General features: G+C 40.8%; 5 protein-coding genes, 1 long non-coding RNA gene and 2 pseudogenes across 6 annotated transcripts; 4 read left to right on the top strand and 4 right to left on the bottom strand.

The window, feature by feature from the left end:
* The first annotated feature begins 23,298 nt into the window (after nt 1-23,298).
* On the top strand, nt 23,299-131,367 carry LOC121992481 (alpha-humulene synthase-like). The gene is made up of 8 exons (XM_042546898.1): nt 23,299-23,488; nt 128,111-128,322; nt 128,511-128,754; nt 128,966-129,338; nt 129,512-129,730; nt 130,287-130,422; nt 130,513-130,761; nt 130,847-131,367. The coding sequence occupies exons 2-8, from the start codon at nt 128,194-128,196 to the stop codon at nt 131,138-131,140; spliced, it is 1,644 nt and encodes a 547-aa protein (XP_042402832.1). The 5' UTR covers nt 23,299-23,488; nt 128,111-128,193; the 3' UTR covers nt 131,141-131,367.
* Nucleotides 24,485-27,766, top strand: LOC121992479 (alpha-humulene synthase-like). The gene is made up of 7 exons (XM_042546897.1): nt 24,485-24,680; nt 24,860-25,103; nt 25,324-25,696; nt 25,903-26,121; nt 26,696-26,831; nt 26,922-27,170; nt 27,256-27,766. The coding sequence occupies exons 1-7, from the start codon at nt 24,552-24,554 to the stop codon at nt 27,547-27,549; spliced, it is 1,644 nt and encodes a 547-aa protein (XP_042402831.1). The 5' UTR covers nt 24,485-24,551; the 3' UTR covers nt 27,550-27,766.
* On the top strand, nt 43,536-50,515 carry LOC121991004 (annotated as a pseudogene).
* On the bottom strand, nt 68,059-69,164 carry LOC121991003 (probable magnesium transporter NIPA6). Its single transcript, XM_042545036.1, has 7 exons — nt 69,145-69,164; nt 69,093-69,097; nt 68,952-69,008; nt 68,791-68,881; nt 68,540-68,700; nt 68,282-68,409; nt 68,059-68,208 (listed from the first exon to the last, which is right to left on the bottom strand). The coding sequence occupies exons 1-7, from the start codon at nt 69,162-69,164 to the stop codon at nt 68,059-68,061; spliced, it is 612 nt and encodes a 203-aa protein (XP_042400970.1).
* On the bottom strand, nt 69,266-69,707 carry LOC121992482. The gene is made up of 3 exons (XR_006114921.1): nt 69,582-69,707; nt 69,414-69,504; nt 69,266-69,322 (listed from the first exon to the last, which is right to left on the bottom strand). It is a non-coding gene; the product is annotated as an uncharacterized LOC121992482 (long non-coding RNA).
* LOC121991002 (60S acidic ribosomal protein P2B-like) lies at nt 70,559-71,181 on the bottom strand. The gene is made up of 2 exons (XM_042545035.1): nt 70,913-71,181; nt 70,559-70,845 (listed from the first exon to the last, which is right to left on the bottom strand). Exons 1-2 carry the CDS (start codon nt 70,998-71,000, stop codon nt 70,559-70,561), a joined length of 375 nt encoding a protein of 124 aa, XP_042400969.1. The 5' UTR covers nt 71,001-71,181.
* Nucleotides 71,110-71,418, bottom strand: LOC121991000 (ethylene-responsive transcription factor 3-like). Its single transcript, XM_042545034.1, has one exon. It carries the CDS (start codon nt 71,416-71,418, stop codon nt 71,110-71,112), a length of 309 nt encoding a protein of 102 aa, XP_042400968.1.
* Nucleotides 131,368-135,753: 4,386 nt separating the features above from the next.
* LOC121990999 lies at nt 135,754-139,073 on the top strand (annotated as a pseudogene).
* The last annotated feature ends 5,106 nt before the right edge of the window (nt 139,074-144,179 follow it).

Below are 144,179 nucleotides of genomic sequence, written 5' to 3'. Positions count from 1 at the left end.
TGTTGTTGATTATAGAAGGAAACTGTGTCCTAGAGATACTAGGTTGATAATGTCCTCAAGAGGAGCTCATAAAGATTGTCATGTTAAACCCTGCAGGTGGACTTAGTCCGACATGATAATAAGGTTGAGTGGTACTACTCTTGGACTTAGATATTAATTAAATGAGTTGTCAGTAACTCACTTAATTAGTGGGCATTCGATATCTTAAACACAGGAAGACTAACACACTCATAATAAGAAGGAGCCCAAAAATGTAATTTGGGATTGGTGCGGTAGTTCAATGATAGTTCTCTAGTGGAATGAATTATCATTGATAAAATTAAGTTGTGTGTTCGGGGCGAACACGGGATGCTTAATTTTATCGGGAGACCAAAACCAATTCCTCCTCTCGGTCCCTATCGTAACCTCTTATTTATAGAGTTCTATACCCACCTATACCCACCTTCTATACCCACCCAATAGGGGCCGGCCAAGCTAGCTTGGGAACAAGCTAGGGCCGGCCTAGGTATAAAATTGGGTGGCCGGCCCTAGCTTGAACCCAAGCTAGTAGGGCCGGCCAAATTAAATTAAAAAGAATTTTAATTTTAATTTTTATTATTATGTGGAAGATATAATTTAAAGAGAATTAAAAATAAAATATCTCTCTTGTAAAAGATCTACAAAAGATTAAAGAAAGAGATTAGATCTCTTTCCTTATTTGTAGATTGGAGAGATGTTTTATTTTCTCTTTAAAAATTATTCACATGTTGATAAAATTAAAATTATAGAAATTTCCTTTTATCAACCATGAAGAGATTTTAAAGAGAAATTTTATTTTTTAAAAATTTCCGGAAACAAATTAGGAAGTTTTAATTGTTGATTAAAACTTGTCCAATTTGTTCTCCAATGATGTGGCCGGCCATTGAAGTTTGATTTGGAAAATTTATTTTATTTTTCTAAATTAAATCATGTCAAGGAAATTGAGGAAATTTTATTGTAATTAAATTTCCTAATTTGCCTAGGCCAAGGAATATAAAAGAAGGGGTGAGGGTGCCTTCATGGGATAACCCTTATTATTTCTCTTCCTCTCTTATTCTTTGGTGTGGCCGGCCAACACCCTTCCCTCTCTTCCTCTTGTGGTGGCCGAACCTCTCTCCCTTCCTTGGAGCTCTTGTGGTGGCCCGATACTACTTGGAGAAGAAGAAGAAGAAGGAGAGAAAGCTAGTATCTCTTGGAGCTTGGTTAGTATTTTGGTTTTTCTCCTTGGTGAAGCTTTTCTTTTGTGGCCGAACCTTGCTTGGAGGAGAAGAAGGTGGTTGGTGGTTTCTCATCTCGGTTGATCGTTGCCCACACAACGTCCGAGGTTAGAAGAGGAATACGGTAGAAGATCAAGAGGTTTTTCTACAAGGTATAATTAGTAATTTCTATTTCCGCATCATGCTAGTTATTTATGGAAATAATACCAAATACAAGAGGCTTACGTTCTAGAATTTCGAATATGTTTTTCGAAGTTGAGTTCTTTTGTTTCTTTCTTTTCCTTGTGATTTGATTGTTCTTTTTGGTTAACCTAAAGTTATTTTAGGAAATTAAATATTAGCTTTCTATTAAAGGTTTTGTCTAGTCGGTGGTGGTTGCTCCCATATCCAAGAAGGCCATGTGCCTCGCCACGTCAGTACTGGGAACCTTTTATGGAAATTAATATTTAATGGAATTAATAACTTAAGGAGACTTGGGTCGAACGTGTTAAGTTCCGCAGGAGATCCAAGTCAAAACCTAAAAGAACAAATAGATTAAGTTTTGGATCAAACGTGTTAAGTTCCGCAGGCGATCCAAAATTTAATTTAAAAGAACACATGGTAGCTAGGAAAAGGTTCAGACCTTTGTACAAAATTTTTGTACAGTGGAACCTATAGGTTTTCCGAGTAGCAACCAACACTATTCAATGACCATAGAGGACGTAGCAAATGCCTCGATAGTTGTTACAGGTCAGATTAGTATTTTACAGCAAAGTACAACTGTCTTATTTGATACTGGGGCAACCCATTCATATATATCCAGGGCATTTACTGAGAAGTTAGCAGTACCTCCAGAGGTACTCAGTAGTCAGTTTCTGACAACGTTACCTTCAGGAGAAATTATGTCATCCACGCACTGGCTCAGAGCAGTGCCAGTCATTATAGCAGACAGAGAGCTCTTTTGTGATCTGATAGTGCTAAATATGACTGACTACGATGTCATCCTTGGAATGGACTTCTTGATCAGATACGGTGCCTCCATCGAGTGCCGTAAACAGAAAGTCATATTCCAACCTGAAGCAGAAGCACAGTTCGAATTTGTCGGAGAACCCAGGAGAAAGGCCAAGAAATTTCTCTCAGCTATGAAGGCATAGAGGTTGATGGATTCAGGATGTACGGGGTTCTTAGCACACGTAGTCAGCACCAGTCAGGACAAGGACCAACAGCTAGCAGAGGTCCGAGTCGTATGTGACTACCCAGCAGTCTTCCCTGAAGAGTTACCAGGCCTAGCACCAGACAGGGAGATCGAATTTGAGATAGAGCTCATTCCCGGTACAAATCCTATCTCCGCATGGCTCCAGCAGAACTGAAGGAACTTCATGAGCAACTACAGGAGCTGCTTGACAAGGGCTTCATCCGTCCTAGTCACTCACCATGGGGAGCACCTGTATTGTTCGTGAAGAAGAAAGACGGGAGCATGCGCCTGTGTATAGACTACCGGACACTGAACCAAGTCACGATTAAGAACAGGTATCCTCTTCCCAGAATAGATGACCTGTTTGATCAGCTAAAGGGAGCAGCAGTGTTCTCTAAAATAGACCTCGGATCAGGTTATCATCAGGTGAAGGTTAAAGAAGGGGACATACCCAAGACAGCATTCAGGACTAGATACAGACATTACGAGTTCGTAGTCATGCCCTTTGGCGTGACAAATGCTCCAGCTACTTTCATGGACCTCATGAACAGGGTATTTAGAGAATATTTAGATAGGTTCGTTATCGTGTTCATCGATGACATCCTTATCTATTCCAGAACTCAGGAAGAACACGTAGAGCACCTGAAAATAGTATTGCAGACCCTTCAGCAGAATCAGCTGTATGCCAAGTTCACAAAATGTGAATTTTGGCTAGATCAGGTGTCCTTCCTGGGTCACATCATCTCAAAGGATGGTATCATGGTAGACCCCAGTAAGATAGAAGCTGTGAGCAACTGGAAAAGACCCAAGAACGCCAGTGAAATCAGAAGCTTTCTGGGATTAGCAGGTTACTACAGGAAATTCGTAGAGGACTTCTCTAGGATAGCTCTTACCAGAAAGAACAGAAAATTTCAGTGGACAGAGGACTGTGAGAACAGTTTCAGCGAGCTGAAAAGGAGATTGACCAGTGCACCTATTCTGACTCTACCAGAGAACGCAGATAGCTTTGACATATATAGTGATGCCTCGAAGTTGGGACTAGGAGCAGTGCTGATGCAAGATGGCAAGGTGATCGCCTATGCCTCCAGACAACTTAAGGATTATGAGAAGAACTATCCTACTCATGACCTTGAGCTTGCAGCAGTGGTGTTCGCTCTCAAGATTTGGAGACATTACTTGTATGGAGCTCAGTGCAGAGTGTATACAGATCATCAGAGTCTGAAGTACTTCTTCACTCAGAAGGATCTGAATATGCGACAGCGCAGATGGCTAGAACTGGTCAAAGACTACGACATAGATATCCTCTACCACCCAGGAAAAGCAAATAGGGTAGCAGACGCCCTCAGCAGGAAGTCCAGCGCTACCCTATTATCTCTAGCAGCCATGTCACCGCCCCTACAGAAGGAGATCTCAGATTTCGGTCTCAAGCTCATAGTCGGACAGCTCTCTACTATGACATTAGAGTCTACCTTGCTCGGTGACATCCAGACAACTCAGGAGCAGGATCTTGAAATTCAGAGAATCAAGCAAGGTTTAGCAGAATCAGAAGGTGGAGAGTTCAGAATATCAGATAGCGGGGTGTTGTATTTTAGTGACAGGCTATGTGTTCCGGATTAGGAGGAACTACAGAGGAAAATCCTAAACGAGGCTCACAAGACTCCCTATGCGATGCATCCAGGCTCCACCAAAATGTACCAGGACATGAAGAAACATTTTTGGTGGCCCGGGATGAAGAGAGACATCGCTCGATATGTCAGCACCTGCCTAACCTATCAGAGGGTCAAGGCAGAACATCAGAGACCAGGGGGAGTTTTGCAGCCCATTCAGATCCCAGAATGGAAGTGGGAAGATATTTCTATGGATTTTATAGTGGGATTACCCAGAACAACGCATGGTTTTGATACCATCTGGGTAATAGTCGACAGATTGACTAAATCAGCCCACTTCTTAGCTATCAGGATATCATACTCCATGGAACAGCTAGCTCAGTTGTATCTCAAGGAGATCGTTAGACTGCATGGAGTCCCACGAACCATTATTTCAGACAGGGACAGTAGATTCACATCACACTTCTGGGAGTGTGTACAGTCAGCTTTGGGCACGAAGTTAAAGTTTAGCACAACCTTCCATCCTCAGACAGATGGACAGATGGAGCGAGTAAATCAGGTACTCGAAGATATGCTCTGAGCATATGCCCTGGATTTCAAAGGAAGTTGGTGCAAATATCTGAGTCTAGCAGAATTTGCATACAAAAACAGCTATCAGGCCACTATCGGCATGGCACCTTACGAGGCTCTCTATGGGCGGAGGTGTAGATCTCCAGTCTGCTAGTATGAGAGTGGTGAGCAGAAAGAACTAGAACTTCAGACAGATCTAGTGGCAGATACCACCCCAGCTATACAGCAGATCCGCCAGAGGATAGAGACAGCTCTGAGCCCCAGAAAAGCTATGCTGATACACGGCGCAGACCTTTAGTGTTTTCAGTTGGGGATTCAGTGTTCCTTAGAGTAGCTCCCATGAAGGGAGTAATGCGTTTTGGGAAGAAGGGCAAGCTATGTCCCCGATATGTGGGACCATACCTTATCAGCAAAAGAGTGGGCAAGGTAGCATATGAGCTAGAGCTACCTCAGGAAATGTCAGCTGTCCACAATGTATTTCATGTCTCTATGCTGAAGAAGCATACCCCAGATGCCACCGAGGTGATTGAGCCCCAGTTGGTACAGACCCGCGAAGACCTCAGCTGTGACAGTCGGCCTATTCAGATAATAGACCGAGCAGTTAAGAAATTGCGGAATAAGGAAGTATCATTAGTCAAAGTTATTTGGCACAGTCACACAGCAGAGGAGGCAACATGGGAGACAGAAGCCAGCATGAGACAGAAGTACCCCAGAATTATTCTAAGTTCGAGGACGAACTTTTTATAAGGTATGGGGGATTGTAACGCCCGAAAATTCTCAAAACTATTTTAGAAATATTCTATGATTTTTTCTGGAATTTTTAGAATAGCGGAAGTAGCAAAAATAATTAGAACCACAAAATAGCTTAGGCGGGAATCGAACCCGGGACCTCTCGGATCCGATAACTTTTAGTTAGCCTTAGTAACCAGATGAACCCAGCAGGGCCGTGCTGAAAGGAAAGGGATTCAATTAAATTTATATTGAAGTTGGGCGAACTAATTCCTAAATATAAATAGGAAAATTATTAAGTGAGGAGATTATTTTTTTGATCGTGACTTTTCCTCCTCAAACCCTCACCCGCCGACCCTCTCCCTTCCTCACCTCTCGGCGCCCAAGCCAAGCAAGCCTAGGGTTCCATCCCTAGGGCCATAGGAGCATCTTCCAGCAACATCAAGGATACGAGGATGCTCCTCTCCGTGAGAAGAACGCGTAGACGCGAGAAGATCATCGAAGAGATCTCTTCTTCGGGAAACCTAGCGCTTAGATCTGTAAGAAAATCCAAACAGGAGGTAAGAAACCCCTCACCTGTAGTATAAGTAGCTTTCGTTTGATTACATGCCTTTAGTTTAGCTATATGCAGATTTTTCGGCACCCAAGGTGTGTTTAAACCCTCCTCGCAGATTAGGGATCTCGTTGAGCACCTCTAGATGGGTCAGACACGTTGTTCTCCATCAATTGGAGGCTCTAGACGTTGTCGGGTGCCTAGAGGTGGTCTCCCTATTAGAGGGGAGAGTTGGAGCACACCAAGTGTTCGACAAAATGATTAGTGTAGCTAAATATTACCTCAGATATTTTTAACAGCTCAGTTAAATGCATTAGTAGCATTTAAATCAGTATATTAGTCTAGTTTCAGCTTACATAGGACTACGGTCCAATGGGTAGGCTCCCACAGTCGCCTCTAGGTTTAGATAACCTAGATCTAGGTTCAGATAACCTAGATCTAGGTTCAGATAACCTAGCTCTAGGTTCAGATAACCTAGAAACAGCAAAATAAACAATTAGTAGCTATATTCAGTATTTTATTTTTAGTGGCACTGTACAGGATTAGATATCCATTAGGTTGGGCTCCCACAGTCGTCCCTAGGTTTAGATAACCTAGTAAACCCTACTAAATGCGGGACTTGCAAACCCGGGTCTAGCTAGGGATGCGCGCACAGCAAGTACAGTTGCCAGGCCCAAACAGCAGCATGATTACTATTTTCACTTATTATGATAATAGCTTTCAAATTCGTAATCTAGTTATGTGAATATAGTTTTTGCTCAGTTTTAGTTTCAGTTTTAGTTTAGTTCTCCTAGTTGATACCATGAGATAGCTCCATGCTTAGATTTTATTATGCATGCCATGTTTCAGTGTTTATGCCATGTAACTTCAGTATGCCATGCTTTAACAAATCCAGTGCATGTTTTTAAAAAGCATTCTTTAAAAACATGATTGCATCGTTGCATGTTTTTGTGAGGTAGATGGTTTCTTACTAAGCTTACAGATACTTTTTCCTTATACTGCAGATAAAGGTAAAGGGAAAATGGATTAGCAGAGGAAGCTGAAGGTCAATGCAGTGATGGTGTGTGTGGCAGGAACCTGGAATGAAGATCCTTAGGGAGTTTAGCAAATTAAGAACTTAGTTTCTTTTCTCGAGTACCTTTATGCACTTTTAGACCTTAGAATGTTTAAACCATGGAAGATTTGTTTAAGTTGTTAGTAATTATGTTGGAATGCTAGTTAATAGATGTTAGAACTTATTTCAATTGATTTTAGAACTCTTATATGAGATTTTGACATGAACTAGTGCTGAAATCAGAGTTTCAGTGCGAAATCAGAAACCCAGATCGATCTACAGATCGATCAGAGTTGGGATGTGCCACTGGATCGGTCAGCTGACCGATCCAGTCGCGAACAGAGAGTTGGCGTCTGTTATGGATCGGTCAGCCGACCGATCCAGATGCGAACAGAGAGCACAGAAGCTCACTGATCGGTCTACCGACCGATCAGTGTACTCCTGGATCGGTCGGTAGACCGATCCAGCCACATACAGAAGGATCCGTGTACTCCTGGATCGATCGGTAGACCGATCCAGCCGCATACAGAAGCCATATAGCCACTGGATCGGTCAGCCGACCGATCCAGAGTCTTTCTCCGTGCCGGTATCAAGCTGGATCGATCACTGGATCGATCCGACAGCCCAATCGATTCATGGATCGATTGAAATACCTGATTACAGCTAGCAGGACATCCGAGAGGCATAGATTATCTTCCCTAGCATGTGTACAACTCCTAGGTACACCTAGAATATTAAGTTCAGATTTTACAGTAGTCAGTTTAGTCAAATTTTAATCAATCCAGATTTTCGCAATAGTAATTTAGCACAGCATAATGTAGCGATCGGCCTTACAGCCTAGTCAGTAGAAGGCAAGTCGTTACAGATCCTCTATAGACTGACCAAACCGACAATAGTATACGGCTAATTCAGTCTTTTCCACGTCAGTACAAGCCATGTACTCAAATGTGCTCTAGATACCTAAGCACAAATAACCCAAAGATTCGTACCTCTAACAATAGAGTATGGCAATCCCCTACTGATCAGATCAACAAAACTAAATCAGTCATCCACTAACTATCAAGAATACATTAATCCTCCATAAGCAACTAAGGTATATCGATCCATGACTACCCAAATCAACAAGTGTAAATCAGACTTCTACTGACCGATCTAACAAGAGTAAATCAATTATCTACTGACGAAATTAACTAAGATAACATGGTATGCTACTGAGTAAGTCAACATGAATATGTAGATACTATCCACTTCCCAGCTAATAATAGCAGAGGCTGGTATGTGCCTCCATCTCCTAACCAACTAGTAGTATCAGAAGCTAAAACTACTGGTGGTATGATATGAAAAATCATCAGAGACTATAATCCTTGATCTCTATTAGGGTCGATCATCATTAGTGGCTAACCCATCACATGTAATATGTGCTACAACAGCCAAACAGGTACTAAATACAAAGTGCTAATACATGTCACAACTATCATACTCAACAATGCATACACTAACAAAAGTATATGATAACAATATACCAACATACCTCCTATAGCTTGGAGACGTCCTACTGCTGCCAGGTCCCAAAACCCGAAAAATCACATCGAGCAGAGTAAATCATGAAATTCGAAACACATGAAATAAGACTCGTAAACCGTGCTCTGATACCAATAAATTGGTATCAGATAAATCTTGAAAATCCAGAACACATAGCAAGTATCATATACCTGCTCTGATACCACTAAATTTTCACGCCCCGGAAGAGTCCCTGTCCAAAAAAATTTCGGCAGCATCTCTCCTGTACGGCTGACAATCTGAAACTTTATACATTGCCTCCAGGGCCACATATACATCGGCCAACACGGCCGGAACAATAATAATAATAAAATATAATACATAGGCATCCACGCAGTTTAATAGATAACAAAACTAGAACAATGATAAGAAGACTCAAAAACAACCCTACTCAACTACACCCATAAAGCACAAAACTGATGTCCTACTCCACTACACCCATAAAGCTCAAATCCGACGATAAAATCAACTCACCTCTTCTGTCGTCTAGGCAGGCATGTAGTAAAATAAATCCAAATAAAACTCATCGACAATATCCATAAAGTAATACAAGTCCAGATAGTGCAATAAGAAACATAACAAAAGACCAAATAAATGTATCCTCTCTGGATCTTCAGGGGACTAGCGACTGGAACTCTCCAGACAGCCTCAACCTAAAAATAGTAAATATCCACGGGGTGAGTCAACTCCTCAGCGGGTAACTACTGATATGCATAATAAAGAAAATAACAACCAGTACTAATCATTCGTACAGTCTCTTGATACAAGAAGGATAAATGCAACTGAAATAAGCAGGAGAAAACTATACTAACCAGGACCAAGATATAAGTATAACAGGGTCGTCAGACCGAGAGGTATCAAAATCCTATATGCATGTCAAACATGTACATCCATCCAAATGCAACATATAAGTGCAGCAAATACAATCAGAAAATGCATATGATGCCAATGATGGGTCCTGGTCACCCCTGACGCCAGTCAGCCATCTCACACACGATGGTGAGACCGAGTGGATAGGGTTGTGACAACCGTGCACTCTGATATCACTACTCCTGATGAGTGACTGAGTGGACGGGATGTTGTCGGAGTACACCTATCCTCCTACCCCAAATCATAAGTGGGGGAGTGCAATGCTCTCATCTCCCGGTGCACAATGACGGGGAGGGATCCATGACGTGCTACCACGCTACGTCACGCTACCCATGAGTGGACCAACGGAGCACCGACAGAGCAAATATGACGTGCTACCACGCTGCGTCACGATACCCATGAGTGGACCAACGGAGCACCGACAGAGCAAATCTGACGTGCTACCACGCTGCGTCACACTACCCATGAGCTGACCAGCGGAGCACCGACAGAGATAAAACTGGCGATGTACTCAACAATAATGGAGTAGACTATCGCGCAGCATGCAATCATGCGAATGATGCATGACACTAAGCATGACAGAATCCTGAACAACATAGCAATATCCATATATATATATAAAATATGTACCATAGGACAATGAACCAAATCAAAGGTATACAAATCAGATAAGGTATAAAAATCTAGATTCTAAACATAATAAACACATGGTTGTGTCACTACCCCTATAAGCATGTATAATCAGGTAGGTACTAACATGAAGTTTATAATAAGTAAACAAAACAAGCATGTACCAGGTGTCGGGTAGTGACCAACCGAAGCAAAGACAAACATAATCATTACCAAAGGTTATAACCTACTAAACATATCAATATGACATTATCAAAGATAAGTCAAGGTACCCGCCTCAAATAGCAGGTCCAATCCAGTCAAATCCAACGTCGAGATGCTCGTCTCGAATCACTGTCCTGTAACAACATAATATACAGATTTAGCTAATTACATATAAATTAATTAGCTAAATCATATCCCCGAGAAGCTAACCTACATCTAAATCCAATTATAAACTCTAATTGGATCATCTAACTCCTCAATCATTTCTTAACTAATCCATTCAAATTAGGACTTGAAATAAACATAATCCATCACAACAATTTAATCCAAATCAATTCATAAGAACTCACCCAAATTCAAGATGGTCACTGATGGCTCACGGTCGAAAGGGCTCCCTACCTAAAACAAAAGGACCAGCGCTGTGGATCGCCAGTGAGCAGTGCTGGCCAAGCTACAAAGGCTGGTAGACTAACAATCACAACGGAGCTGCTGGAATACTTCACAGCAGTGCTTGTTGATCTAGAGCATTCAACACTGGATACCCCACAGCGCTGGCCAAGCTACAAAGGTTGGTAGACTAACAATCACAACGGAGCTGCTGGAATACTTCACAGCAGTGCTTGTTGATCTAGAGCATTCAACACTGGATACCCTTGATGAGTAAGAGACAATAATGCTCAGTCACATAACAATCTCAACATCCATTCAGAATATGAAATTAACCTAATACCCACCAAATCTTACCAAAACCAGATTTGTAATCCTCCTCCCCAAAGCTACTATGGTGGTGAACCAGAGCAGCGAGTAGCGGCGAGAGAAGACCGGCTGGTGTCGCGATGAAGAGACACCAAAAGTCGGCGATCTAGGGCACAGAGGGGAAATCGAACGAAGGCGAGGGCTTGGGTGGCATTGTTGGGCAGAGACGAAAGGAAGGAGGACGGCGCTAGAGCAGAGAGAAGGGCTCTACTCGACGATCGAAGGAAGGGGCTTGGCCGGCGGTGCTCGCGCGTCGCCGGCGCTTGGGCAGGGAAGAAGAAGGGAGGCGACATCGGCACGCAAGAGGAGAAGAGAAGACAGTTAGGGCACAAGAGATAGGCTCGGGCTTTCTCTCAACCGATGGCTTAAAATCGCAAGGAGGCAGCAACCGCCGCGTGAGAGGAGAAGAAGGAAGGGCGTCGGCGCGAGGAGGTTAGGGCACGGGTCGCGGCGGGGAAGAAAGCTCAGTGCAAGAGAAAAAAAATAAAAGAAAAAGAGAAAACAAAAAACAAAAGAAAAGAAATATAAATATAAACATTTTCTCGCTTAAATGGATAGCCTAAACAGGCTTTCCCGGGGCCTAGTTTTTATCCCCGTAACCTAGGCCACACGAACTTCGAAAAATTCTCAGAAAATTTCTAAAAATTTCGAAAAATTCCCTTATCGTTATTCGCCATTTTTTGGTATTTTACATTGTTGGATATATGTGAATGATGAAGAGGTAGAAAGGAAAGATGCTCCATTGTGAATGAGACTTTAGTCCTACATTGAGAGTTTCAAGGCATATTGGTTAATTTATATTGGTTTACATGCATATATGATATGAACAAATGCATGGGGAGAGACTCTCTTTCACATGTGGGTCTGCAGGAGGGTATAAATCCAGGGCACATATTACATTGTACCAAGTTGATTCATATGCGAGTACGACCTGCACACATCAGATATTAGATTATTCGAGGTAAAATTTACCTAAGTGAATGAACTTACATTTTACCATCTGAATATCTTTTTTGCTACATACTCAAGAGTATAACAAAAGCATTAATATGACATTAATGATATGACATTAATGATGATTCTGTAATATCTCGACATTAATGACAATATTAACTTCATTAATGGTGATTTCATAATGCCTCAATATTAATGGTAATATTAAACTCATTAATAATGATTTCGTAACGTCTCGATATTCATGATGACATTAAATCTATTAATGGCAATATTAAACCCAGTATTAAATGACCATAATTTCGTCATTCATTATAGGCAAGGTGAGAGCTCCTATATAAAGAGGTTGAATCTTGAGCAAATGGTAGAATAACGGAAGATAAGCGAAAGAGAAAGCAAGATCAATATCAAAAGAATTCCTCCACCTTCATTCCCTGATTCTTTCCTTACAGTCGTGCATCCGCTCGGCTGAACTACTCATAATAGCACTCAGATGCATTCTCAGTTCGCCATGAACAACCAGTGTTTAGTTGTGTGCATGGTTTTATCATTGTATCATGGAAACAGACGACCCAAGAGAACCTTGAAGCACAATCGTAGATGGGGTGAATCTGTTTCAAGAAAACTACGTTGAACGCAGGCCTTGACATCACTCTGCCTCTTCTTTGATGTTTCCTTTTCCATGAAAAATCTCCTCAGGGGCAAGCATAGCCGCATCTGAGACGACCAATGGAGCAACCTGCAAAACCATTGTATTTCAGTGACTCGAAACTGTTTTTACCATAAACTAAAAGACAACTCCAAAAGATATTTTTACCTCTTCCATTACTAGAGCAGGTACATTGACTTGTATAGACATATCCTCAATAACCTACATCATAACTTATGGTCAATCAAGAAATAAATACTAAAAGAATTAAACACTTGATAAGCTTTATTGCTAACCGGCTTTGTAAACGAAAGTCCAAGAATAAAAGGTTGTAAAGATAATTACTTAACACTTCTATTAGATAAAAAAATAGAAATTAATTCCATAAGTTTGCCTAAACATAATGCTAGAGCACCGAGAAATGCACTTCCTAAATGTTGTTAAATTGTAAAATGAGTGATTTTAGCAAATAAACCTACTCCTGACAAACTATATGTATTATCACACATTTTCAGTAAAAATCTTACAACAACTAGCACATTTAATTGCTCTGCTTGCACTATTGTACAGTCACAAAGAATATTCTTCATCGGGCTGAAATCTAACTTTAGAATATCTTAATCATTTTAGTAAGGACTGAAGAGTGAAGAGCATTAGTTGATCATTAGTTGTTTTTGTTGTGTCCAAAAACAATTGGACCAATCACACTGCAAAAATTGTTGTAGAATTTAATATTCATTGGCGTGCTTAGCCATTCAAGGACTTTAATGTTCCATGTTCATACAATAAAAACTTCTGGCATGATGAAATCAAATGTAAAGCAACAGTATCTTTATGCCCTTCACAAGCCTAAAGCAACAAACAAGCAAACATATCATCCTTTGGCGCATACTCCATCTTACATTTTATAAGTATAAAGTTGGCAAATTAAGATATGACATACAACGATTGTACACACCAGAAGCTCTACTGATCTGACTAATCATGTCCACTTTATCAGCATCTCTACATGATGATGCATTTAATTAAATTCCAGATTCCACCCTAGTTCAGTAAATATTCTGAAACTTCCTACGTCTACATTATAAATTTTTCTTTCAACATTATAAGAATACTTTATAAATCTGACAACAGATACTTGGAGTAACTTGCACCAAAATACCACTGATTTTGATCAACAAGAATTCTGACAATAGCAGAAGCTTCAACAAATAAATGTTTATATGAGTTAGAAAATACTAGCGCCCTGCTGGATAAAAGTTTCAACAAGGAAAAGGGACATGGAAACACTAGACAGTGGATGCTATTATAAACACAATGTTCCAGATTGGGCCAATAGAAATTATATTAAGAAGATGGCAGTAACTTACATAATGTCTATCTTCTGAATGTTGAGAATTCAGAGATTCACAAAACTAGTAATTGTATTAGATAGCTCTCCTTGACATGGCAATGAAATAAGGAAACATTGGTGTATCAATTTACAAGGGAATATTAATGAAGATAATCTAAAATTTCCTTCATTCACATCTAAAACTAGTCTGCTATTGTTATGAATTCAAATAGCATTAAATGTCCTCACTCTGAGAGAAATAGCATAACATATCAAACCACGCAAAATTCCTTCTGTCAAACAACCAAACAATATTAAGATGCAATATTAAATGAACCAGGTTTGTACCAAATTCTAACTCAATGTATGAAATTGAACTCACAGTAACTTGCAGCTCACGACTTACCTTCATTTAATACCTGAGCTTGATAATAAATAGATTAATAGCATTCAGCTGAATACATTGCAACATATCAAGTTTCTTTCGTGGAAAATGTTGAGTAAGGATGGAATATGTTGAACTGATGCCAATTTACGAGTTATGTCCTTTTTATAAAATAAAAAAAAAATGGAAAATATTCAACTGAACCTCATTGAGTTATGTCCTTTCATGAAAACATTAATTATCCACCCAAATCAAGATAAAAATCCTGTAGAAACAAGTGCAAAAATGCGAAAAGATGAAAACAATTTGCAAATCCACGATCTGCAACATTGCGATTACAAAGTGGGCAAGTGATGCTTGATTTAAACCAGTGGCTTCCACCAGTAGTCTACGAATCCCTAACACAGAAGAAGTCAAAGAGGGATAGTAGTTCAACTTCAAAGTAAAATGTGTAGAATTCTTCTGCCAATTTAATAGAGCTAGCCATAACCAAAGACTTCGTTGCCATTGTAAATAGTCTCCGACGCTGTGAAATGTATTATGTTGATTTAAATGACACCGACTGCTTGCTCCCCGTCATTCCCCGCTGTTGGAGCGACGACTTCCGCGTAGTATAGGAAGTCCGAAGTGAATCTGAAAAGATGACTGCTTTTAACAACGCTAGAATCATCAATAAGAAACAACTTAGACAAATAATCAAACTCCAGATGGTTCGGAAATGTCAATTCCATCGTAGTGAATGATTCCAAAAACCCTAACAAACGAGATTACAACCCCAAAAACAAAGACATTAGAGAATAGGAAGAAATCAGGATCAAATGAGACATCAATCCACTGCAAGAAAAGCTTCATCCAAACCTTAAAAGTACATAATCGGGAGGAGGAACTTGATATCTCGGGCTTCCCTCTTCCTTGCTTGCTGTAGAGAGAGAAGAAACCTTACTGGTATAGAGAGGAAAGAAAGAAGGTGGTGCTGTGGAGAGGGAAGAACCCTTGCTGCCGTGGATAGGAAAGAAAGAAGGCGGCGTTATAGAGACAGAAGAGGGCGGCGAGGAATGAGGCAGCGAAGAGGGTGGTGAGGAGGGAGGAGGCGAAGAGGGTGGTGAGGAGGGAGGCGGCGAAGAAGGCGATGAAGAGGGTGGTGAGGAGGGAGGCGACGAAGAGGGCAGTGAGGAGGAGTCGGCGAAGAGTAGGGTTTTGGGAAAGAGACAGAAAAAAACAAGGCGTAAAACAGACAAATGACGAAGGAGAAAAAGTGGCGAAAGAAAAAACAATTGCATTTAACAACACTTAATAGACAACGGTTTTTAAAAACCGTTGTCGTAATCCCAAAAAAGCGCACATAGACAACAGTTTTAAAAAACTGTTGTTGTACCCTTTAAAAACCGTTGTTGTATCCCCAAAAAAACATAAATAGACAACAGTTTTTAAAAACTGTTGTCATAAGCCAAAAAAAATTACTAAAAGACAACAGTTTTTGTTAAAACCGTTGTTAAAAGGCAAAAAGACAACGGTTTGGTATAAAACTGTTGTCGTTTGAGTGTTGTTGAATGACATTTTTCTTGTAGTGTACCCATGGTCATGACACCTTGAATCGCTGTTGTTCTTGCCATTTTCATTGCTGTGGTCACTGCCAAAGAGTGAGCCGCCACCTGCCACTTCCCTGCACCAACCAGCATAGTCACAACCACCAGTAGGCACCAGTTCTTGAAGTTGTGGGTTTTGCCAGTGTTAGCATCATAGACCATTTCATCCTTTTAAGCCATCAGCACCCCTCATCTGTTCCAGCCTAAAACTTATTTAAGGGCAAGATCTCTAGTTTAAAAGGTTGTGGATGAATGATTGGGTTTAATTCTCAGTTGAGAATGTAGTGATTGTGAATAGGATATTCGAACCATGCTATATGCTGATTTTGGAGCATCTGATTTGCTGGACAGTAGCTCTACCTAGCTTTAGCCACCTTCTTCTGGTCGTGAATCCCTCCGGTCGTGAGCCACTATTAGCCACCATGGATTTGGTGAGTATGTGATATGATTAGGTTAATCCAATTAGGGTTTCTAAACCTAGTTGGGATTATGTTTGGTTAATTAAATTATGGTAGATTGGTATGATTTGTATTCTATATTAAAGAGTTTTGATTCAATTTGAAGCAGACTCTTGGACATGAGGATGTTTAGCGTGACTTACATTTAATGGCAGATATTTTTTCCTTGACCTCTATAGTTTTTGAACTTAGTGCATAGATTATCTTATGGATTGGTTGCTTTATCTTGACTCTACTTGAATTTTATCTATATTTGATACTTATATACTTGATCTTTGAGATGATCTCTTTATTGTCTATACATTCTCACTATTAGATATTCTTATTATGTAGGTGCACACGTGTATAGTGTGTATGATAGGAATTTACTTTAAGATTGTTTATATGCAGTAGCGTATACACGATTTTGGTGCGTGCTATAGGAGTTATCATGCTTATTATGTATATATTAGTGTGTGCACGTATAGGTGTTGCTATATATTGTGGATGTTATTGGTAGGCACATGTTAGATCTTTTAATGCATATAAGTATATGTGATTGATGGATCATGTTTCTGGATATATGTATGTTCTGTGTGTATACATGTCAGGTGTGTTTTATTGGAAGTATCTTGTTGATTATATTTATTTTGTATGTGCACATGTGTCTATTATGTTTTATTGGAAGTATTATGTTGATTATACTCATGATGTATGTGCATACACGTCGGGTGAGTATTATTAGAGGTATTTTGTTGAATATACCTTTCTTGTTATGTGCATACATGTCGGGTGAGTATTATTAGAGGTATTTTGTCGATTATACCTTTCTTGTTATGTGCACACATGTCCAACATGTTTAGTTATAAGTATCTTGATGATTATACCTATGTTGTGAATATACACGTGTTTGTCATGTGTGTACATGTGGTTGATGTATAGTATTGGAGGTATCTTGTCGATTAAACCTGTGTTGTGGTGTGTCTACGTGTCTGGTATGTACTATTGAAGGTATCTAGTTGATTATACATATGTTGAGTGTTCATACATGTCTCGTGTGTACTGTTGGAGGTATCATTTTGCTTATACCTATGATTGTGTGTGCATATATGTCGGGTGTGTACCATTGGAGATATCATATTGATTATTTACATCATGTTCATCATTGCACTATATGTATGTTGATGACCATTGCTCCCTTGTGGTATGAGCTAGTTTGATGACCAATTCTCCCTTGTGGTATGAGCTAGTTTGACGACCATTGCTCGCTTGTGGTCGGAGCCAGTTGACGGTGATTGTTATACATCTAGACTTGCATGTATCATGTCGACCAGGGCTCCCATCCCATTATAGGCTGAGGTCAGATCCAGTCGACAGTGATTATTATACATCTGGATTTACATGTATCCTATCAACCAGGGCTCCCTTCTATTGTAGGTTAAGGTTAGAGCTAGTCGACGGTGAGTGTTATATCCTAGGCTGCCCACAGTGATCTATGGTAGAGTGATCTCCTATAGCCTATAGCTAGATAGCTACTTCCTATCTGCCTACAGTGATCAGTGGTAGAGTGATTTTGTGTAGACAAGGACTCTGACATTTCGAACTTCCCATAGTGATTTGTGGTACAGTGATTTCATGCAATTCCTATCTAGATAGCTAGATATCTTGGCCTTTTGTATTGCTTATGGTGGAGCAACCACAAAATTATAATTATCATTTTTAATAAAATTAAACAAAAATAATAGCAATAAAAATAAAAAATAGAGAATGTAAATAAACTAATGACAATCTAAATTAAAAAGACATGTAAATAAGATTTAATCTTGTGTAGTGCTTATATTGTAAACCAAAAAAAATAATTAACGTAAACTAAGCGACATTTTATAAGAGAACCACAATTGAATACCTCATAACCATAATAGTCACCTTACTATCTTCATATAACAGAAATAATTATGTGGTTGCTAAAATAAAACTCAATAGAAACCCTTTTGAAGTTAGTGTCCTTTCAGTTTCCATTATCCTTATCACCAAAGATCCTGAACAATTATTCATTCCACCAATTTTTTTCTAGAGTTTCTTTTTTGGGATCCGAAAATGATTGTGTAGCTTGTTGTCTTACTACTGCAGCTTGTTGACAGTTAGTGGTTCCATTCCCTTCAGCAACAGACCCTTTTTCTGATTATGTCTCTAATAATGGGGTCTTAGCACTAGTAGAAAAATCAATTTTTACTTTGGCACAAGCTACTTCAATAATTAGTAGTTTTGTAGTATATAATAAATAACTTCAGTAACAACACTAACAAAGTAAAAAAAGTATGTTTTACTTCATATTTTAAAAAATTTGGGCTTCACTCCTTTTTTTGGTAGCATATTACTTCGATATAATGTATTTGATAAAGTAAAAAAAATATTTTTTTAATAATTTATAGATGCCGAAGTAAAAAAGATGAACAAGATAATTTCATTTTAATGCCCAAACTACCAGTGACCCACCCCATTTTTTTCTCTAACACTAGCGGCGCGCCTTCATTCTTTTTGCCAGTGATTTATCGACGAAAAATACCAGTCCCTTCTCTTTTTCCCTGATTCCCTTGACGCCTCTTTTTCCCTAATTCTTAAAGGAGACGGAGTGGAAGAACATGATGGCGAGGGAGCAGTAGCATCGACGGAGGATGTTGATGAAGGTGCGGAGGAGGTGGATGAAGTGGAAGAGGTAGAAGGCATAGGACCAGAAGAAGATGCGACCGGAGGGGATGGTGCCGAGGGGGAAATAGAGGGGGGTGGTGCGGGAGCGGTCACGTAATTACCAACAAGCGAGGGTTGCAGGATGCATTCTTCTAATGTCGATCTCAATCCCATGGCGGATGGTGGTGTAACGCCCCGACCCGGACGAGCTAGGAATGCCACCAGAATTGTCCATCGAGTTAACGACTAGCTCCACAGACCACCGGAAGTCCTTTTAGTGTGCTTTGTCCTCACTCACACGCACCCTGAAAAACTTCCCAGGAGGTCACCCATCCTCACGCTTAATTTTGGAGTTCTTAAGTTTGAGCTTCCGAAAAGGAAGGTGAACCTTAGTGATATGGATAGTATCATCTAGCCTTCTAAGCCATACTTAACTAGAATCTCAGAACGGGGCATTACAATCACCCCCACTTAAAGACACAACGTCCTCGTTGTGTAACCATGAATCACACCATAGACAAATCCCAAAATCTCCATCGCTAGGTGGTGCCCTGGGTGCTCCTGCCACAGGCGCACTAACGGTCGCAAGGTCGCTCTGATACCATCTGTAACGCCCCGGCCCGGGTGGGCTCCACCCAGATCGAGCAAGGAATGCCACCAGAATTGCCCATCGAGTTGACGACTAGCTTCACAGACCACCGGAGGTCCTTTCAGCGTGCTTTAATTTGTCCTAACTTATGTACCCGGGAAAACATCCCAGGAGGTCACCCATCCTCAGATTTCTCCAAGTCAAGCACGCTTAACTTTGGAGTTCTTAAGTTTGGGCTTCTGAAAAGGAAGGTGCACCTTGGTGATACGGATAATACCATCTAACATTTTAAGTCATACTTAATCAAAATCTCAGAACCGGGATATTACAGGTGGACTCGGAATTGCTTAAAAAAATTCAGTTAGATCCCTTTAAGTGTTCAAAACCATATGATGCTTGTACGGATCAATGTCTTTTCTCCCATATGATTTGACAATGATTGGTTGCTTTGTTAGCATCATGTGGCTGCTTTCCATGCCCCCATATGAAGAGGTGAGTTCTTCTTCGTGACCATCTGTTGCAGAGAAGATAAAGATTCCTTTTTTCCTTTTGTTCATCTATTCTTTCTTGCAACAAAAGAAGAGGTTTGCACTTCTGATTGCATCATTGGTTTTTGAGAGCGCTTCCATTGGCCCTTTGATTGAGCATGTCATTAAGGTCGACAACAGGTATGTGTTTTTTATTTTATTAGTATATGGATTCAACTCATGCTTTTTTTTCTTTCAAGCAATATTTTTCTTTGTATGCAGTAAGTTTACTTATATCTAATAAATTTCTAGACAAGTTCAAGATATCTTCTTTGAAATATGCATATTGATATTTAGTTATGTGAATTATGTGAGTTGTATAGGTTGCTACAAGTTCAATAATGGGTAAAGGCATTCAAATGGATTGTCATTGGTGTTTGTTTGGTCACTCATATAAGTTTCGATGATGACCCACAACGACCTAGCTTTCTCCTATCAGAGAAGAAATAGAAACATTGTTAGCATGATTCTACGCAGTCAGTCACTCATATTACCACCTTCGAAATTTGTGTATTCATGTTTAAGTTCACATAAAACTTCTTGTGAAATAAACATAAGTGAAATAGATATAATCAGTGGAATAACTTGTAAAGACACGTAGATGACATTTTCTTTAAATATGGATTCAACTCATGCAAGTACACTCAACAATGGCTCTTAGAGGTGAAATTAGCTAGTTTCTCCTAGCTTTCTCCTATTATTAGAGATAAAACATTGGTAACCATGTGTTCAAATGAGAACATGAAAGCTCTGATGGCTTTTAGAGATGTAGCAACCTAGCTTTTTCATCTTGTAAGTGAATACCAAATAATTTGTCACCTTAATTCTAGGAGGAAATAGGAATGGTGATATTTAAAGAGAATTTGAAATTTAAAATATTAATAGATAAATCTACATGTTTCATTACCTTTTCATGATGTTTTTAGGAGTAGCTACATGTGTTCATGCGGTATTAGGAGTAGCTACATGTATTGTTCAGCGTAAGCCTCAAACTATGACACTTGTATACTTTGAACTAGTCATGAAAACATGTATATGGTTGGAAAGAGAGGGGATGGTGTGCTCTCTGGAGTTCCTTTTACATTATATTTTTCTTTCTCAATCAAGATGTATTAAATATTTTCCACATCCTTCTCAATCTGTTATGCAAACAATTCTTTATTCAGCTCTATTTATGCTTATAGTCCTAAGTTTGGATGAAATTTGTGTCTTATTTTTGCTAATTAGTGAGGATTGAGTCATGACTATAATATTTTCATTTCATAGGAAGTAAATGACAATTTTGATATGAAAAATTGCCAACTAATATTTGTTTTGTTGGTAGGCATAGTGACATTATATTAAAACATGAAGGGAATTTTAATCAATATCCTTTGTGGATTCTCAATTTTGTTTCAATATTTTTACAGAATTTGAATATGGGTAGTGTTGATGATGGGCTTGAAGATGAGGATGATGACGATATGTTGTTGATATTCTTTGATAAAGATGGAGGTTAGTACTCTTCTTTGGCATACAAAGAGTAACATTTTAGTTTTTATTTTGTTACTTTGTTTATTGTTCTTGTTGAATTCTAACATCCTTTATTACATAATAAGCATTCAACTAGAATTCAACCTATCTTCAATTCTTGGATCTATCATTAGATTTTATTACATTAGTTGTTATTTTTAGATCATTAAGCCTAACTCCCTCATGGAGTATAAATGCAGGTGTAGTATATGGTAATTTTTTATGTCACTTTCTATAAAAGGTTTAAAGGTGATTGATAAGGATGTCAGGTTTTAGTATGTAAAGGTGCAATATGTAATTTAGGTATATGATGTAGGTTCAGTTTTAGATATTTCTTTGTTATTTCTCTCCAATCTAAATGCATTTTGTATTTTTTTTTCCATTTCAATTTGCAGGAACAATGAAAAATTAATATTATAATGAATTTTGATGTGATGAAGTCAAAAGTGAATGAAGCAAATTTGTCTACTCGTACCTATGTGCCTAAATAGGTTGTGCACGTTGGGATAAGTATTTGATTTTTCATTGTAGATTTTTTGATATACTTATGGATACACTTTTGATTTTGTGGATTTTTTTTTGTTATACTTATGGATTGGTGAATGTAAATTGTGAATTCGTTAATATATAATTTTGGCTTTATACTTATAGATTAGCATATATATACTTGTGGATTGGTGGATATAAACTTGTGGACTCATTGATAATTACGAAGTCATTTCTTATCAATTACTTTAGTATAATACAAAACAATGAAGTCTTTTAAATCAATTACTTTGTCAATAAATGTAAACTGCGAAGTTATATAATATCAAATACTTCGACAAATACAAATTATGACAAAGTTATAAAATATATTTACTTCGGTAATTAATGTAAACTGTAAAATTATATATCATCTATTACTTCGACATATTACAAAACCAACGAAGTAAATGATGTTTTTTAACTTCGTCATCAGTCCAACTTTGAACCAGTATTGCCTCCTTGAACCGATCAAAAACTTCACTATTTCATATATACGACTTCAGTGATAAGACGAAGTAAAATAATACTCTTTTACTTCATGTGCGTCTACTTCGGTAATTATATATCTATGACTTCAGTGAATATGCGAAGTAAATCAAGGAAATTCTACCATGTTATTCACTAGTTGACTAATTTTTGTTATATATCGAAATGATTATGAGTATTGAATATGATATATGCTCTTGACAGAATAGTCATTATGAGAGATTAGAGATGTCATATTGATATAAATGAAGATTATTTAATCAATGTAAATACAAGACATGGATATCTCCAAGATAATAGCTACGTGCCACAAGGAGATTAGATATTTCCTGAATAACGAATATATACCATCATGAGAGAGGCTATGTGTCATTATAAGTGTATCTCTGATTAATTTGGAAGAGCAGCTAAGTGTAACAACTTTATTAGCACTGATCTCTTAGAGAGCGGTTATATAAGATGTAACAATCTTCTTAACGACTATCACTCAGTGTGCTTGTTGTTGCATGAATCATTCAATTTTTGAAATTGAATTCAAAATGAAGACATTTAAATGTGGTCCTTAAAGGAGTGTAAATATTCATTAATGCTCATTAATTGAATTAATGCTCATTAAGTATTTTCATTGGATGAAAATACTTAAGCATTTTTTCCTCTCATTTTGGTGTACTTCTTCATTCTCCTTCCTCTTCTCTTCTCCTCTAGTCCGAGACTTCCTATCAAGGTTGCTAGCACAACCTTAGATGGTTGCCTTCTCCACTTTGCGAGTTTGTGAGACAAACGAACACTTGTTCGTGTAGATACCATAGAGGCACGAACGTGTGATCGTGTTGAGATCCAAGCTGTCTGGAGTTCTTGTGCACACATCAAAGGTATACTATCACGATATCAGCTTAGTATAGATTGTAACATGTCTTTCCCTTGGTATAGATCTTCTAGAGGAACTAGAAGTTTTCCGCTGCGCTTAAGCGTGCTTAGCGCCCTAATTCCTTAAAGTCGATTGGTGGGAGATTATAGCCGATTGCTAGGTAGAAATCAGCCGGTGCAACAACTTTTAAAAGAGGGTTTCGAGATGATTTAATGTAGTTGATTCTTGGGGGTTTGAGAATGAAGTATTGTTGCATTTTCAAACCAACAAGAGGCACTTCAAAGAAATAAGAAGCATCCAAATCAAAGTTTACTTGTGTAAACGTGTGTTTGTTTTAATTTTTTTCGATTTCATTTATATCTTTGTATTTGATATATGTTACAGGAATAAGTTCTAAGAGGCTTCTTCGCCACTAAAGATATCCAAAAAGGAAAAGGATAGTGATGGTAGTCATTAGGATTAGGATTTGGGAGACGATGAACCAAGTAAAACCAAATTTATTAGTGTGTGTTCCTGTTTTACTTGTCTTACTTTAAGATTTCTATTATGCAACTTCATCGAAGTGATCGGAGTTATTCTCCCCTCTAGCGCTCTTGGGTGATAACATTAAGTTTGTCGGCTGTGATTCACATCATAAAATCTAAAACCCGATTTAGAAAGGTAGTATTTAGAAGGGTATTTTGGATAGTTTTGTTTTAATAGGGCGTCCATTTGACGTAAATGAAAAAAAGATGCCCATTTGACAATTTGTGTCAAATTTATTAACGATGTTTACCCTTTACCATGTGTCGTACAGACAATCGTTTTCAGTATAAATGTATCATTAATTCAATCCGGCAATTTTATTATGTCATTTTTCTGTGTCCAATCCGTCTATGAAATATAATATTTTTTATATGGGTAAAGTGTCTAAGAATTTAACTTATAAGGTAATTAATTAATTAAATAGGTCTTGCACATGCTTTAAAATATTTTCCACGTGCATTAGATAAGCTTATAAATAGCAAGTGAAAGCTATGCATCAGCCACAAACCTCTTGATCACTACTTCCTAAGTTTCTAATTAAGATGGAGAAGCAATCAACCACCCCGGTTAAGAGCAATGAAGATATAGTAATTCGTAAAACAGCAAAATATCATCCGAGTATTTGGGGCGATTATTTCATCCACCACACTACTTCTCCTGCTCTCACAGAGGTATTTTATTAACTTCTCTCCACATTTATTCATTATTTATCACTCAATTTTTTCATTAATAAACACCTATTCATAAAATATATAATCATCTTAAAGGAAATTGAAAAGCATTGAATTATTTGTTTTAATTATTTAAAGGTAATATATATAGTTGTTGAATTTCATGTTTGATGATGTAGGTGTGGATTAGAGCAGAAGAGCTAAAGGAGCAAATAAAGAACTTCTTTCGAGAAACCAGTGACATATTGCAAATTATGAATTTGATCGATGCAATTCAGTTGCTCGGATTGGATTATCACTTTGAGAAAGAAATAGATGCGGCATTAAGTTTAATTTCTAAGCATGATGCTAAAAACTATGAACTTTATGAAACTTCTCTCCATTTTCGATTACTTAGGCAACATGATTTTTATGTGCCTGCAGGTAGTTAACAATATAAATAAGCAAAAACTATTACACTATATATTCTGTCAAATAAAAATATATATCTAGAAAGGTCATCATTAAAACCTTTTAAATATAAGCTACAATATTTACATGCTATATATCATAAAAAAAAAACTAATCAAATAGTTTGTTCTATATTACTATACTATTTGATTTGTTGTGAGATAATTATTAGTATTTTCCCGTACTATTGTAGATGTTTTTAACAAGTTCAAGGATGAGGAAGGAAACTTCATGTCAACCTTGAATGAAGATGTGAAGGGATTATTAAGCTTATACAATGCAGCTTACCTTAGGATACACGGGGAGTATATACTTGATGAAGCCATATTATTTACAAAGAATAGACTTGCATCATTGTTGGATGAACTTAAACAACCTTTAGTGATATTGGTGTCTCATTTCCTTGAAACACCACTATGCCGGGGAAATAAACGGCTCTTGGCAAGAAAATATATCCCTATTTATCAAGAGGAGGAAAGGCGAAATGAAGCAATATTAGAGTTTGCAAAGTTGGATTTTAATCTGCTACAATCTCTTCACCAAGAGGAACTAAAGAAAATTTCAATGTAAGTATAGTGAAGTTTCTTTTATGAAGAAATATTAGAGTACTTGAATATTTTCACATGAATTAAGTGTGAGTACCAAAGAAGTTGAATAAATGATTTCAAACTCACATATTATAATAATTCACATGATTTATTTGTCTAAATAAATGTTTTATTGTAGTTTAAGCTAATTATATTGTCTCATCTTTTTTTTTACCTATTTGAAGATGGTGGAATGATCTAGCACTTGCTAAATCACTAAACTTTGCTCGCGATCGAATTGTGGAATGTTATTATTGGATACATAATGTGCACTTTGAGCCTCACTATTCTCGTGCAAGATTAATTTGTACCAAGGTTATTGCATTGTTGTCAGTTTTGGATGACATATATGATAATTATAGCACACTGCAAGAGAGCCAATTATTAACTGAGGCAATTCAAAGGTACCTATTGCATCCATTATTTTGCTAATTTTTGTTTTTCTTAATATTGCAATTAGTTGAGTAGTCTACATAGCTGATAAAACATCATAATTAAAATAAATTTAACTCAAATAAACAAAAAAACTGAAAGTTATAAAATGATAAATTACTGATCTAATTATAAAAGAATAATTAAAAACATAAGAAAAGGAAAAGAATTATGAGCTAAATATTGTAAGTTATTATAACAAATAGCAAAATGCATTCTTGATATTCCTTTAAAATAAAAAACAATGAAGACTACTTCTAATTAAAAAAACACATTAGCACCTACTTTATTTCTCAATTGAAGGAGATATGAACACATCTTCTGATCTTGTCAAAACAACTTTAAAATACCTGTAAGTCAACTAATATTTTGATCATTATCTAAAGATTAGATATCAACAACAAACATGTAACAATATGACATCAAATAACTATATAGTTATTATTTCTAATTTATTTCAAACTAATTTTGATATTCTTTATAAATCTTTAAGATATCGTGACAATATAGTTAGTCAATTATGCATGTTAAGTTTGCTCATTTCAGGTGGGAACCTCAAGCCATTGATGAAGTACCAGAATACTTAAAGGATTTCTATCTCAAGTTACTAAGGACTTTCAAGGAATTTGAAAATGAACTAGAAAATGATGAGAAATACCGCATATCATTTCTTCAAGATGAGGTATATTTAAGTACATTGTAAAAATGATTAACGTCTGTTTTTAACTTGTCAAATATAAACTAATTAAGTTTATCGTTTCCTTTTATGTAGATAAAAGCTATATCAAGGTCTTTCTTCATAGAAGCCAAATGGGGCATTGAAAAATATGTACCCACACTAGAGGAACATCTAAGTAACTCACTAGACACCACTGGATATCGTTTGCTTATATGTGCCTCTTATGTAGGCATGGATCAGGTGGCATCAAAGGAGGTATTTGAGTGGGTTGCCAGCTTCCCCAAAATCATCAAAGCCAGCTGTATGATTTGTAGACTCATGGATGATGTAACTTCACATGAGGTGATTATTTTAGACAATTAATTTATTTGGTAGATATTCAAAAATGTATTTTCTATTTCTTGAAATTTCTTTTGGAATTTTGCAGTTGGAGCAACAAAGAGAACATACAGCTTCAACTGTAGAATGTTATATGAAAGAGTTTGCCACAGATGAAAAAGAGGCTTATAAGAATCTTATGGAGATGGTGGAGGACGCATGGAAGGATCACAACAAAGAATGCCTCGATCAAACACAAGTACCTCGACTTTTAATTGAAAACATAGTAAACTTTTCAAGAGTAGTAGAAGAATTTTACAAGTACATTGACGCATACACCGTTTCCAATACTACAATGAAAGATAATGTCAATATGTTGTTGGTTGAATCTGTTCTTATTTAAGAGTGTCACACCCTACAAATCCTAGCTAGTGACGATAATCAGAGGCCAGATCAATCACAATTTAAGGTGGTTTAATCTACATTTGAATAAAGTGAAAATCGAGTTTGGATGATTTATAGTATGTTATTGAAGTACTGGAATGCCTTAAGTATAAGGCGTATATTGTAACACGCATGTAACATTGTAGTAAATAAAATAATTAAGTGCTTGATTATCATAGTCTATAATCATTTTATTTTATTGTCGATCTAAAAATCAAGAATTGTTTAGAGAGACTTAAATTTATGTAGTATTTATATATGGTTGAGAAGATATAATTTATATATTTTGGTTTGGAAATGGAAGAATCTAGTAAAATAAAAAAGAGATAACATATTTGAGACCAAACAATTTTAAAAAATGGAATAAATTAAATCTAATTTTATTGAATGGCAATAAAGAATTTGGTTTCAATATAAAGCTCAATCACCATACTCTAGGTTAATTTTTAAAATTCATACAACTTAAGTATTGGACAATTTACCAGAGATTTTGGTGAAAATTATTGAATTGAAATTATATAAAGTCAATTCTAACTTATCTGTTGCGATAACCTAAGCGGATGATCTCAGACTGTTAGTGGAGATAGTTCTAGTAAGCTTCTAGTGGTTCAAGTCGCAAAGTCAATGCAGTGCGCATGCAACTTAATCGAGAAAGAAATTTGTCGAGGAAGATGCCAAGGCCTGTGCTCAATGCAGTTTTCTTAAAACAGATTCACTCCACCTACGGCTGTGCTTCAAGGTTCTCTTGGGTTATCTGTTTCTCACGATACAATGGCAAAACCATGCACACAACTAAACACTGGTTGTTCATGGTGAACTGAGAATGCATCTGAGTGCTATCACGAGTAGTTCAGCTGAGCGGATGCACAACTGTAAGGAAAGAATCAGGGAATGAAGGTGGAGGAATTCTTTTGATATTGCTCTCGCTTTCTCTTTCGCATATCTTCCGCTACTCTACCATTTGCTCAAGATTCAACCTCTTATATAGGAGCTCTCACCTTGCCTATAATGAATGACCAAATTATGGTCATTTAATACTAGGTTTAATATCACCATTAATAGATTTAATGTCGTCATGAATGTCGAGACATTATGAAATCATTATTAATGAGTTTAATATTGCAATTAATATTAAGACATTACAAAATCACCATTAATGAGGTTAATGTTGTCATTAATGTCGAGACGTTACAAAATCATCATTAATTTCATATTAATGCTTCTATTATACTCTTGAGTAGGTAGCAAAAAAGATATTCAGATGGAAAAATGTTAGTTCATTCACTTAGGTAAATTTTATCTCGACCGATCTAATATCCGATGTGTGTAGGTCATACTCGCATATGAATAAACTTGGTACAGTGTAATCTGTGCCCTGGACTTATACCCCCTTGCACACCCATGTGTAAGAGAGACTCTCTCCCTGTAGCGACCCACCTTCTACACTACTACTACTACTGTCACGCCCCAGAGGAGTCCCCGTCCGAAGAAATTTCGGCAGCATCTTCCCTGTACGGCGGACAATCTGAAACTTTCTACATATCTCTATACCTCAGCCACATGCGGCTGGAATAATAACAATAAATATAACACAACCACACAAACATCCACGCAGTTATATATAATCAAACAAAGCAGTAATACTCTGACTCGAAAACCACCCTACTCAACTACACTCGTAAAACTCAAATCCGACGAAACTCACCTCTTATGCCGACCCGGCAGGCATGTAGTAGAATAAGACCAAATAAAATCCATCGACATCACAAAAATAAATACAACGTCCAAGTATCAAACAAATCAAGTCTAAACATAGACAAACGAGAAGAAAACTCAAAAGTCAATCAATCCTCGAGGTCTGCAGGGGATCTAGCACTACGTGCAGTGGGGACTAGCGACTGGAACTCCCTCCTGACAGCATCAACCTGAAAATAACAACAATGGAGGCGGGGTGAGTCCAACACTCAGCAGGTACAATTGATATGCAAAGTAAAGAAATAACACCTAGCACTAATCATGCGTACAGTCTCCTGATAAAAATAAAGATAAATGCAAACCGAAGTAGACAGGAGAGAATTTGTACTAACCAGGACCCGGTATAAGGATAAACAGTCCGAAAGGTATAGAAAACCTGTATGCATGTCAAACATAGGTATCCAAACAATATGCAGCATATAAGTGCAGCAAACAAAATCACAAACAATAAATGCATCATGCATATGATGCCAATGTCATGGTCACCCCTGACGCCAGTCAGCCAACTCACAACAAAAGTGGGACCAAGTGGGTAGGGCTGTGACAACCGTGCACTCAGCAACACTACTCCTGATGAGTGATCGAGTGGACGGGATGCTGTCGGAGTACATACGTACTCCTACCCCAAATCATAAATGGGGGAGCGCAATGCTCTCATCTCCCGGTACACTATGACGGGGAGGAATCTCTAACGTGCTACACGCTGCGTCACACTACCCATGAGCGGATCAACGGAGCACCGGAAGAGTCAAACTGACGTGCTGCCACGCTGTGTCACGCTACCCATGAGAGTCACAACGGAGCACCGAACAGTGATGAAAACTGGCAAAGTGCTCGACAATAATGGAGCAATCTATCGCACAACATGCGATCATGTAAATGGTGCAAGTCACTAAGCATGGTAATATACTAAACCAACCTCTGGGCATATAACAATGGGCACCATAGTGAATAGATCAAATAAAGACATACTGATCAAAAAGGTATCAAACCTAGGTCATGAACATGTGAAACATGGTTATATCACTACCCACGAGCATGATAGATCGGGTACAAGATCAATACGAGATGCAAACAAACAATCAATCAAACAGGTAACATGTATTAGGCAGTGATTAACCGAAACAAATAGGAAACACAATTAATGCAACATATTATTTTCATTACTAAGCATATCAAAGACAATAAGTCAAAAGTACCCGCCTCCAATAGGAAATGTCAAATCTGATCCGAACACGACGTCGAGATACTCGTCTCGCGTCAAGGTCCTGTGATACCAACAAAGATATATTTTATTTAGCTAAAATTCCAATAAATAGATAAATAAATTCTTTAACCCTAAATTAGGGCAAAAACCCTAATTCCAAAAACACATAAACCTAATCAACCGACACATGAATAATCATCTAACAAAAATCAAGTACACTACGATCTACAACTAAGCAAATGCTTAATCCAGATACCCAATAAACCTTACCTACTCTCACAGCCACTGTTATTAATCCACAATTAGGGATAGTGCCGCCAAAAGAAGTAGCCGCTGTTGGAGACCAGGACCCTACAATCAGCGACCACCCAACATAGTACTACTCACGGTAGAACACAAAACAAAGCACAAAAAAGGAAAAACCAACTCTAAACCCTCACCTTCAATCACTGCTAAGACACGACATAGAAAAATGGAACCACGGTGTCGGCTCGATCAAACTGACAGAGAGATCAGTGAGGGCATCAGCAACTGGGGCGGCAGTGTGCAGCGGTGAAGAGGCTAGGGCAGAGGTGGCCGGCGGTGAATCTAGGGCATGGCTCAGTGGAGGAGGTCGGCACAGAGGAGATCGGCAAAGGCTCAACTAGGGCTTGCCTCTTCCGCCCAGAGGACGACTCCGAGAAAAGAAGACAAAGCCTGCCGTGGTGCTCGGGTCAAGAGTCGGCGGCGGTCGGAGGACTCTCGGTGGCTGGCGGAGGCGTCGGGTGGAGAAGGTCGGCGTCGGGGCAGAGCTTGGTGCACTCGGGGAAGAAGGAAAACTCGGCGTGGGATAAGTAGAGAAGAGGGGAAGCAGGAGGAAACCACCGAGTGGCCGGCGGTTAGGGCTCGGAGGAGTCGGGCTGAGAGGGAAATCGGCGTGGGGGGGGGGGGGGGGGAAGACTCAGGTTCGGCGATAAAAGCAAAGGAAAAGAAATAAAAAGGAAAAGGATATATAAATATAATCTTTTCCTCCCTTAAATCGGATAGTCTAAACAGGCTTTTCCAGACCCCGTTCTTGTTCCCGTTAACTCGTCCATACAAGCTCCGAAAAATTCCCAAAAAATTTCCAAAAATTCCGGAAAATTCCCTTATTAATATTCGCCTATTTTCGATATTTTACATTCTCCCCCACTTATAAAAAATTTGGTCCCCAAATTTCGTTATCTACCATCAGCAATTACTAACAACAGATATAGAAAGTATAAATGCTGAACGGTAAACTGAATCACATACCTCACGTAAAAAGATGGGGATATCGAGCTCGGATAGTATCCTCAAGCTCCCAAGTAGCCTCCTCGCCCGAATGATGCTGCCATCCGACTTTAACCAGCCGGATAGTCTTGTTCCGCAACTAACGCTCTTTCCGGTCGAGAATCCGTACCGGAACCTCCTCATATGTAATGTCAGGCTGAACTGGAACTGAGATATCTGCCAGCACATGCGTCGGATCAGGTACGTATCTCCGCAGCATTGATACGTGGAATACATCGTGAACACCTGACAGGGACGGTGGTAGTGCCAGATAGTAAGCTACCACTCCAATCCTCTCCAAGATTTGGAAAGGTCCAACATAACGCACAGCTAACTTGCATCTGAGGTCAAATCTCTTCACCCTTTTCGTGGGTGAAACTCGCAGAAATACATGGTCGCCAATAGAGAACGCTACGGGTCTGCGTCTCCGACCAGCATAACACTTCTGGCGAATCCTGTGCCTCTAACATCCTCGGTCTGATAGTACGGACCAACTCTGCTTCCTGCTGAACTCTATGAGGTCCCAACTATTGGGCCTCCCCAACCTCATCCCAGAGGGTGGGTGTCCGACAAGACCTACCATACAACACTTCAAACGGCGCCATCTGGATAGCCGAATGGAAGCTGTTGTTGTAGGCAAACTCTACCAACGGCAGATGGTCCTCCCAACTGCCTCCGGAATCCATAACACATGACCTCAGCAGGTCCTCTAACATCTGAATGGTCCGCTCTGACTGTCCATCTGTCTGTGGATGGAAAGCTGTACTGAAACGGAGATGTGTACCCAAGGCCTTCTGCAGACTCTGCCAGAACCGAGACGTGAACCGTGGATCTCTATCCGAGATGATACTCAACGGAACACCATGTAGTCTGATAATCTCCCGACAATACAGATCTGCCAATCGATTCAGGGGATCAGTCCTCCGGATCGCTAAGAAGTACGCGAATTTGGTTAATCGATCAATGATTACCCAAATCGTGTCATGGTCTCGTCATGTCCTCGGCAAACCTACCACAAAGTCCATAGTAATGTGTTCTCATTTCCACTCAGAATTAGGAATCTGCTGAAGTAAGCCGGCAGGTCTCTGGTGCTCGGCCTTCATTTGCTGACAGATAAGACATCTAGCTATAAAATCCGCGATGTCTTCTTTCATGTAGTCCTTCTTGTCGTTCCACCAATAGAAACATCTCAAATCTTGGTACATACGGGTACCGCCTGGGTGGACAGCAAATCATGAGCGATGAGCCTCCGGAAATAACTCCTATAAGACCGGATGAGACTGAAGCACGCAAAATCTGCCTCGATAGTGTATAACACCCTCCTCGTCTCGTGTGAACTCGGTGTGCTGCCCGGAAGCTATCTGGCTGTAAATAAACTGCAAATACTGATCAGCAGCCTATGGCTCTCGTATCCTTGTCCTGATCAACGACTGAGCAACCATGGTAACCAGAGTACACTGCTCTGTCTATCCTTACCCCTCAAGGCCCAAATCGGAGAAACCTTAAATCAAGTCTGTGACCACAACTCGGTGGCAAGCTAAAGTCCCTCCGGACTTCCTGCTAAGCGTATCGGCAACACATTAGCTCTCCCCGGGTGATAGCTAATGGTACAATCAAAAGCCTTCAGGAACTCCATCCATCTCCTCTGTCGGAGATTAAGTTCCTTCTGAGTAAACAGATATTTGATACTCTTATGGTCAGTGAGAATCTCAAATGTAACGCCATATAAATAATGTCGTCAAATCTTCATGGCAAAAATAATGACGACGTGCTCCAGATCATGTACAGGGTAGTTCTTCTCATGTTCCTTCAACCGACGAGAAGCATAGGAGAATACTCTACTGTGCTGCATCAGCACAGCACCCAAACCCTGTAGAGAAGCGTCGTGTAGAGTACAAATCCGTCCTCTCCAGAAGGAAAAACCAAAACTGAAGCCGACACTAATCTTCGCTTCAGCTCCTAGAAGCTGGTTTTGCAATTCTCAGTCCAAATAAACTTCACACCTTTCCTGGTCAGGCGTGTAAGTAGCATAGCAATCCGTGAGAAACACTCAACGTATCTCCGGAAATATCAAGCCAAACAAAGAAAGTTGCAAGCCTCTTCTATAGACTTCGTCTACTCCCAACGGTAACAACCTCTATCCCCTGTGGAACCACGGTATACTACTACTAGTGACCGTGTGTCTCAAACATCTCACAAAAGACAATCAAAATACGCACTACTGATCTTCACAAACAGACGTTTCAGTCGAAACATCTCTAGAACTATGCAAAGATAGTGTACGTGACACACCTCAGATCAGGAATAAAACACCACGTCGTCAATAACGATAACGAATTCTGATCCAATATCCTAGGGATACCCAAATCATCTAGTCCGTGAAAACATCTAAGGCTCCGCAAGCCCTAATGGTAAAATCATGACACATAATGTCCATATCACAGACATTTCTAAGCATAAGATCCCTGACAATAAGTCTGAAATATGATCACCAACGATATAAATCATCTAAGCATAGATCATCCAGTGTGAGAGCAACGCTCCATCACAGAAAATACCGCATATGTGGGAGCAACGCTCTACCACAAGAAATCCTCAATATGTAGGAATAACACTCCACTACAATAATCCATAACATGTATCTGCAATAGATATGGGAGCAATGCTCCGCTACAAGTAATCCGAAATATGTATATGTGGGAGCTCCGCTCCACCACAAACGATCCATAAGTGTCCAAGGCACCTAACTATCCAACTAGAGGCTACACGAGATCACTCAACCACATATCACTATAGGCAGCCAAAGGTATAAACAACCTAGTAAACAAATCAAATCCATAGTCAACTCTATCATCATCCTAGTGGGTTGGTCACCCACTAATAGAAGAATTAGTTGACAGGGTTATATAACCAATAACATAATGTAGACACTCAGCATTCTACATTCAACATAGGTAGAATCATCATGATGCTACCCACCATACACCTGGTACACATGCACACACAACATATGTATAATCGACATAATCCTCCAATTTGTACACACCAAACACACTTATAGAGCAGGTATAAATCAGTGTGATACCTCCAACAATACCTGTCAAACCCGTGTGCATATATCAACATAGGTATAATCAACAATACACCTCAACAACACTCACATGACATATGTACACCTATGCCAAGAGTATAATCAACATAATACTTCCAACAAATCATAATCGACACGAGTATACTCTCAAAACAATCATATAATAAACAAGATACCTCAAATATTACACCCAACACATCTGCACATATCACAACTCAGATTAGATCGATAAGATACATCCAATAAAACACTCAAACATATGTGCACATTCCACAACATAGTTGTTAATTGACAAATAACTCTAATAAACAATCAGACATGTATGTCTAACCACTCGGGTATAATCTACTAGAAACCCACAATAATCATATGTATAAAGGTGTACGACCCAAAAGATAAAGTCAGAATTCAAGAACATCAAGACACTCTCATTTTTTATCCTCAAAAATATCAACCCACATAATATCAGATGAATAAGTCTCTACTCCCCATGAGAGCAAATTAATATTCAAACATCAAAACATTATTTATCCACATAGTCCAATATCAGAGGAAGCAAATATCAATTTTATCATCCTGTTAACTAACCACAACAACCAGATTTATTAAAATTCATAGGCACACTCAACCGTAAACTCTCTAGCACCCGATCTATATCTGATCATCAACTATAATCATCAAACCTGTGAATATCATACATGACACCCACTATGTCACCATCAACGACAACCCAAATAATAGATCATCAAAATAATTATCCACTAATAAATCATCAAAACAATATCTAGTAATAGATCATCCGACAACCACATAACATTTACTCTCACAAACCATTAGAAATCAACATATCACAATATCTGATCTCCCAATATCCCTCAAATCATTCTCAACAATGATCAAAACATGATAACTCTCCAATAACCAATTTTCATCGTATCGGATACCCTAATATCCAAAAGATACGAGTATAAAAAACTCTACTGCTAAGTCCACAGGAATATATAGGTATCATCCATTACCCAGCTAACAATAGCAGAGGCTGATATGTGCCTCCATCTCCTACTAGTAGTAACAGAAGCTAAAATTACTGATGGTATGATCTGAAAAATCACCAGAGACTATAATCCTTGATCTCTATTAGGTCAATCATGCTCAATGGCTAACCCATCACATGTAATATGTGTTACAACCACCAGACAAGTATTACATAAAGAATGCTAATACATGTCATAAACTATAAAATTAAACATCATACCTATATGCCGTCTGGAGATATTCTGTCGCTGTTCTGTCCCCAACTTCTGACCTCAAAATTCCGAACGAGAAAATCACCGGAAATCCAAATAAATCCGAAACGGAAATCAGAAACATAACCATATCGAAAATCCGAAAATGCCCAGTTTGACTCGCAAACCTGGCTAACACAAATATCCAGAATACCAACAACAGGTATCCGATAAATCTCTCGAACACCAAAAGCAGGTATCATAACCCGCTCTGATACCAATAAATTGGTATCAGATAAATCTCGAAAATCCATAATACAAAAATCCAACAAGTATCGCCAAACTAGGCGCTCCGATACCAAGTAAATAAATTGGTATCAGGTTATCCCAAACATCTAAAATACGAAAATAAAAGATCGTATAACTTGGCTCTGATACCACTAAATTGTCACGCCCCAGAGGAGTCCCCGTCCGAAGAAATTTCGGCAGCATCTTCCCTGTACGGCGGACAATCTGAAACTTTCTACATATCTCCATACCTCAGCCACATGCGGCTGGAATAATAACAATAAATATAACACAACCACACAAACATCCACGCAGTTATATATAATCAAACAAAGCAGTAATACTCTGACTCGAAAACCACCCTACTCAACTACACTCGTAAAACTCAAATCCGACGAAACTCACTTCTTATGCCGACCCGGCAGGCATGTAGTAGAATAAGACCAAATAAAATCCATCGACATCACAAAAATAAATACAACGTCCAAGTATCAAACAAATCAAGTCTAAACATAGACAAATGAGAAGAAAACTCAAAAGTCAATCAATCCTCGAGGTCTGCAGGGGATCTAGCACTACGTGCAGTGGGGACTAGCGACTGGAACTCCCTCCTGACAGCATCAACCTGAAAATAACAACAATGGAGGCGGGGTGAGTCCAACACTCAGCAGGTACAATTGATATGCAAAGTAAAGAAATAACACCTAGCACTAATCATGCGTACAGTCTCCTGATAAAAATAAAGATAAATGCAAACCGAAGTAGACAGGAGAGAATCTGTACTAACCAGGACCCGGTATAAGGATAAACAGTCCGAAAGGTATAGAAAACCTGTATGCATGTCAAACATAGGTATCCAAACAATATGCAGCATATAAGTGCAGCAAACAAAATCACAAACAATAAATGCATCATGCATATGATGCCAATGTCATGGTCACCCCTGACGTCAGTCAGCCAACTCACAACAAAAGTGGGACCAAGTGGGTAGGGCTGTGACAACTGTGCACTCAGCAACACTACTCCTGATGAGTGATCGAGTGGACGGGATGCTGTCGGAGTATATACGTACTCCTACCCCAAATTATAAATGGGGGAGCGCAATGCTCTCATCTCCCGGTACACTATGATGGGGAGGAATCTCTAACGTGCTACACGTTGCATCACACTACCCATGAGCGGATCAACAGAGCACCGGAAGAGTCAAACTGACGTGCTACCACGCTGTGTCACGCTACCCATGAGCGTCACAACGGAGCACCGAACAGTGATGAAAACTGGCAAAGTGCTCGACAATAATGGAGCAATCTATCGCATAGCATGCGATCATGCAAATGGTGCATATCACTAAGCATGATAATATACTAAACCAACCTCTGGACATATAACAATGGGCACCATAGTGAATAGATCAAATCAAGACATACTGATCAAAAAGGTATCAAACCTAGGTCCTGAACATGTGAAACATGGTTATATCACTACCCACGAGCATGATAGATCGGGTACAAGATCAATACGAGATGCAAACAAACAATCAATCAAACAGGTAACATGTATTGGGCAGTGATTAACCGAAACAAATAGGAAACACAATTAATGCAACATATTATTTTCATTACTAAGCATATCAAAGACAATAAGTCAAAAGTACCCGCCTCCAATAGGAAATGTCAAATCTGATCCGAACACGACGTCGAGATACTCGTCTCGCATCAAGGTCCTGTGATACCAACAGAGATATATTTTATTTAGCTAAAATTCCAATAAATAGCTAAATAAATTCTTTAACCCTAAATTAGGGCAAAAACCCTAATTCCAAAAACACATAAACCTAATCAACCGACACATGAATAATCATCTAACAAAAATCAAGTACACTACGATCTACAACTAAGCAAATGCTTAATCCAGATACCCAATAAACCTTACCTAATCTCACAGCCACTGTTATTAATCCACAATTAGGGATAGTGCCGCCAAAAGAAGTAGCCGCTGTTGGAGACCAGGACCCTACAATCAGCGACCACCCAACATAGTACTGCTCACTGTAGAACACAAAACAAAGCACAAAAAGGAAAAACCAACTCTAAACCCTCACCTTCAATCACTGCTAAGACACGACACAGAAAAATGGAACCACGGTGTCGGCTCGATCAAACTGACAGAGAGATTAGTGAGGGCATCAACAACTGGGGCGGCAGTGTGCAGCGGTGAAGAGGCTAGGGCAGAGGTTGTAAAATACCGGAAATAGGCGAATATTAATAAGGGAATTTGCCAGAATTTTTGAAAAATTTTATGGAATTTTTCGGAGCTCGTAAGGACGAGTTGACGGGTATAAAAACAGGGCTCGAAAAAGCTTGTTTAGGCTACCCTGTTTTAATGAGGAAAAGTTTTATTTTTCTTTTCCTTTTTCTTTTCTTATTCTTTTTCTTTTCCTCTTATTCTTCCCGCATGCCCTAGCCTTTCCCTTCGCTCGGCGATCTCTCTTCCTCCTCGCGCCAAGCCGCCGAACCACCTGTGCCCTAACCGCCAGGAACCCCAGCGCCGGCAGCCGGTTAATTGCCTTGCCCTAGCTTGGATTGCGAGCCCTCTCCGCCGCTGAGATCAGGAAACGCGCCGGCAACGCTCAAGCCATTGCTGGTTTTCCCCTTCTCGGCACCCTGTCTCCGATCACCTCACATCAGAGCCGAACTCTCCTTTTTCCCTCACATCAGAGCCGACCTTCTCCACGCCGAGTTCTGCACAGAGCCACCGCCGACCGAGCCACATCCTGGTCCTCTCCTCTGTGCGAACTGCGCCCTTTGCTCCTCTGCCCTAGAACTCGAGCCGCTGCTGTCGACCGAAATTTTTCTGCCCTAACGCCAGTTGCCACCACCTCTGTGCCTGCCGACGACGCTGCCCTAGTGCTCTCTGCCTTGAGCAAATCCACGGTGAGATTTAGTTTGGTTGGAAATCCTGTGGGTTCAAGAATCTGGATTAATTGCTGTTTTGGTTTGTTCAATTTGTTCCAGCAGCAACCCATTTGTCCTGGTAGCCACAGTTCTGGTGTGGATCAACAAGCACGGCTACGAGTTGGGTAATAAAAATTAGGTGTTGCTGATTTTATGATGTCCTCATCTTAATTGGACAGTGGGAAAGAATTCTAATGGGATTTGCTGTGGTTTCCTTGATCCAGCAATTTATTTAGTTGCTAGCGGCGACAAGTTGATCTTCAGTTGTGCGGTTGATAGAATCTTTAGAGTGGTGCAGATTTAAATTGGGTAAGATACCTAATTGAGTTTGTTTGGATATGTTTGATTCATTATATAGTTGGTGGTTCATGTGAAGTTTGGTCGACTTGTGGTTAAGTTAGGAATGGAATCCTAAGCTTTGGATTAGGGATAGTTAACTGTGATTAACTATTTAATTAGGGTTCCTGGAGAAAAATAATTTTTGGTTTAGCTATTATGCTTATAATTAAATTTAGCTAAACTATACGGTTTATTACAGGACTTTGATTCGAGACGAGTGTCTCGATTGTCGGATTGGACCATTTCGATTGGAGGCGGGTACTTTTGACTTATTGTCTTTGATATGCTTAGTAATTAAATTAACAAGATGCATTAATTGTGTTTCTTACTTGTTTCGGTTAATCACTGCCCAATACATGCTACCTAATGATTTATTGTTTGTTTACATCTGGTATGGATATGTACCTGATTCCACATGCTCATGGGTAGTGATATAACCATATTTTACCATGTCAGGACCTAGGTTTGATACCTTATAGGATCAGATACCTTGATATGATTCATTCGCTTTGGTGCACATTATGATATATCCAGAGATTGGTTTAGTATATTACCATGTTTAGTGACATGCACCATTCGCATGATTGCATGCTGAGTGATTGATTGCTCCTTTATTGTCGAGCACTTTGCCGCCATCACCGCTCGTGCTCCGGTGACGCCTCATGGGTAGCGGGACACGTGGTAGCACGCCGCTTGACTCTTCGGTGCTCCGCTGATCCGCTCATGGGTAGTGTGACGCAGCTGTAGCACGTTAGAGATTCCTCTCCGTCATAGTGTACCGGGAGATGAGAGCATTGTGCTCCCCATTTATGATTTAGGGTAGAAGGATACTCCGACAACATCCCGCCCACTCGATCACTCATCGAGTAGTGTTGCAGAGTGCACGGTTGTCACCCCTACCCACTCGGTCCCATCATGGTGGCTGACTGGCGTCAGGAGTGACCATGACATTGGCATCATATGCATGATGTATTTACTGTTTGTATTTGTGTTTGTTGCACTTATATGCTGCACATTGCTTGGATACCTTGATTGACATGCATACAGGTCTTCTATACCTTTCGGACTGTTTGTCCTTTTACCGGGTCCTGGTTAGTACAGATTCTCTCCTGTCTTCTTCGGTTTGTAGTTACCTTTATCTTTATCAGGAGACTGTACGCATGATTAGTGCTAGGTGTTATTTCTTTACTTTGCATATCAACTGTACCTGCCGAGTGTTGGACTCACCCCGCCTCCATTGTTGTTATTTTCAGGTTGATGCTGTCAGGAGGGAGTTCCAGTTGCTAGTCCCCTGCAGACCTCCAGCTATTTGCTATCGTTTGTATTGTTTTTGATTCTCACTTGACTATATTTGGATTTGGATGTTGAATACTTAGATATTATATAATTTGTCTCGTTGATGGATTTGGCTTCGATTTTATACTACTACATGCCTGCCTGGACGGCAGAAGAGGTAAGAAAAAAATCGGATTTGGGCTTTACGAGTGTAGTTGAGTAGGGTTGATTTCGAGTCAGAGTATTACTATGTTGTTTATTTTATTAACTGCGTGGTTGTGACAGCCAGAGGCTGAATACATATATAAACTGTGTGGTGATTGATTTTATTTTCTGTTATTATTCCAGCCGCCTGTGGCTGAGGTATATGAGATGTAGAAAAGTTTCAGATTGTCCACCATACAGGGGAGATGCTGCCGAAATTTTCTCGGACAGGGACTCCTCTGGGGGCGTGACAGAGGTGGCCGGCGGTGAATCTAGGGCATGGCTCAGTGGAGGAGGTTGGCACAGAGGAGATTGGCAAAGGCTCAACTAGGGCTTGCCTCTTCCGCGCAGAGGACGACTCCGAGAAAAGAAGACAAAGCCTGCTGTGGTGCTCGGGTCAAGAGTCGGCGGCGGTCGGACGACTCTCGGTGGCTGGCGGAGGCGTCGGGTGGAGAAGGTCGGCGTCGCTGGCGTCGGGGCAGAGCTTGGTGCACTCGGGGAAGAAGGAAAACTCGGCGTGGGATAAGTAGAGAAGAGGGGAAGCAGGAGGAAACCGCCGAGTGGCCGGCGGTTAGGGCTCGGAGGAGTCGGGCTGAGAGGGAAATCGGCGTCGGGGGAAGACTCGGGTTCGGCCACAAAAGCAAAGGAAAAGAAATAAAAAAAAATAAAAAGGAAAAGGATATATAAATATAATCTTTTCCTCGCTTAAATCGGGTAGTCTAAACAGACTTTTCCGGACCCCGTTCTTGTTCCCGTTAACTCGTCCATACGAGCTCCGAAAAATTCCCGAAAAATTTCCAAAAATTCCTGAAAATTCCCTTATTAATATTCGCCTATTTTCGGTATTTTACAACTACTCTCTAAAGGTGGACGCTACTTAACTACTAACTCCACTTAATTGCCCTGTGAGGAGTCCTTACCGAAAAATTTCAGCAGCATCTCCCCTATACAGGTGACAATACCTTAAATACAAACACTATATACATTAGCCACAGACGGCTGGGACATGCATCAAACAACTCAGGCAGTAAATAATACAAAACAAAGGAAAACTATACCAGAAATCATCTCATAAGATCACAATTCATCTACCATGTCCTAATAACATCAAGATAACATATACCATCCCAAATACTTCTAACATAGCAAAAGGGAAAGAAAACTAAAAGAAACTCCTAGCTTCCCTTTACCTTTATCTGCAGTAGGAGGAAATGCAACTATAAGCGAAATACTTAGTAAGTACTAAACTATCTCACAAAAACTCAAGGTGCGTTGAATATAAAGGTGCTAAAACTGAAATGCTAAAAGAAAGCTACTCATGCTCATCTAATAGCAAAGTACTCAAATAAACTGCATACTCATGATATACAAGAATAAAGCTGAATACTGGAAATAAAACTAATCATGCTCACTAAACTGATAAGAAAAGTAATGAAACTGATGTTGTATGCTTAGAATTAAAGGAGCTAAACTTGGCTAATTCTAAACATAGGTGATACTTGTTTCATTTACTTATAGCTTCATACTTGAAATTAATACTTAACCTTCTTCTTCTCTTTCTTGGGCCCAGGCTTAGTACCATCTTATGCGCTCTAATAGTGACTGAGGTAGCGAGCCTCCAGTCCTATGAGGATAAAGACCTTGGTCTTACCAGGGCCAAGACCTTGGAATTAGTCACCTGGATTTATTTAACGACAACCTTGGAAGTCGGGTACTAGCCTCTTACTTTAAATTTCTTGTTATCTTTATACTCTTATATTAAAATGCCTTGGCATTTGTTTTAACCACTTGGTGTGCTTTTGATCTTAATTTCTGGAATTCGGAATCAATTTAGACTGGGTCTTTTCTTACTTACTGCTTCCCATAATCTCCTAGAAGAGCTTACTAGAACACTGTAAAATTTTCTAAAGAATTTCACAACAAGAAACCGAATGTGAACTTAAATAACAGCTGAAGCATAAAGCATAAAATTTCTAAATGCATTCAAATGTAAGCGTGTCGTAGTTCTAGAACAACTAAGCTAACTAGAACATGTTGATCTGCTATACATGCAATTTATCGCAACTAAACCACCAAAGCCTAATTTGCAAGTTAAAGCTACGATTTATCATGCAAATCTTCTAGAAAAGAACTAAACTCAACAATCACTAGCATACCTAGCAAATGTTATAGAATAGCTACGCCACTGATTTGTAACTCACGGCAGGAAACAACATAACAGGTAATCTAAACATTTCTTACTGTGCTTACATGCTAAGAATTAAAGTGAACTCCTTCTATACAATTAAACTCGAACAATAAACTAGCATGCTTAACATGTATGCCACGGAAGGTAAGTAATGGAAGGGAAGATCCTAGCTTATAATCCTGTTCAACAGCAAACCCAAGCAAGAAACTTTCGGCACAGCAACTTAGCATGGCAATTTGGCATAGCAACTTCTAAAAGGAAACCTAACATAGAAATTTCAACACAGCAACCCTGGCTTATTCAAAAGGGAAACCCTAGCATAGAAATCTGAAAACCTAATGCCCTAACATGGCAAATTCGGTACAGCACACCTTAGCACAATAATTTAGCACAGCAAACGCAAACCCTAGCATATACTTCTACTCGGCACAGCAAGATCCGGAAGCAAGGAAACGAAACCCAAAAAGGAATTCAGAGCAACTCCTACCACAGGTGAGTAGTACTTACCTCGCTGTTCTTGGACTTACAACCATAGGGAAGCTTCTAGGGTTTCGGCTAGTTCGCGATCTTGGCATTCCCTTCGTGTCCGCGCGTCCTCCTTGACGAGACGAGCTCGAATCTGAGAAGAGCTCGCTGATTCACCCCTTGGCCGGCCGCCAGAGACAAAGCCTTCGCCTCGTCTTCGTTTTCACCCGAGAGGAAATCGCCGTCACGTGCGTGAGGGAGAAGGAAAATTAGGTTTCGGCTAAAACTTAAGTTCTCCTTTTAATACCTAAAATTTCTGTCACCAACTACTACTTAAATATATTTGCTTCCCTTCTTAATCACAAAACAACCACGGAATAGTTGGTTGGCTGGGTTTTGACCAAGCCAAAGGCCTGGGCTTCGATCCTCAGCCGCGCCCCTTTTTATGGCAATTTATTTTAAATGTTCCAACTATAGCTTAAATACCATTTGGTTCGGGTTTTACTAAGAAACCCGCGACTGGTCTGTTGGTTAAGCGAATCTCTGCTTAACCCGAGGTTTCCGGTTCAAACCTCGGCTTGGACATTTTTTTGTCAAAAATCTCTTTCGTTTGTAAAAATACCAAACGACCTCCCAAAATTGCATCAAAATACTCTAAAAATTTCTAAAAAACTCTAGAATATTTTAAAAGCATTTCCCAATATTTTTAAGGACACTTAGAACTCAAAATAGGGAAAGTTGGGTCGTTATAATCCCCTATACCTTATAAAAAGTTCCTCCTCGAACTTAGAATAGTTCTGGATATTTCTGTCTCATATTGTCCTCACGCTCCCAAGTAACTTCCTCGTGCTTCTGGTTTTGTCAGATGACCTTCACTAGTAGTACCTCTTTATTCCTTAGTCACTTAACTTCTCTGTCCACTATTTGTGTAGGTCTGCTCTCATAGCTAAGATCCTCTTGAATCTGCACTGACTGAGGCTCAATCACTTGGCTAGGGTCATGGAGACACTTCTTTAGCATGGAGACGTGAAATACATTATGTATTGCTGACATGTCTTGTGGTAAGTCCAACTTGTAAGCTACTTTCCCAATCCTCTCTATGATCAGGTAAGGTCCTACATAGCGGGGACTTAATTTGCCCTTCTTGCCAAATCTCATCACTCCCTTCATAGGAGAAACCTTGAGAAAGACTGAATCCCCTACTTGAAATTCAAGTGGCCTACGGCGTGTGTCAGCATAACTCTTCTGTCTACTCTGGGCAGTCTCAATCCTTTGTCTGATCCTCTAGATAGCCTGAGTGGTTTCTTCTATCATCTCAGTTTGGATGCCCAGCTCTACTTCCATTTCTCTTCTTTCACCTGCTTCTTGCCAGCAAATGGGTGATCTGCACTTCCTTCCATACAATGCCTCATAAGGTGCCATCTTGATGGTGGCCTGATAGCTATTGTTGTAGGCAAACTCAGCTAGGCATAGATACTTGCACCAACTTCCCTTGAAATCTAGCGTACAAGCCCTGAGCATATCTTCTAAAATTTGATTTACTCACTCTGTCTGTTCATCAGTCTGAGGATGGAAGGCTGTGCTGGACTTGAGTTTGGTGCCTAGTGCATTCTGAACACACTCCCAAAAGTGTGAGGTGAAGCGCCCATCTCTATCAGAAACGATAGATTTAGGAACTCCATGAAATCTGATCACCTCTTTAACGTATAGCTGCGCCAACTGCTCTATAGAGTGGGACATCTTGATGGCTAGAAAATGAGCTGACTTAGTCAATCTGTCCACTACTACCCATATTGTGTCATATCCGTTTGTAGTTCTTGGAAGACCTGTTATGAAGTCCATGGATATGTCTTCCCACTTCCACTCTGGTATTGGGAAAGGTTGTAACATTCCTCCTGGTCTCTGGTGTTCTGCTTTGACTCTCTAGCATGTCAGGCAGGTATTGACATATTTAGCAATGTCTCTTTTGAGTCCAGACCACCAGAACCTTTGTTTCAAGTCTTGGTACATCTTGGTGGAACCAGGATGCATGGAGTAAGGAGTACTATGGGCTTCTTCTAAAATCTTCTTTCTCAACTCTTCGTCATTGGGGACACAAAGGCAGTTCCCTTGGTAGACGATTCCACTATCTGATACTCGAAACTCTGAATTTTCCTTTTCTTGTATCCCTTGCTTGATCTTTTGGATATCTGGATCTTCACTTTGCTTTCTCTATATATCCTCAAGCAGGGTTGACTCTAAGGTCAATGCAGAGAGTTGCCCATAAATAATTTCCATTCCGAAGTCTGTCAACTCCTTTTGCAGTGGCAGGGCTAATGATGACAAGGACATCAGGGATGTGCTGGATTTTCTGCTTAGTGCATCTGCCACTTTATTAGCTTTGCCTGGGTGGTAGACTATTTCACAGTCATAATCTTTGACCAACTCTAGCCACCTACGCTGTCTCATGTTTAAGTCCTTCTGAGTGAAAAAGTACTTAAGACTTTGATGGTTTGTGAAGATTCTGCACTGGACTCCATACAAGTAATGTCGCTAGAGTTTTAGTGCAAAGACCACTGCTGCCAGCTCAAGATCATGAGTGGGGTAGTTCTTCTCATAGTCTTTGAGTTGTCTGGAAGCAAAAGCTATAACTTTTCCTTCTTGCATGAGAACAGCTCCTAGGCCCATCTTGGAAGCATCACTGTAGATGTCAAAACTCTTGTCACTCTCTGGAACGGTCAGAATAGGAGCACTGGTCAGTCTCTTCTTCAACTCTTGGAAACTCTGCTCACATTTGTCTGACCATCCAAACTTCTTGTTCTTCCTGGTGAGGGCTGTTAGTGGAGAAGCTATTCTGGAAAAGTCCTCCACGAATTTCCTGTAGTACCTAGCTAAACCAAGGAATCAACACAATAGCATAAACCTAATTCCATTTACACATGTACAACTAATTACACAATCCAACTCATACCTAATCCAACCTAATTAAGTATCTTACCTCAACACCAAAGTCTCTTCTGTTGGTCCACAACAGGTAGTTGTTGTTGGAATAGGGGCAGCCGTTGAAAACCAGATACACCACTGTCGCAATGAATCTACAATTAGAGACTACCATCCTTAGTTAGCATAACCTTCCACCCAACCCAAGTGTTGCTCACGGTAGGATAAGAATCAGAGCACAGAATTGAAAAAACCAAACCCTAAGCCCTCACCTTCAATCCCACTGGCCGGATTACTGCTACCCTCTGTCGCCTTCTTGAGCTCTCGATTTCCGACGACCTAGGGCACAGTGTCAACAAAGACGGTGGTGCACAGGGCAGAAACAACGCTCCAGATCAGAGGCACAAGGAAGGGAAGCTTCGGTGAGGCGTCGGTTGTAGGGCGTCGCGCTGCTCCGTGCGGCGGTGGCGACTTCGCAGAGGGCAGAGAGGTTTAGCCGGCAGCCGGCGCTCGAGAGAGGAGAAGAGGTGGTGAGTCTTTGTACTCGCGGGGAAGGGGAAGAGAAAGGGTTGCAAAAACCCTTGACCACGGCTTTTGTACCAGAGGGAGGAAGAAACCGCCGCTTGCGGTTAGGGCAGTTCGGAGGAGACGAGGCGAGGAGGAGGAAACGGCGTCGGGCACGAGTTCGGCGGAAGAGAAAGAAAAAGGAAATAAAAAGAAAAAGGAAAAATCAACTTTTCCTCATTTAAATGGGGTAGCCTAAACAAACTTTCCCGGGGCCCAGTTTTATCCCCCTAAACTCATCCATACAGTCTTCGAAAAATTTTCGATAAATTTCTAAAAATTTCAGAAAAATTTCCTTATCATTATTCGTCATTTGTCGGTATTTTACATATATATAGAACATTTTTCATGCATTGGTAGCTGGGCCGACTTCTTTAATCAACATTGATGAGAAGGTGAATGCCAGCATAGTATATTGGTAGAATTTGTAGTTCTATGGCTTATTTCAAAAGATGACATAACTTTCGTTAACAAACTTTGTTCACTTTTTGTAATAAATTTTCAGGTTTGAGTCTTTTACTCTATGAGACTCTTTTTTGGTCTTATCTCAACTATCACTAACACATTCCCTTTCAAGAAAATATGCCAAGAGGGTTTCTTGGTATACACTTGCCATGCTATGCCTAACCAGTGGTTGTTTCTTTGCTAGTACAAGTGAGGTTCTTCTCCTATGTTGTTATCTGTTGTCAGTTGGTAACTATTCGATTCTTTTCTATATTTTGTTCATTCTTGAGTGCTCACCTTGGCTTAACCATAATTGTTGTCATTTATATTCTTATTTGGTGACAACTAATTTGTTTAATTTCATTGTTTCTTATCTCTATGTTAGCTTCTCTCATTCTTATGCGGTTACTCTTTCATCAACTCTTTTTCTTCTTCAGAAGCATCCAATGGTTGTTTCTTTAGCTACTGTTGGAGTGATCAAAGGCTAGCCATTCTCTAATTTAGTTTTTCTTCCCGTTACTTTCTTTTCATTGACAAAGGGAGGCTTCAGAAGAGTATTTTTATCAGGGCTATTAGTCTCTTTGTTTATTCTTATAAGGACATAAGGGCACTGACTATTGACTGGTCCTCCCCCCTCTCTTTCAAATTATCAGTAGTTCAACAATCTCTAACATTGGTCATGATTTTTATTTTTTAGAAAATTTTTTTGGTAGGCTGTTTCATTGTTTGTTGATTTTTACTGCTATGGAAGATGGGCATCCTTAGTATTTAATCTACTAAAATATAATTTTTGTGGAGGTGGTTAGTGTAACTTACATGGAACTGAAGGATTCTCATTTTACTTTAGGAACGAATTTAATAACTTCAATATCTATTTTGTTATTGCATTAATTTTTTTTTGCCATTTGTCCCTGTTGTGAGGAGGAAATATGGCCCTAAACTGTTGATTGTGGTCTCTCCCGTGTATATTTGGCTAGCTTTCATGTCATTACAACCTCACAAAGAAGAAAGGTATTGTTCATGAAGATTGATTGCTTTGTTGATCTCATTAGAAAATTGATTCTCTATAAGGCTAAACATTTAAGAATTCCTTTAGTCTTATACAAGTTTAAAATGATTTTGCCTGAGCCATTTTATACTCAATTCCAATTTTCTCTCAGTTAAACTAGATCATCTCATCTCAACTACTTGTTTTTCTTTTCTCACATGTTTATCTATGTTTAGAAATAATTTCAGTCCTTAGTTGTATATGATAGTTACTGTCTTGTCTAACATCGCATATAGATCTTCATCGAGATATGTATGCAAATTATAAATGCACAACTTAATTTAGGTCTTATGCTAGACTAATTTGCTATGTCACAGATTTCTCTGTCCAATATATCCACTTATCGACATCGTAACAACTGCTGTCATTGATAGTTTCCTGGATCTTTTGCTAGATTTATCTATCCAATATATCTACTTATCTGCATCGTAGCAACTGCTGTCATTGATAGTTTCGTGGATCTTTTCCGCAACAAGAATGCAGTGGAAGACTCATTGATTGTTATGGTATGTTCTCACTTTCTTAATATGGTTCATTGTTTAAGCAAGTAACTATACTATGTTTGATTTATCCTTATCTATCTACACAGATTGCTAAGGGATTAAGATCCATTTTTCTTGACCTTATATTGTGTGCATCCCATAGCAGCACGTTCTCTAAATTTAATGGGTACTTTGTGTCTTTGGAAATATATAAACACTTGGGCCATCATGATATTATTGGAAATGGTAAGTTTTTTTTTATTTTATACTAGAATTATCTTGTTTGTAGTAAATTAATTATCAAGTTTTAAGATGAAATATCTCTACCAGTTCTTTTTGAAGGATCATCATTACTTTTTCAACGTTCTTATGTACCTTTGATAGTGTTTAGAATAAAAGGAAATAAAAATGAAAAATAATTCTACATAATTGATGCTCAAGGTGATCAAATTGTCACTTTATTCTCAAATTTTGTTTTGAAAATTTGGTTGATTACGTATACTGTTTGATTGGATTAGAATTTTTAATTTGATGGAATGCTTGCCTTTATGCACTGAGACTGTGCTTTGCATCGGAAGTGAATGACATTGTTATCCTTCTTCATTTTTTATGCCTTTGTACATTAAGGAAGTTCAATGGATAGATGAAGGATTTAGGGGTCTTCTTCCATTTCCTTTTAATTCAAGTTTGGGAGGCATGGCAGCTGCCCCACCTCATTTCAATGACAAGAACAAGGCTTCCCATGGCCAATATGTAATTATCAGTTGTGTCTATTAATGAAATTTTTTAATGTCTTGCTTACCGTGCTAATCCTGCTTGTGACTGGATTTGCAGTTTTGAGACATTAAACTCTGCACCTTCTATGTGGAGCTAGATTTGCAAAGGCCATATCCAACTCGAGGAAGCAACTTATTGACATGAGAGGTAGGTGTACCTTCTTTAGTTCCGCTTTTGAACAAATATCCCCATAAAGATTCATTTGTGTGTTCTTAATAGATCTGTTCTTATAACATTGTTATCTAGGATTAGCATTTATTCTGTTAAATGTGATTTATGCACCTGTAATTATTCCGGTGAAGTTTGCATTCTGTTAAACTAAATTATGACCTTTGTAGAGAACTTATTGGTAACCATGGACCTTGTGAAGATAGCAGTTTTGGCCTTGCTCGTGAAGTTCATTCAAAGCCACCATTCACAGAATATGCTTCAACATGCTGGTAAGTATGTTTGTGACAAGCACTTGTGATCTTATATTTTTTTTATTTTCACGTACTTTGGTTGTGGTGATGTCATATCAAGCTCTGGAAGTTTTGCATCAATCTTCTATTTACAGTTCTATAGTTGGTTAGTGAACTGATCCAATATATTTATATAATCAGCTTTGTTTTTATATGATATTATTATATTATTCAATGTCAGATATGTGGGCAATGGGAGTTATCATGGCTGAACTTTTCACTCTTCGTCCCCTTTTTCCTAGATTGAGGTACTCATCAAATTGGTGCATGTTCTTTGTTAACTATAAAACTTATAATTTCTATTACCCTATTACTATAAAGGGATATTGTAGACCCTTTGTTGACCAGCTATTTGCACATTGTTTTTTTGCTAAATGACTAACGCTTTAGGTTAATTTGAACATTCAGTAGAGGTTAAGTAGTTATAAGTTAATTTCATTGTTTGATGTCTCAACCCCTCTACCAGCTAATTTATTTGGACTACAATTTTTAGTGAGGCAGATGAGTTATTTAAAATATGCAATGTTATTGGATCTCCAAATAGCTACTCTTAGTTAGAAGGATTACAACTTGCAGAAGTAATGAAATATCAGTTCCCGTAAGTGTGTATGTTGCTCTGTAAATTTATTTTTCCCTAGTCCAAATGCCTTTTCTATACAACTGATTTATTAGGATCACTGAGTTCTCATTCTTTTGAGAATTTTTACCATTTATCAATTGGTTTGCACATGGGAATTGCAAACTTGAGATACAAACATAACCTATCTTTGGCGGCAGCATGATTGTTGTCTTGTTGCTTCTTTGATGATCTTAGGTTTGGTGTTCAGATATGGAAAACAATTGTTTTATATTTTTCTTCTCTTTGTGTTTTGATTCAAATTGAGGAACATTGTTAATATCCTATGAAAACATGAATAAATTTTTGATAATGTCTTATTTTGACGGCCTTAGTTTGCTGGTATCCCTCTTTTCGTGCTGATTCCAATAGCCAGCAAGGATGTAGTTGATCTTATCCCAGTAAGTCACAAAATGAATAATTCTACTCTCACTATTTTGACTGTCTTGTTGCATTCTAATATCTTCACTTATTTGGCAGTCACTTTGTTCGTGGGACTCCACAAAAAGACCCTCTGCACTAGAGGTTCTTCACCATTCTGTAATGTATTGCATAGTGATCCTTATTAAATATGATTTGTGGAACAGAATACTTTGAGAAACAAAAAGATTTATTATGTTCATGTTATTTGTCAACTACTTGCATCCTTGTTTTCACATCCCACCATCACCTCAGTTGAAACTAGGAGTGCACAAAATACCTTCATTAGGTTAAGTCTTCGATAGTTTTATTATTATTAAATTCAATTATCCTCTAATCTTGTAATATTAAGCATCCATTAAAGGTGTGTTGGTGTCAAAAAGTGCTAGAGTACAAGGCTTGCAAGAAACTTTCCGTCTCATGGTACAAATGGATTTTCAGGGATAGGTGGCTTTTATTGTTTTATCTATTTATACTTTCTCAGTTTTTATCAAATAATTAGTATATAATTTATTTTATTTTGTGAGTTATATGTGTGCAAAGAAAGCTAGAGTTGAATCATCAAGTAGTTTATAGTTAATTTAATCTTTTTTGTGTGAAAACTTGTTTAGTTGTCTTATCACCTATTATCTAGTATAATCGCAAGACTGCTAGAAGGATAGAACAATTGAGAATGATGTTAAACCATATAATCATCAGATAACTCCAAGAAACATCAAAGATGGTATAAAAACAATTGAGAATGATGTTTGTAAGAAGTATTGTGTATATATATTTTGAGTTTGCATATATGCTTGTAAGAAGTGATAATTTAAAATGGGATGATATATATATGTTTGTAGATAATGGTTTATTGTTTATATATTTGTAGATAACAGTTTATTGTCCTATAATGTGTGTTGAGAAACAACACGGTTAAATGGTTAAAATGATAATATTTCAATACGAATGACAACGATTAAAAATCATTTTACAAAATCCCAAAAAAAATTCATGGTAAATCGAGGTGTTGAGAAGGATAGGTCAATCAAAGACAACAGTTATAAACCGTTGTCTTATCACTTAAAACACAACAGTGAAAAACCATTGTAAAAAATCGTTGTAAATCGGTGCGTTGAGAAAGATAGGGCGCTCAAAGACAATAATTATAAGCCGTTGTCTTTTCACTTGAAATGCAAAGGTGAAAAATCATTGTAAAAGGTCCAAAAAATCCATTGCAAATTGACGTGTTGAAAAAGATAGAGCCCTAAAAAACAACAGTTAAAAATGGTTGTCTTTTCCTTAAAATGACAACGGTTAAAAATTGTTATCTTTTCCTTAAAACGAAAACGGTTTAAAACCATTGTCTTTTAAGGGTTCAATCTTTCTCAATGCGTCGATTAATAACGGAATTTTAGGAACTTTAACAATGGTTTTTCACCATTGTCTCTGTGCAGCTTTGTTGTAGTGATCTCAAGCTTACTCTTGCGCGCACTTTCTCTACTGTTCTTCATTTTTCTCGATTGAAACATGTACTAACTTGAGCGTCGGAGGTCCTTTGCCAGAGACTCCCCTTGGTTTCTGGGTGCTAACATTTTGTTGGCTCATCTTAGTGTGTGCAGGATCAAAGGGAAGCTTCTCCTTGGAGTAAAAAGTTTTCTTCCAGTCAACAACCAAGTCACTGCTACCAGCACACCATCTCTTCAGTTTTTAGATAAGATCATATTTGGCGCAATCTGTGGGAATTTCTTTGCTTGAATATGAAGCTTAGATATGGAAGAGGTTGGACGACTCACCACCATCGCATTGACTCAAGAGGAGTTGGAAATGCTGATTAATGCTCGAGCACAAAATATATTGCAGCAACAACAATAAGTTGCTATTGGTGGTACTCTGTCACCCAATCCCGTAGCATCGACAACATCACATCAAAGGGAAAGGGGAGCTCGGGAGGAAGGCCCTACCCATCTGCCTCATGCGTCTCACTCACTAATCCAGTGCCATCGAACGTTATTCTATACACTGCCCGAGCACATGGGGGAAGAAGGATCGTCCCAAGAATCTTCTGGAAAAGTACCTATCCAAGAGGGGCGCAAGGGGAAAACCCCAGTAACTTGTAGCTCTCTCGAGTGAATTAGCTCCCTGTTCTCTCAGGGGGTGCTGGAAGATAAGTTGCTAAAACATTATCAGCCCCTGACAATAGGGGAATACAGAGGCTCAACTGACTCTGAGGATCACCTCCTCAAGTTTGAAAATGCGGACCTACTTTATCAATATACGGACAGTATAAAATGTTGAGTGTTCCTCACTACACTCGCTGACTTAGCGCAAAGATGGTTCAAACTACTATCGGCCGACTCAATTTGCAATTTTAAGGATTTTTGCAAGGCTTTCCTTCATAACTTTGCTAGCAGTCATCATTACAGAAGACTGCACCGAGCCTTTCATTTTATCAAACAAAGGGCCCAAGGAGACACTCAGAGCCTATATTAAAAAATTCAATCAAGTGGCCATGGATGTCCGTATAGCCACCACAGATATTTTGGTGAGTGCTTTTGCCCAAGGCCTCGTCGATAATGACTTCTTTCGCTCCTTAATCAGAAGACCTCAAAGGAACTTCGACCATCTACTTGATCGGGCGATCAAGTTTATTAATGTCGAAGAGGCGCAATCTGCCTAGAGGAATGAGGTCATCGCACTAGCTCCGGCTCTGGTGCCTGAGTGCGAGCATTACCTGCTTCTCCACGTAAACACCACAAAAAGGGTTTAGAAGCAGTTTTTAAAGACCTATACTAGCGGTTAACGACCGCTGCTAAACCTATTGCACTTGTTACACAATTGCTGTGGGTGTTGGCGGCGCTAAAGGCAACCGAAATGGTAAAACAAACTTGTGGTTTAAGCCTCAAAGCCGCTTCTGATGCATACCAATAGAAGCAGTTTCGAACCGATTCGGATGTAAACGTATAGAAGCAATCCTGACCGCTTATATAAATCAATATGGTCTGGCTTAAGGTGGACTTTTAGGAGCGGTTACTAACCAATTCTAAAAGTCAACTTGTAGAAACGGTTACAATTGATCCTATACATTACTATGCAATTCAAAAAAAAGACTTTTAGAAGTTGTCTGAAACTGATGCAGAAGGAGGATTTATTAGAGATAGTTGTAAACTGACTTACAAAATGGATGTTTAGAAGTGGTTGTAACTGATCCTATAAGTTGCTTATGCAACGATTACACTATCTATAGGAGCAATTATAAACCACTGCTAATTATACAAAATTATCAATTTTAAAAATGCTCCTATATCATATTGTACCTATAGATTTTCAAACCAAATGCTCAATTTAAATCAATGGACAATATTCATATTTCACTTCACAAACATAATTTATATTCATAACACATAATAGGATTACCAAATAAACAAGTCATATATATGTAAGTTCAAAATATTCATAACACACATTTAACACCACACTATACCACTAATACAATCTCTTCTTTAATCTCCAAAATATATAAACACTTTAATAATAAGTTTTCTCCACCAAAAAAGCATCAAAAGGCATTTGCTCCAAGCGACAAAAGACATTTTCTCCAACCTTCAATAGCAACCTTCAAAGAACGAAAAGACATAAAGAATGGAAAGAGACATAAAAGACTATATAACTATAAAGAATGATGAATACCCTAATGACTTTAGTGATCAAAGTAAGAATATGTTTTTTTTTGTTTTTGTTTTTGCTACTAGAACATATTCTATGACTAGGTATTACATAACAATTTTGAAAATCTAGCTAAATAGCCTAAATTTGATAATCAATTTGAGAAGCTCTGATCGACAAATACACGCTAAAGCTCACTCAAATAACTAAGCAAACAAAATTAGAATTTTAGTTTAAGATTCATATACAAGCAAGGTGAGTTTCAAAGACACATGACCCAAGTCACTATGTTCATAAAATTTGCTAGATTAGGCACCTTAGCATACTTGCTTACAAAGACATGGAAATATAACTCTCTTTGAACAATTCACAATCATGTGACTGCTTACTTGACTCATTCACATTTTCACAAACAGGTTATTACATTATGAACATATTTGATAAAAAGTTTATGAATTAATGACCATACACTAACTTGAAAAATACTAAACTTATAGAGTCGCAAAATGGAGTTTGACCTTGAACCTAGTTCAAAATTTAATTGTTTCCAATTTAATTGTGATAGACAGATGAGGTGCTAAAACTCCATCTTAAATTAAATTCCAACTTGAACTAAGTTCAAATTAGGAAAGGCTTTTATGCTAAAGCTTAGCCTAATAAGTTAAGCTTTGACATTCAGCTAAACAATGACTTACTGAGCTAAGACTGGCCAATTATCAATGCATAATGGGGGCAGACAAAATCACAAAAGTGAATCTATCACAAATCAGACTAGGGAACAGAATTATTCAAATTACACTGATGAGTTGAATTAAACAACACTATCCAGACTTAGCAGGATTATTGAACCTTATTATGAAACAAATGTCAAACAACTTTAAACACCATCGGTGCATCAACAGAGATCCACCGTGCTTAAACCATACCATCCTCAAAAGAATCAATTGAAATAAATCTTCGAAACACAGCAAAACTAGAATATATCAAAAAGTTGACTATTACTGAAAATTACTAAACGTTAGAATCAATCAAAATATATAATGAACAGCGCTCAAATGGAGATGGATATTGATCCGGCAGTAAGGACGGGAGACCCTCTTTTGAGAGAAGTCAACGCCATGTGGAGGTCAAAGGTCAAACGGCCGACCAAAAAAGGGGGGACCGACCGACCAAAAGGGGTATAAGTGGAAGCAAAGACAACCCGACGAGTAGTCGGGTCTCCGACGCTCATGGTGAACAGGGTTGCCGGGCCGAGCGGGTAGCCCGCTTGGCCGAGGCATAAAGCAGTAATGCTGTGAACAGTTTCATCCGAGCACACGACCTGGAATCTCCCGAGCGGATCAGTACCTACGTCCGGTCGGATGTGATGGGACTGCCGAGCGGCCGGACGCTCGGCGCGGGAACAGAAGAGACAAAAGGAAAAGGGAAACATCGGAAAACATCTTCTGACAATAGGCATGTCCAACGACCAAGTCATACGCTGACTTGAACCTTACGACAGAAGGTTCTGCCGTCCCATCAGAGAGGTGCTCGGACTGTAGCAGTATGGTGTCAGGCAAGCTCCTCTGACAAGCCCATACTGAGGTATGGTAAGAGGACACGTATTCACCTCGGTATGTGTGCATAAGCCTCTTCACAGCTTTATATAAGGGTCCTCACACTTCGCCAGAGGTACGCATTCTCGCATATTCGGAGCCACTCTCTCATTTTCCTCTTGCCTGACTTAAGCGTCGGAGGGTCGTCGCCGGGAACCCCTTCCCGGCCCGACTTCTTTGCAGGTTCGCCGGAGCTTCGTATGGCCGGTCGGAGATCCACGTCATCGGTTCGGAGAGCGCCACGTGTCCAGCGTCCATAGATTCAGCGTTCGGACAGGATCAAATTGGCGCCGTCTGTGGGAACGCACCTGCATCCGAGCGGAAGCAATGGACGAAGCTGGACGACCGCACACGGTGATGCTCTCTACGGAGGAGCTTGACGCTCTGATCGAGGCAAGAGCAGCAAAACTCGTGGAGCAACAGAAACAAAAATCGCAAGTTTAGCGGGTGGAGCAACAAGCGACGTCAGCATCAGGAGGCCGAGCGGAAGTACCGCCTGCCACGGTTCCATTTCATTGGGCCCTATTGTGTACGCCTCCTGAAGTTGCAACAGTTAACCGTGAGCGAGGATCTTCGTCCGACGAGGCGCCTCTGCGAGACAACAGAAAAGGCAAGGCCCCCCGAACGGACGCCTCCCCCGAGCGGATCAACCAACAATTTTCAGAGGTTATTCTGCGGGACCCTCTACCAAAGCACTATGTGCCCCCGACGATCGGTGAATACAACGGAACCACCGACCCGGACGATCATCTGGGTAAGTTCGACAACACAGCTACCCTACATCAATACACAGATGTAGTAAAGTGCCGGGTGTTTCTTATCACCCTCTCGGGATCGGCGCAACGATGGTTCCGGAGGCTGCCGGACAGATCCATCACCAGCTTCAAAGAGTTCCGCGTCGCTTTCCTCCATCACTTTGCGAGCAGTCAGCGCTATCAGAAGACCAGTGTTAGCCTATTCGCCATCAAGCAAGAGCCCAAGGAGCCGCTCAGAGCTTACATTTAACGATTCAACCGAGTGGCCATGGATATTCCAACGGCCACCTCAGAAACTATGATGAATGCGTTCACGCAAGGCCTCGTGGACGGTGACTTCTTCCGGTCACTCATTCGGAAGCCGCCCCGAGACTACGATCATATGTTACACCAGGCCAATGAGTACATCAATGTGGAGGAATCTCAGGCGGCCCGAAGAAAAGAGGTTCCAACTGAGCGGCTAGCCCCTGCCGAGCGGAAGCCTGTCACTCGCCAGGAGCCGCCCAGAGGACCGCGGGCCAAAGCAGTCCGCTCTCACCACGCGAGGTCCCAAGCCGTTCAAGAGGTAGCTGCCGAGCGGCCCAAACCTAAGAAGAAGGTATGGACCCCCATGTTTTGCTCGTTCCACCGGACCGACACGTATAACACGCGAGATTGCCGAAGCCTTCCCCTGATCGCCCACCCCGCTCCTCGGAGTAGCCGTCGTCGCTCACCATCATCCGACAGGCGACAGCAACACCATGAAGCCAATCGGCGGATATCCGACAGGCGACAGCGACAGTCTCCCGAGCGGCATCATCCTCAGAGGCATGAGGACTATCCCCGGGTGTATAGGGAGCGGCCTAGGTCGTCCGCTCGGGAAGAAGAAAATAGAAGCAACATGTTGCGAGGCGAAATCAACATCATCACCGGCGGACCGACCAGAGGAGACTCCAACAGAGCAAGGAACGCGAGTGTCAGGCAGCTTCAGATCCACGCGGTCGGCTGCAGTAAAGAACGGGCGAGCGGGCCTGAAATCAGCTTTGGGCCCAGGGACTTGGAGGGAGTCGAAGTGCCACATGACGACGCTCTCCTCATCAAAGCAGTAATAGCTAACTATACTATTCACCACGTTTTCATCGATACAGGAAGCTCGGTCAACATTATATTCAAAAAGGCCTTCGACCAACTGCAAATTGATCGAGCCGAGCTGCTGCCCATGACAACCCCTCTCTACGGGTTTACGGGCAATGAAGTTCTGCCGGTCGGACAGGTCCGACTGGCTATTTTGCTGGGAGAAGAGCCGCTCAGAAGGACGCGGACTGCAAACTTCGTCGTGGTCGACTCTCCCTCAGTATACAACGTTATCTTGGGACAACCGGCACTTAGTGAGTTTCGAGCGACCGTCTCCACCTTCCACCAGAAAATCAAGTTCCCGGTGGAAGATAAAGTGGGAGAAGTTCGAGGAGACCAGCTGGCGGCTCGGCGATGCTACGTCGAGATGGTCCGAGCTGAAGCTAATTCTGCTCGGAAGACGCCATGGATCGAGGTGAATGCCATAACCGAAAAACCACCCTCTTTGGTTTATGAAGAAAAAGAGGAAGTGCAAATTCATCCGACCCGATCGGAGGCCACCACATTCATTGCGGCCGATTTGGAGGCAAGCCAGAAAAATGAGGTGATCAAATGTCTCCAGAGAAACTGTGATGTCTTCGTTTGGTCGACGCATGAGCTGTCGGGAATTTCGCCAAGTATAGCCCAGCATGAGCTCCACGTCCGACCGGACGCTCGGCCGGTGAAGCAAAGGAAGAGGGACTTTAGCACCGAACAAAACGCCATCATCCGAGCGGAGGTCGAGAAGCTTCTGGAGGTCGTCTATATAAGGGAGGTACAGTTCCCGAGTTGGCTCGCGAATGTAGTGCTAGTCTCTAAGTCGGGCAACAAGTGGAGGGTTTGCATCGATTTTCGGGACCTCAATAAAGCGTGCCCAAAGGATTTCTACCCTCTGCCCCGGATTGATCAATTGGTGGACTCCATAGCCAGGTGTGAGCTGATATGCAAGCTAGACGCATATCAGGGCTATCATCAGGTGCCGCTCGCCCGAGAAGATCAACAGAAAGTCAGTTTCGTCACAGCCGACGGCACTTACTGCTATAATGTAATGTCGTTCGGACTGAAGAACGCGGGCGCCACCTACCAACGCTTGATGAACAAGGTATTCAAAGAGCAGATCGGATGAAATTTAGAAGTGTACGTGGATGATATTCTCATCAAGTCCGTCTGAGCGGCTGATCTGTTTAAAGACATGGAGGAAACCTTCCGAACACTGAGGAAGTATGGAGTCAAACTGAACCCTCAGAAATGTTTGTTTGAAGCAAAAGGCGGGCGTTTCTTGGGCTATATAGTGACCGAGCGGGGCATAGAGGTAAATCCCAGCAAGGTAAAAGCGTTGCAAGATATGCCGCCCCCAAGAAATATGAGGGAAGTACAGCGCTTGACCGGTCGGATAACAGCATTGTCAAGATTCATCTCGAAGACTGCCGATCGGAGTCTCCCTTTTTTCAAGGTCTTACGCAAAGCCACCAAGTTTCATTGGGATGAAGAGTGCGATCGGCATTCGAAGAGCTGAAGACATACCTGAACTCTTTGCCCGTGCTAGCCAAGCCAGCTGTGGGTGAGCCGCTCTGTGTTTATTTATCTTCAACCGAGCAGGCAGTAGGCTCGGTATTAGTAAGGACAAGCGGAGAACAACAACCCGTGTACTTCTTGAGCCATATTTTAAAAGATGTTGAATCTCGCTACACTGGGCTCGAGAAGCTGGCTTTTACTTTGGTCCTCACCGCTCGGAGACTTCGCCCTTATTTCCTAGCACATACCATCATAGTCCGGACAAATAGCCCATTGGGGAGACTGCTGCTGAACCCAGAAGCGTCCGGACGGCTCATCAAATGGACAACGGAGTTGAGCGAATTTGACATTCAGTATCAACCCCGTTCGGCGATAAAGGCACAGTCCTTGGCAGATTTTGTCACCGAAGTGCAAAAGCCAGAGCCCGAAGCTATGTGGAAAATATTTGTAGACGGATCATCCACTCGGCTCGGGAGCGGGATTGGCGTGCTATTACTCTCTCCCCAAGAAGAAAGGATGCACTTATCCGTCCGGCTGGATTACAGAGCCACAAATAACGAAGCAAAGTGTGAGGCCATTATAGCCGGCTTGCAGGCCGCCCGGCATGTTGGAGCCAGTCGGGTGACACTCCATTCAAATTCTCAGCTGGCCGCTCAACAGCTCTAGGGCACTTTTGAGATTAACAACGCTCGGCTCAAACTCTACGCTGAAGCCTTCAAAAAGCTCAAGGCTAACTTCAGAGAAGTCATTATCCAGAAGATACCACGAGCGGAAAACCAGGCAGCAGACGAGTTAGCCAAGCTTGCAAGTTCAATATCACCGGTCATCATCCAGCAGCCAATTGAACAAGTATCCTTGGTGGCGCATATTGACCGGATGGAGGGCCCCGCATTCCCAAGAGATTGGAGGACAGCCATCATAGAGTTTCTGTGCTCGGGTGCGACACCGTCCGATCGGGAGGCTGCCCAGCTATTAAGAAGGAGAGCCGGTCGGTTCACACTCATTGGAAACTAACTCTACAAGAAGGCTTTCTCCCGCCCACTTTTGAAATGTGTGAGCTCGGAAGATGCGGCGTACATCCTCCAAGAAGTGCACCAAGGATCGTGCGGAGGACATCTGGGCGGAAGATCACTGGCTAGGAAGATCCTGCTGGCCGGATACTTCTGGCCAACCCTGCAAGCAAACGCCGCTCGGACCGTTGCGGCGTGCCTCTCCTTCCAGAAGTATCATAACGTCTCCCACCGATCGGCGGAGGAGATGAAAGTATCTACAGTATCATGTCCGTTCGATCAGTGGGGAGTGGATATCGTGGGTCCGTTTCCTATGGCGACAGGTCAGCAGAAGTTTCTACTGGTGGTGGTCGACTATTTTTCCAAATGGGTGGAGGCCGAGCCACTAGCCAAGATCACCGAGAAGATAGTCAAAAAGTTTATTTGGCAGCATATAATCTGTCGGTTCGGCATCCCTCGCCGGCTAGTATCTGATAACGGACGACAGTTCGTCGGGAAGTAGCTCGAAGACTGGTGCAAAAGTTATGGCATTGAACAATACTTTACTTCCGTTGCGTATCCCCAAAGTAACGGCCAAGCGGAAGTAACCAACAGAGAAATCCTTAGAATTCTTCGGGCTCGACTTGACCACATAGGAGAAAGCTGGGTGGATGAGCTGCCGGGCGTCTTATGGGCTATCCGCACGACCCCAAAGGAAGGAACGGGCGTTACGCCATTCCATTTGGTGTACGGCGGCGAAGCAGTTATCCCAGTTGAAGTCAGCGTAGAGTCCGTCCGGATCAAGAACTATGATGATGACAACGCCGAGCGGAGGAACATGGAGTTGGACTTGGTCGACGAAGAGCGAGCCAAGGCGTCCGTCCGGCTGATGGCGTACCGACAAAGAATGAAGCAGAACTACAACCGGCGCATGATCCCTAGAGCATTCCAAGTCGGCGACCTAATCTGGAAGAAAGTAAAGCCGGTCGGGGATGTTGGCAAGCTGGAGGCTCATTGGGCGGGCCCCTTCAAAGTCATCGAAAAGCTCCGCTCGGGTGCTTATTATTTGGAGGATAAAGACGGACGACTTCTGGATCGACCATGGAGTGCAAATCATCTCCAGCCGTATCGAGCTGGGTGAGAGGTGCACTGATGTAATTCATTTTGTGTATCTCTTGGTCGCCTGTGTTATTTTGATGCAGGAAGTAAAATGATAAAAAGCGCATTTGGCAATTTTCGCCGAACGGCAGTGTTGAAATTAGCCTTAAAGATCGTCGAGCTCGGACGTTAAATATTGAGAGTCGCGCCGACGACTAAAAACCCTCCGGCCGGAAGATCGTCGAGCTCCGACGTTAAATATCGAGAGTCGCGCCGGCGACTATAAACCTTCCGGCCTGAAGACCGTCGAGCTCCAACGTTAAATATCGAGAGTCGCACCGGCGACTATAAACCCTCTGGCCGGAAGACCGTCGAGTTCCGACGTTAAATATCGAGAGTCGCGCCGACGACTATAAACCTTCCGGCCGGACGAGCACCGACATTAAATATCGAGAGTCGCGCCGGCGATATAAACCTCCGGCCGAAGACCGCCGAGCTCCGACGTTAAATATCGAGTCACGGCGACTATAAACCTTCCGGTGGAAGACCGTCGAGCTCCGGCGTTAAATATCGAGTCGCGCGATTATAAACCCTCAGTAGGAAGACCGCCGAGCTCCGGCGTTAAATATTGAGAGTTGCGCCGGTGACTATAAACCTTCCGCCGGAAGACCGTCGAGCTCCGACGTTAAATATCGAAAGACGCGGCGACTATAAACCTCCGGCGGAAGACCGTTGAGCTCCAACGTTAAATATCGAGTCGCACGGCGACTATAAACCCTCCGCCGAAGACCGCCAAGCTCGGCGTTAAATATCCAGTCGTGGCGACTATAAACCTTCCGGCCGGAAGACCGCCGAGCTTCGACGTTAAATATCGAGTCGCGCCGACCCTCCGGCCGAAGACCGTCGAGCTCCGACGTTAAATATCGAGAGTCACGCCGGCGACTATAAACCTTCTGGCCGGAAGACCGTCGAGCTCCGACGTTTAATATCGAGAGTTGCGTCGGCGACTATAAACCCTCCGGCCGAAAGACCGTCGAGTTCCGACATTAAATATCGAGAGTCGCGCCGGCGACTATAAACCTTCCGGCCGGAAGATCATCGAGCTCCGATGTTAAATATCGAGAGTTGCGCCGACGACTATAAACCCTCCGGCCAGAAGACCGTCGACCTCCGACGTTAAATATCAAGAGTCGCGCTGGTGACTATAAACCCTCTGGCTGGAAGACCGTCGAGCTCCGACGTTAAATATCGAGAGTCGCGCCGGCGACTATAAATCCTCCGGCCGAAAGACCGTCGAGCTCCGACGTTAAATATCGAGAGTCGCGTCGGCGACTATAAACCCTCCGGCCAAAAGAAGACAATAAAGAGGTCGACTCTTAAGTCGTTTGGCCGATCGGCCAAGTAACCAAAAGTACGTGAACATCTGGTGAAAATCCCGTTTGCGAAACAGGATATATTCCGTCGAGCGGACAAGCTACGCAAAATACTTCGTAAAAAACCCCTTTCGAACACAAGAAAGGTGGGATGAGAGGCGAATAACGAGGAGAAGCAAAGGAACATGAACAACGATAGTTGGCGAGCCGAGCGAACAACACTCATATTGATTAGCAAAAGAAAAAGCAAGTAAAAGGATAGCATTAAAGAAATTAAGGACGAGCGGCCGAATTACAAAAATGGATAAGTGTTTGGCCGAGCGGCCGAGTTACATAAAAACTTCCTATTCAAGGAAATCATAAATGTCCTGGGGGATGGTGCCGAGAAGTGCCGCTTGGTCTTGGGCCGGGATGATGACGGAGTTGGCCAGATGACCCTTGGATTTCAAATAAGTGATGGTGGCAGTCATAGCCAGATCGAAGGCAGTGTACATCCGTTCGCAGACTTTCTCCGAGAACTCTTCCGAACGGATGTAATTCAGCCTCAGGGCTGCGACTCGACCAGGCTCAGCCTCTTGATATTCTTTAAAGGCCGCTTGGGAGGCTACGAGGGACTCCTGCAGAGTTTTCAGTTCGTCCTTATGCTTAATTGCCTCGGCCGAGCGGCTTGCCTTCTCGCCGTCCAGTTGCTCCATCAACTCTTTGACTCGCTGCTCTAGGCCCCGAGCCTCGATATTCTTCTTCTCCAGATCGGAGATAGCTATCTTCTTCCGCTCGGTTGCCAGGCTTATTTTTCGGTCAAGTGATTTGACCTGTCGATCGAGCTCGGACAGAGTATGCGCCTGGTCAGCCATTTTCTTTTGCTCCGCCGCCAGCAAAGCTTGCGTCTTTTTGAGCTCTTTCTGCAGCTCGGCGTAGGAGGGGCCTTGGGAGCCGGGCGGACCGCCCGAACTCCTTAGCCGCTTTAGCACCTCGTCCACCATGGCTAGACGGTTGCAGACGGCTATCTCCTCCACCCATCTCTGGCATAAGAAAGATTGTTAATGGCCGATCGGAAAGAAGGAGTCAAGGACTTAATGAAAATAAACTTACCCCCGTGGCCTGCTGCATGTGGTTGTTGGCCAGATTGCTGAGGGGAATCATTGCGACGCGTGCCCGAGCGTCGACCCACATCTCAGCTAAGGGCCCCTTCATTGTGATCATATGTTCGGGCATGGTTGGCCGATCGGCTTCGGGCATTAATTCCTCGGTAGGGAGATGCAAGGAGACCCGGACTGTTCGGCGCCGACCGGGGGTCGTCTGGGCAGAAGCCGGGGAAGGATCGGAGGCCAGCGCAGAGAGCGGGCGGAAGGGTGCTGACTGGAATGGCCTCGAGAGGGTCCGCGGACGCGTCCAATTGCGTGGGGGTCCGATCGGATGAGAACGCCACCACCGCTGGGGCTTTGCCGCGAGAATCGGCGGTGGTCCGCTCGGGCGGTTGGACGGCGGAACTGGCCGATCGAAGGGGTGTCTCCGCTCGGCGCCTCTTCTGTCGAAGAGGGCATTCTTCCTCTTGAGCGGAGCCTTCCTCCCGGACGGAAGCCCCTCGGCTGGAAGTTATGCCAACCGCCGGCTCCGGAAGAGAAGCCTGAGCAGCCGACTCCCCAGCATTTGTACTGCTCTCTCCTTTGTTAGAGCCGACCGGCTGAATGCCAAGCGTCTCCATCTCTTTGGCCGCCGCAGCCTCGAGCGCTGCTGCCTTCCTTTTCAAAATGCTGGCCATCACAGACTCCATGACGACGTTCGCTGCAAAGGAAAAAGTAGAAAATCAGTTATCAATCAAGGCAAATATACAAGTAAAATTCTTACCGAAGCCGCTCGGGAGGGGGGTTCTGATCGGACTCACACTACAACAAAATCGCTCATAGACATCGGTTTTCCACCAGTGTCTATTTGATTTTCGACCGATGTCTATGAAGCCGATGTTAAAAGTCTGCCATATTAGACATCGGGTAAAAACCGGTGTAGTATCACTTAACGACACCGGTTTTCGAATCGGTTATTAACCGGTGTAGTATCACTTAACGACACCGTTTCATACACGGTGTAAAACCGATGTAATATAGTATGTTAATAACACCAGTTTTGGCAGCGGTAAATGACCGATGTAATATTACTTTATAACACCGGATTAACATCGGTGGAAAACCGATGTAATATGTATTTTTTCTAACAGCACAGATTTGATTTTAAAACCGACAATAACAAAAAAAAATACACAAATATTCACAAATTGTACAAATATTCTTCATTCAATAATATCCATAAAATACACAAATATTCACAAATTATATAAATAATCTTCTTACAACAATATCCATAAAATACCCAAACATTCTTTTTACATGTTTCAACAACTAGCTAATAGATATCAAAATCAAAGTATAACATTATGTTAACACATTAAGGTACAACTGTCTCAAATGTAATCTAGCATGCATTCAGCCCACTCGAACCGCACTTCATCAATTTCAACTCTGGAGTACTTGAGATTTGTAAACTGTAAAAACACATAAATTCACCATATGTCAAATAACTAAAACAAATGTGTGCATGTATCAAATAAAATAGAATACTGAGTTTTTAAAGGCTGCTGTGGAAGATAACGAATAGAACAGTGAAGGAAGCATAGAAGAACAAAGAAAATGTTCATAGTTAACAAGCAAATGAAGAGATATACTATTTATTGTACTACCTCTGATGCCATCTTCCAAATCTCATAAGCAAGAATGCAACTGTGCCCTTTGTATACACATGGCTAATAGACATAATACAATAAGGAGCAAAAGTTATAAAATTCACCATCACCACTCAATCAATGAAGCAGGCAAACACAAGGTGGGTTGATATGCAGTGAAAGTGTTAATTAAGTGGAACTGCAGCAAATTACCTGTTTCTATGTTGCATCATCAGTACAGTTAGCATGAAATTAATCATGTGCTAGCATACAACTGCACCAAACAAAAACATATCGAGGAAAGTTTAAACTGTGTATTACTGAAAGATCTGTTTCAAGGGCAAACCTTGACCTGATTGTCATTCATGGCGGAACAATATAACCAAAGTTTTCTTTTTGAAATTAATAAGAGATTGATCAGTAACAGCTAAGATCACCCTGCAGATAGAACCTCCTTAAAACAGAGCAAATATAATCAACTGATAAATTTCTAACAAACTTAAAACTATCAGAACCACCTTGAAACATCAAAAACTATCTGGAAGCAACAAAAGAGGAGGGAAATTAATTCAAACAAAACACGAATGAACTTGCTGAATGTCATCACCTCTAATGTTATCTAGAGATTATACAAATGCGTCAGTTTTAGCTTCAGATGATCAAGACCTAGATCTAACCAGCAATTCATTATACTAGAGGTCTTCTTAAACAGCACTAGAGAATTATAGCTAAATGGGCTGAATGTATACCACTCAAATAGAATAGTTTGGAACCTGGTGCCACAAACAGAAATATTTTAGATATAAAACCAAATCATGTATTTGAATGATTAATAGACCTTCCACAAGAAAATATTGATTAAGCAAGTCACATGCAACTCAATCGCATTGCACAACAAGAAGAAGCTCTTGGATAATTTAAGCACAAAACACTTGATACAAGTTTGAGAATTTTCTTCTAGGTCTTCCAAATTATGGAGACAAATCATAGAATTTATTTCTATTTACTTAGATTGTCTATCTTTTGTCTAGGAAATATACCAAATACACAAGTTGCAGTCTTTTAGCATGAACATATAAGTTTTCAGTTCGAGTTGTTTGCAGCTTCTCTGAGGAATAATGATATTCAAACAAATGGGGTCTTCCATAAAACATATTTGTGTAAGTTTAAAATGAAAGGCTATAATTTTTCTTATATAATAATCTAATCCTTAAGTCACCCCTAATTGCTATTTCTGATCATAAAAAATAAACTACCTTGATCTAGCAAAATATTCGTGGAGCCCTGAGCTGGACCTCATGTTAGGAATAGAAAAGCCATTGTATATCAAGCTTAGAGTACAAAAAAGATGAAAATATTTTGATTAAATGGAAGAAGAAAATTATAAAATGCTAAAACGAAGAAAAGATAGAAACCAACCTTCATCATGTATGATCTTAATTTACTTCCTATATAGATACCACACTAAAAATAAGAAAAGATAGAAACCTACCTTGATCGTGTATGATCATAATTTACTTCCAACATAGATACATAGTGAAATGAAGAAAAGATAGAAACCTAACTTGTTCATGTATGATCATAATTTACTTTGTACACAGATACCATACATCTTGTAGTGCATAGAACATGCATATTAAAAGAACAAACAGAGTGAGATCAAGCCGTAGCAAGTCTTCAGTTACCAACCTTGTTCAAGTAATTCAATTGAATTACAATGCAGGAGATTGCCAGCATAGCGAATACCCATGTCTGGAAGTAACCAGCTTGGTTGATGCCATCTAACGTGAGCTTGATTGCTATTCCTATGGCCTTAATACTCATCACCTGCACAGCTAATGAAATTAAATAAAGCAAGGAAAAGAAACAAATAGCAGTACAATCATCATAGAATCATTACCGTCAGAGATCCAATGGCAGAGCAAATACCCAAGTAAACCAGTATGTTTGTTTGCCCGACTCGTGGAGCACAATGCAACATGAGCACCAGGGATACTGCAACTGCAGATGCTGTATACAATAGAAAGGCTGGGAAAACAAGGAATATATCATGGATCAGATACGCATTTACATGAAAATCTAGCAGGTAGATTGAATCGCAAAGGCATCTAAATTATATATACAATATATCAATCACATAATAATCATTACAGAATACCAGGCTGGGTTGCCAAATCCCAAATTTGCTCAACAGAACTCGGCGTCTTTTCCTCTGGGGCATGGAGCACGATGACTGTCGAACCCACAATGCAGAGCACGCAACCCAAGACACCCATCCTCTGCAATCTCTCTTTCAAAATGAAATGGGCCAAAACGGCACTGCACCCACCATTTCTCAGCATGAAAAATATTTCTTACCATTAATTAAAATATGTGCCCCCTCGATCTACAAAATTTGGCAACTCTTACCTTACAATGATGCTCAACGCACCCAGTGGTGTAACAAGGACAGCTGGGGCAAAGATGTATGCAACAAAATTCGCAATTTCACCTATTATCACTGAAAAAAAAATCCAGTAGACAAATTAAAATAAGAAAGGTGAGAGTAATTGAAGGAAAAGGGTGCTTACTGGTGACCATCCCGATCCACCATAGAGGTTCCAGCAAATATCCATACCCGCCTCCGCCTTAGACAACCAAAAAAAAGCAGACTCCATTATTCGATTGCCTCTGGGAAAGGCTAGGGCAAAGAAAGGAGAGGAAGGTCTTACTGAATCTGCATCATCCTAAAGATGATGATGCATGAGCAAATGAAGGTCTTACTGAATGGTTTCAACACTCATCTAATTATCAGAAGAATAAAGTTGACCATATTATCATGTACCTGCTGCAATGATTTCTCTCCCTGGCCAACTTTAGCACCAGAGGAGTGCACGTCAGGAGCACTAGCTAAACCCAATCTCGACTTATGGAGTAGAACTCTATTTTTCAAATTGTGTATCTATTTATGACCATATCAAAATGAAATATTAATAATTATACTGTCCCAAGTAAAAAAAGGTTATTATAAAAAATATTTCAAAAGTATTAACCTGTTTGGATCTTCCATCATCCAGCTTTTGCCTTTTAATAGCTTGATTTTCTTGTGCAATTCCAATAGACGTTATATTCTTTGCAGCAACACTACCAGGACACCAGTTATAGATAAAAACATGTCATGGTAATTCATGATAGAATATCTGCAAAATCGAAATCCTTACTTGGTCACATTCTTAGCATTTTTTGAAGGTTGGCCAGAGGACAACTTGCTTTTCTCCTTTAAAACAGATGGTTTTTGAATTGAAACAGTTCTCGTAGCAGTTAAATTCTTTGAACTGCTTAGTGTTGCTACTCCTTTCCTTGCTCTCAAATTAGGAACAAAGGGCAGTAATAACCATAGGAAAAGCTAGATTGAAATTTACAGAAGCTCACTTTCAAGTATAACAAAATGCAGAACACTAAGCTTCCCATAATAAGTGCTGAATAAATTTCTCCCAGGTGATCATACACGACTGCTGGGTTGAAGATTCCAAACCTTCAAAGATAATTCAAGAAGCACTGGTCATAGTTAAAAGTTAGAAGTATGTTAAAATAAAGATAAATACACATGAATTGCCAACCGATGTCAAAAAATGTGCATACATGTAGAGGAAAATAAGAGATGCAACTAGGTGTCTATAAACCACTCATCTAACTCCCTGCAGAGAAACAAAATCCTACGTATGCACAACAATACGAAAAAGTATGAAATTAAACCATTTAATTACATACTTGAGGTATGAGTTAAACATAGGAGATCAACAAATTTAGCAATAACAATGGTAATCATCATGGCGACTTATCATTAATACTAACAAAGATTTCCTTTTTCCCTCCACCCCTTACATCTTCAACTCTAATTAATCCAAATACTTGAGAGTTTATGCACTTTACTAACAATATTCAGTCTTTCTATGCATGACTTTATGCCTCTGTATATGCTTTGTGAACCTTGATCACAAGATAGGACTTTACCATGTGCTATTAAATTTGGAAAAAGTGGCATACTTGTAGCCGTTTAAGTGATATGCTAGTATATAAAATAAAAAAGATTGCCATTACCTTCAAAACTTACAACAAATAGCAATCAAACCAATCTCCATAGCTTGTGTTTTCCAAAAACAGAAATTGGAAACGAGAAAGAAAAAAAACCACAAATTTATGTCGGAAACGAAAATTTGCGGGAGGGAAAGACAGGGAGTTTCACCTCGTCGGATTCCTCCTTCTCCTTCACCTTCACCTTCTCCTCCTTCTTAGGATCCTCTGCAGCTGGGGCGCCGCCCGCGCCGCCGCTACCAGGGGCGGCGACCCCGATGGCAGCCACAGAGCCACCGGAGGGCACGGAAGCGAACTTCTCCCGGCCGGCAGCGATGACTTCCGTTATGTCCTTGCCCTTGACTTCCGCGAGGAAGTGGTTGATCCTCTTATCCTCTGCCTCCGCTCCCACTACAAGCAAGAAACAAGGATCACCGAAATGAAACCAAGATAAATATGAGAGGGAAGAGAGTTCGACCTGATTCAAGGATGGATCTGATATCATCGGCGGAGGGGTTGGGGTTGCCGCCGAGGACGACCAGGAGATAAGCCGCCACAATTTTCATCTTCGCTTCGAGATTTGCAGACGACGATGCCGCTGTTGCAAGGTCTCGGACCTCTCGGTGATGAGTGCGTAGAATGAGGTGGGTCGGCTTAATTCCAATTTGTATCTTATCAAAACCCTAGGGTTGGGTCAGCGGAGGGAGGGCAGCGGAATGCAGGAGTAGGGGTGGGAGACGCAGCGGCGGCGGCAGCTAGGGGAAAGTTGGTCTTGGCCTTGGAACCACGGAACGCGCGAGCAGCGGAGTCGTAGGCCAGAGCGGCAGCCTCGGCCGAGTCGAAGGTTCCGAGCCACACCCTGACCTTCTTCCAGGGGTCCCTGATCTCGGCCGCGAACCGCCCCCACGGCCGCTTCCTCACGTCGCGGAACCGCGTCTCCGCTACTGCCGCCGCCGTCTCCACCAGAACTCGGCCTTTCTTCATCTGGCCAACAGATCGACGGAATGAAAAGGAACAAAAGAAGGGGGAAGAGGGAGCGAGAAATGGGATCAAAGGAAGAGGAGAAACCCAAGGCGAGGAGATAAATTGGCTGGTTGCTTCATCCAAGGCGAGGAGAAACCCAAAAGAAAGGGCGCTAAGAAAGTCCGCCAGAATTTTGGTTCATAGACACCGGTTTTAAAAACCGCGGTTAAAATCGGTGTCTATTAATGAAAAAAAGGCGCTCATAGACATCGGCTAAAAAAACCGATGTCTATTAGCGAAAATCTGCGCTCATAGACATCGGTTTTTGGAAAAACCGGTGTAAAATACTCAAAGACATCGGTTTTTGCTTAAAACTGTTGTTGTTCCACTGATGTCTATGAGCGATTTTGTTGTAGTGTCAGGCCGAATATGTACATCACCCCTTCAGGCAGGAACTTAGTATGTCAAACTTCAGACCGGCTAGCATGTTGGCGACATGTAGATAGTCCGGTCAGGTCTTGAACCTTTTGAGCTCTGGTGAGATTGGTGGTCCGACCTGCCACTGGGTTCGGAAGGGGGCCCGCTCGGGCATACGAAGGTAGAAGTAGAATTCTTTCCAATGCTTATTGGAAGAGGTCAGTTTATTGAAGAAAACTAAACCGGGCCGAGCTTGGAACATATATGTGCCCAGCTCGGACTGTTTAGGGTAATAAAAATAATAGAAAACCTCTAGTCGGAGGGGGATGTTGTGGATTTTGAACAAGACGACGACGCCGCATAAAAGGCGGAAAGTGTTGGGGACTAGGCTTCCGAGCGGAATGCCGAAAAAAGTGCAAACTTCAGCGATGTTGGGATGAATTGGAAATCGCAGACCAGCTGTGAACTGGTCGTGGAAAACACAAAAAGCTCCGCGCGGCGGTTTGTGTGGCCGAGTGGAGGGAGAAGGTAAGATAATTTCGAAGTCAGATGGGATGTCAAAAGTATCCATCAGAATATCGGCGTCGCGCCGATCGAAGCGCGACTCCATGGTAGTATACCATGGGCCGAGGGCTTGGTCTTGGGGCTGAGAGGAATTAGCCATTGTCCGAACGGACGAACCCAAAAAAGGCGAAGAAAGGCAGAGGATAGAAGAAAGAAGATGGCAAACGAAACAAAGCCCCGAGGACCAAAACTCAGGAAAAGAAAGGCAAAGAAAACACAAGAAGCAAAGATAGAATAGAAAAAGAGCCTTACAGAGAAGAAGGAGGATCGACGAAGAACGCGGGATCGCCGAAAAAGAGAACCGAAGCTGCCGGAGCACTGAGACGCCGAAGGAAGCTTCTGGGCACGCGAGAGCAGAAATGCGGCGAAGGCAGAGAAGGCGAAGACTTTATAGGGTTGAGCCCGAGCGGCCTCCACCGTTAGATTCAGGTCGCGAGAACCGGAGCACGCATCGCGCCGTCCATTTCAAACCGCTTCGGTCTCATCACCCGCGGTGCCGCCGCCGTACGATGACGGCAGCAATGCCACGTGGCATTCCACCATGGGAGAGCATTTAATAAGTGCCTTATCGAGGCACAGAGCGCGTGCTTGGCCTTAATGTCGAAGATTGGCGCAAATTTCGAAGAGATCCGAGGAATGTTGCCGTTGACTGAACGCCGTAGCTACCCACGTGGGGGTCAAACGGAAGATAGTTTCACGGAGACGTCGCTCGGTGCAACTAACAGTCCAGTCAGTCGGACTAATCGCCTCCTTCGACTAGACTTGAAGAGGAGGTAAGTGATCCGGTAGTAAGGATGGGGGACCCCCTTTTGAGGGAAGTCAACGCCACGTGGAGGTCAAAGGTCAAACGACCGACCGGAAAAGGGGGGACCGACTGGCCGAAAGGGGCATAAGCGGAAGCAAAGACAACCCGACGGGGAGTCGGGTCTCCGACGCTCATGGTGAACAGGGTTGCCGGGCCGAGCGGTAGCCCGCTCGGCCGAGGCATAAAGCAATAATGCTGTGAACAGTTTCATCCGAGCACACGACCTGGAATCTCCCGAGCAGATCAGTACCTACTGTTGGAACCCCAAGGTTGTTTTGGTGTGATCAACAAGTTAAGTTAGGTCCTGCGTTGTTTCTAACCTTGTGTCTAAGTGTGCAGGAGCTTAGGAGCACAGGTACTCGAGCGGAAGACGCAGCTAGCGAGAAGGACGGCACACGGTGCGTCCGAGGGACGAGGCGCTGCGGAAGAGTACACCGGCGGACGAGAAGGAAGTGCGCGCGATGGTTCCGAGGTACGAAAGCCGGAGCGGAAGATTGCTCGGGGAGCAAGAGACGCAGCTAACGCGAAGGTCGACTGCGGATGAGTACGCTGGTGGACGAGAAGGGACACGCGGTAATTCCGAGGGACGAGAAGCCGGAGGGAAGCACGCTCGAGAAGACCGGAAGATGGGTTCGGGTGAGCCCTATTCCGGATATCAGAGATCACCCAAATCAAGCGGATCCAGAGCAGAAGACCCGGACCGAGACGGGGACTTAACGGAGAAGTGGTCCCGGACAAAAAGTCAACTACAATTGACTTTTTGCTCCGGGGCGCCCGGAGCTGTCCGGGACACCCGGAATGCTTCCGGGCGCCCGGACCCTGATTTTGACCAAGATCTCGATTTACGCGATCTGAACGTTGGGGGATAAAGTTTTATCCCCCCCAGGGCGCCCGGAACCCTTCCAGGCGCCCCGACCAAGGCTATAAATATAGCCTTGGTCCAGAAGCTTTTCATCAGTTCAGAAATTGTAACAACACTTGTGTGCTTCCACTACTTTGATTAGCTTCTTTCTTTTTGTGCCTACACTGCTGTAAACGAGGCTTCTCCGCCTGAAGGAGTTCTTAGTGCAATCATCTTCCTTGGATTAACAACCTCCCCGGTTGTAACCAAGTCAAATCCGGTGCCTCGTTTTTATGCTTTATTTTCTGCTTAATCTATTTTTCAAGTGTTAGCTTAATTGTTCGAGAAAGGGTTGTGTTTTATTCAGGGCTATTCAACCCCCCCTTCTAGCCGGCCCAACGGTGCTACACCTACGTCCGGTCGGACGTGATGGGACTGTCGAGTGGCCGGACGCTCGGCGCGGGAACAGAAGAGACAAAAGGACAAGGGAAATATCGGGAAACATCTTCTGACAACAGGCATGTCCAACGACCAAGTCATACGCTGACTTGAACCTTACGACAGAAGGTTCTGCCGTCCCATCAGAGAGGTGCTCGGACTGTAGCAGTATGGCGTCAGGCAAGCTCCTCTGACAAGCCCATACTGAGGTATGGTAAGAGGACACGTATTCGCCTCGGTATATGTGCATAAGCCTCTTCACAGCTCTATATAAGGGTCCTCACACTTTGCCGGAGGTACGCATTCTCGCATATTCGGAGTCACTCTCTCATTTTCCTCTTGCCTGACTTGAGCGTCGGAGGGTCATCGCCGGGAACCCCTTCCCGGCCCAACTTCTTTGCAGGTTCGCCGGAGCTTCGTACAGTCGGTCGGAGATCCACGTCATCGGTTCGTAGAGCTCCACGTGCCCAGCGTCCATAGATTCAGCGTTCGGACAGGATTAGATATCCTAAGGCCAAACATTAAAAGCAGTATTTGCAGAATGAACCTAAAACCAGTGTGGTTAGAGGACCATAGATTTTGAGGCTATAGGCAAGGAAAAGTAGGAATGCCTTGCAATTTTAAACAAGATGAAGATAACAACTAAATAATAACTTATTTTAAACATCGATTCAGGAATATATACTCTAACAAAAACATTTATATTTAAAAATTTCCTACCTATATAGTTATTATCTGATTCTGGTGATGGGTAGGATCTACACCTATTTCCTTCCGCAATTGATTGAACTTGTTGTTGCATAATATTTGTAAACATAGCTGTCATCTACAAAAATAAATAAATTTGTTATCATATACTTAACTATACAAATAATTTTAAACAAATTTTTTTCTTTCAGTAATGTTATTACTTGTACCGGTAATGATTCGGGTCCATGAGAACCTCCACCACTTCCTGACGTCAATACTGATCAATACTCATACAAAATTTTGGAATTGATCATTTTCTTGCATTTGTCTTTTCATCTGCTCTAATTCTGTTTGTCGTTGTGCTTCTCGCAACTCCATATCTTTAATTTTCTCTCCAATTTCCTTAAATTTATCTGTCATATCTAAATTAGAGTGATAATCTTGCCAAGACATTGAGTTGTGTTTCATTGCTCTGGGAACACTTGACTAGGTAGCGCATCGACTCTTAAACATCGTACCCGATCAGAATGCTCGGGGTCCAAAAAAAACTCACTATATAAAGAATATAATTAAAATTGAACCATATGCAACAACTTTTACAAAAATGAAATGAAATTATAAATAAATTATTACTGAAATGCCTCCTCATGGACTTCTATTTGTTGTGTTCCTATAGATTTATTTTGGAGGTGATAATCCACAGTCTCTTTAAGTAAATTCTAATAAGAAAATAAATTTTTAATATAATAAAAAAAATATTTAGAAGTCGACTTAAAAAGTGAAAAATATTATTACCTCAATTCGTATTTTTTCGTCGTCAATAGGGGCACCTCTTTTCTTTCTACTTCTTCCACTCAATTGTTGTATTTCAATATGACTCGATTTTCTTCCATTATCTTGAGACTAATAGGATAACAAATCCACATTTAACACCAAATATTAATAGTATAAATTCTTCTATTTGCACAATAACTTATATTACTAATTTAGACATTCCATCAAAAGCTAACTATATACATTACTTTGCTTGTAATCAATATCTATAATCCCATTAAACCTTGGAACTTCAAGGATAAGAGCATTAAAGTGTAAAACAGAAAATGAGTAGTGAGAAACTAATTGTAAGGCAGAAAAGAAATAATTTTAATTCTTACAAATTTATATTCCAATGACGGAATACTAGTTGCATTTTCTCTATTGACGGAATACTAGTATTCCAATGACGGAATACTAGTGCACCCCTGTGCATGAGTCTCTTTCTTTTTATTTGCATTTTCTCTATTGATTTTTTATGTTCTATGGCACAAAAATTTATAATAAAATTATAACATCTATAAACATATAAAAAAAACTATTAGTGCTAGTTGTATCTCAGTAGACTTCCAATAGTTATATAAAACTTCCCATGTTTGAGGTGTCAACCCATGAGGAATGAGTTGTATTACAACAAGCTCTTCTAGTGGAGTATTTGAATCATAAGATGTACCTTTTACTTCAGTCCTCTACTATCTCCATGCAGCCCCCATCATTTGCATTATAACTCTTCTATGACAATTGGAGATACAGAAACATACCTATAAATATAAAATGAAATATGTACATGCTTTAAATTTAGAATTGAAATTAAACACTTGTAAACTTACAGTAACAAGTTTCCATGCATCATTCAAGCGATTTGTCAGCATTTGTCTCCAATCTAAAAAGCTCAGGGGCAACACAACTCCGTTTCATGCAATAGCCCCAATAAAATTTGCAAGCATAGGATGTAGATCATCGTAAGGTTGTCTCCTTTTTTTGAATTTCACTATCAGCATATGATCGGGATGTAACGCATGAATATCTCTCATAATAGTCTTGCCATGTTTTTTTTCTGAGCTTGGGATGAAGACATGACTTACAGTAACAAGTTTCCATGCATCATTCAAGTGATTTGTCAGCATTTGTCTCCAATCTAAAAAGCTCAGGGGCAACACAACTCCGTTTCATGCAATAGCCCCAATAAAATTTGCAAGCATAGGATGTAGATCACCGTAAGGTTGTCCCCTTTTTTTGAATTTCACTATCAGCATATGATCGGGATGTAACGCATGAATATCTCTCATAATAGTCTTGCCATGTTTTTTTTCTGAGCTTGGGATGAAGACATGACCTCTTTTTTATCTAAAAAAATATAATTTTCACTTAGTATTGCAAAAAATAATTTACTCTTCATATCCAAAAACATTTTTCACCTTGCTCATTAACCTCCGCATTTTATATCTCTAATGGTGAATGGGATGTTGTGTCTTGTGATTCATTTTCATGATCAACTCCTCTATTACTTGATTCTTCTCTCCTAGACTGTCTTTGACTATTTTGGATTAGCTTTCACATTTTTTTGTTTGTCATTTTTTGAAAGTTACCTACAAATCACAATATAGAAATATGAATGAAGTTTGATGTGTAAAATAAACTATCATAGAATGTTAGCATAATAACAAAAGAGAACAAATTTTCTACATTAAAAAACATTTAAATAATTGACTCAAGTATCAATAACAAAAGAGAACCAATTTTATGCATTAAAAAAACAAAAGAAATGAATTATATTAGCCAAAATGAGTAACTCTAGTAGCTGTAACAAAAGATTTCTATGTAAACAAAATTCAATCCAGTTGAAATGGTCGAAGACCTACTTGAGCTGAAAATCACGATGAACAATAGTATAAATAGAGTTGGTGGAATTATCAAAGACTAGGAAATTTGGAGAAGTGGATACAGATAGATAAAGAACAACAGTGTGTTTTATATACTAAAAATAATGACAAAACTAAAGAAACACTAATGGAAACTTAACTATGATGTTCATCACGCCGTCTTCTATTGTAATATTTATCAATCTAAAAGTTATACAAAATTAATTTGATTTGGTGAAGATTCAAGGGGACTGGAAGATAACATAATTAAGGACATCTAAATGATTGACTCAAGTATCATCAATGACATGGAAACTTAAGACCTTGTACACCATATCTTTCTTGCAAACTATATCACAAAATAAGGAAAAAAACTAAAATTGAAGCTCTAGCAACCAAAACTACATCAAAGCTAATAAAAGTAACTACAAAACAATGCTGATAAAGAGTGCTACAGGGATATTTGTACACTTCTCAAATTCCATAAAAAAGTATCAAGAGCATTGCTAGTGATTTTGTCTTGACATTGCTTCTAAATCAAACATCCTTCACCTTGAACTGCCTATATCAAGAGATTTATCCTTTTGACAAAACCGAGAAAAAAACCCTAAACAAATTCTAAAAGCAAAAGCCTTTACCTGCAAAGAGAGGTTGAAGCATAAAAACCCTAACAGTTGATAAGAATCAAAAATAGGTCAAATCCTCTATAGAAGCTTCCAAAATCAATAAGGAACAAAATAAAAAAAAATCAAAAATAGTGATGGAAGAAATTGATGACTATAGGTCAAATAGTGTACCTTGAAGAGGCGGAGGGTATGCTAGCTACGTACCTAGGAGAAGACAGTGGTTCTCCTAGTTGTGTCACTAGAAGGAGGCAGAGGTTGGAGGCTCATCGGCGATGGGATGAAGGCGAGTGTGTCTATAGAAGTGACGACACAGACGCGACGAACTTCCTCTGGCAAAATCGGTAGGAAATAGTGGGAGTGTAAGGTAAGGTGAGGGGAGGGAATTAATAGCGGGAATGTGAAATTTGGGTAGAGTGTGAGGGAGGGAAATTAATATAAAGTCTTATTTTTATTTTATTTAATTAATTTTAATTTAATAAAATAATTTTTTAAAAAATAGGGAATGTAAATTATGTTAAGGTAATGGAAATTTTAAAATGCGGAGGAAAGTGTTAGTGTAAAATATCGAATAAAATAATAATAAAATAATAAAGTTTAATGGGCGATTAATCTTATCGAAATTTTTAAGAATTTTCTGAAAAAATTTTCGGAACTCGTATAGTGTATTTTAAGGGGATCAATTATTGGACTGTAAGAAAGCATATTTGGATATCCCTTAATTGGGAGTTGATTAATTTCATTAAGGTAAGGTTAATATTAATTAACCTAGGTTTCCTATTCCTTCTTTATTCTACCCGACCCCTCTCTTCACGTCGATCTCCTTCTCCTCTTCTTTGATCTTTTTGTTTTCCCTCTTCCTTATCTTCTCCTTCTCCGATCCTTTCCCTCATCTTGCCGCCGACTATCACAGCCCAATGTCGGGTGTCAATCGCCGTGCCGCTCCAACCTGCGAGACGTCGACGCTGCCAGCAATCAACGCCATCGGCCAGGAGGGATATGTTGTCGTTGAGTCTCTCCCTCTCATCCGATTATGCTGTATTGCCCCAACCGATCATTGCCGACCATCATGGTCCGACGTCGGTCGCCAACCACCGTGGCCCTACCGCAAGACATGCTACTAGGCATCGACTACCTCCACCGCAACCACTTCTATGCCCTAGCTTTGACCTATCGCCGAGAGGGTGGAGTTGGTGAAGGGGGTGAGGGCAAACTCTTCACCTCGCTTACAGATCCGAGCAGAGCAACGATGATTCGATCAGGGAGGCTCATCACCTCCTCTTCATCAGATTTATGGTGCCTTTTTCTTGTCGGCATAGATCTGTTACCGACCATTTGATCTCCTTTTCTATCTTTCCTGATGTATCGTAAAGCCATAGCTCCTTCAGCCATTATGAGAGGTTAGATCCGACAGCGACCAACCCTAATCAGTGCTACTCCAGCCGCAGGGAACCACCAGAGAGGATAAAGGGGTAACAAATATCTTAAACTAAGGTTATTTGACTTATGCTTCTTCCGATTGGAAGTTGGAATTCAGACATGGAGGTGTTGTTTGTGTTATAGGATTTGTGTGGAGATCCACGGCTGTACTATTGAGTCCGACCATGAATCCCCCGTAGCAAGCTCCTCTGGCTGAGTCAACATCGAAGTCTTTGGATTTGGGTAAGTTTGGTTGATGGGTTATGCATTGATCTAATGCAATTTGATTTTGGAAGAGTTATGGATATCTATTCTAATGTTGTGATGGATTATGAAAGAGATTAATTAGTTCTTGATGCCTAGTTGATTTAAGACATGGAGTAAATGATGTGTTGATTTGAGTAGGATTGAAGTGAAAGAATTGTGGATTGAGTTAAACCTAATTGGATTAATGAATTAGGTTAATTAATTCGATTAGGGTTTTTCCTAATTAGGTTGAGGATTTTATTTAGCTATTTGTTACATATGTATTAGCTAAATATATTATGTGATCGTAGGACTTTGATTCGAGGTGAGCGTCTCGACATGGGATTGGCTTGATACGATCTTCGATTTGAGGCGGGTACCTTTGACTTATCTCTTTTGATATTATCATTATGATATGCGTAGTAATTTATAGCTAGTAGTAATGGTTGTGTTTAGCTACCATTGGTATGTCACTACTTGATACCTATAGCATGCCTTTGTTTGTTATTATCTGTTATGTCTTTAGACTTATATTCTTTTGTTCTTGCCATGTGTACTTATGATCATATAAGTAGTGACATACATTGTCTTACTGTGTACAGGACTAGTTGCTAGACATACCAGACATGTGTACTTAGTTTCATAATACTTAGATCCTTGTTGGATTTCTTGACCTTTTTGGTATATATTATGGAAGTGTCGGGATTTACATGTTGTAGTGTCATGCACCATCTTGCATGACCGCATGCTGAGCGATTGTCGGCTCCATTGTTGTTGAGCACATCACCAGTTACATGATCTGTACACACAACCATTCATGGGTTAGTGGTACATCAGGCAGGGTGTGTGCAGTTTGCTCTATCAGGGATCCGCTGGTCCACTCATGGGTTGCAATGACTGCAGTGTGTAGCGGGCAGGAATCCCTCCCCTTGACCATGATACAGGGAGATGAGAGCTTAGGCCCTCCCACTATGTTTGGGGTAGGAGGATAGGTGTACTTCGACAGCATCCTGTCCACTCGGTCACTCAGGAGTAGTGATGGCAGAGTGCACAGTTATCATAGTCCTACCCACTCGGTCTCACCATCGCGTGTGAGATGGATGACTGGCGTCAAGGGTGACCATTGTTGGTGCAATATCCCCTGGGCCAAGGTTGACCAGGTTGATTAGGCTTGAGTTGGCTCAAGCTTGAGTCTAGATGTTTGGATTCGATATTTGACAATACGTGAAGATTGCAGGCACAATCATCTGATTGGGGATATTGCTAGTGCAATTCTCCTCTGATCAGGGTGTGACCAGTTTGGTGTGAAAAAGAGTCAAGTAGGACAAGGATGACCAGATACTTGATTGGGAAAGTCCCGATGAGTGAAGTTGGGCAATTGGAAAGTCCTGGTGAGTGAAGCTAGGCAGGTGAAAGTTTCGGTGAGTGAACCTGGGTAGTAGAAAATCTTGGTGAGTGAAGCCAGGTGAAAATCCTAGTGAGTGAAGCTAGGTGAAAGTCCAGTGAGTGAAGCCAAGTAGATGGGAAGTCCTAGTGAGTGAAGCTAGGCAAATGGAAAGACTTGGTGAGTGAAGCTAGACACGTGGAAATCTAGGTGGGTCAAGGTTGACCGGACGTCTGGTGTTTGGAAGTCCAAGTAGGCCAAAGGGTTGAATGGATACTTGGCACAAGGAAATCCAGATGGGTCAAGGGTGACCGAACATCTGGTGGAAATCCAAGTGGGTCATGGAGGACCGGACACTTGGCACGAGACGAAAAGTTCAAGTGGGTCAAAGGGATTGACCTGACACTTGGTGAAGGAGTCCTAGCAGGTCAAGATTGACCGAATGTTAGGCATAATGTTCCAACAGATCACGATTGACCAGATGTTGGAATTGGAGACCCTATACTTGGTTTAAGCAAGTAAAAGGGTAACCAATCGATCAACTGATTAATTGAACAGGGGTTCAATCGATCAGCCGATCGATTGGGGCTATGTTGCGATAAAGCAATGGCCCAATCGATCGGTTGATCGATTGGGAGCTTATACCGCACGCACAGAAGTGCTCCCAATCGATCAGCCGATCGATTGGGGGACGAGATTTCTTACACGTAGACGCGAGAAATGTTGGATCGATTGGTCAATCGATTAAGCCAATTCCTAGAGAGCATAGAGGCACTCTGAATCGATCGACCAATCGATTCAAACCCTTCCCAATCGATTAAGAGTCATTCAATCAATTGGGATCCGATCGTTGCGCAGGTTATAGCCGTTGGCGAGTGTTTTCCTCTGCAGTTCTTCGATTCCTCTCAAGCAACAAGCAGACGATCTCAACGTCGATTCTCACGAGCTTATCCACACTTCCACAGCCAGTTCTTGAAGGCTCTTGGAGATAAATGTAGTTACACTTCCAAGGTTCAAGAGGCAACAACAAGCAACAAGTAAGCAAGAAGAAAGAGTTTTTCTTTGTATCTTTGTATTTTCTTCTTGCGTGTGCTGTATTTTTGTTGTGTGGGTTTGTACGAGGCTTCTCCGCCTCCGGCTACAACCGAGAAGGAGTATTTCATTAGTGGAGAGCGAGTCGTGTGTGGATCCTTAGATTAGTCATCTCTTCTTGAGGTGGATACCAAGTAAATCATTAGTGTTAGCGTTGTGAGTATGTTTCTTGTTGTTTATTCCGCTGCACATCATCGAAGAAGCACATCAACAAGCGCAACGAGCTATTCAGCCCCCTCTAGCACATTTTGACCCTAACAAATGGTATCAGAGCGAGGACGCTCTTCACTGGAATCATCACCAGAAGGGGCAACAAGGCTAGAGGGTGATGAAGTTGGAGCAAAATTCATCAAGTCAAAGAATTCATCAAGAGCTCAACGTCAAGATGGAATTCCAAGATGGACTTGGATTCGACACAAGGATGCCTCCACCATTTATATCCACAAGCTTTGATTCTTGGAAAGCAAGGATCAAAAATTTTCTTATGATGGAGATAGAGCAATGATTTTCTCTAATGGAATGTTTTGAAGCTCCAAAAAATTCAAAGGGAAAAACTCTCAAGTTGAGCAAGTGGAGCCAAGAGCAAATTCAAAGTAGCGAGGCAAATGACAAAGTGACCAAGCTATTGATCAATTTATTGCCAAACAATATTTTGGCTCAAGTTGGAGAATCAAGGATGCCAAAGAGCTTTGGAGCAAATTGGCAAAGATTCATGAGATCCCCTCCACTGTACCAAATCGAGAAGAATCCAAAGAGGGTGACTCATTGATCAAGACCAAGAGGAAGAGGACTTCGAAGTTGAGAGATGCTCAACTTCCAAAGAAGAGGTCCAAGAAGCTTCATCTTCAATGGAATGCAACGAAAAGGGCAAAGAGGGAACATACTCTTTGTTCCATGTACAAGATGAAGATGAAGAAGCGTCCACCTCTAGGATTGTAACGACCCGACCCCTCGGCCCCTTGGGCAGCCCAACTGGCGGCCCATTTGGTGGCCCCTTGGCGGTCCCTTGGACGGCCCAACTGGCGGCCCAACTGGTGACTCCTTATGTCATCGACCGACGACCCTCAGCCGTGTCGTTACTCACTAGGTCTTCCCACCCCTGGCTAGTGGATTTTTGCCTTCCTCAGGATTTGAACTCTAGACCTCTAGGTTAAGTACTAGAGTTTATGAATCCTGGTAGCCAAGTTAAGTACTCTAGACCTCCAGGTTAAGCTACCACTAAGTTTCAGTCACAGACTTGGTTCAGGGTTTCTCCGAGTTAGGCCTTCAGGAATAGGGACAGGCAGAGCAGGGTATTCTAGTTACCATGGTTGCTCAGTCGTCGATCAGGACGAGGATCCGAGAGGCCCAGGCTAGTGATCAGCATTTGCAGTTCATTGGCAGCCAGATAGCTCCTGGGAAATAGACCGAGTTCACACGAGATGAGGAGGGTATTGTATGCTTCCGAGGTAGATTATGCGTACCTCAGTCTCACCCGGTCTTGCAGGAGCTACTTCAGGAGGCCCATCGCTCTCAATTTGCGATCCACTTCGGCGGTACCCGTATGTACCGAGATTTAAGGCGTTCTTATTGGTAGAACGACATGAAGAAAGATATCGCGGAATTCGTAGCTAGATGTCTTGTCTGTCAACAGGTGAAGGTCGAGCACCAGAGACCTGCCGGCTTACTTCAGCGGATTCCTATTCCCGAGTGGAAATGGAAACACATTACCATGGACTTTGTGGTGGGTTTGCCGAGGACACGACGAGGCCATGACGCGATTTGAGTAATCGTTGATCGATTAACCAAATCCGCGCACCTCTTAGCGATCTGAAAGACTGATTCCCTGGATCGATTGACAGATTTGTATTGCCAGGAGATCATCAAATTACATAGTGTTCCTTTGACTATTATTTCGGATAGAGATCCTCGGTTCACGTCTCATTTCTGGCAGAGTCTGTAGGCCTTGGGCACTCAGCTCCGTTTCAGTACAGCTTTCCATCCGTAGACAAATGGACAGTCAGAGCAGACCATTCAGACTCTAGAGGACTTGCTGAGGTTATATGTATTGAATTTTGGAGGCAGTTGGGAGGACCATTTGCCATTGGTAGAATTTGCCTACAACAATAGCTTTCATTCGGTTATCTAGATGGCACCGTTTGAAGCGTTGTATGGTAGGCCTTGTCGGACACCCACTCTTTGGGATGAGGTTGGGGAGGCCCAGCTGTTGGGACCTCAAAGAGCTCAGCATGAGGCAGAGTTGGTCCGTACTATCAGACGGAGGATGTCAGAGGCGCAGGACCACCAGAATAGTTATGCTGATTAGAGACGCAGACCCTGGAGTTCTCTACTGGTGATCATGTATTTCTGCAAGTTTCACCCATGAAGGGGGTGAAGAGATTTTCCTCAAAGGTAAGCTAGCTCCGCGGTATATTAACCCTTTCCAGATCCTGGAGAGGATTGGAGCAGTAGCTTATCAGCTGGCACTACCACCGTCCCTGACAGGCGTTCACGACGTATTCCACGTATATATACTGAGGAGATATGTACCCGACCTGACACATGTGCTGACAGATATTTCAGTTCCCTTTCAGCCTGACGTCACTTATGAGGAGGTTCCAGTATAGATTCTAGACCAGAAAGAGCGTCAGATGTGGAACAAGACTATCCGACTGGTTAAAGTCGGATGACAGCATCATACGGACGAGGAGGCTACTTGGGAGCTCGAGGATACTATCCAAGCTCGATACCCCCATCTTTTCACTTGAGGTATGTGATTTAATTTACCGTTCAGCATTTATACTCTTTACCTGTTGTTAGTATTTGTTGATGGTAGATAACGAAATTTGGTGACTAAATTTTTATTAGTGGGGGGAATGTAAAATATCGGAAATGGGCGTAACACCTTAAGGGAATTTTCTGGAATTTTTAGAAAATTTTCGGAAATTTTTCGGAGACCGTATGGACGAGTTTACGGGGATAAAAACTAGGCCCCGAGAAAGCCTGTTTAGGCTACCCATTTAAGCGAGGAAATGTTTATTTTTATAAATTCCTTTTTCTTTATACTTTTTATTTTATTTTCTCCTTTCCTCTCGATTCACCAGCGCCTTCTCCTCCCGAGCCCTAACCGGCGCCGCGGTGGTTTCCTTTCCCTCTTTTCCTTTATCTTCGGTGACACCAAAGCCTCGCCTCCGCCCGTCTCTTCTCCTCTTCATCTTCTTCATCGCGTTGGCCATCACAACCGACCACCGCAGTGCCTCCGGCCTCTCTTGTGCCCGAGCATCGCGCCGACGTTGACACACAGAACCTCTTCGCCGTGCCCTAAATCTACAACGCGCCGTCGCCACTTTGCCCTAACTGAATCCCTTCCACTGCTGGCACCGATTCCTCCAACGCAGCCCCCACTGCGCCTGCGACCTATGCTCCGCAGCATCGTCGAGCACCGGGGCAAGGACTTCTCCTCACTAGCATCAACTGCCCAGATCTGATTCGGCCGTCGTCAGTTCGTTCTTGGCTGCGATCACTAGTCGGAAGCCAGGCACACGAGCTTCCTAGTTTCGGCTATGCCCTAGCTTCCAGTCGATTTCCCTACTCACTGAGCAGGCCACAGTTCCCAATCAAGTGCTACACTGATCCTACTTTTCTCCTGATTTCCTTTGAGTTGGTACCCTAGTGTCGTTGTTGATCTTCTTTGCCATGGCACACCACCACATCGACACTCTTCATCCGTGAGTACCTGTTGATTTAGTTTAGGGGTACTCGAGTGGAGATTTATGACCCCACCTTGCTGCAGCCACTGGATCCAGCAGCAACCTCCTCTAGCAGTGGGTAAGTACAGATTTAGGTGAGTTTTTGTGTTGAATCTGTGATGGATTATGTTATAGTAAATCCTAATTATAAGGTGGAACGATTAGGGTTAATGAAGTTAACCCTAATTGATCAATGGATTAGGATTTAGTTTAGTTAATGGATGCATGATAGAATTAACTAAACTAAATATTGTGACATAGGGCTTTGACGTGAGACGAGCATCTCGACGTTGGATTTGACTGGATTGGACCTGCTATTTGAGGCGGGTACCTTGAGTTATCTTTAATAATGTCATGTTGATATGTTTAGTAGGTTATAACCTTTAGTAATAATTTTGCTCGTCTTTGCTTCGGTTGGTCACTACCCGATACCTGTTACATGCTTGTTTTGTTTACTTATTATGTACTTCATGTTAGTACCTACCTGATTATACATGCTTATAGGGGTAGTGACACAACCATGTGTTTATTATGTTTAGGATCTAGGTTTTTATACCTTATCTGATCTGTGTACCTTTGATTTAGTTCATTGTCCTATGGCACACATTATATATATATATATATATATATATATATATGGATATTGCTATGCTGTTCAGGATTTTGCCATGCTTAATGTCATGCACCATTCGCATGATTGCATGCTGCGTGATAGTCTGCTTCATTATTGTTGAGCACATCGCTAGTTTCATCTCTGTCGGTGCTCCGCTGGTCAGCTCATGGGTAGCGTGACGTAGCGTGTTAGCACGTCAGTTTTGCTCGATGGTACTCCGCTGGGACGCTCATGGGTAGTGTGACTGCAGCGTAGTAGCACGCCAGGATCCCTCCTCGTTATCGTGTACCGAGAGATGAGAGCATTGCGCTCCCCCACTTATGATTTGGGGTAGGAGGATAGGTGTACTCCGATAGCATCCCGTCCACTCGGTCACTCATCAGGAGCAGTGACGGCAGAGTACATGGTTGTCACAACCCTACCCACTCGGTCTCACCATCGTGTGTGAGACGTCTGACTGGAGAGTAGGGGTGACCAGGACATGTCATTGGCATCATACGCATTGATGCATTTACTGATTGTGTTTGTTGCACTTATATGCTGCATTTGGATGGATGCATATGTTTGACATGCATATAGGATTTATGATACTCTCGGTCTGACGACCTGACTATTCTGATAGGAGGCCCTGGTGAGTACAGTTCTCCTCACCCTTTTCTATTGTGCATTTTCTAGATTTTGTCCAGGAGACTGTACTCCATAGTTATTACTATTTGTTATAATTTACTATACATGTCAACTAGGTATCTGTTGAGTTGTTGAACTCACCCCCGTGGACACTATCTTTTTCAGGTACCAGGTTGTTTATGGAGTCGCTTGGAGTATCCTGCCTGCCAGTCCCCACGTCATATCAGAAGACCTGTCTTCGCTTTTATTTACTTTTATTTTGGTATATGAAATTTGTGTATTTAGCGTTGTATTCCGGTTTTGTTTTTGGAGTGTTGTTTATTGTGTGGTGTAAGCCTAGCCGGCTAGCAGCCTTCGTTTTTAGTTTGTATGTGTTGTCCATTGTATTTCCGCTGTATTTGGCTCTGGTACAACCGAGTGGGCTGTTAGTTTTACATATAACTACGTGGTCGTGTTTTTATTGTATCAGCCGAGTATGCTGCATTTAAACTGTGTGGTTGTGTGTATATTCCAGCCGCCTGTGGTTGAGGTATATTGTGTTTGTAGAAATGGTTCAGATTGTCACCTGTACAGGGGAGATGTTGCCGGAATTTCCTCTGGCAGGGACTCCTCTAGGGCATGACAATTTATTAGTATCAGAGCTAGGTTTACGAGTCTTATATCCCATGTTTCGGATTTCGTATTTTAGTTTTCTCGATGTGACTTTTTGGGTTTTGGGGCCTGGCAACGGCAAGACATCTCCAAGCTATAAGGAGGTATGTTGGTATACTGTTATCCTACCTTTTTGTTAGTATGCATTGTTGACTATGATAGTTATGACATGTATTAACACTTTTTATTTAGTACCTGTCTGGTTGTTGTAGCTCATATTACATGTGATGGGTTAGCCACTGATGATGATCGACCCTAATAGAGATCAAGAATTACAGTCTCTGGTGATTTTTCATATCATACCATCAGTAGTTTTAGCTTCTGTTACTACTAGTAGGAGATGGAGGCACATACCAGCCTCTGCTATTATTAGCTGGGTAGTGGATAGTATCTACATATTCATGTTGACTTAGCCAGTAGAATACCATGTTATCTTAGTTAATTCCATCAATAGATAATTGATTTTCTCTTGTTAGATCGATCAGTAGAAGACTGATTTATGTTTGTTGACTTGGGTAGTCGTAGATCGATTTACCTTAGTTGCTTGCGAAGGATTAACGTACATTTGTTAGATATAGATAGTCGATTATCGATTCATTTTTTGGGTTGGTCTAATCAGCAAGGGATAGACTTACTCTATTTTTTGAGGTTTGAATCTTTGGATTATTTGTGTTTAGATGGTACCAGAGCGACCTTGCGACCGTGAGTGCGCCTGTGGCAGGAGCACCCAGGGCACCACCTAGCGTGGGAGATTTTGGGATTTGTCTGTGTTGTGATTCATGGTTACACAACGAGGACGTTGTGTCATTAAGTGGGGGTGATTGTAATACCCCAGTTCTGAGATTCTGGTTAAGTATGACTTAAAAGGTTAGATGGTACTATCCATATCACCAAGGTGCACCTTTCTTTTTGGAAGCCCAAACTTAAGAACTCCAAAGTTAAGCGTGCTTGGCTTGGAGAAATCTGAGGATGGGTGACCTCCTGGGAAGTTTTCCAGGTGCGTGCGAGTGAGGACAAAGCACGCTAAAAGGACCTCCGGTGGTCTGTGGAGCTAGTTGTCAACCTGATGGGCAATTCTGGTGGCGTTCCCGGTTCAGTCCAAGTGGGGCCTTCCCGGGCCGGGGCGTTACAAGGATTGAGGGGAAGAGACATTCGTTGACACCGGACCAAGAAGAAGGAGAAGCTTCTACTTCCGGGTCAAGTGAAGAAGAAGATGACGCAACCTCCACAACACAAGAAAAATAAAATGGAGGATTAAGTGTCATCCCTATGCGTGAAGGTATAACTAGTTCAATTAAAAAATAAAAATCATATTACATGCTTTGAGTGTAGGGAACATGGGTATTACAAGAGCAAATATCCTAAGTTGACCAAGAAAAAGAGTCAACCGGTACAAACAGCAAGGAGAAGCTCAAGGAGACCGCTCCCACAACAAAGAAGAGCAAGGAGCACATTGTATGCTTCTTGTGTCATCAAAAAGGACATTATCAGAGTCAATGTCCTAAAGGGAGGAAAGCGGTCAAAGTCAAGGGGGAGCTTCCAAGGTAAAATCCAAGGTATCATTTATTGAGCCTACCTCTTTAAATCATGGTAAAAAGTATGCTAGTTCTAATTTATATCATTTTAATGCTATTTACCATAAAAATAGGAGGCATGATAGAATTAATGAAAATCATGTAGCTCTTCATGCCAAGACCACCACACCTAGGGTTATGAAGGTAGATAGAAATTTGGGCAAGAACACTAAGGATAGTAGATACAAGTCAAAAAATAGAAATGTTCAAGGATTTAAAGAAAAATCCAAAACTAAGGATTTAATGATGGAAAATCAAGTATTGAGGTCAAGGCTTGATAACATGGAAAAAACCTTAAAGAGAATCGAAGATTTTCTTAAGGGCCAAAATGGGCACCACCTAGGGCTAGGAACACAAAAGCCATCAAATGATCATAGAGGTTTGTGATACAAACCTAAGGCTAAGAAGAATGTAACTTCTTACCATAGGGTTCCATATAGCTATGGAACCAATCCTAGGTCTAGGAGTCAAGTCAAAGATACAAGGGGAGTTATCCCTAGGAGTATCTTTGCAACAACAAATGTGACTAAGACTTCTAAGAAGTCTAAGAAAGTCACCAAGAAGGTCACAAGGGAAGCTATCCCTAAAGTTGACCTAGAGAAAGTGATCAAGGCTTCTAAGAAGCCTAACAAGGCCACTAGGAAGGTATCTAGGGAAGTCATCCCTAGTGAATACCTAGAGCATCCAAAGAGCACAAATATATTTTGGGTTCCTAGAAGTATTTTCTCTACCCCTAGATGAGTTAGAGAGTGTCAACTCTATTTGGAAGGGTGGTTAACCCAACTTTAATAAAGTTGACACTTGAATGCATTTTCAAGATTTTTGTTAACCTTTAAAAATTAAAGGATTAATTGTTTACTTTTTGGAAGAGTAAAATGTATGAAAAATTGAGGAATTGGACTTAATTTAAATTGACACATTTGAGAAAAAGATAAGAAATGCCAAGTTGGCGTTTTGGTATTTTCTTAAGAAATTAAGGGCAAGTTAGGCCTTAATTTAAAATGAAACCTTGAGGAATTATGCTTAATTTTAATTGACACAAATAAGAAAAGCACAAGAAATGCTAAGTTGGGATTTTAACATCTTCCTAAGGAATTAAGGGCAAATTTAAGTCTTAATTTAATTTGTTTACTCTTTTTAAGAGTAAAATGTGCCATTATTTGAGAAACTTGATGTAATTTATATTAGCACAAATTAATCAAGTGCAAAAGAAATGCCAAGTTGGGTTTTGGCATTGTTTTAAGAAAATATGGGCAATCTAGGATTACTTTTAGGTTTAGCTAAGGATTTAAGGACACTTAGATAGATAATCTAGGTATATTTTATTTTATGCTAATTGTCATGCTTTGTTTGCTCATCACACGCCATGACATCACATTTTGCATTCATGCTTATTATGAAAATCAACAAAAATACCATGACATGTTATACACACATCATGTAGCTATAGCATATTTTCTTTTGAAAATTATTTTCATTTTGATGTATGCCATAAAAATCATGTAGCTAAAAATAATGCATGATGATTTTTAGATTCTTGCAATTAAGGACAAATGACATTTATTAACAAGTAATAGCCTAGGTAAATGTTCATAATCTAAAATGCCTAGATAGATATGCATGATCCCTAGCTTAGGGCAAAACCAAACTTTACATCTCACAAAGAACTATAAGGTGACTTGTATGTATTTTAGTACACATTAGATACAAGTGAGATGTTAGGATGGTGAACAAAACTCAAGATGTTGATTTAGTGTATTCTTATTGAGTTTTAGGTTCATCAAAACACAAGTTATGTGTTTTCCAATCATTGAGAAAGCTAATGTACAAGTCATGTGCATTGAGCCCAAAGAATATGGTTGGATATTGGTTTTGAAAATTATTTTAAAATGCTTTTGGAAAACCTTGGTGAAGACTATCTTTTGATAGTAATCATTATTGAAAAGTTAGACACAAACTAGAAGAAAACACTCAAGTTTTTACAAGTTTTCAAGTTTGTGTTAATCTTTGAAAATAGGAAGTATTTTCATAGGAAACTATTTTTTCATGATAGTATGTGCCCTAAGTAATGTTTACATGAATTTTCATGATTTTTAGAATTTTGTAGAATTTTTGGGGAGTTTCTGAACTTTGCTGAAAATATACTTCAGGAAATCAGAAGCTCCAATCGATCAGCCGATCGATTGGAGGCCCCCAATCGATCGGCCGATCAATTGGGAGGTGTTTCATCTATCAGCCGATCGATCCATTCACTACTGGATCGATCAGGCAAACAATTTAGAGGAAGGTTCTGCGAATAGAACCACCCTGAATTGATCAATAGATCGATTGAAGTGTTTTCAATCGATTGGGACTCAACCTCAATCGATTGGGAATGCTGATTTTGGTTGAGAAAGCCTGATTTCAGTATTTTAAATCATTCTTAATCTATGTAATCGCTCCTAACCCCTTGAACTACATTTGTATACATTTAGGAGGAGTTTTCATGATGAAAACAAAGGGAAATAGTTAAGGAAGACTAAGTTGAAATTTAAGTTGAGGTTTGCATTCAAATTTTGATATTTGAACCTTAAAACTTCAAATTTTTGGGTTTCCTAAAGGTTTAGGAATTCCAAGTTATTGTTAGTGCAATGACAGAAGTTTGAAGCATGTCTTTAGGGGGAGTTACTCTTTAAGGACATGGAAATTATTTTCCGAAACCTTTGAAGTTGGTTAATCCTTCGTTTATAAAAACAATGTTCAAGGTTGAGCATTGAAAAATAATGGAGAGTGGATATCTCCATTGTGGAGTTATGGATGCTTTAGGATGAGCATCATAACATGGAGTAATGCTCAAGGGTGAGCATTTGATATAGTAAAGGGTATGAGACTTTCATTGTTGAAATGATGAATGCTTAAGGATAAGCATTATTGCTCAAGGGTGAGCATTTGGATACAGTGAAGGGTAAGAGACCTTCATTGTGGTGTTGTGAACAACGAGTGAAGTTGTGAACAACGGTAAGTAACTCTTCAGGGGGAGAGTTCTTTATGATGTGTGCCAATAGGGGGAGAATGTAGGGTTTAAGTTAGGCCTTAATTGTTCCTCTAGGAAAGGTTAGGGGAGAATGTAGGGTTAAACCCTCATTCATGCATTGGCATGAGAATAAGTTGAGGCTATGAGATTTGCTTAACTTAAAGGTAGTCAAACATCAAAAAGGGGGAGATTGTTGGTGAAATATCTCCTGGGTCATGGTTGACTAGGTTGACTAGGCTTGAGTTGGCTCAAGCCTGAGTCTAGATGTTTGGGTTTCGATGTTTGATAATACTTGAAGATTGGAGGTGCAATGATCCGATTATTGAGATTGCTGGTGCAATTCTCCTCTGGTCATGGTGTGACCAGTTTGGTGTGAAGAAGAGTCAAGTAGGTCAAGGCTGACCAGATACTTGATTGGGAAAGTCCTGGTGAGTGAAGCTAGGCAGGTGAAAGTCCCGGTCAGTGAAGCCGGACAGTAAAAAATCCTAGTGAGTGAAGCTAGGTGAAAACCCTAGTGAGTGAAGCTAGGTGAAAGTCCTAGTGAGTGAAGCCAGACAGATGGGAAATCCTAGTGAGTGAAGCCAGATAGATGGGAAGTCCTAGTGAGTGAAACTAGGCAGATGGAAAGACTTAGTGAGTGAAGCCAGACACGTGAAAATCTAGGTGGGTCAAAGTTGACCGGACGCTTGGTGTTTGGAAGTCCAAGTAGGTCAAAGGGTTGACTGGATACTTATCACGAGGAAATCCAGATGGGTCAAGGGTGAACGGACATCTGGTGGAAATCCAAGTGGGTCATGGAGGACCAGACACTTGGCACGAGACAAAAAGTCCAAGTGGGTCAAAGGGATTGACCTGACACTTGATGAAGGAGTCCTAGCAGGTCAAGGTTGACCGAATGCTAGGCATAATGTTCCAACAGGTCACGGTTGACCAGATGTTGGAATTGGGGACCCTAGACATGGTTTAAGCAAGTAAAAGGGTAACCAATCGATCAACTGATCGATTGAACAGGGGTTCAATCGATCAGCCGATCGATTGAACAGGGGTTCAATCGATCAGCCGATCGATTGGGGCTGTGCTGCGATAAAGCAGTGGCCCAATTGATCGGACGATCGATTGGGAGCTTATACATCGTGCACAAAAGCGCTCCCAATCGATCAGCCATTGATTAGGCATCTCCAATCGATCGGTCGATCGATTGGGTACGAGATTTCTTTCGCGCAGATGCGAGAAATGCTGGATCGATTGGTCGATCAATTCAGTCAATTCCTAGAGAGCACAGAGGCACTCTGAATCCATCGACCGATTGATTCAAAGCCTCTCCAATCGATTGAGAGTCATTCAATCGATTGGGATTCAACCGTTGCGCAAGTTATAGCCGTTGGCGAGCGTTTTCCTCCGCAGTTCTTCGATTCCTCTCCAGCGACAAGAAGATGATCTCAGCGCCGATTCTCACGAGCTTCTCCACAGTTCCACAGTCAGTTCTTGAAGTCTCTTGGATATAAGTGTAGTTACACTTCCGAGGTTCAAGAGGCAACAATAAGTAACAAGTAAGCAAGAAGAAAGAGTTTTTCTTTGTATCTTTGTATTTTCTTCTTGTGTGTGTTATATTTTTGTTATGTGGGTTTGTACGAGGCTTCTCCGCCTCCGACTGCGACCGAGAAGGAGTATTTCATTAGTGGAGAGCGAGTCATATATGGATCCTTGGATTAGTCACCTCTTCTTGATGTGGATACCAAGTAAATCCTTAGTGTTAGTATTGTGAGTGTATTTCTTGTTGTTTATTCCACTGCACATCATCGAAGAAGCACATCAATAAGCGCAATGAGCTATTCACCCCCCCCCCCTCCCCTCTAGCACATTTTGACTCTAACAACCATGTCATTTGCATCATATGCATGGATTGCATTTATTGTTTGTGCTTGCTGCATTTTGGTGGTTACATATGATTGACATGCATACAGGAGACATGATGTATTTGGTTTGATGACCCTACATCTGTTGGTGAGGTTCACACCTTTATGTCAGAATAGGAGGCCCTAGTAAGTACAGCTTCTCCCCTTATTTCAGTTTTGCATTATCTGTTATTGTTCAGAAGACTGTACTCCATGATTATTACTGGTAGTTATATTTTTCTATGTATGTCCGCTTGATACCCGTTGAGTTGTTAAACTCACTACCCCTTATTTTTCATGTTGTTTTCAGGTTAGCACATAGATATATCATGTCGCTTAGAGTATCCTGTCTGTCGGTCCCACGTCACATCAGAAGACAGTTTACCTCACTCTTGATTTCTTTTATATAATCTTTATTGATTTAGCTTTATATTGGTGTTTAGCCTTGTGACTATTTTATTATTTTTGGTGTTGTATTTGTGTCTAAGCTGTGCCGACACACATTGTGTTGTTTTGGTTGTATGAGCTTCTTGTTTGTTTTTTTCCGCTGTGTTTTTAACGTAGCCATGTGGGTTGTTTAATATATATAACTGCGTGGTTGTATTTTTAGTATAGCCGTGTGAGCTGTTTAATATATAACTGCATGGTTGTGTATATTCCAGCCATGTGGGCTTGTTGATGTATATATGATTCAGATTGTCACCCGTACAGGGGAGATGCTGTCGAATTTTCCTCTGGCAGGTACTCCTCTGGGGCATGACAGTTAGATTATAAAATTTGATGTGGATACAATGATTTTGGCCCTATTCCAGTTCCGACCCTAAAAAACACAGTCTAGATTCTTTTCAGAGCTGAGGTAAATGTTAGATTATAAAATTTGATGTAAATTCGATAATTTTGACTTTATTCAAGTTTCGACCCTTAAAAGCACAGTCTAAATCCTTTTCAGAGCCTCCAAATCTTTTTTTAAAAAATATTTTTAGTAATTCTATATTTTGGGCAGTTTGGTTAATTTTAGTATTTTGTAGCATAAGATAACAGAAAGGAAGATGATTATATAGAATGAGAATATGATATTTTGGGATGAAAGTATGAGCTAGGGAAGTAAATACAAGGGTCTCATTTTTATTTTATTAATATTAATGTTATTATTTAACCTATTTTAATTTATTTTTTTATAAATATAAACAATATTAATATTATATACTATAAATTGTAAATTAATTAAGAACACTGTTTTTTTAAATAAAAAAATAATAATAAAAATAACAAGAGTTCATTTTTATTTTATTAATATCAATTGTTTTGAAATTTTGAGAAAAGCGTGTGGGAGGGAAGTTAATATAAGGTTCATTTTTATTTTATTAATATTAATTTTATTATTAATCAATTTTAATTTAATAATAAAAAAATGGGGTATTGATAAAACTTGATGTGGGTACAATAGAACAATCTTCAAGAAACTATTTTTTTTATTTTTTTAATAAAAATATAATAATAACACTAATAATGTCTAATATCAAATAAATTGATAAAAATATGAATTATCATAAAAAAAAATTAAAATTATCATTTTTAATAAAATTAAACAAAAATAATAACAATAAAAATAAAAAATAGAGAATGTAAATAAACTAACGACAATCTAAATTAAAAAGACATGTAAATAAGATTTAACCTTATGTAGTGTTTATAATATAAACAAAAAAAATAATTAATGTAAACTAAGCGACATTGTATAAGAGAACACATTTGAATACCTAGTAACCATAATAATCATCCTTACTCGCTTCATTTAGCCAAGAGATTTCTTTTTATTTTGCCCATTTTTAGTACTTGCATTAAATTAAATATAAAGAAAATTGATTCATTATGGCTGATATGTGTTTCACAAAATTGGTCTCAGCAAACAAACAAAATTGAAGTTAGTGAACCAAATGGAGATAAAAAGCTATATGCAATTGGAGATAACAAGTGAGCATATGCAAATGCTATGGGGATGCATTTCAAAACATTTGAGAAATCAGAAACCAAATGTGAAAATACTAGAGTACTTTAAAACATTAGAAATTTGGTTTCATTTCAGAAATTAGAAATCAGATTCAAAAATCAAATTCATAAATCAGAAAGTGCTATTGTTGATTCTTAAATAGAAAGTGCTATTGTTGAACCACAGATTCAGCAAATAATTATATGGTTGCTGAAATAATTCTGTGGTTGTTAAAATAAAACTCAACAGAAATAATTTTATAGTTGCTAAAATAAAACTCAACAGAAACCCTTTTGAAGTTGGTGTCATTTTAGTTTCCATTATCCTTATCACCACATATCCTGAACAATTATTCATTCCACCAATGTTTTTCAAAGTTACTTTTTTCGGGTCTGAAAATGATTGTGTAGCTTGTTGTCTTGCTGCTGCGGCTTGTTGACAGTTAGTGGTTCCATTCCCTTCAGTAACAGACCCTTTTTCTGATTCTGTCTCTGCTAATGGGGTCCTAGCTAGCAGAGACAGAATCAGAAAAATTTCAAAATTCTCAGAATAAACTTTTCATTGCAGATTCTGTGATGAATTACAAAATTCGTTGTAAATTTGAGAATTCTTCTTATATAAATTTCTACTTTACAAGACCTGTTGAGGCTCCTAGAAAGCTTAGAATAAGATATAACTAGTTCCTATGGGTTCTTAAAAATCCCCTAATTTTATAAGTGTCCTCAACCACTAATTTTACCCTACTGATAATTTTTTTACCTTGACGATGTTCGAAAAATATTAATCACCTTCGTAAAATCAATAATCTCAATATATTGTATAAAATTAATATTTGACTGCATCTATATGATCAAGGGATTTATAAAAACATATAGGAACTGGGTTTATATCATTTCGAGCTCTCTGAGTACCTCAATCATATTTAGATATTTAAAAATAAGTGTGACTTGTTAAACTACAACTTCCTATAGAAATTTAATAAAGTCTTACATGCTCATAATTTATTTAGCAAATTAAGATTAAATATAGTGAGTCAAATTATTTTTACGATATTTTTATGATCAGGGGATTTATAGGAACCCATAGAAACTGATTTCATTTCATTCTGAGCTCTCTAGGTACCTCAATCAGTTTAAAAAAGTTTATTTTAAAAAAAAAATATTTACAATCTGCGATGAATTTCAAAATTCATCATAAATTTGAGATTTTTTTATATAAATTTCAACTTTCTAGGGCTGGTTGAGATACGTAGAGAGCTCGGAATGAGAGGAAATCAGTTCTTATTGGTTCCTATAAATCCCCTAATTTTTTAAATGTCCTCAACCACTAATTTTACATAATCAGTGATTTTTTTACCTCAAATGTGTCTTAAAAATATTAATCACTTTCATAAAATCAATTGTAAAATACCGAAAAAATGATAAATATTAATAAGGGAATTTTTTGGAATTTTTGGAAATTTTTCGGGAATTTTTCGGAGCTCGTACGGACGAGTTGACGGGGATAAAAACGGGGTCCGGAAAAGCCTGTTTAGGCTACCCCATTTAAGTGAGGAAATGTTTATATATTTAATTCCTTTTCTTTTTCCTTATTTATATTTTTATTCCCTCGTTACTGTGCCGAGCCCTAACCGCCGTTTCTTCTTCTCCGTCGGCGCCATTTTTTTCTCTTCTTCTCTCACCCGGCGCCGCCTGACCGCCTGCTCTCTGCCCACCGGCGCTGACGCCGAGCACCGTTCGTTTCCCCCTCTTCCACAGCCCTAGCACCGGCCACCAGTGCCCTAGCCGTGCGTACCCGACGCTGCCGCCGGCCGAGTTCTTCTCTTCTCCTCTCCTCTGCCGCCACCACAGAGCCGACGCCGACCATAGAGCCGACGCCGACCACAGAGGCCGAAGCTTTCCTCAGCCCTAGCAGTTGAGCCTTTGCCGATCTCCTTTGTGTCGGCCTCCTCCACTGTGTTGTGCCCTAGTGCTCTTTGCCATTGATCAAGTCCACGGTGAGGTTTTGTTTGGTTGGAAATTTAGTAGGTGCAAGGATTTTTATTTTTGATCCGGTTTGCTTGTGGTGTGCTTTGGTCCAGTGATTCACCTGGTTGCCAGTAGCAACGATCTTGGCAGAGGATCATCAAAAGAGGGGCTGTGAGGAAGAGGTAAGGTTAGATTGTTGTTTGGATTTGTAATCTTTAATTTTTATCCAACCTTGGATCAATTGAGTTGTTGGGCAGTGGCTGAAAGGTTGTTGTTTGTGGTGTTCTTGATCAAGCAACTCATCCTTGTTTCCAGTAGCTGGTTTTATTTCGACATCTACAATAGTTGATTGAGGTAAGGAGTAGTAATTTTGATTCATGATGTATGAATGAATTTGGGTTTATGTGTTGATCAGAGATTTGCCCTAATTTAGGGTTAGAGAGTTATTTAGCTATTTATGAGAATGTAGCTAAATAAAAATATATGCAATTGGTAATACAGGATCTTGACGCGAGACGAGTATCTCGGAGTCAGAATTGGACATTTCTATTGGAGGCGGGTACTTTTGACTTATGTCATTTGATATGCTTAGTAATTAAATTAACATGCTGCATTAATTGTGTTTCTTATCTGTTTTCGGTTAATCACTACCCAAATCTTACATGCTTGATTGATTGATTGGTTTTGCATCTCAGGTATATTTTACCTGTTTATATATGCTTATAGGGGTAGTGATATGCCATGCTTGACCATGTTCAGGACCTAGGTTTTTATACATTCTGTGTACCTTCGATTCGATATGATTCGTTGACCTAGGGTGCACTTTTCTATATATATGGATTAGGTCAGGATGTTTATATGGTTATTGCCATGCATCATTTGCATGATTGCATGCTGTGCGATAGTCCGCTCCATTATTGTTGAGCACATCGCCAGTTACATGAATCTGCACACACCACCACTCATGGGTTAGTGGTCGATTCAGGATGAGTGTGTTGCAGCAGGGACTCTGTTAGGCACCGTTGGTCCGCTCATGGGTAGTGTGACACAACGTGTTATCCGGCAGGGATTCCTCCCCGTCTTTGAGTACCGGGAGTTGAGAGCATTGCGCTCCCCCATCTATGATTTGGGGTAGGAGGATAGGTGTACTCCGACAGCATCCCGTCCACTCGGTCACTCATCAGGAGTAGTGACGACAGAGTGCACTGTACTGCCCTACCCACTCGGCCTCACTTTGGTATGAGATGATCGGCGTCGGGGTGACCGGGACGCATCATTGACATCATATGCATGATGCATTTATTGCTTGTGTTTGTGTTTGCAGCATATGGTGCATATTGTTTGGATACCTATGTTTGACATGCATACAGGATTTCCTTATCCCTCATTGTTTGACCTTATACTCAGGACTTGGTTAGTACTCCTGTTTATTTCGGATGCATTCTTATCTTTATTATCAGACAGTACGCATGATTAGTGCTAGGTGTTGTTTCTTTACTTTGCATATCAACTGTACTGAGTGTTGGACTCACCCGCCTCCATTGTTGTTATTTTCAGGTTGATCTTTGTCGGGAGGGAGTTCCGATCGCTAGTCCCCACCGCACGTAGTGCTACTCCACTCTGGTTTTTGAGATGTTTCATTTTAGCTTTTCGCTATCGGACTTTATTTTAGTTTTGTTTTGGACTTACATATGGATATTGTATGGAATCTTTCCGTTGGATGAACTTTTAGTATGATTTGGATTTACTCTACTACATGCATGCCTGGACGGCGAGAAAAGATTTGGGCTTTCTGAGTGTAGTTGAGTAGGGTTGATTTCGAGTCAGTATTAGTGGTTGTGTCTGCCGAGGCTGAATATATATATAAACTGCGTGGTGATTGATTTTCATTACTATTATTCCACATGTGGCTGAGTATTTAGTGCTTGTAGAAAATTTTGATTGTCCGCCGTACAGGGATCTGTCGAAATTTTCTCGGACAGGACTCTTCGGGGCGTGACAATTTAGTGGTATCGACGCTTTACGATCTTTTGTTTCGTATTTTGGATTTTGGATTTAGTGATACCAATTTATTATTTGTATCGAGCGAGTTATGATACCGCTTTTGGTGTTCGGAGATTTATCGGACATTGTTGGTATTCGGATATTTGGGTTAGCAGTTTGCGAGTCAAACTGGGCATTATTGGATTTTCGATATGGTTATGTTTCGGATTTCCGTTTCGGATTTATTGGATTTCCGGCGATATTCTCGTTCGGAATTTTGAGGTCAAATTGGGGACTGGACAGCGACGGAACATCTCCAGACAGCAAATAGGTATGTTGTTATTTTATGATTTTTATACTTGTAGTAATATCTGTAATTTAATTTAACAGATATGAGACGATCCACACGTATTGCTGCGAGACGTGGTGCTGGACGACCACGTGGGAGGACCACGGGATCTCTGGATATGCCAGAGATGCCCACTGTTAGTGAGCCTGTCAGTCAGGGACAGACTCAGGATGCAGCGGGAGCATCGGGCTCTCAAATCCCGATAGCTCCTGTAGAGATACCTATTTTGGCCACACCGACGGTATCCACGCCTACCCTGTTTACAGTACCATCAGGGGTACCATTGGTGTACCCGACATCTGCTCCAGCGCAGCCTACGGCGTATTCAGTGCCACCACCACTTGGATCTACAGTGTATCCTATACCAGTGGCACCTGTACCCCCAGTGCCTACAGTAGCAGCAGCTGCTCCACATCCGGTACCTTTTCCTACCGTACCTCCAGTTGCCACCACTTTTATTCCCCAGGCAGTACCACCGACGACCTATGCTCCGGTATATACAGCAGCACCGGGAGTTCTTCCTCCGGTTTATTCCGCGGTACCACCTGTAGTATCAGCTCCAGTGTTTCCATCAGTTCCTGCAGCCGTCCCGACACAGATCACTGATATTGTCGCTGCACGAGCTAGGATTCCAGCACTGGCCGAGTCGATGAAGACTCGTTTCACTCTTTTCCGCGGGGATCTCGATCCGAGTATGGCTTTGTCGTGGATAGAGACTATGGAGCAGACTTTCTTCTATATGGCTTGCTCCGAGTGGGAGAAAGCGAGTTGGTGCTTACCATTTGGGATGAAGCTAACGCCGTGGGTTACTGCGTTCTATTATTGGTGAGCGCAACGTCACATGAGATTCTGAGAGGCTTTTGAGAGCCGTTTCTTTCCATTGTCTTATCGGATGGCTCACGGCGTGATTTTATGAGTGCGAGGCGAATAATCGCTCGATGACCGAGTATATCGAGTTCCTCCGGGCAGTTTTGTCGAGTTAGTTGCGGAGGAGAACTCGCGTAATCTGATTTATCTGAGGGTTGGGCGGTTATCTGCATATACTTGCGGATTAGGGATTACATCTTACTCGATGCATTGAATCGAGCTTTGATGATAGAGTTAGCTCAGACATATCCGGACAGGAAAAAGCATTGGTCGAGACTTGAGCGGTCCAGCAGAGGCGGCCTGGGCGATCCTGAGCCAGTCAGTACAGGCGTCTCGTAGGCCTCAATCGTGGCGGTCTTCTTGAGGCGTTCCCGGTTTCTCAGAAGCAACCACCTTCCGGTGATACTCATTGTTTCAGATGTGGATCCGAGATCACCTCACCCCAGCTTGCTCTCTGGGACAGTTTTTATTGCAAACTACCGGGGCACCAGAGCCGAGATTGTCGATTGAAGGCTCAGACACGGCCCGGAGGGTCAGTCGAGAGGGCAGTCTAGTCGATCGGGGCATATCGAGGAGGCGGCTCAATCTTCACGGCGGAGCAGCTCCCTCCGCGGCATTTGGCATGCTTGGGCAGGAGTACTCCGGTGTTTCAGTAGCACCCGAGTTTTGCTCCGGACCTTATTATCCGACTCGAGGCGTGTCGAGACTCCGGCCACCGTACGATCGCCACCATCCTCTCGGTCTTATCGCACATAGTCCAAAGCGCCTCGTGGCGGCAAGATTACCACCTCCTCCTCCGAGACCGGTCGTGTTCATGCTATTACGGAGAGGATGCTCGGCCGGATCTGTTTTGTGACGATTTCCATTTATGCATTCTTCGCGATATTTTGATTGATCTTGGTAGTTCGCACTCTTTTATATCCCGTATCCGGAGATTGGTAGATTACCCATTTTTAGCGGCGATTGACTGTCTCCCTACCGTCCGGTGATACTTTAGACGTCACCCAGGAGATCAGAGGTTGCCCGTTAGACTTTGGCAACATGATACTTACGGTAGATCTTTTAGTATTGGAGATGGTCGAGTTTGATGTCATACTTGGCATGGATTGGCTGTCAATATATCATGCTACCGTTGATTGCCAGACGAGGGTGGTCACCTTCCGGCCTCCGAACCAACCCTCGTGGAGTTTCACTGGCATCAGAGACGACGGCATCTCGATTATTTCAGCGATTCAGGCGCAGAAGCTGCTGTCTCACGGTTGTCATGGTTTTCTGTTATCGTTGATCAGTACTGAGGACAGTAGTAGTTCGCAGCTCTCCGATGTTCCTGTTGTCCGGGAATACCCAGATGTATTTCCAGAGGAGCTGCCAGGTTTGCCTCCCAGAAGGCCAGTGGAGTTCGCTATTGAGCTGCGAAAGCTCCGTGTCGTATGGCACCAAAGAGTTGAACGAGTGAAGGTTCAACTCAGGAGCTTTTAGACAGGGATTCATTCGCCTAGTGTTTCACCATGGGGTTCTCCAGTTTTATTTGTCAAGAAGAAAGGCGGCACCATGAGGTTATGTATTGACTACGGGCAGCTGAATGTTATCGTCGAAATAAATATCCATTATCGCGGATTGAGGATTTGTTTGATCGGCTCGAGGTACTTCATGTATTCTAAGATTGATGCGATCCGGATATTATCACGGTGAGAGTCGGATATTCGATATCCGAAGCGACTTTCCGTACGGATCTGGTCATTATGAGTTTTGGTAATGCCATTTGGGCTTACCAATGCTCCAACGGTGTTTATGGACTTGATGAACCGCATTTTTCTTGAGTATCTGGATCAGTTTGTTATCGTTTTCATTGATGACATATTGGTCTACTCGCATTCAGAGGAGGAGTGCAACATCTTCGTATAGTCTTGGAGATTCTTCGACGACATCAGCGAAGTTCGGCAAGTGTGCATCCAGCTATCCTCGATCGGTTTTCTGGGACACGTGGTTTCTAGCAGAGGTATTTCATTGATCCTCGAAGATCAAAGGCATCACGGTTGGGAGCACCAAGTCGATTCGAGAGATCCGCATGATTTTCTAGGATTGGCGGATATTACCGACGCGTTTTGTAGAGGGCTTCTCGCGTATTGCTATGCCACCGACACCTTACCCGGAAGGCGTGAAGTTCATATGGTCCGAGGATTGCGAGACCGGCGTTCAAGCGGAGATTAGTGTCGGCTCCGGTTTTGGTGCTATGGAGAGGATGGATTTGTACTTTATACCGACGCATCTCTTGAGGTTTTGCAACACGGCAGAGTAGTCTCTTATGCTTCTCGTCGGTGAAGGAGCATGAGAAGAACTATCCAGTTCATGACACAGAGTTAGCCGCCATCATCTTTGCTTTGAAGCTTTGGCGTCATCATTTATACGGTATCACATTTGAGATTCTCACCGATCATAAGAGTCTCAAATACATTTTCACTCGAAGGAGCTTAATCTCCGACGGAGGAGATGGATGGAGTTCTGAAGGACTACGATTGTACCATTAGCTACCACCCGGGAAAGCTAATGTGGTTGCAGAATCCAGGAAGTCGAGAGGACTTTGGCTTGTCACGGACTTGATCACGGATTTGATTGAGTTTCTCGAGTTAGATCTTGAGGCGAGGACCGGCAGGCAGGTATTCGTTACCATGGTTGCTCGATCGTCGATCGGACGAGGATCCGAGAGGCAGCCGATGATCGGCATTTGCGGTTTATTAGCGATCGAGATAGCTTCCGCAATGCCGAGTTTACGAGACGAGGAGGGTATTATATTCTTCCGAGGCGATTATGCGTAGTCTCATCGGTCTTACAGGAGCTACTTCAGAGGCACACCGTTCTCAATTTGCGATTCATCCAGGTGGAACCCGTATGTATCGAGACTTGAGACGTTCCTATTGGTGGAACGGTATGAAGAAAGACATCGCGGTTTGTAGCTAGATGTCTTGTTTGTCGCAGGTGAAGGCTGAACACAGAGACCTGCAGGATTACTTCGCGGATTCCTATTCCCGAGTGGAAGTGGGATCACATTGCCATGGACTTTGTGGTGGGTTTGCCGAGGACACGACGAAGCCATGACGCGATTTGGGTAATCGTTGATCGATTAACCAAATCGCCGCACTTCTTAGCGATCGGAGGACTGATTCCCTGGATCTATTGGCAGATCTGTATTTTCGGGAGATCATCAGATTACATGGTGTTCCTTTGACTATTATTTCGGATAGAGACCCCCGGTTCACGTCTCGTTTCTGGCAGAGTCTGCAGCAGGCCTTGGGCACTCAGCTCCGTTTCAGTATAGCTGTCCATCCACAGACAGATGGACAATCAGAGTGGACCATTCAGACTTTGGAGGACCTGCTGAGGTCATGTGTTATGGATTTCGGAGGCAGTTGGGAGGACCATCTGCCGTTGGTAGAGTTTGCCTACAACAACAGCTTCCATTCGGCTATCCAGATGGCACCGTTTGAGGCGTTGTATGGTAGACCTTGTCGGACACCCGTCCTTTGGGATGAGGTTGGAGAGGCTCAGTTGTTGGGACCTCATAGAGTTCATCAGGATGCAGAGTTGGTCCGTACTATCAAACGGAGGATGTCAGAGGCGCAGGACCGCCAGAAGAGTTATGCTGATCGGAGACGCAGACCACTAGAGTTCTCTGTGGGCGACCATGTATTTCTGCGAGTTTCACCCACGAAAGGGGTGAAGAGATTTGGCCTTAGAGGTAAGCTAGCTCCGCGGTATATTGGTCCTTTCGAGATCTTGGAGAGGATCGGAGCAGTAGCTTACCGATTGGCACTACCACCGTCCCTGTCAGGCGTTCACGATGTATTTCACGTATCCATGCTGAGGAGATACGTGTCTGACCCGACGCATGTACTGGCTGATATTCCAGTTCCAGTTCAGCCTGACATTACCTATGAGGAGGTTCCGGTACGGATTCTCGACCGGAAGGAGCGTCAGTTGCGGAACAAGACCATCCGGCTGGTTAAAGTCGGATGGCAGCATCATTCGGACGAGGAGGCTACTTGGGAGCTCGAGGACACTATCCGAGCTCGATATCCCCATCTTTTCACTTGAGGTATGTGTGTTTATTTACCGTTCAGCATTTATTATTATTATCTGTTATTAGTACTTGCTGATGGTAGATACTGAAATTTGGGGACCAAATTTTTATTAGTGGGGGAGAATGTAAAATACCGAAAAAATGATAAATATTAATAAGGGAATTTTTTGGAATTTTTGGAAATTTTTCGGGAATTTTTCGGAGCTCGTACGGACGAGTTGACGGGGATAAAAACGGGGTCCGGAAAAGCCTGTTTAGGCTACCCCATTTAAGTGAGGAAATGTTTATATATTTAATTCCTTTTCTTTTTCCTTATTTATATTTTTATTCCCTCGTTACTGTGCCGAGCCCTAAGCCGTTCCTTTCTTCTTCTCTCGCGCCCGACGCCGGCGGTTTCTTCTTCCCGAACGCCGGCAGCCGGTTCATTGCCGGAGCCCTAGCCGTGCGTACCCGACGCTGCCGCCGGCCGAGTTCTTCTCTTCTCCTCTCCTCTGCCGCCACCACAGAGCCGACGCCGACCATAGAGCCGACGCCGACCACAGAGGCCGAAGCTTTCCTCAGCCCTAGCAGTTGAGCCTTTGCCGATCTCCTTTGTGTCGGCCTCCTCCACTGTGTTGTGCCCTAGTGCTCTTTGCCATTGATCAAGTCCACGGTGAGGTTTTGCTTGGTTGGAAATTTAGTAGGTGCAAGGATTTTTATTTTTGATCCGGTTTGCTTGTGGTGTGCTTTGGTCCAGCGATTCACCTGGTTGCCAGTAGCAACGGTCTTGGCAGAGGATCATCAAAAGAGGGACTGTGAGGAAGAGGTAAGGTTAGATTGTTGTTTGGATTTGTAATCTTTAATTTTTATCCAACCTTGGATCAATTGAGTTGTTGGGCAGTGGCTGAAAGGTTGTTGTTTGTGGTGTTCTTGATCAAGCAACTCATCCTTGTTTCCAGTAGCTGGTTTTATTTCGACATCTACAATAGTTGATTGAGGTAAGGAGTAGTAATTTTGATTCATGATGTATGAATGAATTTGGGTTTATGTGTTGATCAGAGATTTGCCCTAATTTAGGGTTAGAGAGTTATTTAGCTATTTATGAGAATGTAGCTAAATAAAAATATATGCAATTGGTAATACAGGATCTTGACACGAGACGAGTATCTCGGAGTCAGAATTGGACATTTCTATTGGAGGCGGGTACTTTTGACTTATGTCATTTGATATGCTTAGTAATTAAATTAACATGCTGCATTAATTGTGTTTCTTATCTGTTTTCGGTTAATCACTACCCAAATCTTACATGCTTGATTGATTGATTGGTTTTGCATCTCAGGTATATTTTACCTGTTTATATATGCTTATAGGGGTAGTGATATGCCATGCTTGACCATGTTCAGGACCTAGGTTTTTATACATTCTGTGTACCTTCGATTCGATATGATTCGTTGACCTAGGGTGCACTTTTCTATATATATGGATTAGGTCAGGATGTTTATATGGTTATTGCCATGCATCATTTGCATGATTACATGCTGTGCGATAGTCCGCTCCATTATTGTTGAGCACATCGCCAGTTACATGAATCTGCACACACCACCACTCATGGGTTAGTGGTCGATTCGGGATGAGTGTGTCAAGGACTCTGTTAGGCACCGTTGGTCCGCTCATGGGTAGTGTGACACAACGTGTTATCGCAGGGATTCCTCCCCGTCAGGGAGTTGAGAGCATTCGCTCCCCATCTATGATTTGGGGTAGGAGGATAGGTGTACTCCGACAGCATCCCGTCCACTCGGTCACTCATCGGGAGTAGTGACGACAGAGTGCACGGTTGTCACAACCCTACCCACTCGGCCTCACTTTGGTATGAGATGATCGATGGCGTGGGGGTGACCAGGACGCATCATTGACATCATATGCATGATGCATTTATTGCTTGTGTTTGTGTTTGCTGCATTTATGGTGCATATTGTTTGGATACCTATGTTTGACATGCATCTGATTTTTATCCTTTGATCTGACGACCTTATACTCTGATAGGAGGTATTCTCCTGTTTATTTCGGATGCATTCTTATCTTTATTATCGAGGATCGCATGATTAGTGCTAGGTGTTGTTTCTTTACTTTGCATATCAACTGCATGAGTGTTGGACTCACCCCCCCATTGTTGTTATTTTCAGGTTGATGCTGTCAGGAGGGAGTTCCAGTCGCTAGTCCCCACTGCACGTAGTGCTACTCCGCTGCTGGTTTTTGAGTTGTTTCATTTTAGCTTTTCGCTATCAGACTTTATTTTAGTTTTGTTTTGGACTTACATATGGATATTGTATGGAATCTTTCCGTTGGATGAACTTTTCGTATGATTTGGATTTACTCTACTACATGCCTGCCTGAACGGCAGAAGAGGTAAGAAAAAAATCGGATTTGGGCTTTACGAGTGTAGTTGAGTAGGGTTGATTTCGAGTCAGAGTATTATAAACTGCGTGGTGATTGATTTTCATTACTGTTATTATTCCAGCCGCCTGTGGCTGAGTATTTAGTGCTTGTAGAAAATTTTGATTGTCCGCCGTACAGGGGAGATGCTGCCGAAATTTTCTCGGACAGGGACTCTTCTGGGGGCGTGACATCAATGATCTCAATATATTAGGTAAAATTGATCTTTGAGGGTATCGATATGATGAAGGGATTTATAGGAACCTACAGAAACTAGTTTCATGTTATTTTGAACTCTCTATGTACCTCAACCGGTTTCAGAAAGTTTACTTTTAAAAAAAAATATTTATAATCTGTGATGAATTTTCAAATTCATTACAAACTTTATGATAAATTCCAAAATTCGTTGCAGATCTACGATGAATTTTGAAATTCATTGTAGATCTACGATGAATTTTGAAATTCATTACAAATTTTGCGATGAATTTTAAAATTCGTCGTACATTTGAGATTTTTTATATATATAAATTTCAACTTTTCGAGATCTGTTGAGGTACCTAGAGAGCTCAGAATGTGATGAAACTAGTTTATATGAGTTTTTATAAATCCACTGATTATATAAATATCCTTAACCAGTAATTTTACATAACCGTGATTTTTTTACTGTGAAGGTGTCCGAAAAATGTCCATCATTTTCATAAAATCAATGATGCCAATATATTAGGTACAATAGATATTTGAGGGCACATATATGATCAGGGGATTTATAGGAACCCATAGATACTGGTTTCTTATCATTCCAAGCTTTTTGGGTACCACAACCGGCTTTGGAAAATTTCTTTTAAAAAAAAAAAAATTAGAATCTGCGATGACTTTCAAAGTTCATCACAAAATCTACGACGAATTTCAAAGTTCGTCGCAGAATCTCCGATGAATATCAAAGTTTGTCACATATTTAATTTTATATATATATAAATTTGACATTTCCAAGGCTAGTTGAGGAAAAAAAAGATTTTTGTGACAAATACTAATTTCGTCACAAAATTTGCGATGAATCCAAAATTTATCGCAAATTTTGCGATGAATCCAAAATTCGTCTCAAAATTTGTGACCAATCATAAATTCGTCGTAAAAATTTGCGATGAATCAATTATTCATCGCATATCCACCGACGAATATGGTAGTTTGTCGCTAATTTCCAATGAGTTTTGCGCTGAATAATATTTTGTTGCTAATTGGCGACAAAAATATTTTTATCACAAACGTTGTTGCTAAACTGAGACAAGTTCATTTTTTGTCGCAAAAGTTGTCACAAATTTGTGACGAATATATTTTTTCACAAATATTTGTCGCTAAATTACAATTTTTTTATAGTGTTCGATCGATTAAAAATCTGTTCGGCTGATTGACCCTTTCAGTCAACTAATCCTCCAATCGACCGAATGAACCTTGCTTTCCTTCTTCATTGAGATATGATCTTCGTGCATTTATGAGCATTTATTGTTCGGTCGACTAATTACCTTGTTCAGTCGATCGAACAAAGCAGTTTTCTTGTTCGTCGAGATTCTCCATTAATTCTCCACTGATACATTAATTATTCGATTGATCGATAACTGGGTTTGGTTGACCGATTGGCCAAGCTTCTAGTTTGCTTTGGCACGATCTAATCTCTGGTCTAAATCAACCTAGTTTGGTTAACCAATCCATGGGTTCGGTTAACTGATCAGACCGGTTCCGATAAAACAGTGTTAAACAAATATTCATGCAAAACAAAGTTAAACAAATATTCCTTCAAAACAAAGTTGGGATAGTAATATATGATGCATGAGTAGTAATTGTAAAATACCGGAAAAATGACGAATGTTAATAAGGGAATTTTCCGGAATTTTTGGACATTTTTCGGGAATTTTTCGGAACTCGTACGGACGAGTTGACGGGGATAAAAAAACGGGGCCTAGAAAAAGCCTGTTTGGGTTACCCCATTTAAGCGAGGAATTGTTTCTTTTATAAATTCCTTATTTCCTTTTCTTTTTCATTTATTTTTTTTCCCGTGCCTATATTTCCTTCTCTCCCGAGCCTCACTCGGCCCCGACGTCGATTCTTCTCGCGCCGAAGCCCTAACCGCCGGCGTGCACTAACCGCCGGCCACTCGGCGGTTTCCTCTTCCTTCTCCTCTTCTTCCTCATTCCCTGCACCTCACGACGACAGCGTTCTCAGCCCTAGCACCGTCGCCCGACCGCCTGCCCTAGCCCCTGCCCCGACTCCAGTGACGCTGATTCTCCTCTCCTCTGCCGACAGCCGCCCTCACGGAGTGATCCCGACGCCGCCGTCTCCGAGCAGCAGTGTCGCTGGCAACTCCTCCGAGGAGTGCCCTAGGTGCCGACGCCGCACCTCTCTTCCTCTTCTCCTTTCGGCATTTGAGCCCTAGCAGCGGCCGACTCTCTGTGCCAGCACCCGAGCCCTAGTGCCGTCGCTGTGCTATAGCGAGCCCGACGCCACTGCCGCTGCACACTTTGCCCCAGTGCCGAACCGACCCTTTCTTCTGCCCTAGCCGAGCCTCACATTGGCGTGAGTTGCTGCCCTGGATTCTACCGAGCTTTGGCATTAGGGTAAGCTGTTGGTTTAGAACTGTGGAGGTAAGGTTAGGGTTTAATTCATAGAGGTCGATGTATTGACTACAAATTTTGGTGTTTGATGTGTAGATCAGTGGCTCACTCTAGTTACGACCACGGTTCCAGAAACAGGTGTTCCATCGACAAATTAGCGACGAAGAATACGAATTTGGGTGAGCGTGGATTGAGGTAATGCGTTGTTGCGCGTATAATTGATTTAGGTCTTGATGCGGATAAGTTAATTGATTATCAGTTAAGGTTGATCAATAATTAGGGTTTTCCTAATTGAGTGAGTAGTTTGATTTAGTTATTTAATATATGTTGAGTAACTAAATTATATGTGTTAAATTAGGTAGGTTGATGATTATGACTCAGGGTTTTGCCCTAAATTGTGTTGAGAATTTTATTTAGCCATTCATTTGAATTTTAGCTAAATAAAATATCTGTGTATTGGTATTTCAGGACTTTGACTCGAGACGAGTATCTCGGAGTCAGGATTTGGACCATTTTATCGGAGGCGGGTACTTTTGACTTATTGTCTTTGATATGCTTAGTAATGAAAATAATATGTTGCATTAATTGTGTTTCCTATTTATTTCGGTTAATCACTGCCCAATACATGTTACCTGTTTGATTGATTGTTTGATTGCATCTCGTATTGGTCTTGTACCTGATCTATCATGCTCATGGGTAGTGATATAACCACGTTTCACATGTTCAGGACCTAGGTTTGCTACCTTATTGATCAGTATATCTTGATATGATTTATTCGCTTTCGTGCACATTATGATATGTCCAGAGGTTGGATTAGTATATTACCATGCTTAGTGACATGCACCATTTGCATGATCGCATGCTGTGCGATAGATTGCTCCATTATTGTCGAGCACATTGCCGGTTCATCACTGTGCTCCGTTATGACGCTCATGGGTAGCGAGATACAACGTGGTAGCACGTCGGTTTGACTCTTCCGGTGCTCCGTTGATCCGCTCAGGTAGTGTGACGCAGCGTGTAGCACGTTAGAGATTCCTCTCATCGTGTACCGGGAGTTGAGAGCATTGCGCTCCCCATTTATGATTTGGGGTAGGAGATGCGTATGTACTCCGACAGATCCGTCCACTCGATCACCATCGAGTAGTGTTGCAGAGTGCGGTTGTCACTCTACCCACTCGGTCCCAGTTGTTGTGAGTCGGTGGTGGCGTCGGGGTGACCATGACATTGGCATCATATGCATGATGCATTCATTGGTTGTGTTTGTGTTTGTTGCACTTATATGCCGCATATTGCTTGGATACCTTGATTGACATGCATCTGGTCTTCTATACCTTCGGATTGTTTGTCCTTATACCGGGTCCCTGGTTAGTACTGATTCTCTCCTGTCTTCTTGGTTTGTAGTTACCTTTATCTTTATCAGGCTGTTCGCATGATTAGTGCTAGGTGTTATTTCTTTACTTTGCATATCAATTGTACTGCTGAGTGTTGGACTCACCCGCCTCCATTGTTGATATTTTCGAGTTGAATCTGTCCGGAGGAGTTCCAGTCTTTGGTCCCCCATCTCAAGGATGTGATTGGTTTTCGTTTGGTTTCTTTCTGTTCTAGACTGTTTGCACTTGTTATGTTCTGGATTTATTTGCTTATGGACATGATATAGATTTTATTATATCGATGGATTTGGATTTGGTTTTATTCTACTACATGCTCGCCTGGACGGAGAGGTGAGTTCGTCGGATTTGAGTTTTACGAGTGTAGTGGAGTAGGGTGGATTTAGTCGAGTATTATTTCTTTTGATTATCTTATGCTAGGATAGTTTATTAATAGATTATATATAAGCTGCGTGGTGATGTTTTATTTTATTATTATTATTCCGGCCGTGTGGGTGAGGTATTTGTGAGATGTAGAAAGTTTGATTGTCCACCGTGGAGATCTAAATTTTTCGGACGGGGACTCTCCTGGGCGTGACAATTTAGTGGTATCGAGCACGGTTTCACGATCTTTTGTTTCGTATTTTGGATTTTCGGATTTAGCTGATACCAATTTATTGGTATCGGGCGGGTTATGATACCGCTTTTGGTGTTCCGAGATTTATCGGATACCTGTTGTGGGTATTCGGGATATTTGGGTTAGCCAGTTTGCGAGTCAACCGGGCATTATCGGATTTTCGATATGGTTATGTTTGGATTTCCGTTTGGTTTATTTGGATTTCCGATATATTCGGAATTTTGAGGTCAAATTGGGAGACTGGACATCTCCAGACGGCAAATAGGTATGTTGTTATTTTATGTTTGTTATATTGGTATTGATATCTGTAATTTAATTTAACAGATATGAGACGATCTACTCGTATTGCTGCGAGACGTGGTGCTGGACGACCACGTGGGAGGACCACGGGATCTCTGGATATGCCAGAGATGCCCATTGTTAGTGAGCCTGTCAGTCAGGGACAGACTCAGGATGCAGCGGGAGCATCGGGCTCTCAAATCCCGATAGCTCCTGTAGAGATACCTACTTTGGCCACACCGACGGTATCCACGCCTACCCTGTTTACAGTACCATCAGGAGTACCATTGGTGTACCCGACATCTGCTCCAGCGCAGCCTACGGCGTATTCAGTGCCACCACCACTTGGATCTACAGTGTATCCTATACCAGTGGCACCTGTACCCCCAGTGCCTACAGTAGCAGCAGCTGCTCCACATCCGGTACCTTTTCCTACCGTACCTCCAGTTGCCACCACTTTTATTCCCCAGGCAGTACCACCGACGACCTATGCTCCGGTATATACAGCAGCACCGGGAGTTCTTCCTCCGGTTTATTCCGCGGTACCACCTGTAGTATCAGCTCCAGTGTTTCCATCAGTTCCTGCAGCCGTCCCGACACAGATCACTGATATTGTCGCTGCACGAGCTAGGATTCCAGCACTGGCCGAGTCGATGAAGACTCGTTTCACTCTTTTCCGCGGGGATCTCGATCCGAGTATGGCTTTGTCGTGGATAGAGACTATGGAGCAGACTTTCTTCTATATGGCTTGCTCCGAGTGGGAGAAAGCAGAGCTGGCTGCTTATCATTTACGGGATGAAGCAAATGCCTGGTGGGTTACTCAGCGTTCTATCATTGGTGAGCGCAACGTCACATGGACCAGGTTCAGAGAGGCTTTTGAGAGCCGTTTCTTTCCACTGTCCTATCAGATGGCTCGCCGACAGGATTTTATGAGTCTGAGGCAGAATAATCGCTCAGTGACCGAGTATAATACTGAATTCCTCCGGTTGGCACAGTTTTGTCCAGAGTTAGTTGCGGAGGACAGAACTCGCATGATGCAGTTTATACAGGGATTGGACGGTTACCTGCATGTACAGCTTGCCGGATTAGGGATTACATCTTACTCTGATGCATTGAATCGAGCTTTGATGATAGAGTTAGCTCGGCAGACAGCATATCCGGACAGGAAAAGAAAGCATACGGGTCAGACATCAGGGCAGGTCCAGCAGACACAGGCGACAGGACAGCATCAGAGTAGTCGCAGACGATCAGGTCAGAGTTCTTCTGGGGTTTCTCGTAGGCCTCGAAGTCGTGACGATTTTCCTCGGGGCGTTCCGGTCTCCTCGGCGAGATCAAAGCATCCACCTCTGATGTTTCGATGTGGTTCCAGAGACCACATCACTTCAGCTGGAACAGTCGGTTTGCTTTTATTGCAACCGCACCTGAGCCGAGATTGTCACCAAGGCTCAAAGACACCGGGAGGGTCGAGGCAGGGGGCCTAGTCGATCGGTGTCTCGACGAGGAGGCGGAGATTCACACCCTCACACCGGCGAGGCAGCCCTCCAGCAAAGCATTTGGCATGCTTGGGCAGAGTACTCGATTCAGCACCCGCAGTTTTGCTCCGGGACCTTATTATCCGACTCTGGGTAGTATCGACTCGGTCCGACAAGACGCCACCATCCTCTCGTCTTATCCGCACATAGTCCGTCACCGTGGAATACCGGCATTACCACCTCCTCCTCCGCCGGAGACCGGTCGTGTTCATGCTATTACCAGAGAGGATGCTCAGCGGGCCGACGGATCCGTTTTCCGCGATACGATTTCCATTTATGCATTTATTGCGATATTTTGATTGATCTGGTAGTTCGCATTCTTTTATATCCCGTACTTTTATGCGGAGATTGGTAGATTACCTCTTTTAGGTTGCGGCGATTGATTGTCTCCCTACCGTCGGGTGATACTTTAGACGTCACCCAGAGATCGAGGTTGCCCATTAGACTTTGGCAACATGATACTTACTAGATCTTCTAGTATTGGAGATGATCGAGTTTGATGTCATTCTTGGCATGGATTGGCTATCGATATCATGCTACCGTTGATTGCCGAGCGGGTGGTCACTTCCGGCCTCGAACCAACCCTCGTGGAGTTTCACCGGCATCAGAGACAATTATTTCGGCGATTCAGCGCAGAGCTGCATCTCACGGTTGTCATGGTTTCGTTGTCGTTGATCGATCGAGGACGATGTGATTCGCGACTCTCGAGCGTTCTCGTAGTCCGTGAGTACCGGATGTATTTCCGGATGAGCTACGTGTTTGCCTCCCGAGGCGGTGGAGTTTATTGAGTGATTCCGGAACCGCGCCGACATCGAAAGCTCCGTATCGTATGGCACCAAAAGAGTTGAATGAGTGAAGGTTCAACTCCAGGAGCTTTTAGACAGGGGATTTATTCGCCCTAGTGTTTCACCATGGGGTTCTCCCTGTTTGTCAAGAAAAGGATGGTACTATGAGGTTGTGTATTGACTACAGGAAGCGGTTACCATCGAAATAAATATCCATTACCGCGGATCGAGGATTTGTTTGATCAGGTACATCGATGTATTCTAAGATTGATCTGCGATCCGGATATCATCGATTGAGAGTCGAAGACAACATTCCGTACGAGATACGGTCATTATGAGTTTTTGGTAATGCCATTTGGCTTACCAATGCTCCAGTGTTTATGGACTTGATGAACCGCATTTTTCTGGAGTATCTGGATCAGTTTGTTATCGTTTTCATTGATGACATATTGGTCTACTCTCGTTCAGAGGAGGAGCATGCACAGCATCTTCGCACAGTCTTGGAGATTCTTCGACGACATCAGCTGTACGCGAAGTTCAGCAAGTGTGCATTCTGGCTATCCTCAGTTGGGTTTCTGGGACACGTGGTTTCTAGCAGGGGTATTTCAGTTGATCCTCAGAAGATCGAGGCTGTCACCGGTTGGGAGCAGCCGAAGTCAGTTCAGGAGATCCGCAGTTTTCTGGGATTGGCCGGATATTATCGACGTTTTGTCGAGGGATTCTCGCGTATTGCTATGCCGCTGACACGTCTTACCAGGAAAGGCGTGAAGTTCATATGGTCCGAGGATTGCGAGACCAGCTTTCAGGAGCTGAAGCGGAGATTAGTGTCGGCTCCAGTTTTGGTGCTACCTTCTGGAGAGGATGGATTTGTACTTTATACCGACGCATCTCTTCAGGGTTTGGGCGCTGTTCTGATGCAGCACGGCAGAGTAGTCTCTTATGCTTCTCGTCAGCTGAAGGAGCATGAGAAGAACTATCCGATTCATGAACAGAGTTGCCTTATCATCTAAGCTTGCTGGAGTACACAATGTTTTCCACGTATCTATGATTCTCAAGTACTTCTCAAATCCATCACATGGATGGACTTTGAAGCTCTGCGAGTTGTACCATAATCTACCAGGAAGCTAATGGGTTGCCTTCCTCCCGGTGCGAGGAGGGACGTTTCACGCGAAATCAACCCGGATTGTTTCTGCCTTAGACTTGATCAACGCGGACCCATCTGAGCCCGAGGCATTCAATTGTGGTTGCTCGATCGTCGATCGTCATCCAGAGAGGCGTCGCCTAGTCCATTTCTTGTTTGTGATGACGGTGGTCAGAGGATTTACCGAGCGAGGAGGGCATTATATTCTTCCAAGGCAGATTATGCGTACCTCAGTCTCATCCGGTCTTACAGGAGCTACTTCAGGAGGCACACCGTTCTCGATTTGCGATCCATCCAAGCGGGACCCGTATGTATCGAGACTTGAGACGTTCCTATTGGTAGAACGGTATGAAGAAAGACATCGCGGATTTCGTAGCTAGATGTCTTGTTTGTCAGCAGGTGAAGGCTGAACACCAGAGACCTGCAGGATTACTTCAGCGGATTCCTATTCCTGAGTGGAAGTGGGATCACATTACCATGGACTTTGTGGTAGGGTTGCCGAGGACACGACGGGGCCATGACGCGATTTGGGTAATCGTTGATCGATTAACCAAATCAGCGCACTTCTTAGCGATTCGGAGGACTGATTCCCTGGATCGATTGGCAGATCTGTATTGCCGAGAGATTATCAGACTACATGGTGTTCCATTGAGTATCATTTCGGATAGAGATCCACGGTTCACGTCTCTTTTCTGGCAGAGTCTGCAGCAGGCCTTGGGCACTGCTCCGTTTCGATCTGACTTTTCATCCATGCAGATGGACGGTCAGAGCGGACCATTCAGACTTTAGAGGACCTGCTGAGGTCATGTTTTATGGATTTCGGAGGCAGTTGGGAGGACCATCTGCCGTTGGTAGAGTTTGCCTACAACAATAGCTTTCATTCGGCTATCCAGATGGCACCGTTTGAGGCGTTGTATGGTAGACCTTGTCGGACACCCGTCCTTTGGGATGAGGTTGGAGAGGCTCAGTTGTTGGGACCTCATAGAGTTCAGCAGGATGCAGAGTTGGTCCGTACTATCAGACGGAGGATGTCAGAGGCGCAGGATCGCCAGAAGAGTTATGCTGATCGGAGACGCAGACCACTAGAGTTCTCTGTTGGCGACCATGTATTTCTGCGAGTTTCACCCACGAAAGGGGTGAAGAGATTTGGCCTCAGAGGTAAGCTAGCTCCGCGGTATATTGGTCCTTTCGAGATCTTGGAGAGGATCGGAGCAGTAGCTTACCGACTGGCACTACCACCGTCCCTGTCAGGCGTTCACGATGTATTTCACGTATCCATGCTGAGGAGATATGTACCCGATCCGACGCATGTGCTGGTAGATATCCCAGTTCCAGTTCAGCCTGACATTACGTATGAGGAGGTTCCGGTACGGATTCTCGACCGGAAGGAGCGTCAGTTGCGGAACAAGACTATCCGGCTGGTTAAAGTCGGATGGCAGCATCATTCGGACGAGGAGGCTACTTGGGAGCTCGAGGACACTATCCGAGCTCGATATCCCCATCTTTTCACTTGAGGTATGTGATTTATTTACCATTCAGCATTTATACTCTATTATCTGTTATTAGTACTTGCTGGTGGTAGATAACGAAATTTGGGGACCAAATTTTTTTATTAGTGGGGGAGAATGTAAAATACCGGAAAAATGACGAATGTTAATAAGGGAATTTTCCGGAATTTTTGGACATTTTTCGGGAATTTTTCGGAGCTCGTACGGACGAGTTGACGGGGATAAAAAAAACGGGGCCCAGAAAAGCCTGTTTGGGTTACCCCGTTTAAGCGAGGAATTGTTTCTTTTATAAATTCCTTATTTCCTTTTCTTTTTCATTTATTTTTTTTCCCGTGCCTATATTTCCTTCTCTCCCGAGCCTCACTCGGCCCCGACGCCGATTCTTCTCGCGCCGAAGCCCTAACCGCCGGCGTGCACTAACCGCCGGCCACTCGGCGGTTTCCTCTTCCTTCTCCTCTTCTTCCTCATTCCCTGCCCCTCACGACGACAGCGTTCTCAGCCCTAGCACCGTCGCCCGACCGCCTGCCCTAGCCCTGCCCCGACTCCAGTGACGCTGATTCTCCTCTCCTCTGCCGACAGTCGCCCTCACGGAGTGATCCCGACGCCGCCATCTCCGAGCAGCAGTGTCGCTGGCGACTCCTCCGAGGAGTGCCCTAGGTGCCGACGCCGCACCTCTCTTCCTCTTCTCCTTTCGGCATTTGAGCCCTAGCAGCGGCCGACTCTCTGTGCCAGCACCCGAGCCCTAGTGCCGTCGCTGTGCTATAGCGAGCCCGACGCCACTCCTTGCCACTGCCGCTGCACACTTTGCCCCAGTGCCGAAACCGACCCTTTCTTCTGCCCTAGCCGAGCCTCACATTGGCGTGAGTTGCTGCCCTGGATTCTACCGAGCTTTGGCATTAGGGTAAGCTGTTGGTTTAGAACTGTGGAGGTAAGGTTAGGGTTTAATTCATAGAGGTCGATGTATTGACTACAAATTTTGGTGTTTGATGTGTAGATCAGTGGCTCACTCTAGTTACGACCACGGTTCCAGAAAACAGGTGTTCCATCGACAAATTAGCGACGAAGAATACGAATTTGGGTGAGTGTGGATTGAGGTAATGCGTTGTTGCGCGTATAATTGATTTAGGTCTTGATGCGGATAAGTTAATTGATTATCAGTTAAGGTTGATCAATAATTAGGGTTTTCCTAATTGAGTGAGTAGTTTGATTTAGTTATTTAATATATGTTGAGTAACTAAATTATATGTGTTAAATTAGGTAGGTTGATGATTATGACTCAGGGTTTTGCCCTAAATTGTGTTGAGAATTTTATTTAGCCATTCATTTGAATTTTAGCTAAATAAAATATCTGTGTATTGGTATTTCAGGACTTTGACTCGAGACGAGTATCTCGGAGTCAGGATTTGGACCATTTTATCGGAGGCGGGTACTTTTGACTTATTGTCTTTGATATGCTTAGTAATGAAAATAATATGTTGCATTAATTGTGTTTCCTATTTATTTCGGTTAATCACTGCCCAATACATGTTACCTGTTTGATTGATTGTTTGATTGCATCTCGTATTGGTCTTGTACCTGATCTATCATGCTCATGGGTAGTGATATAACCACGTTTCACATGTTCAGGACCTAGGTTTGCTACCTTATTGATCAGTATATCTTGATATGATTTATTCGCTTTCGTGCACATTATGATATGTCCAGAGGTTGGATTAGTATATTACCATGCTTAGTGACATGCACCATTTGCATGATCGCATGCTGTGCGATAGATTGCTCCATTATTGTCGAGCACATTGCCAGTTTCATCACTGTTCGGTGCTCCGTTGTGACGCTCATGGGTAGCGAGATACAGCGTGGTAGCACGTCAGTTTGACTCTTCCGGTGCTCCGTTGATCCGCTCAAGGGTAGTGTGACGCAGCGTGTAGCACGTTAGAGATTCCTCCCCGTCATAGCGTACCGGGAGTTGAGAGCATTGCGCTCCCCCATTTATGATTTGGGGTAGGAGTACGTATGTACTCCGACAGCATCCCGTCCACTCGATCACTCATCAGGAGTAGTGTTGCAGAGTGCACGGTTGTCACAGCCCTACCCACTCGGTCCCACCGTTGTTGTGAGTCGGCTGACTGGCGTCAGGGGTGACCATGACATTGGCATCATATGCATGATGCATTTACTGTTTGTGTTTGTGTTTGTTGCACTTATATGCTGCACATTGCTTGGATACCTTGATTGACATGCATACAGGTCTTCTATACCTTTCGGACTGTTTGTCCTTATACCGGGTCCTGGTTAGTACAGATTCTCTCCTGTCTTCTTCGGTTTGTAGTTACCTTTATCTTTATCAGGAGACTGTACGCATGATTAGTGCTAGGTGTTATTTCTTTACTTTGCATATCAATTGTACCTGCTGAGTGTTGGACTCACCCCGCCTCCATTGTTGATATTTTCAGGTTGATGCTGTCAGGAGAGAGTTCCAGTTGCTGGTCCCTGCAGACCTCGAGGATGTGATTGGTTTTTCGTTTGGTTTCCTTTTCTGTTCTAGACTGTTTGCACTTGTTATGTTCTGGATTTATTTGCTTATGGACATGATATAGATTTTATTATATCGATGGATTTGGATTTGGTTTTTATTCTACTACATGCCTGCCTGGACGGCAGAAGAGGTGAGTTCGTCGGATTTGAGTTTTACGAGTGTAGTGGAGTAGGGTGGATTTCGAGTCAGAGTATTATTTTACTGTTTGATTATCTTAACTGCGTGGTTGTGACAGCCAGAGGCTGAATAGATTATATATAACTGCGTGGTGATGTTTTATTTTATTATTATTATTCCAGCCGCCTGTGGCTGAGGTATTTGTGAGATGTAGAAAAGTTTCAGATTGTCCACCGTACAGGGGAGATGCTGCCGAAATTTTTTCGGACAGGGACTCATCTGGGGCGTGACAGTAATTGACAGTAAAACTATCTTGATTTCAATTTGGAAACCTTTTCGAGTTCTTCAGTTAGATCAACGACCTAAGATTGTTTCTTTCCGCAACACGACCTCACCATTAGGGGTATAATCGAGCTGAGCCAAGCCGAGTTGAACTCTTGAATGTTTGAGTTTGACTCGTTTATAATCAAGCCAATCTCAAGCTTTATTTAATGAATATATTCATGGTTCGCAAGCTTATTCAAGCTTTTATCGAGCCTAAACGAGCTTTAAAAATATAAATTATAAATTTAAATATTTGTTAAATTATATATCTAGAGAAAATTGTAATATTATTATTAAAATTTATAATTTTATTTTAATGAATAAATTTAATATATTTGCTTATATTTTTCATAAGTAGAGTGTAAAATCTATAAATTCAATATCAAAACTATTATTTTTCCATTTAAAAGTTGATTCATGAGCTTATTAACGAACATGTTTACGAGCTAACGAGCCGAGTATTTTGAAGCTTAAGCTTGGTTTGTTTATCTTAACGAGTGTCATTAAACAAGCTTAAACGAGCTTTTATCAAATAGAGCTTTGAATATCTCATGAGCGATTTTGTTCATTTACACCCCTACTCACCATCTCTCATATCCAGTTGTTTACCTCAACCTACTTGTCAAATATTGATCCTTCAGACCTGTTTAGACTTTACCTCTTAGCATCAGATCGACTATGTAAAATATGGCAAATAAGTAGTAAGTGTTATTGGAAGAATAACCTTATTAAAATTTTAGAAAATTTTCAAGATTTAAATGGAGTCCATACGACACATTTTTAAGGGGATGGATTGATTGTGCTAGGAGAAAGCCTATTTGAAATAACCATTTAGGTGAAAGTTGATTGAGGAATTAACTTAGGATTTAATTAATCTTAACCTATGTTGTGATTATAAAACCCATTATTTTTCCTTTTCTTCTCATTTTCCATCATTTTTTTCCTGATCTCCTTCTCTTCGATCCCCTCCTCTCCTCATCGCTGGTTCATGTCTGCACCTGATCCACCGTCGTTGGCGCCCAAGTGCCACTCGATCTCCCATCTCCTAGTCACGGATACCAAGTGCTCGTCGGAAGCCGAGCATCCAAGTCCTCTATTCTCTTGTGCCCTAACCTCAACTCACGCCGCCAACCCACTTGCATTGTCGATCGCTAGTGCCACAACTAGGCAAGCACTAAAGTAGCCTTGGCCATCACTGCCACCCATCATACCCCCATCCCTTCCATGGGAGTTCAATGTGGCGGCGCCGCAATGCCACCTCTTTCTCGTCATTGCCATCATCGAAAGGTTTGAGACAATACTGAAGTGCTACATTTGTCTCTTCCCCATGCTTATAGCCTCGTGTAGCGACTGCTGTTGCCACAAGCAAGGTCATCACCGCCTATTCTTCCTCCTAGGGCTGACATCATTAACCCTAGCTGTGATGCTCCGATTGCCACTATTGTCCTTCTCTTTTCTCACTGTCCATGATCTCCAGAGCTACCCATGGTCGTTTAAGGGGAAGATCATTTTCGTTGTTGTTCTTGCCATTTTCGTTGTTGTGGTCACTGGCAGAGAGTGAGCCGCCACCTACCACTTCCCTGCACCAACCAGCATAGTCACAACCACCAGTAGGCACCAGTTCTTGAAGTTGTGGGTTTTGCCAGCGTTAGCATCATAGACCATTTCATCCTTTTAAGCCATCAGCGCCCCTCATCTGTTCTAGCCTAAAACTTATTTAAGGGCAAGATCTCTAGTTTAAAAGGTTGTGGATGAATGATTGGATTTAATTCTCAGTTGAGAATGTAGTGATTGTGAATTGGATATTCGAACCATGTTATGTGCTGATTTTGGAGCATCTGATTTGCTGGACAGTATCTCTACCTAGCTTCATCCACCTTCTTCTGGCCGTGAATCCCTCCAGTCGTGAGCCACTATTAGCCACCATGGATTTGGTGAGTATGTGATATGATTAGGTTAATCCAATTAGGGTTTCTAACCCTAGTTGGGATTATGTTTGGTTAATCAAATTATGGTAGATTGGTATGATTTATATTCTATGTTAAAGAGTTTTGATTCAATTTGAAGCAGACTCTTGGACATGAGGATGCTTAGTGTGACTTACATTTAATGGCAGATATTTTTTCCTTGACCTTTATAGTTCTTTGAACTTAGTGTATAGATTATCTTATGCATTAGGTTGCTTTATCTTGACTCCACTTGAATTTTATCTATGTTTGATACTTATATACTTGATCTTTGAGATGATCTCTTTATTGTCTATACATTCTCACTATTAGATATTCTTATTATGTAGGTGCACACGTGTATAGTGTGTATGATAGGAATTTACTTTAAGATTGTTTATATGCAGTAGCGTACACACGAGTTTGGTGCGTGCTATAGGAGTTATCAAGCTTATTATGCATATATTTGTGTGTGCATGTATAGGTGTTGCTATATATTGTGGATGTTATTGGTAGGCACATGTTGGATCTTTTAATGCATATAAGTATATGTGATTGATGGATCATGTTTCTGGATATATGTATATATGTTTTGTGTGTATACATGTCAGGTGAGTTTTATTGGAAGTATCTTGTTGATTATATTTATTTTGTGTGTGCACATGTGCCTATTATGTTTTATTGGAAGTATTATGTTGATTATACTCATGATGTATGTGCATACACGTCGGGTGAGTATTATTGGAGGTATTTTGTCGAATATACCTTTCTTATTATGTGCATACATGTCGGGTGAGTATTATTGAAGGTATTTTGTCGATTATACCTTTCTTGTTATGTGCACACATGTCCAACATGTTTAGTTATAAGTATCTTGATGATTATACCTATGTTGTGAATGTACACGTGTTTGTCGTGTGTGTACATGTGGTTGATGTATAGTATTGGAGGTATCTTGTTGATTAAACCTGTGTTGTGGTGTGTACACGTGTCTAGTATGTACTATTGGACGTATCTAGTTGATTATACATATGTTGAGTGTTCATACATGTCTCGTGTGTACTGTTGGAGGTATCATTTTGATTATACCTATGATTGTGTGTGCATATATGTCGGGTGTGTACCATTGGAGATATCACATTGATTATTTACATCATGTTCATCATTGCACTATATGTATGCTGATGACCATTGCTCCCTTGTGGTATGAGCTAGTTTGACGACCATTGCTCGCTTGTGGTCGGAGCCAGTTGATGGTGATTGTTATACATCTAGAATTGCATGTACCCTATCGACCAGGGCTCCCATCCCATTATAGGCTGAGGTCAGAGCCAGTCGACAGTGATTATTATACATCTGGATTTACATGTATCCTATCAACCAGGGCTCCCTTCTATTGTAGGTTAAGGATAGAGCTAGTCGACGGTGAGTGTTATATCCTAGGCTGCCCACAGTGATCTATGGTAGAGTGATCTCCTACAGCCCATAGCTAGATAGCTACTTCCTGTCTGCCTACAGTGATCAGTGGTAGAGTGATTTTGTGCAGACAAGGACTCTGACATTTCGAACTGCCCATAGTGATTTGTGGTAAAGTGATTTCATGCAATTCCTAACTAGATAGCTAGATATCTTGGTCTTTTGTATTACTTGTGGTGGATCAACCACAAAATTATAATTATCAATTTTAATAAAATTAAACAAAAACAATAGCAATAAAAATAAAAAATAGAGAATGTAAATAAACTAACGACAATCTAAATTAAAAAGACATGTAAATAAGATTTAATCTTGTGTAGTGCTTATATTGTAAACCAAAAAAAAAATAATTAATGTAAACTAAGCGACATTTTATAAGAGAACCACAATTGAATACCTCGTAACCATAATAGTCACCTTACTATCTTCATTTAACCAAGAGATCCCTTTTTATTTTGCCCATTTTTAGTACTTGCATTAAATTAAATATAAAGAAAATTGATTCTTTATAGCTAATGTGTTTCACAAAGTTGGTTTGAGGAAACAAACAAACTTGAAGTTAGTGAACCAAATGAAGATCAAAAACTATATGCAATTGGAGATGAACAAGTGAGTATATGCAAATGCTATGGGGATGCATTTCAAAACATTTGAGAAATCAGAAACCAAATATGAAAAATACTAGAGTACTTTAAAACATTAGAAATCCGGTTTCATTTCAGAAATTAGAAATCAAATTGAGAAATTAGAAAGATTCATAAATCAAAAAGTGTTATTGTTGATTCTGAAACAGAAAGTGCTATTGTTGAACCACATATTCAACAAATAATTATGTGGTTGCTGAAATAATTCTGTGGTTGCTGAAATAAAGCTCAGCAGAAATAATTATGTGGCTGCTAAAATAAAACTCAGTAGAAACCCTTTTGAAGTTAGTGCCCTTTCAGTTTCCATTATCCTTATCACCAAAGATCCTGAACAATTATTCATTCCACCAATTTTTTTTAGAGTTGCTTTTTTGGGGTTCGAAAATGATTGTGTAGCTTGCTATCTTACTGCTGCAGCTTGTTGACAGTTAGTGGTTCCATTCCCTTCAGCAACATACCCTTTTTCTGATTTTGTCTCTAATAATGGGGTCTTAGCACTAGTAGAAAAATCAAATTTTACTTCGGCACAAGCTACTTCAATAATTAGTAATTTTGTAGTATATAATAAACAACTTCGGTAACAACACTAGCAAAGTAAAAAAGTATGTTTTACTTCATATTTTAAAAAATTCGGGCTTCACTCCTTTTTTTGGTAGCATATTACTTCGGTATAATGTATTTGATAAAGTAAAAAAATATTTTTTTTTTAATAATTTATAGATGCCGAAGTAAAAAAGATGAACAAGATAATTTCATTTTAACGCCCAAACTACCAGTGACCCACCCCATTCTTTTCTCTAACACTAGCGGCGCGCCTTCATTCTTTTTGCCAGTGATTTATCGATGAAAAATACCAGTCCCTTCTCTTTTTCCCTGATTCCCTTCACGCCTCTTTTTCCCTATTTCTTAAAGGAGACGAAGTGGCAGAACATGACGACGAGGGAGCAGTAGCATCGACAGAGGATGTTGATGAAGGTGCGGAGGAGGTGGATGAAGTGGAAGAGGTAGAAGGCGTAGGACCAGAAGAAGATGCGGCCGGAGGGGCTGGTGCCGAGGGGGAAATAGAGGGGGGGGGTGCGGGAGCGGTTGCGTAATTACCAACAAGCGAGGGTTGCAGGATGCATTCTTCTAATGTCGATCTCAATCCCATGGCGGATGGTGGTGTAACGCCCCGGCCCGGGCGAGCCCCACCCAGATCGAGCCAGGAATGCCACCAGAATTGCCATCGAGTTAACGACTAGCTCCATAGACCACCGGAAGTCCTTTCAGTGTGCTTTGTCCTCACTCACACACACCCTGAAAAACATCCCAGGTGGTCACCCATCCTCACGCTTAACTTTGGAGTTCTTAACTTTGAGCTTCCGAAAAGGAAGGTGCACCTTAGTGATATGGATAGTATTATCTAACCTTCTAAGCCATACTTAGTCAGAATCTCAGAACGAGGCATTACAATCACCCCCACTTAAAGACACAATGTCCTCGTTGTGTAACCACGAATCACATCATAGACAAATCCCAGAATCTCCATCGCTAGGTGGTGCCCTGGGTGCTCCTGCCATAGGCACACTCACGGTCGCAAGGTTGCTCTGATACCATCTGTAACGCCCTGGCCCAGGTGAGCCCCACCTAGACTGAGCTAGGAATGCCACCAGAATTGCCCATCGAGTTGACGACTAGCTCCACAGACCACCGGAGGTCCTTTCAGCGTGCTTTGTCCTCCCTCTCACGTATCCTGGAAAACTTCTAAGGAGGTCACCCATCCTCAGATTTCTCCAAGTCAAGCACGTTTAACTTTGGAGTTCTTAAGTTTGAGCTTCCGAAAAGGAAGGTGCACCTTGGTGATATGGATAATACCATATAACCTTTTAAGTCATACTTAATCAGAATCTCAGAATCGGGGTATTACAGGTGGACTCGGAATTCCTTAAAAAAATTCAGTTAGATCCCTTTAAGTGTTCAAAACCATATGATGCTTGTACGGATCAATGCCTTTTCTCCCATATGATTTAACAATGATTGGTTGCTTTGTTAGCATCATGTGGCTGCTTTCCATGCCCCTATATGAAGAGGTGAGTTCTTCTTCGTGACCATCTGTTGCAGAGAAGATAAAGATTCCTTTTTTCCTTTTGTTCACCTATTCTTTCTCGCAACAGAAGAAGAGGTTTGAACTTCTGATTGCATCATTGGTTTTTGAGAGCGCTTCCATTGGCCCTTTGATTGAGCATGCCATTAAGTTCGACAACATATATGTGTTTTTTCTTTTATTAGTATATGGATTCAACTCATGCTTTTTTTCTTTCAAGTAATATTCTTCTTTGTATGCAGTAAGTTTACTTATAGGATTAGGATTTGGGAGACGATGAACCAAGTAAAATCAAATTTATTAGTGTGTGTTCCTGTTTTACTTGTCTTACTTTAAGATTTCTATTATGCAACTTCATCGAAGTGATCGGAGTTATTCTCCCCTCTAGCGCTCTTGGGTGATAACATTAAGTTTGTCGGCTGTGATTCACATCATGAAATCTAAAACCCGATTTAGAAAGGTAGTATTTAGAAGGGTATTTTGGATAGTTTTGTTTTAACAGGGCATCCATTTGACGTAAATGAAAAAAAGATGCCCATTTGACAATTTGTGTCAAATTTATTAACGATGTTTACCCTTTACCATGTGTCGTACAGACAATCATTTTCAGTATAAATGTATCATTAATTCAATCCGGCAATTTTATTATGTCATTTTTCTGTGTCCAATCCGTCTATGAAATATAATATTTTTTATATGGGAAAGTGTCTAAGAATTTAACTTATAAGGTAATTAATTAATTAATTAAATAGCTCTTGCACATGCTTTAAAATATTTTCCACGTGCATTAGGTAAGCTTATAAATAGCAAGAGAAAGCTATATATGCATCAGCCACAAACCTCTTGATCACTACTTCCTAAGTTTCTAATTAAGATGGAGAAGCAATCAACCACCCCGGTTAGTAGCAATGAAGATATAGTAATTCGTAAAACATCAAAATATCATTCGAGTATTTGGGGCGATTATTTCATCCACCACACTACTTCTCCTGCTCTCACAGAGGTATTTTTTTATCTTCTCTCCACATTTATTCATTATTTCTCACTCAATTTTTTTCATTAATAAACATCTATTCATAAAATATATAATCATCTTAAAAGGAATTTGAAAAGCATTGAATTATTTGTTTTAATTATTTAAAGATAATATATATAGTTGTTGAATTTCATGTTTCATGTTTCATGATGTAGGTGTCGGTTAGAGCGGAAGAGCTAAAGGAGCAAATAAAGAACTTGTTTCAAGAAACTAGTGACATATTGCAAATTATGAATTTGATCGATGCAATTCAGTTGCTCGGATTGGATTATCACTTTGTGAAAGAAATAGATGCGGCGCTAAGTTTAATTTCTAAGCATGATGCTAAGAACTATGAACTTTATGAAACTTCTCTCTGGTTTCGATTACTTAGGCAACATGGTTTTTATGTGCCTGCAGGTAGTTAACAATATAAATAAGCAAAAACTATTACACTATATATTCTACCAAATAAAAATATATATCTAGAAAGGTCATCACTAAAACCTTTTAAATATAAGCTACAATATTTACATGTTATCATGAAAAAACTAATCAAAAAGTTTTTTCTATATTACTATACTATTTGATTTGTTGTGAGATAATTATTAGTATTTTCCCACTATTGTAGATGTTTTTAACAAGTTCAAGGATGAGGAAGGAAACTTCATGTCAACTTTGAATGAAGATGTGAAGGGATTATTAAGCTTATACAATGCAGCTTACCTTAGAATACATGGGGAGCATATACTTGATGAAGCCATATTGTTTACAAAGAATAGACTTGCATCGTTGTTGGACGAACTTAAACAACCTTTAGTGATATTGGTGTATCTTTTCCTTGAAACACCACTATGCCAGAGAAATAAACGGCTCTTGGCAAGAAAATATATCCCTATTTATCAAGCGGAGGAAAGGCGAAATGAAGCAGTATTAGAGTTTGCAAAGTTGGATTTTAATCTGCTACAATCTCTTCACCAAGAGGAACTAAAGAAAATTTCAATGTTAGTATATTGAAGTTTCTTTTATGAAGAAATATTAGAGTAACAAAGAAGTTGAATAAATGATTTCAAACTCACATATTATAATAATTCACATGATTTATTTGTCTAAGTAAATGTTTTATTGTAGTTTAAATTAATTACCTTATCTTTCTTTTGTTTTTACATATTTGAAGATGGTGGAATGATCTAGCTCTTGCTAAATCACTAAACTTTGCCCGTGATCGAATTGTGGAATGTTATTATTGGATACATAATGTGCACTTTGAGCCTCACTATTCTCGTGCAAGATTAATTTGTACCAAGGTTATTTCATTGGTGTCACTTATGGATGACATATATGATAATTATAGCACATTACAAGAAAGTCAACTATTAACTGAGGCAATTCAAAGGTACCTATTGTATCCATTATTTTGCTAATTTTTGTTTTTCTTAATATTGCAATTAGTTGAGTAGTCTACATAGCTGATAAAACATCATAATTAAAATAAATTCAACTCAAAATAAACAAAAAACTGAAAGTTATAAAATGATAAATTACTGATCTAATTATAAAAGAATAATTAAAAACATAAGAAAAGGAAAAAAATTTATGAGCTAAATATTGTAAGTTATTATAACAAATAGCAAAATGCATTTTTGATATTCCTTTAAAATAAAAAACAATGAATCTGATTAAAAAAACACATTAGCACCTACTTTATTTCTCAATTAAAGGAGATATGAACACATCTTCTGACTTGTCAAAACAACTTTAAAATACCTGTAAGTCAACTAATATTTTGATCATTATCTAAAGATTAGATATCAACAACAAACATGTAACAATATAACATCAAATAAGTATGTAGTTATTATTTCTAATTTATTTCAAACTAATTTTGATATTCTTTATAAAGCTTTAAGATATCATGACAATATAGTTAGTCAATTATGTGCTCATTTCAGGTGGGAACCTCAAGCCATTGATGAAGTACCAGAATACTTAAAGGATTTCTATCTCAAGTTACTAAGGACTTTCAAGGAATTTGAAAATGAATTAGAAAGTGATGAGAAATACCGCATATCATTTCTTCAAGATGAGGTATATTTAAGGACATCGTAAAAATGATTAATGTCTCTTTTTAACTTGTCAAATATAAACTAATTAAGTTTATCGTTTCCTTTTATGTAGATAAAAGCTTTATCAAGGTCTTACTTCATAGAAGCCAAATGGGGCATTGAAAAATATGTGCCCACACTAGAGGAACATCTAAGTAACTCACTAGACACCACTGGATATCGTTTTCTTATATGTGCCTCTTATGTAGGCATGGATCAGGTGGCATCAAAGGAGGTATTTGAGTGGGTTGCCAGCTTCCCCAAAATCATCAAAGCCAGCTCTATGATTTGTAGACTCATGGATGATGTAACTTCACATGAGGTGATTATTTCAAACAATTAATTTATTTGGTAGATATTCAAAAATATATTTTCTTTTTCTTAAAATTTCTTTTGGAATTTTGCAGCTTGAGCAACAAAGAGAACATGCAGCTTCAACTGTAGAATGTTATATGAAAGAGTTTGCCACAGATGAAAAAGAGGCTTACAAGAATCTTATGGAGATGGTGGAGGATGCATGGAAGGATCACAACAAAGAATGCCTCAATCCAACACAAGTACCTCGACTTTTAATTGAAAAAATAGTAAACTTTTCAAGAGTAATAGAAGAATTTTACAAGTACACTGACACATACACCGATTCCAAAACTACAATGAAAGATAATGTCAATATGTTGTTGGTTGAATCTGTTCTTATTTAAGAGTGTCACACCCTAGAAATCCTAGCTAGTGACGATAATCAGAGGCCAGATCAATCACCATTTAAGGTCGTTTAAGCTACATTTGAATAAAGTGAAAATCGAGTTTGGATGATTTATAGTATGTTATTGAAGTACTGGAATGCCTTAAGTATAAGGCGTATATTGTAACACGCATGTAACATTGTAGTAAATAAAATAATTAAGTGCTTGATTATCATAGTCTATAATCATTTTATTTTATTGTCAATCTAAAAATCAAGATTATTCAGTGATAACAATGCTTGTAGATTCGACTTAGATATATGAGATAAAGGGATCGGACTGTACGCTAACTATAATCGACCGGTTCTTGTAGGCACTATTCAATGATACCTAGGGAATCATAGGACGGTATTGCTAGACGCTCTTACCATGATTCGTTGGGTATTAATCAGAGTTAATTATGACATCTTATAATTAAAGAGTAATCATATGATGGGACTATTAAGGCCATCCTTGAATAAAGGATGAGTATCATCCTGAATCTAAAAGAATTGTAAACCCACGACTAGATGTATCTCTGAATCATTGAGGGTCATATAAGTATCTATTTCTCTATTTCTGGTTGAGAAAGTCAAATTCAAGTAATTGAATTTGGCGAATAAAATTTGATATGATTAAACAGTGTATTGATAAATAAAGTTTGACATAAATAAAGTTTGAATAAAGTTAATCCAAGGCGGTTGGAAAGCGTATTAAGAAAGTCTTCTTCTCTCAAGGCACAGAAGTCTTTTACACACTAGAAGCTCAAACAGTTGCAAGGAAGTTGATACACAGTTAATTGAATATTTTCCTAGCTTCAAGGGCCTTTATATAACTCCTAGAAAACTTATCTCGAGCCTTGAGGGTGCCTCCAACGAGGTTGAGGGCGCCTCTAGCCGAGATGAGCGGATAAAATTTCATCCGCGCGCAAACGGTCGAGTTGACCCAATTGAGGGCGCCCTCGACAATATTGAGGGCGCCTTCAATGTTAAGGGCGCCTTCAACACTGTTGAGGGCGCCTCCAATGGCTTCTTCTGCTTTTCTTCATCTTCACGAAGGCTACCGAAGTTCCGATCACTTGGTGATTGCGGCCAACCGAAATAGGGTTCACCCGAACCCAATTTCTGGCCTTCTTCTCGAGCAGGCTTCCGACTCGGCTTGTCGTCCCTTGAATGCCGCGCATGTTCTTCTCGTCCACCGGTGTACTCTTCCACAGCTCTTTCGTCTTTCGGATGCACCGATCCCGTCGGCTCCCTTCTCGTGCCATCCTTCTCGCTAGCTGCGTCTTCCGCTCGACTTCCTGCGCTCCTATTCTCCTGCAGACTTAGACACAAGGATCAAATAACAAACAGGACCTAACCTAACTTCGTTGATCACATCAAAACAACCACAGGGTCCAACAATCTCCCCCCTTTTGATGTGCATCAACCCAATTTCAAGTTAGGGATAAAAACAGACAAGTAGTAATTTAAAGAAATTACTAAACTAACATTTTAAGGAAAAAAGATTGCAATAAAAGAATTTGCAACCTTAAGTTAAAATTAAAAATTTTAAAAATATTAACTCCCCTAAAACTCCTCCTAAACTTGTACTTATCTCTCCTCCTTTGATCACATAAAAAAAACTGGGTAATAATTTTCAAGTAAAAAAATTTCTAAGTAAAAGTTCAAGTTTTTAAAATAAATCATTTTTAAAATAATTTCTAAGAAAAATTTTTGAGAATTAGAAAAAAATTTAAGCAAGAAAAATTTTCCAATTAAACGAAAAAATTCTAACTTAGGCAATTTTTTTTGTTTTTTGTTTTGACAATTTAATTTTTTTAAGAAAAACATTTTAAAGCATTACTTACTTTCAATACTTTATTAGTAAGTTAATTAAACATTTTATTTCAATATATTGACTTCCAGGGAGTGGCGAAGCACTGGGCTTTCTTGGTTATTGGAGCAACAACCACTTTCTTAGACAAAGCCTCAAAAGAAATTAACTGTTTATTTTTTCTTGCTGAAAGCGTTAACTTTAAAAATTAAACTAGAAAAGATTTTGAACCCAATATAGGTTCCTTCCTATTGGATTAATCAAGAACTTAGGAGGTACATAACTTTTGGGAACTTTTCTAAGTTGTCCCTGATATTTTCTAATATACCAATTCAATTTTCCATAAATTCTAATTTTTGATTTTGGAAACTTATTTAAGCATGAATTATTTTTCAATTTTTTAATTTCAATTTTCAATTTTTCATTCTCTAATCTTAGATTATCATACATTTCTAGAGGACATGCTTTAGCTAAGTTTAATTTTAACTCATTGTTTTACTTTTATAATTTAACTAAATCTTTAGTGAGAACTTTAATTAATTGAAAAGACTGCTTGGGAGTTAGATTACGTACCTTACTTACCTCTGTTTCTGACACTCCCCCTTCATCGCAACTTTCTTCTTCTGATGATCCTCCCCCTTCATCTATGCTCATCTCCGAGCTGGTTTCTTCAAAGATTTGATGGTTGGCCATCAATGCTACTCCTGAGAATGCTTCAACTTCTAATTCCGAGGATGACGATTCATCCCATATAGCCTTCAGACTCTTGCGCTTCTAGGACGTCGGCCTTTGAGACTTCTCCTTATCCTTTTTCTTTAGTTTTGGGCAGTCATCCTTGATGTGCCCTTCCTCATTGCAGTTGTAGCATCGGACCATCCTTCTGTTGCGCTGATGCTTTCTCGACTACAATCTAAATTTATTAGTTTTAATAAACTTATTTAATTTTCTTACCAATAGCACCGCTTCAGTTTCATCGATCGACGCTTCGGAGTCGGGATCGTCCATCTTGGCTTGTAGGGCAACATTGAGATATGATTTCTCTATTTGTTTCGGCCCTGCAATTCGAGACTCGTGAAGTTCGAAAGTAGAAAATAAATTTTCTAAAGTATTTACCTTAAAGTCCTTAGAGATGTAGTAAGCATCTACTAAGGACGCTCACTCTGGAGTTATTGGGAAGGCGTTGAGCGCATATCGGATAGAATCTTGGTTCGTTACCGATTCTCCGAGATTGGTTAGTTGAGTTATCAACTCCTTTATTCTTGCTTGGAGTTGCGCTACCTTTTCGTCGTTGTTCATCCGGAGATTTGTCAGCTGAGTCCAGAGGATATCGCGCCTTGCTAATTTCGCTTCTGAGGTGCCTTCGTGGAGCTCTAGGAATTTTTGCTAGAGGTCTTTGGCGGAGTCGTAGTTTCCAATCCGACATACCTCCTGGGATGACAGTACGTTGAGCAGATGGAACTCTGCCTTTCCGTTGGCCACGAAATCGGCTTGCTTCTTTTCGTCCATTGGTATTATTCTTTGTCTTTTGGAGCTGTAAAATCATATTTCATAGTTATAAGAATATCGAAATCCATTTTAAAAAATTCCTCCATTCGTCGTCTCCACGTAGCGAAGTCTCCGTCGAATTTTGGGGGATGAATACTTGTTCCGGCCATCGTCTTGATATTTATTGCTTCAGACGATGGTTAGTCCTTCTGAGGTGGTCTAGCTTGATACTACTTGTTAGTGCAGCTGGGTCGGCAAGAGGGGAGGGGTGAATTGCCTGCAAATAAAACAAAACCCTCCTCACTCTTTCAACTCAAGAATGTCAACAATAATAAAATAAAATAAAAATAAAATAATAAGAGAAAAGAACCAGACTTTTGACTTGGTTACAACCTAGATAGTTGTTAATCCAAGGCGGTTGGAAAGGACACTAAAAAAGTCTCATTCTCTGAAGGCAGAGAAACCTTTTACACATTAGAAACTCAAACAGTTGCTAGGAAGTTGATACAGAGTTGATTGAATAATTTTCTAGCTCCAGAGGCCTTTATATAGCTCATGGAAAACTTATCTCAAGCCTTGAGGGCGCCTCCAACGAGGTTGAGGGCGCCTCCAGCCGAGGTGAGCGGATAAAACTTTATCCGCGCGTAAACGATTGAGTTGACCCAGTTGAGGGCGCCCTCAACAATATTGAGGGCGCCTTCAATGTTGAGGGCGCCCTCAACACTGTTAAGGGCGCCTCCAATGACTTTTTCAGCTTTTCTTCATCTTCAAGAAGGCTTCCGAAGTTTCGATCACTTGGGTGATTGTGCCCAACCGAAATAGGGCTCACCCGAACCTAATTTCCGGCCTTCTCCTCGAGCAAGCTTTCGACCCAGCTTCTCGTCCCTCAAACGCCGCGCATGTTCTTCTTATCCAACGGTGTACTCTTCCGCAACTCTTTTGTCTTTCGGATGCACCGAGCCCGTCGACTCCCTTCTCGTGTCGTCCTTCTCGCTAGCTGCATCTTCCGCTCTACTTCCTGCTCTCCTAAACTCCTGCACACTTAGACACAGGAATAAAATAACAAACATGACCTAACCTAACTTGGTTGATCACATCAAAATAACCATGGGATCCAACAGTATATTTGCCGCGTCAATGATATTGGATCGTTGATATGATTACAATAGACTCTCATTATTAGGTTCTAAAAAAATTCTAAAAATACAATAGACAAAGATGAAAAAGATAATGGGCTTTAAATATTCAAATATATGATTATTGGAGTATGTGCTTCAGAGTTGTCTTCTTGAATGGATGGTAGGCCAAGGGTCAAGTCTACTTCTATGTTAAATTTTAGCTTCTTAGCATCACTCAAGTGAAAAGGTGTAAAGTTTGTCTACGTTGTCTCATGATTGTTGAGGATCATCTAACCATGGTTGTCCAAACTATTTGTGATTTGTTACATGATTCTTCGTATTCCTCCATTGATCTCTATCTAATGCAATATCACTAGTAAAACTAATTTAGATCATTGAAATCATTCTTTATTATATAGGCTATCACTTGCTTTGGTCACTCTCTACTCCTTACGCCTTCCCTTCTAAGTTGAATTCTAACTATAAATATTTTCATAACTTTTGAACCTGGTCATACCATTTGAACATATTTTCTCATTTTATTATTTGTTCAAGCTTCATCTACTATTTTTTTTTGTATTAATTCCCCAACTCTTGAGGTTATTATATTCTAATTGAAAATTTTGTTATGGTACTATTATACAGTTTCTTTGTTGTGCAACTCTGAGTTTGCCTTGCGGTCATATATATATAGAACATTTTTCATGCATTGGTAGCTGGGCCGACTTCTTTAATCAACATTGATGAGAAGGTGAATGCCAGCATAGTATATTGGTAGAATTTGTAGTTCTATGGCTTATTTCAAAAGATGACATAACTTTCGTTAACAAACTTTGTTCACTTTTTGTAATAAATTTTCAGGTTCGAGTCTTTTACTCTATGAGACTCTTTTTTGGTCTTATCTCAACTATCACTAACACATTCCCTTTCAAGAAAATATGCCAAGAGGGTTTCTTGGTATACACTTGCCATGCTATGCCTAACCAGTGGTTGTTTCTTTGCTAGTACAAGTGAGGTTCTTCTCCTATGTTGTTATCTGTTGTCAGTTGGTAACTATTCGATTCTTTTCTATATTTTGTTCATTCTTGAGTGCTCACCTTGGCTTAACCATAATTGTTGTCATTTATATTCTTATTTGGTGACAACTAATTTGTTTAATTTCATTGTTTCTTATCTCTATGTTAGCTTCTCTCATTCTTATGCGGTTACTCTTTCATCAACTCTTTTTCTTCTTCAGAAGCATCCAATGGTTGTTTCTTTAGCTACTGTTGGAGTGATCAAAGGCTAGCCATTCTCTATTTTAGTTTTTCTTCCCGTTACTTTCTTTTCATTGACAAAGGGAGGCTTCAGAAGAGTATTTTTATCAGGGCTATTAGTCTCTTTGTTTATTCTTATAAGGACATAAGGGCACTGACTATTGACTGGTCCTCCCCCCTCTCTTTCAAATTATCAGTAGTTCAACAATCTCTAACATTGGTCATGATTTTTATTTTTTAGAAAATTTTTTTGGTAGGCTGTTTCATTGTTTGTTGATTTTTACTGCTATGGAAGATGGGCATCCTTAGTATTTAATCTACTAAAATATAATTTTTGTGGAGGTGGTTAGTGTAACTTACATGGAACTGAAGGATTCTCATTTTACTTTAGGAACGAATTTAATAACTTCAATATCTATTTTGTTATTGCATTAATTTTTTTTTGCCATTTGTCCCTGTTGTGAGGAGGAAATATGGCCCTAAACTGTTGATTGTGGTCTCTCCCGTGTATATTTGGCTAGCTTTCATGTCATTACAACCTCACAAAGAAGAAAGGTATTGTTCATGAAGATTGATTGCTTTGTTGATCTCATTAGAAAATTGATTCTCTATAAGGCTAAACATTTAAGAATTCCTTTAGTCTTATACAAGTTTAAAATGATTTTGCCTGAGCCATTTTATACTCAATTCCAATTTTCTCTCAGTTAAACTAGATCATCTCATCTCAACTACTTGTTTTTCTTTTCTCACATGTTTATCTATGTTTAGAAATAATTTCAGTCCTTAGTTGTATATGATAGTTACTGTCTTGTCTAACATCGCATATAGATCTTCATCGAGATATGTATGCAAATTATAAATGCACAGCTTAATTTAGGTCTTATGCTAGACTAATTTGCTATGTCACAGATTTCTCTGTCCAATATATCCACTTATCGACATCGTAACAACTGCTGTCATTGATAGTTTCCTGGATCTTTTGCTAGATTTATCTATCCAATATATCTACTTATCTGCATCGTAGCAACTGCTGTCATTGATAGTTTCGTGGATCTTTTCCGCAACAAGAATGCAGTGGAAGACTCATTGATTGTTATGGTATGTTCTCACTTTCTTAATATGGTTCATTGTTTAAGCAAGTAACTATACTATGTTTGATTTATCCTTATCTATCTACACAGATTGCTAAGGGATTAAGATCCATTTTTCTTGACCTTATATTGTGTGCATCCCATAGCAGCACGTTCTCTAAATTTAATGGGTACTTTGTGTCTTTGGAAATATATAAACACTTGGGCCATCATGATATTATTGGAAATGGTAAGTTTTTTTTATATTTTATACTAGAATTATCTTGTTTGTAGTAAATTAATTATCAAGTTTTAAGATGAAATATTTCTACCAGTTCTTTTTGAAGGATCATCATTACTTTTTCAACGTTCTTATGTACCTTTGATAGTGTTTAGAATAAAAGGAAATAAAAATGAAAAATAATTCTACATAATTGATGCTCAAGGTGATCAAATTGTCACTTTATTCTCAAATTTTGTTTTGAAAATTTGGTTGATTACGTATACTGTTTGATTGGATTAGAATTTTTAATTTGATGGAATGCTTGCCTTTATGCACTGAGACTGTGCTTTGCATCGGAAGTGAATGACATTGTTATCCTTCTTCATTTTTTATGCCTTTGTACATTAAGGAAGTTCAATGGATAGATGAAGGATTTAGGGGTCTTCTTCCATTTCCTTTTAATTCAAGTTTGGGAGGCATGGCAGCTGCCCCACCTCATTTCAATGACAAGAACAAGGCTTCCCGTGGCCAATATGTAATTATCAGTTGTGTCTATTAATGAAATTTTTTAATGTCTTGCTTACCGTGCTAATCCTGCTTGTGACTGGATTTGCAGTTTTGAGACATCAAACTCTGCACCTTCTATGTGGAGCTAGATTTGCAAAGGCCATATCCAACTCGAGGAAGCAACTTATTGACATGAGAGGTAGGCGTACCTTCTTTAGTTCCGCTTTTGAACAAATATCCCCATAAAGATTCATTTGTGTGTTCTTAATAGATCTGTTCTTATAACATTGTTATCTAGGATTAACATTTATTCTGTTAAATGTGATTTATGCACCTGTAATTATTCCGGTGAAGTTTGCATTCTGTTAAACTAAATTATGACCTTTGTAGAGAACTTATTGGTAACCATGGACCTTGTGAAGATAGCAGATTTTGGCCTTGCTCGTGAAGTTCATTCAAAGCCACCATTCACATAATATGCTTCAACATGCTGGTAAGTATGTTTGTGACAAGCACTTGTGATCTTATATTTTTTTTATTTTCACGTACTTTGGTTGTGGTGATGTCATATCAAGCTCTGGAAGTTTTGCATCAATCTTCTATTTACAGTTCTATAGTTGGTTAGTGAACTGATCCAATATATTTATATAATCAGCTTTGTTTTTATATGATATTATTATATTATTCAATGTCAGATATGTGGGCAATGGGAGTTATCATGGCTGAACTTTTCACTCTTCGTCCCCTTTTTCCTAGATTGAGGTACTCATCAAATTGGTGCATGTTCTTTGTTAACTATAAAACTTATAATTTCTATTACCCTATTACTATAAAGGGATATTGTAGACCCTTTGTTGACCAGCTATTTGCACATTGTTTTTTTGCTAAATGACTAACGCTTTAGGTTAATTTGAACATTCAGTAGAGGTTAAGTAGTTATAAGTTAATTTCATTGTTTGATGTCTCAACCCCTCTACCAGCTAATTTATTTGGACTACAATTTTTAGTGAGGCAGATGAGTTATTTAAAATATGCAATGTTATTGGATCTCCAAATAGCTACTCTTAGTTAGAAGGATTACAACTTGCAGAAGTAATGAAATATCAGTTCCCGTAAGTGTGTATGTTGCTCTGTAAATTTATTTTTCCCTAGTCCAAATGCCTTTTCTATACAACTGATTTATTAGGATCACTGAGTTCTCATTCTTTTGAGAATTTTTACCATTTATCAATTGGTTTGCACATGGGAATTGCAAACTTGAGATACAAACATAACCTATCTTTGGCGGCAGCATGATTGTTGTCTTGTTGCTTCTTTGATGATCTTAGGTTTGGTGTTCAGATATGGAAAACAATTGTTTTATATTTTTCTTCTCTTTGTGTTTTGATTCAAATTGAGGAACATTGTTAATATCCTATGAAAACATGAATAAATTTTTGATAATGTCTTATTTTGACGGCCTTAGTTTGCTGGTATCCCTCTTTTCGTGCTGATTCCAATAGCCAGCAAGGATGTAGTTGATCTTATCCCAGTAAGTCACAAAATGAATAATTCTACTCTCACTATTTTGACTGTCTTGTTGCATTCTAATATCTTCACTTATTTGGCAGTCACTTTGTTCGTGGGACTCCACAAAAAGACCCTCTGCACTAGAGGTTCTTCACCATTCTGTAATGTATTGCATAGTGATCCTTATTAAATATGATTTGTGGAACAGAATACTTTGAGAAACAAAAAGATTTATTATGTTCATGTTATTTGTCAACTACTTGCATCCTTGTTTTCACATCCCACCATCACCTCAGTTGAAACTAGGAGTGCACAAAATACCTTCATTAGGTTAAGTCTTCGATAGTTTTATTATTATTAAATTCAATTATCCTCTAATCTTGTAATATTAAGCAGCCATTAAAGGTGTGTTGGTGTCAAAAAGTGCTAGAGTACAAGGCTTGCAAGAAACTTTCCGTCTCATGGTACAAATGGATTTTCAGGGATAGGTGGCTTTTATTGTTTTATCTATTTATACTTTCTCAGTTTTTATCAAATAATTAGTATATAATTTATTTTATTTTGTGAGTTATATGTGTGCAAAGAAAGCTAGAGTTGAATCATCAAGTAGTTTATAGTTAATTTAATCTTTTTTGTGTGAAAACTTGTTTAGTTGTCTTATCACCTATTATCTGGTATAATCGCAAGACTGCTAGAAGGATAGAACAATTGAGAATGATGTTAAACCATATAATCATCAGATAACTCCAAGAAACATCAAAGATGGTATAAAAACAATTGAGAATGATGTTTGTAAGAAGTATTGTGTATATATATTTTGAGTTTGCATATATGCTTGTAAGAAGTGATCATTTAAAATGGGATGATATATATATGTTTGTAGATAATGGTTTATTATATATATATTTGTAAATAACAATTTATTGTCCTATAATGTGTGTTAAGAAACAACACGGTTAAATGGTTAAAATGATAATATTTCAATACGAACGACAACGATTAAAAATCATTTTATAAAATCTCAAAAAAAATTCATGGTAAATCGAGGTGTTGAGAAAGATAGGTCATTCAAAGATAACAATTATAAACCGCTGTCTTATCACTTAAAACACAACAGTGAAAAACCATTGTAAAAAATCGTTGTAAATCGGCGCGTTGAGAAAGATAGGACGTTCAAAGACAATAATTATAAGCCGTTGTCTTTTCACTTGAAATGCAAAGGTGAAAAATCATTGTAAAAGGTCCAAAAAATCCATTGTAAATTGACGTGTTGAAAAACATAAAGCCCTAAAAAACAACAGTTAAAAATGGTTGTCTTTTCCTTAAAATGACAACGGTTAAAAATTGTTATCTTTTCCTTAAAACGAAAACGGTTTAAAACCATTGTCTTTTGAGGGTTCAATCTTTCTCAATGCGTTGATTAATAACGGAATTTTAGGAACTTTAACAATGGTTTTTCACCATTGTCTCTGTGCAGCTTTGTTGTAGTGATCTCAAGCTTACTCTTGCGCGCACTTTCTCTACTGTTCTTCATTTTTCTCGATCGAAACATGTACTAACTTGAGCGTCGGAGGTCCTTTGCCAGAGACTCCCCTTGGTTTCTGGGTGCTAACATTTTGTTGGCTCATCTTAGTGTGTGCAGGATCAAAGGGAAGCTTCTCCTTGGAGTAAAAAGTTTTCTTCCAGTCAACAACCAAGTCACTGCTACCAGCACACCATCTCTTCAGTTTTTAGATAAGATCATATTTGGCGCAATCTGTGGGAATTTCTTTGCTTGAATATGAAGCTTAGATATGGAAGAGGTTGGACGACTCACCACCATCGCATTGACTCAAGAGGAGTTGGAAATGCTGATTAATGCTCGAGCACAAAATATATTGCAGCAACAACAATAAGTTGCTATTGGTGGTACTCTGTCACCCAATCCCGTAGCATCGACAACATCACATCAAAGGGAAAGAGGAGCTCGGGAGGAAGGCCCTACCCATCTGCCTTATGTGTTGGAAATGGGGATAGTGGGGAACGTGGCCCATGTTCCCCACTACACATAATGGAAAAGTCCATTATGCCCCTAGTGTATTTCCCTATATAAAGGGGGTCCGTCCAAGGCTCAGGGTGTGTGAAATCGCGATCGTGCGACGAGAGTAAGAGGATAACATCCAAAGCGGCGGGATTTGGTTTGTGGAATTGCGGAGGGCTTTCCGATCCTGTGATCGCTCTTCCGATAGAAAGCTTCATCATTGCCGATTGCGGATCTGCGGGAGATAGCTGTAAGTTTTTACCGCATTTAATTAATTCGTCTATCATGCATTTAGAACATATTTTCTACATTGGTATCAGAGCGCATAGTTATTTCTAAATGTTTATAGACGAATTTTGAAATCGTCGTTCGGATGTTTTTTCTCTATGTCGTCGCTATTTTCCACGACTAATGTGTCGTAGCATACAACGTTGCTCACCGGCGACGGGGTCTGTCACGCCCCGGAGGAGTCCCTGTCCGAAGAAATTTCGGCAGCACCTCCCCTGTACGGCGGACAATCTGAAACTTTCTACATACACAAAATACATCAGCCACAGGCGGCTGGAATATACACACAACCACGCAGTTATATGATACAGCCTACTCGGCTGATACAATAATAACACAACCACGCAGTTATAAGTAAAGCAGCCCACTCGGCTGTACCAAAATCAAAACACAACGGAAAACGACAAAAACCATATACAAACCAAACACGAAACTGCTAGCCGGCTAGGCTTACACAACCAACAACCAATACAAAATACTACATAACAACATCAACACTCCAAAAAAAAAACCGGAGTACAGAGATAAACAAACTGATACATAAACAACAAAAGATAAGTGAAACCGATAAGTCTTCTGATGTGACGTGGGGACCAGCAGACAGGATATTCCAAGCGACACCAAAACCAACCTGGTACCTGAAAAAAAATAGTATCAACGGGGGTGAGTTCAACAACTCAGCGAATACCAATGGGCATGAGTAGTAAGATATATCTAACAGCAACAAACATGGAATACAACTTCCTAATCATATATAGGGAATATGCAAAACTGAAAGGTAACTGAGGAAGCTGTACTCACCAGGAACTCCTATCCAGACAAAAGGGTCGTCAAACCGAAAGTGTCAATAATCCTGTATGCAGGTCAAAAGTTTGCATCCAACCAAAATGCAGCAACCAAATGCAGCAAACACAATCATAAGAATATAAATACATCAATGCATATGATGCTAATGATGCGTCATGGTCACCCCTGACGCCAGTCAGTCCTCTCACACACAAAAGGCGAGACCGAGTGGGTAGGGTCAGGACAACTGCACTCGTCCTCACCGCTCCCGATGAGTGACCGAGTGGCGGATCTTCTCGAGTACTCCGCCCCGTGACCCCAAATCATAAATGGGGAGCTCAATGCTCTCATCTCCCAGTACGACGGGAGGTATCTCACGGTTACCATGCCGAGTCACCGACCAACGGAGCAACAGAGTCCACCGTCACGGCTACTACGCTACACTAAATGCCAGCGAAACAGGCGGAACTGTCACGGCTACCACGCCGAGTCACGACCAACGGAGCCAAGCAGTAACCGCCACACACACACGATATACCACTAATCCATGAGTGGTGGTGTATGCATGTAGCGATGTGCTCCACCATAGTGGAGCCGACAATCGCACAACATGCAATCATGATGCATGACACTAAGCATAGCAAAAACTGATCAACATATCCATATCCATATATATATAATGAGTACTGTAAAATCGATGGTCACATACCAAGATCTAGAGTACACAGGTCAGATAGAATATCAAAAATCTATGTCCTGAACATAATTAGTATGAAATATCCTGATCAGTATAGAAAAAATCCATATATACATAATATGGGTACCACAGTATCAGTAGGTCAAATCCACAGATCTAGGGTATACAGGTCCTTTATGATATAACAACCTAGATCCTAAACATATCCCCCTTTCCATAGCATATGTACCAACAATATGCACAG

The sequence above is a fragment of the Zingiber officinale genome, chromosome 6B (genome assembly GCF_018446385.1).
Source record: "Zingiber officinale cultivar Zhangliang chromosome 6B, Zo_v1.1, whole genome shotgun sequence".
NCBI classification, from domain to species: Eukaryota; Viridiplantae; Streptophyta; class Magnoliopsida; order Zingiberales; family Zingiberaceae; genus Zingiber; species Zingiber officinale.
This window is presented reverse-complemented; position numbering and strand designations above follow the sequence as displayed.

Excerpts from the sequence above, each read along its gene's own strand:
- LOC121992479 (XM_042546897.1), top strand. The coding sequence starts at position 24,552 with ATGGAGAAGCAATCAACCACCCCGGTTAAGAGCAATGAAGATATAGTA. Across the intron at positions 24,681-24,859 it reads CTTCTCCTGCTCTCACAGAG|GTGTGGATTAGAGCAGAAGA; the intron begins GTATTTTATTAA and ends TTGATGATGTAG. Across the intron at positions 25,697-25,902 it reads GAACTAAAGAAAATTTCAAT|ATGGTGGAATGATCTAGCAC; the intron begins GTAAGTATAGTG and ends ACCTATTTGAAG.
- LOC121992481 (XM_042546898.1), top strand. The coding sequence starts at position 128,194 with ATGGAGAAGCAATCAACCACCCCGGTTAGTAGCAATGAAGATATAGTA. Across the intron at positions 130,423-130,512 it reads TATCATTTCTTCAAGATGAG|ATAAAAGCTTTATCAAGGTC; the intron begins GTATATTTAAGG and ends CCTTTTATGTAG. Across the intron at positions 130,762-130,846 it reads ATGATGTAACTTCACATGAG|CTTGAGCAACAAAGAGAACA; the intron begins GTGATTATTTCA and ends GGAATTTTGCAG.
- LOC121991000 (XM_042545034.1), bottom strand. The coding sequence starts at position 71,418 with ATGAAGAAAGGCCGAGTTCTGGTGGAGACGGCGGCGGCAGTAGCGGAG.
- LOC121991002 (XM_042545035.1), bottom strand. The coding sequence starts at position 71,000 with ATGAAAATTGTGGCGGCTTATCTCCTGGTCGTCCTCGGCGGCAACCCC. Across the intron at positions 70,846-70,912 it reads CAGATCCATCCTTGAATCAG|TGGGAGCGGAGGCAGAGGAT; the intron begins GTCGAACTCTCT and ends TCTTGCTTGTAG.
- LOC121991003 (XM_042545036.1), bottom strand. The coding sequence starts at position 69,164 with ATGAGTGTTGAAACCATTCA. Across the intron at positions 68,701-68,790 it reads GCGTTGAGCATCATTGTAAG|TGCCGTTTTGGCCCATTTCA; the intron begins GTAAGAGTTGCC and ends TGGTGGGTGCAG. Across the intron at positions 68,209-68,281 it reads CTGCCATTGGATCTCTGACG|GTGATGAGTATTAAGGCCAT; the intron begins GTAATGATTCTA and ends TTAGCTGTGCAG.